This window comes from Bombyx mori, chromosome 4, assembly GCF_030269925.1.
Source record: "Bombyx mori chromosome 4, ASM3026992v2".
Classification (NCBI taxonomy): Eukaryota; Metazoa; Arthropoda; class Insecta; order Lepidoptera; family Bombycidae; genus Bombyx; species Bombyx mori.
In genome coordinates this window covers 8,386,908-8,501,660 of record NC_085110.1, presented here as the reverse complement: position 1 = coordinate 8,501,660, position 114,753 = coordinate 8,386,908, and the positions used below count along the sequence as shown (strand labels likewise).

The window sequence follows — 114,753 nt, the reverse complement described above, 5'->3', positions numbered from 1 at the left end:
TTAATTTCACAAGTTGAATTTTACATATTAGATATAAATGACAATACTTATTAGGTAGGTAAAGAACGTGTAAGACGGAGGTTATATGTAAAGTCTGGCATCAGTTTAGTCCCTGATTGGTAACAGATTTTTTATGTGACGTGTGAATTCGTGGATTTTTTATATTTTTTGTCAATCAACACCATTTTTAAACAATTTTAAATGTATACTTCATTGTTGCGATAGTCACTGATTAGCGTCATGGTCAGTGGAACCGTCAGAACCGAAGAAAGATTGCATAATAAGTTAAGAAACATTGGCTGTACTCTGGGAAAAAGGGCACTAGCAATCTATACTAATATATAAATCTACAGTGGTTTTTACGGATGTTCCGTTATAACTACTGAACCATGCATCCGATTGACTTGAAACTTGGTATCCATGTAGAAATACTTAATGGATATGCTAATATTTATATGAGTGTTGGACTCCCTGCATCAGTTGCGGGGGCGTTAATGATGAGAATCTTTGTGGGGGTGAGAAATAATAATGTTAATTTTAAATGTCCAACGAAGCGGACGGGTACAGCTAGTATTCTAATATAATTACATTAATCATAACTGTAGATTGGATGATCTGATAATGTATTAACATTTATTTGTAGGTCACAAAAACGACTAAATACGAAGTAAACGACGCTATAAAAATACTTAATACATAATATTTCTTGTAGATAAAGCTGATATTAGAGCAACACACGCTTTATTTCTTGTTAAAATCCATAATGCATGTTATATACAGAGTTCACGTGTGGGCTGATGATCAATATAGCCATCGTTTGAAGTCGTCGTGGCCTAAAGGATAAGACGTCCGGTGCATTCGTGTCGAGCGATACAACGGTGTTCGAATCCCGCAGGTGGACACCAATTTTTCTATTGAAATACGTACTTAACAAATGTTCACGATTGACTTCCACAGTGAAGGAATAACATTGTGTAATAAAAATCAACCCCACAAAATTATAATTTGCGTCATGACTGGTGGTAGAACCTCTTGTGAGTCCGCACGGGTAGGTACCACCACCACCGTTTCTGCCGTGAAGCAGTAATGCGTTTCGGTTTGAAGGGTGGGGCAGCCGTTGTAACTATACGGAGACCTTAGAACTGATATCTCAAGGTGGGTAGCGGCATTTACGTTGTAGACGTTTATGGGCTCCAGTAACCACTTAACACCAGATTGGCTATGAGCTCGTCCACCCATCTATGCAATAAATAAATAAAAATCCGATCGTGTAATATTCTCCTTCCTCATTCACATTCCTTCTTCCTCGGGTAACAATTTTACCATAATCAAGATCACAGACTTAACTGATACCAGATTTCACGTGTTATCTAAGGGAACTTTGTCAAATTGGAAACTATAACTGTTTCAGTTATATATTTATATAAAAGAAATATTTCGACATAAACGGAAACAATGTTTAATTGCTACGCGTCATAATGTTTCAGTTATAATTAGGGATCATTAATCGAAAGGTTCCCTTACGCCCGTTATATTAAAAACATTTATCAGAATATTTTTTACGTAACTTATTCGATAGTAAAAATTAAATGGTCAATACCATTTCAAAGGTATATTTTTTTTAGAATATAACAATAATAGATTTTTATCAACCTAAATACACGACAGTGACAATGCAACATTTAATAAATTCTTCTTAAATCATAAATAAATACGTGTAGACAAGAAGAAATCTATGTTCACTAAGAATTTAATTTATATACTCAAATTAGCTCTTAACGAAAACAGAACCAAACACTTTATTAAGAATCCACACACGTTTTGATATTTTCGATAATATTTACAGTGGGAACTCCCACTAAACCATAACAATTGGTTTATTATGGAATAGTTTTCGCCATGTTTACAACAGTTGACACTTTTTTTTTTAAATCCATAAAGTGGTGTGTGCTTTTTGACATATAGTGTGCATCTATTGTTACTTGAACGTTTTAAATTATTTTTTCTATATGTTTTGCTATCTTCTTGAGTATAAACAATTCATTATTTATAAATAATATTAATTTCATTTTAGGTTTGGAAACTTACAACGCTGCGCTTATATATTACTTCAAACATACATGATATTATGGAATGTACACTAATATAATATTTTCTAGGAAATACAGATAAAATATGCCTCGAAATTAGGTATTTTGATAAATATCAGGTGTAAGTTAAGTCATTGTTGCATTGCAAATAATGTACAATTGCAGTTTTTTTTTTGTAGTGTTTTTTCATTTGCCGACACAATTACGCCGCAGCGTAATATATGCTGACACAGACTCCACTTCTATTTTAGCATTGATGTACTTATCGTCTAGGTGTAAATAAACAAATGGTCTTTGAACAAATATTTGAGAACATTTACGGTAGCTTAATTACACTGATGTCGCGATCATATTTCATAGGTATTCCGTTGTGAACAAAATAATGTTAACATAGCTCACGGTGTAAGCGTGATGATGGTCGTCAGTTAGCACGCGCAGTTGTCGCGCGAGGAGGGCGGCGCGGCGAGCGGGCGGCCCGGGGACGCGGGCTTGTGCTGGACGCCCGACTCCGCCGCGTTCAAGTCCAGCCGGCCATCTTGTATGCTCTGGTATATTTTTTTGGCGGTCTCCAAAAATGCTTCCTCGACATTCTGCCCTCTGAAATCCGACATTAATGCAACGATTAAAGGAGAGAACAAACAGCAAAAATGAGGTCGAAATTACAGTAGCATTGCATGATGACAGATGATTAAAATCTGTACAATAATATTGTTCTTGGGAAATTATTAATTAATCACTTTTTTGTAGTGAACATTTTAACTTCAAAATAAAAATGATTGTGGTGAAGTATCTTACATAATATCAAGGACTGTTGTCTGTTGTTGAATGTGTTTTTTTTATTCCTTAGGTGGATGAGTTCACAGCCCATCTGGTGTTAAGTGGTTACTGGAGCCCATAGACATCTACGACGTAAATGCGTCACCCACCTTGAAATATCAGTTCTAAGATCTCAGTATAGTTACAACGGCTGCCCCACCTTTTAAACCGAAACGCATTACTGCTTCACGGCCGAGATAGGCAGGGTGGTGGTACCTACCCGCGCGGACTCACATGAGGTCCTACCACCAGTTTCTAATTATACGACCACCACTGAATGTGTAAACCAGTAAAATAAGAATTTATACTTAAATGTGGTGGATACAAGACCTTTTCAGAAATTATAGGCGATTATTACTATATATTTACCTTATGTATTTAACTTATCTTAAACTTACGTTTTAGCACTTGCTTCAACAAACATCAAGCCATTTTCATCAGCAAATTGTTTAGCTTCCTCATAAGTAACATCTCTTTGGGCATCTAAATCGGATTTATTGCCAATTAAAAATATCACAGTGCTAGGATTAGTCAGATTACGAGTATCTGTCAGCCAGCTGCTAAGGTGATTATATGTGGATCTGAAATTAAAGCATTTTCTCAAATTTTTGTAAACATTTTGCACAATTATTGATAAAGTCAGCTAATTGATTTGGAAAATGACATCTATTATTAACATTTGTAATTAAGTAAACATGCAGCGAAAATGAATTACGTATCTATACTATTATTATAAAGCTGAAGAGTTTGTTTGTTTGAACGCGCTAATCTCAGGAACTACTGGTCCGATTTGAAAAATTCTTTCAGTGTTAGATAGCCCGTTTATCGAGGAAGGCTATAGGTTCTATAACATCACCCTAAGACCAATGCAAACGAAGCACCATTAAAGAATGTTTCAAAATCGGGTTTTTTCCCTTTTGAGAGCTTCCACTGCGTGCGTTGCGGAAACGATTAAAGTTTCGCTAAAATAATGTATTCGAGAATTGTTCCCCTTTAAAAGATCTAAAAAAAGGTCCGCGACAGCATGTTTATATGTTAAGGTTGGCTCTCTATAACGTTTTTTATGCTAACCAAATTTGTCTAAAATAAAGCATTATTTGTGAATGCGTTTTTATAAAGATACAAGACACCCTCAAAAAACACCTCTATCCTTGAAATAAATTAAAAGCATAGATTACGCACGTTAGAATATTTCTAAATAAAAATTTACAGTATTGTCACTAATATATAAAATTCTCGTGTCATGGGATGCGTAATTGAACTCCTCCGAAACGGCTCGACCGATTTTCGTGAATCTTAGCATCCATATCGGCCAGGTTTGAGAATCAAACAACATCTATTTTTCATCCCCCTAAATGTTAAGGGTCCACCCCAAAATTTTTATTTTTATTTTTTAGATTATACGTAAACGAAGAGGCGGGTAAAATTTAGCATTATGCCAAACTATTCCACGCGGACGAAGTCGCGGGCAAAAGCTAGTATATTTATAAAGGGTTGGAATACCTTCTTGTTATGTCATAAACCATAAGAGCTCCAGCTGCACCTCTGTAGTAAGATCGAGTGACAGCACGAAACCTTTCTTGTCCAGCTGTATCCCAAATCTGTAGCTTGATTTTTTGTCCAGCAACTTCGATTATACGCGTTCCAAACTCAACACCAATAGTGTGAGGACAATCAGCCATGACTGTAAACAGGTATGTAATAAATATTATAACATTTTTTTCATACCAAAATAAATGCATCATCTGATGTTTGACTATGTTGGGCATAGCGTTACCACAATAGAAAATTCATTGGTGTTTTTCATAAATGTGTTATAAAATAAGTTAGTTAAGTGAGAAACATGGGTTAACTATTATTCTATTGTGATAAAAAAAATCTGCTATAAATAATAGTTTGTTGTGCTCATAGACTTTTTTTTTATTGCCCGTATAGGCAGACGAGCATTCGGCCCACCTGATGGTGAGTGGTTACCGTCGCCCATGGACTTCAGCAATGCCAAGCCGCTGCCTAAAATTACTATAATAAATGAATAGCATCATAAATGATGCTGTTAATTATTGATAAATTTATAAATTTACATAAGCATATTATTGCTATCCTGCTTATTCCTCCCAATAAGTAGTCATATTTTCCAGTTTTGCAAGATGTACTAGATGTTCTACAATAAAATGAGAATTTTAATTTTTGAATAATGATGGATAGTGCTTCATGTATTGTAATGTCTATAGATTCCTGTAATAATAACATAGGGTAGGCTGCTACAATATAATACTGTGAAGAACTCAAGTGAACAACTCATCCATCCATCTCAAAAATATGAAAAAATGATTGGGTATTTTAACCCTTTGAGGTTCAGAGTCCACAAGTATTAGACATATAGTTTAGTGTTACGTTAGTCTTGGGACCACGGGCTAAAGTGCAGGAAAACATGTTATACAATTAACAAATGCAATGGTGCAAGTAAGTACTAACATTTTTTATCAGTGAATTGATGCAAGAGGCATGATTTACCAACTCCCATATCTCCAATTATAATATACTTAAATATGTATGAGTAGTTATAGGGTCCTGAAGTCATCTTGAATAACTGAAACAAAATATTTGTATAGATTGACTTTTGTATTTGATAGGTTTTTTTAAATTCCAAATTAACTATTCTTAATCCTTAACCGAGTCTTGTATCATTTAGGACTAATATTTTTCTCATTGAACCTCGATATTCTAAAATTGTAATGAATAGTTTCCAGAGCTGATATGGGAATAATATAGTACATAAACATGTACAATAAACAATGGTTAGACTACTTTTATTTGAAGAATATAAAGAAAACAGTGCATCTGTTGAATAGCAGTATTATTGTGTCAGTTGATCTATAATTCTGTAATAAATTACCAAAATCCATATTAATTTTAAATTTTTTAATTTTATATTATTTAATTATTTTTATTTTTATTGTCTTTAAAAACATATTTTTGAAATATTCTACTTTTGTAGTCTTTTTCACCAATGCATGTACTTCAGTATCACCTTTGGTTTGTTTAGTAGTAATTGCCTTAGGCCTTTAAATCCACCCCTACCAACGAGTGTGTTATATGTGTGTAGTTATAATAAACATAAACGGTAAAATTATTTTTGAAGCTGCTTTTTACTTTAATAAATGCTGAAACTTAAACTTAGTTTTAGTTTAATTTAGTGAGTTATTTTATATTTTCGTTTTTTTATTAACATAATATTCAAATAACTGGTATTGATATGTTAATTTTATGTCATTCCAACACAGCTTTGGAAATACTTTTAAGAAAAAAATACTGAAAAAAATATGTAACAAATTCTAAGTTCATTTTATTTTCAATCTTCTGTGTTATTTTGTTATCTGGGAATATCAACCGTCCACATAGGGCCTCAAAGGACCATAACAATTGCTTTGTAGTAATTGCCTTCTAATAGAGCTAAAGAGCTATAGGATATAATAATAGTACTCTGATAAAAGAACACAGACAATTAACTTAAACAGTAATAACAAATATTCAATTTAAAATAAATATTATGAGACCTTATTTAATGTTGATATAATGTTGATGAATGTTGATATAAACCTTTAAAGTTGATATAATATGATGTATTATACTCAATTTGGAAAACCATTTTCAACATGTACTAAGTGGGTATTAAATTTAATCTAAAATTGTTGATTCAAAAATTAATTCCAATTTCCTTAGTCATGGAGAGATGAGATTGTACTATTTTAGGTCACAAAGTCAATTGTTATATTATGATTTCAAATATCTTAATTTAAATGGTTGACTTTAACAATGAGATCCATTGTCTTACAATGACAGTGTAATTGCAATCAACAAACAGATAGAGCTAAAAAATTAATTACCATACCTACAATGTCTAAAACAAATAATATCTATTTTACTAATAGGCAAACAGACCACACACTTATTATTTTTGACATTTACATGTTTTTACACATATATGTAATAGCAAAGTTTTGATTTTTTTGGATTAAAATTTAATTTGAATACATAATGTTTTCAATACTCACCAGTTAGTATTTTTCACAAAATGTTAATTGTAGGCGTAGAATATTGTTGCTAATGAATATATTCTAGCTTCGGATCTGCAATATTTTTCACATTTTAACAATCAAATCAAATCATATCATAAGTCGGCATAGTTTAAAAATCACATCAATGCAAAAATAATTGTTTTATATACAGTGTATGTGTCACAAAGAAAAAGAATTGAGTCGTAAATAAATGTACGTCTATCACAGAACAAGCAATGAAATCGATGTGAAAAGTACAGGTATGAGTCACTCACTACATTGGGGATAAATCTTTTTGTAATTGAAATTATTCCTTTCTGATATGAACTCCATAATTGTATTTAATCTTCGAACGGAATGTAACGATACCTACCTACTAATAGTATAATTTAATTGTGGTGTTGAAATTTGCAAGTGAAACAATGTCGTGCTGTCTAATTTTTGTTGCATAAAATATAATTTATCGAGATATTAGGATATTAAAACCAACGAGTTATCTTACGCAGCAATTTGAATTTCTAGTTTATGATGGCTTCAATAATAAAGTCATTTAACTATATCCAGCTGAATATAAACTGCAGTTGTTATTATGAGTAGTACCTACCTGCTAGAGATGTGCAGCACCTGAGTGAGTGATATAAAAGATACATATCACTTACACCGATAAAATGTATCACTAACACACAATCCCTGTTTTCCAATTACAGCACAAGAGCGCATTATGCGGCATAATGCTCAACGATAATATAAACAAAATTTCGATCAATGCCAACTTAAAGAAAAAACACTTGTCAATTTTATATATATATATATATACACAAACTATAATTTAAAATATATATATTTACACAACAACACACAATCAAATGTAAATATATATATATATAGTCAAACTTGGGTAAGTGAGAACTGGATAAGTGAGAAAACTATAAGTGAGAATAATAACCAGGACCCGTCATTTTAAGCTCCCAAAACCTCTATTAGCGAGAAACAGAAACCTCTGTAAGAGAGAGTCGTTTCTCCCTCATGGACCTCCGTAAGTGAAACTGCTACGTATCTATACTTCTATAAGCGACAGTCGAGCTTTATTTCTTTATATTGTTTAGGAGGAGCAAATGACAAAACAAATTATAAATTTAACATCTGCTATTTTATGACTCATTCTTAACTTTCGTGGAGCTTCCTACCATTGTTTTCTCGTCAATATTGAACCTATTCTGTTTCGTTGAACTAAATAACCTTGTTATTTTATCGCAATCTTTTCGAATGGACACGTGTCCCTGTGTACCGTCCTGTTTGTCGGACTTACTCAGTTTATCGTTAATCAATTGCGAAGGAAAGCTTTGTTCTGCATCATGTCAAAACGGAAAATTAAAGTACTGTCATTAAGTGATAAACTTAAAATAGTGAATGCGTTTGAATCCGGAAAATCGCGAAATGAAATTCAGAGGGTGCATAAGCGAGAAACTTGGGTTAGTGAGAAATCTCTATAAGCGAGAATGAGATTGTGCTCCCTTGAACTCTCGCTTATCCAGGTTTGATTGTATATACATTTTTACAATTGTTGTTTAAATTTTATTTAAGAGTTCAATTAGAAGATTTATTGGTAAGTTTTGTTTTTCTTGAATTTTGCTCTTTATGGAGCCGCCTGATGACCTTGGGGGCGGAGAAGTTCCTGGGGTCGGTTATAATATAACAATCTCCAATGAAGAATCTCGAATGGAAACCGACGGATCTGTAAAATCTAGCTGTGGTGCTTGGAAACGTAGAGCCACTGTCAATAAACATTGTTGCTTTATGTGCAATAAAAAGAGACGAAATCGGAAACGACATGAGGGCAAAGAATTAAAACAAAATGAATGTAATTGCATTCCATTATTTAATAATAATACCAATATCCAAACTAGTACTGCTCCCGTGTTCACTGACTCGCAACTAAATTCGTTCAATCAATACAAAAAACCTGAATCTGTAGCTCGATTAATTTATCAGGCAAGTGATGCAGCACCATGTGTTGTTCATGTGCAAAGAATACAGCAGAGAAGCGCGGGAAACTCGATTGCAGACGTACGCGTTTTTCGACTTTTATATAATTTTATTTTATTTTTTTTATTTGGATCAGTAGTTTAGTGCCGTTTGATCTATATTTGTTTTTTTAAGTTTTATTTGTTTAAATTTTATTTAAGAGTACTGAATTAGGAGTTTTATTGGTAAGTTTTTTTTTTCTTAACTTTTGCTCCTTATGGAGCCGCCTGGGGGCGGAGATGTCCCTGGGGTCGGTTATAATGTAACAATCTCAAATGAGGAATCTGGAACGGAAACCGATGGATCTGTAAAATCTAACAGTGGTGCTCGAAAACGTAGAGCCACTGTCAATAAGCATTGCTCTAATTGCAATAAAAAAAGACGAAATCGGAAACGAAATGAGGGCAAAGAATTGAAACAAAACGAATGTGATTGCATACCTTTGTTTAATAATAACACTAGCACCCAAAGTAGTACTCCTCCCCAGTTCACTGACTCGCAACTGAATTCCAATCAGTCCAATCAGTACAAAAAATCTGAATCGGTAGCTCGATTAACTTATCAGGCAAGTGATGCAGCACCATATGTTGTTCATGTGCAAAGAATACAGCAAACTCCTAATGACAATGTTACTGTTGATCCTATTGCTTTTGGTCGTTTTTTAAAAAGGAATTCTATCCACAACATTGTTAACGGAGGGTGAATGAAGTTAGCCCCTCAAAAAAAATTTTTTTTCCTGTTTTCTACTTATTTTCTATTAATTCGTTTGTTCATCATTTGTTCTTGATTGTTCACTGTTAATAATTGTTTGTTCCCCATTTATTTATTTAAAAAAAAATATTAAAAATATATCTAAAAGTTAGCCCCTCGATTGCAATTTTTAATAGTTTTTCGTCCTTAATTACTCGTAAATATTCATTTTCGATTGTTCTTATATAAAATACGTCTGTTCTCTTTCGAAATTACTCATTTTTTGTTTAATTAATTGTATTAGTTGAATAAATGTATACAAAATATGTGTACTGCGCATGCCATAAGTGTATAATCTATGGCGCATGCGTCAACTTTAATGCCTAAACTTTCTACGCGGTTTTAATCGTGAAAAAAAAACAATTATAAATCCTGAAGGATCAATTAATTGGTATACAGTTTAATTAAAAAATAAATAAATAAAATAATGAGCATTCGCGTAAAGTTAGCCCAAATACATTTTTTCCATCCTCCTATATACCTATCGCTATGAAGGTATAAAAAAGATAGGTTAAGAGTTCACATAGGTAATATAAACAAATAAGTAAATATGTTCATTATTTATCTTTCAAGAGATAATGTAGGTATACATTATAATAACATTTTGACACAGTCGAAATTATATTCCTAACATTAGTAAAATAACATTTTAATATTTTTTTTATAGGTTATGTATTGAAATTGTTGGAAAATTATTTCATGTTTTAGCTGGAAAACTACATGGAGAATTATATGCAATACAAGATAATGAGCTCCATTAAATGAATTCGAATGAAACCAAACTGTTTACCATCCAAATTCGATTGTCGGGCAGATAGAAAACGAAAATTCACTCATAGTGAACCTCGGCCTGCATTTGTGAAACGGCAAAGACTCACTATTATCAAGGAAATTGAAGAGACGACTAAAAATGAGATGTGTCGTATTATTATACCTTTGCCATCTTGTAGTCAAGGTAGGTGTAACTGTCAATAATTAGTTACACTCACAGATCTCCTAATCAAATAACAATATCAGAAAAAATGAGAATAGTTAGTTAGTTAGTGGAAGTAGCCAAAATGGGCAAGTGGATCTCAGTTCCTATTACATAAGGTACTAGGAAGTTTGTGAAAATGAAAATTTATCACAGTGTAATATCACTTACTTACTTTAACAGTGAAGGAAAACATTGTGATGAAACCTGCACACGTAAATGTTCTTAGGATTTTCTTAGGTGTGTAATCCACCAACCAGCACTAGGCCAGCGTGGTGGACTAAGGCCTAAAAACCCTCTCAATGGTAGTGAAGGCCAGTGTCCAGCAAGGGGATATATTATATGGGCTGATGATGATGACTAGGAAGTTAAATACTACTACTACTACTACGACAGTACACATATAATCCTATATATTTACAAACTATACGTTTGTTGGAAATTGCTAACATTATTTCATATTTTCAGATGTCCAGCCACTTGAAAATAGGTGTAGTAATGACAAAGCTATCCAAGTAGCTCCAGCACAGGAACACAAAGGCAAGGCAAGTGTGTATTGCCACATCACCCCTTAATATATCTGAAGCAAGTATAAGTAAACAATCAGAACCAGCAAAAAAAAAAACTGTTGTTCCTGAGGACAAATTTGACAGTGATGAGTCAAATGCACCAGCAACAGAAGGATCAACTGTTGACTATGGGTTATAGAAGAAGAAGATTATATCATATTTATTTAAATTAATATTAATGAATATTAATTTAAATTATCGTGCAAAATTCGTGGTCAAAACATATGTGTATTTTATAAATAAATATTCATTCTCAGTATTATTGTTGTTTTAATCATCGATTGAAAAATTGGTTCTTAATGAATTTAGTTGGAGCTAAATGCTGCTTGGAGCTTAATACTTTCGAATAACATAAACACGTGACTTTAAGCATAAACATATTTTTTAGGTAAATACTTTATTTAGCTTTGCTGGATTTATCCAAGATTTCGACATACCAAAATTTCATACAGGAACGACAGATAGATAGCTATCTGATTGAATACCCTTGTAGAATTGAGCTTCGAAGAAAAGTTTATTCTTATTCTTTATTAGACTTTATTCTAGTTGCAGTGTCGGTTAGAGAAGCTGTGCAAGCTTCTCTAACCGATACTGCATGGAATAAATAGTCATTATAATTATAAAATATATTTCTGTTTACATACCATACAATTTTCATAGTTCAAATATGAATTTGGATTGATATGAATTTATTTCGATTATCAAAATAATTTGTATTAAACATTTATATTTCCTCAAAATTTCTATTTTTATAATAATGACTGTGACCACCCCATAAATCACAAAATTAAAAATATTAAAGATAACTTATTTTTAAATCATATATTAAAAATTATAAACAGATCGCGAATTAAAATATTATATTATGCCTATCATTCTTAAATAATTCAGTAATGAATTTTCGCATCGCCGCGCCGTATATAATTAATATGAATAATAGGGTATTGCCCACTGTGCTAAAAAAAACAAATTATGTTTTTTTGATAGATCTACAAACAAGCAAGTGAGTAATGCTATGTTTCCATAAATAAAAAGGCAAAAAAAAAATAAAGAAAGATATTATGCACAAGTTCAAATGCATATGTATTGTGCTAAAAGTAAAACTTGCTACTTTTGTGTAGCATCCAGCAACTTTGAAAAAACTAATCAGGTCACTATAATTAGTAGGAATTGATTTTGATTCCGAGTAAGTTGCACAGTTGTTAGATAATGTAGTTTCTTTTTGGAAGAATAACAATTTTCTAATCTTACACAAAAATGTAATGTTAAATATTTAAAAAAAACTTTATACCTATATTCCTTTTAGGGAGTACAAAATATTGATGTGTACAAAGTGAATGTGATTTAATAAAAATAATATTTCAATTTAAATTATGTTTTATTAAAAATTATTCTTAACATACAGGTACAAAGGTTACATAACATTAATATTTATTCCTTTTCATATATATAAGCCCATATTTAGCACATTTGTGGAAAACAGAATCAAAATAATAATGAGTTGCTAGCCATAGAAGACCAGCATAAAAGTCTTATTAAAATCTGTTCAGTAGTTTTTGAATGAAGAGTGAAAATACTTACAAAACTTCCTATTTATAAGTAAGGATTACTTATTTAATTAAAGAGTTTTGTAGGTGGCAAACTATCTAAAAACTTTCTATTTTCCACCAAGTTGACATCAATTATCCTTCCTGCATATATATTTATTGTATTGTTTTTTTTATAGTCTAACAAGGGGTGATATTACATTTGCAATTTCTGGGAGTTTGTTGAAAAATATATTGCTTGCTTGACTTACAGATAAATCGAAATCATCAGCCAATTGAGAGAATGTTCTATTTAATGTTATTCTCATCAGACATAATATAATATTTTGTTCAGAAACATTTGTATGTTTCTCAATCAAGCCTATTATGAAACATAATTCTTGTGGAAGACCAATATATAAACGTTGTTTATTTTTCACTTTAGATAAAGTTGTTAACACATTCATTTTTTCAACTTTTTAGTCTTCTTGAGAACTATAGTCTGAAGTGCACAAGTCTTTGATGGAGTGGAGATATAGAGAGATAACTCATAGTCAACAGTTGATCCTTCTGTTGCTGGTGCATTTGACTCATCACTGTCAAATTTGTCCTCAGGAACAACAGTTTTTTTTTTGCTGGTTCTGATTGTTTACTTATATTTGCTTCAGATATATTAAGGGGTGATGTGGCAATACACACTTGCCTTGCCTTTGTGTTCCTGTGCTGGAGCTACTTGGATAGCTTTGTCATTACTACACCTATTTTCAAGTGGCTGGACATCTGGAAATATGAAATAATGTTAGCAATTTCCAACAAACGTATAGTTTGTAAATATATAGGATTATATGTGTACTGTCGTAGTAGTAGTAGTAGTATTTAACTTCCTAGTCATCATCATCAGCCCATATAATATATCCCCTTGCTGGACACTGGCCTTCACTACCATTGAGAGGGTTTTTAGGCCTTAGTCCACCACGCTGGCCTAGTGCTGGTTGGTGGATTACACAACTAAGAAAATCCTAAGAACATTTAGGTGTGCAGGTTTCATCACAATGTTTTCCTTCACTGTTAAAGTAAGTAAGTGATATTACACTGTGATAAATTTTCATTTTCACAAACTTCCTAGTACCTTATGTAATAGGAACTGAGATCCACTTGCCCATTTTGGCTACTTCCACTAACTAACTAACTATTCTCATTTTTTCTGATATTGTTATTTGATTAGGAGATCTGTGAGTGTAACTAATTATTGACAGTTACACCTACCTTGACTACAAGATGGAAAAGGTATAATAATACGACACATCTCATTTTTAGTTGTCTCTTCAATTTCCTTGATAATAGTGAGTCTTTGCCGTTTCACAAATGCAGGCCGAGGTTCACTATGAGTGAATTTTCGTTTTCTATCTGCCCGACAATCGAATTTGGATGGTAAACAGTTTGGTTTCATTCGAATTCATTTAATGGAGCTCATTATCTTGTATTGCATATAATTCTCCATGTAGTTTTCCAGCTAAAACATGAAATAATTTTCCAACAATTTCAATACATAACCTATAAAAAAAATATTAAAATGTTATTTTACTAATGTTAGGAATATAATTTCGACTGTGTCAAAATGTTATTATAATGTATACCTACATTATCTCTTGAAAGATAAATAATGAACATATTTACTTATTTGTTTATATTACCTATGTGAACTCTTAACTAGACATGTGTAAGTAATGCGAGTGATATTACTCGGGTAATATTACCCTACGATGTAATGCAACATCACACATTACGCGAAGGCAACAAACATCACACTATCACCCAACATGTTTCTTTCTTTGTCGTGTAATGTTCCTTAATACACGAACGGAACCGAGCGAGCGAGACAGACCGATCGACGCAAAATAAATGAGCAAGAGACACGGAATTATTCCTAGTGATTTTGAACCGTATGCCCTGGCCGCTAGGTACATTTTTATACCTATGGTAAGTCTGAATTTTAATATAGGTATTTGTGTTTATATTTTTCATGCGGCCAGCCGGTAGTTCCCCGCAAGTAGTTACTTAATTTTTTATTCGCAACTTTTGTAAAATCGCTAGTCGCTCGTAATTGTTTAGTAATATTTCATATTAATTTTTGTGTTTGATTTGAATTACTTAAGCACTTGTTTGAAGATAGTTTTATTATTTGTTTTAATGCGTGTTTAATAAGTGAAAGAAATAACGGCGTCTAAATGAAAGTACAGTCCTCCTTGGATGCACTTTGAAGATATCGCGCCGAAACAATGCATCTACTGCTCTCGTATAATATATTAATTAACATTATTGTCGAGCTCAATTTGCAGTCTAAGTCGCCATATGAAATCCGTTCATCCCACAATAAATTATATTAAGTAAAAAATAAAATTATTATATTATTAAGTAAGTCAATCTCTGTCAAGTAATATAACAGTGTATTACAATACAAAGTTCATACTTTGTATTGTAATACACTACTGTAATGACATACCCGAATCATTACCTAAGTGATGTGTATCAACACATCACTTAAGTAATGATTCGGGTGTATAGATACAATGTATTCGTCGTCACAGTATCTATTGAACGCACCGAGTAATGTTATGAGTGATGTGTAATGTTTTCGAGTAATATCACCTGTCTGTAAAAGTGATGTCATATCACATTACATTGGGAAGTGATGTTTTGCGCATGTCTACTCTTAACCTATCTTTTTTATACCTTCATAGCGATAGGTATATAGGAGGATGGAAAAAATGTATTTGGTCTAACTTTACGCGAATGCACATTATTTTATTTATTTTGTTTTTAATTTTTTTAATTAAACTGTATACCAATTAATTGATCCTTCAGGATTTATAATTGTTTTTTTTTCACGATTAAAACCGTGTAGAAAGTTTAGGCATTATAGTTGACGCATGCGCCATAGATTATACACTTATGGCATGCGCAGTACACATATTTTGTATACATTTATTCAACTAATACAATTAATTAAACAAAAAATGAGTAATTTCGAAAGAGAACAAACGTATTTTATATAAGAACAATCGAAAATGAATATTTACGAGTAATTAAGGACGAAAAAATATTAAAAATTGCAATCGAGGGGCTAACTTTTAGATATATTTTTAATATTTTTTTTAAAATAAATAAATGGGGAACAAACAATTATTAACAATGAACAATCAAGAACAAATGATGAACAAACGAATTAATAGAAAATAAGTAGAAAACAGGAAAAAAAAATTTTTTTGAGGGGCTAACTTCATTCACCTGTTAACGGAAGCTTAAAACGAATTGGCCGTAATAGACTGACTCTGTCTTTTAATAATTACCAGGACGAAAATTATTTCCTTTTTTTTTTTTTTTTTTTTTTTTTTTTTTTTTTTTTTTTTTTTTTTTTTTTTTTTTTTTTTTTTTTTTTTTTTTTTTTTTTTCGGGTAGAGGGCCGAACCTCCTACGAGGTCCCCGCGCAAAAGGGGCGCGCGGGGTATGTGAGACTCAACGATCTGCATGGTGTTGTGAGCAGACCGCGGGCCCAAGGATTTTAGGAACCCACCCACTAAACGACTCCCCTGCACTCTTACACCCGACGTCCGATCCCCTCCGAGGTCAGAACCCGGATGAGGTAGGGGGGCTACCGCGGTCAACACTACAACCAGACGGCGCGGCTCACCCCAAGGACGCCCAGCCGACGGAGCCTTCGAGGCGAATCGATTATTTCCTAAACAGCCCTGCTTTGCAATCAGCCGAGTATAAGGTTTTTATCCCAACATTTACTGTGACCCGTATGGGTGTTGTAAGAGGCATATCTGCTGAGTGGTCAGATGAAGAATTTATGGGAAATATTAATTTACCTGTTGGATGCGGTCCAATTTTAAAAGTAAGAAGAATGAGACGGCGTATCATTATTAGTAATGGCTGTGAATTTAAGGCTACTGAAATTGTGGTTCTCACATTTTATGGGCAAATTCTACCTAAGCGAATTTTTATTTGCTACACTGCTCTTCCAGTTGATCTTCAAATTTTACCCACAATACAGTGTTACAATTGTTGCAGATTTGATCATGTAAAAGCATTATGCAGGTCAAAACCAAAGTGTTTCAAGTATGGCCAAGACCATACTGCTGACCAGTGCTATATCCTAGAGGAAGATGCATACTGTTGTTTATGCCAAGGTTCCCATTTTGCCAGAAGTAAAAGATGTCTAGAATTTGAGCGCCAAAAAGCCATCAAAGAAACTATGGCCAAGAGCTGTATTTAGTACGCTGAAGCATCTAAAATTCATGCACCCATTTCTAAAATATCTTATGCTGATGCTTTACTTTCTTCTTCCAATGCCGGGGCTTCTACTATTTCTACTCCTCAATATGAACAGCCTCATAAACAACCTTTCAGTAACTCTTACAAAAAGACTGTTTTTCTTAAACCAAAATCTGTTCCTAAGCTATCTAAAGGTTATGACAAAAAACCATAACAAGAATTAATTAAGGACTATAATATGCCCTCACCCAGAAATGGTTGTGCATTAAACTCAAATAACCATAATGAATTGACATTACAATCAATTACAGACCTCATTAAAATTATTATTAACACTTCATCACAGTCTAATATTCTTCAGCCGTCCAACGCTGCCCCTTTAATTGACACTATCGTTAACTTACCAAATTATATTAATAATGGACAAGCAAGCCAAAGCTTTACAATGGAACTATATAAGTGCTTCGTCTAAGAAAAGTGATATAATTTATCTTATAAATAAATATAAATCTTTTATCTTTGCTCTAAAGGAGACTTGGCTAAAACCAGGTGCTCCTTTTAGGTACTCTGGATATACCTGTCTCCGAGAAGATCGTATTGACGTGTATGGCGGGGTTGCCTTACTAGTCAAACATCATCTTCCTTTTTCTCACTTTCCTATTCCTTCTTACAATAATGATTTTTCAATTATTGCTGCTATTATAAATACTTAGTCTGGCCATAAATACTGTTACAATTAAAAATAAACAAAATATTACATTTTAATTTGGAATCTGTCATTTTTATATGATTGCTCATTGAGTCTTCTCATTTTGGCGCCAATACATTGTACAAAATTTTTGTGAATTGGCATTTGGCTCCATACCTACTTTGTGTAGTGCAATCACAGCGATCCAAAATTTTGTATAATGTATTGGCGCCAAAATGAGAAAACTCAATGAGCAATCATAAAGCTCAGGAGTAAGGTGATAAAGAGAACCGAATCGCTGTGATTGCACTACACAAAGTAGGTATGGAGCCAAATGCAATTTTTAAAACTCTCCATACGCTTGGTATTAGTAAAATGTTTGTGTACCGGGCCATTAATACGTGCAATGAGACCTCCTCTGTTTGTGACAGAAAAAGATCTGGCCGTCCACGTAGTGTTCATACGAAAAAGGTGGTCAAAGCAGTAAGGGAAAGAATTCGAAGAAATCCTGTCCGAAAGCAAAAGATCTTATCTCGGGAGATGAAGATAGCACCTAGAACTATGTTGCGTATTTTAAAAGATGACTTAGAACTTGCAGCCTATAAGAGACGTACTGGTCATTTCTTAACTGATAATTTTAAAGAGAATAGGGTGGTAAAATCGAAACAACTACTGAAGCGGTACGCAAAGGGAGGTCATAGAAAAATTTTGTTTACGGATGAGAATTTTTTTACAATTAAGCAACATTTTAACAAACAAAATGATCGTATTTATGCTCAAAGCTCTAAGGAAGCTTCCCAATTAGTCGACAGAGTGCAACGTGGGCACTATCCGACTTCAGTGATGGTTTGGTGGCGTATTAGCTATGAAGGAGTGACTGGACCATACTTTTGTGAAAAGGGTATCAAAACATCGGCACAAGTGTATCAAGATACCATTCTTGAGAAGGTAGTGAAGCCCCTTAACAACACCATGTTCAATAATCAAGAATGGTCCTTCCAGCAAGACTCGGCGCCAGGTCATAAAGCTCGGTCTACGCAGTCTTGGTTGGAAACGAACGTTTCGGACTTCATCCCGATCTTAATCCGCTGGATTATGATTTATGGTCAGTTTTAGAGAGTTCGGCTTGCTCGAAACGCCATGATAATTTGGAGTCCCTAAAACAATCCGTACGATTGACAGTGAATAATTTTCCCATGGAAAGAGTGCGTGCTTCTATTGATAACTGGCCTCAACGTTTAAAGGACTGTATTGCAGCCACTTCGAATAAGCTTTTTATACTTTAAATTGTTTTATATTTATGTATTTAACTAACACACTGTAAAAGTAATAAATGTTATTTGCCATAGATTTTTTTTTGTTTTCCTTTGTAACAGTATTTATGGCCAGACTAAGTATATAATATCTAAATTGATAAAAAGTAACATCAGAAGATTAGGCTATTCAATGTAAGCATGTGGAGCATCTAGAAGATGAATATTTTAAAAACGACGCTCTGATAGACGAAAAAATGGACCGATTTATAATATTTGCAGCAAGTGATAGCGAAACAGAATCTGATAATGATAGTGATATGAATGTATATGATCCGAATAGTCCTTGCAGTATGTCTGGAATAGCCCCAATAGATGACCATAATTATATAATTAAAATTTAAAATGTTTTTTCTTTATTTAGTACTATAGCGCTTGGAAATATAATATTAGTATAGATATAGATAGGTTAGGCCGATATAAAAAAAATATAATTTTTATTGTGTTTAAATACTATTACCTATTACTATAAAATCAGTTTAATTTTAAATTTCTTGGAAATTAAATCTAAATGTCTGCGAGACACGACTCGTGGTACGGAGTCTAACACCCGTATCTTTAGTCGTTCACACGAGCTTAACTCGACTCGACTCAACCTCCAACGCTCGTTTTGGTATGCTTAGTCGTAAAAATAAACTCCACTCAAACGTCCTTGGAACATTTTCCTAACCGGCAGCTGTATCACGTATTTCGCAGACAATTAGCAGAAGACAAATATTGTGCAAATATTGCTGTCAACTGTCCATTTCGTATTACGGACTTACAACAAAAAAGCAGATCGCGGACCATCACTAGTGCTGCCTCTGCAGAGCGATTTGTGAAACTTTAGTGCATTCTTTTCCATACAACTAACAACAATTGGCTTAAAGTCGGTATTACGGATGCTTTTGTCTGCCACACAACAGCAGATATTTAGCAATTTCGTTTGTCAAATTTGCGACACCTTTTGTATCTGGTGCTGAATTGTTGCTAACTATCTGCAAGTGTAAAATTTGTGAAATTAAATTAATTAACTTGATTTAGGTAAGTGTAATTGGTTTAGATCTTTATTTGTGTTTGTGTTTTCCATAGTATTAACATTAAATACCACGCTGGGCAATTTAAGTACATTAATAATGTTGAGGTTATAAAGTTTATTTTTTACTAATTAATATTTCTTCTAGGTATGTTACTATGGACAGAGCTCAAATAATAAATGGGGCTTTGGAGTCTAAGGAATTAGGTCGGATACATACGAATCAGTGCGTTTGCGACGCTGTCTTCGTGATCAAGCCTGACCCCTTAATCTATCGGAAAGTTTGTTCAGAACACATTACAGAATTTCGAAACATCAATATTTACAATTGTGCTCTGAATTAAAGCCGTTAATAACCTAGATCATCAAGACGAACAAGAATAGAAAGTAAAATGCAAGGTACTTATATATATTCAATTTAACATTTTAATATGTGTAAATAATGAAGAAAATAAAAGATTCACAAAATCTTGTCTTCAAAAGTAGCATTGTTTTTTTGATTTCAGATTTATTCTTAACTAAATGTTTTAAATAACTTGTTTATACAGGTGTTAACAGCATTGCAAATTTTCATACCAGAAACCTGTGGGAATGAGCTTTTTGCATTTTGAGTTAAACTGTAGTAAATCCAATGCCATTAGGGAAGTGGCTATGGCATTAAACAATCTTCCAGTTTTATTGAAACATTTTAAGTTTCTGCAAACAGTACAATGGGTCACAAGTTATTATAAATGGGTAAGTTCAATAATTATCTCATAGTATAGAGCACAAGAGTTCCACTGATTTTACAATTTCCACGAGTCAATCATATAGATCAGTTATATTCTTGAAGCTTTATAACTATAGCTATATTTAGCTATATATAGCTATATTTTAAACAGAGTTCTGAGAAATGTCAAGTCCTGGTGAAACTGGAAAGGCCTTCAGGCCACCATTAATCTTTCCTACATAATTTTTTTTAATTCAAAATTTGTCTTATTTTTATAGTACATAGATATTTGAACAATAATAATTTTGTGATTGAAAACATAATATAATAGTAAATAAATTTCTTTTCATTATAGGTTTTACAATAAATTTGGCTTTCCTGGGGTTTCGGGGTGTATAGATGGCACTCATTTGCACTTATCAGATCTTCTGTATATGAAGAAAGGTTTTAGAACCGCAAGCATTATCATTTCAAGAATGTGCAAATAGTAAGTATTTTGCTGAAGCCTATCATTCACAATAACAAACATTTGATAGTACTTATCTAAAGAATTAAATTTTTCAGATCTGTGATAGTGATCTTAACATTTTAAGTATTGATGCAACATTTCATGATACATTTGTCTGGCTTAACATAACTGAATATGCCTATGCAGGACCTGCACCATAATAGTGAAATAGTTTGGTTTTTAGGCAAGTAAAACATCATGAGCTCTGTCTCAGTAACCTGACTACAAAATAATACTCAATCTAAAAGTATGTTTAAAACTGGGAAGGCCGTTAATATATAGTACTATAGTAATGTTTATTGTCATACCAGGAACACTGTTGACCATTGTGAGTATTGAAAGCCAGTTGGAGATGCTTGTTGGTACATAGAGTACTGCATTATGATCATCATATGATGGCCAAGACCATAATTGTTAGCTTGTATTGCATAACATGGCAAACACACATGGGTTTCCAGTGCCCCAACTCTCTGATGAAGATGCTGAAAATGATGTTTCTTATCAAATTCATAACATTGTATATTTTGGGAGAGAACAGGAAACACAGCACTTAGCACCATGTCAACATTCAAGGGTGGTTCAATTGGATTGTGGAGAACAGACATTAAATTTATCCAACCTCTGTATTCTAGTAATTTTATGTAGATATTTTTAAAACTGCTGTTCTTAATTATGTAAACTGAGAGGGCAAGAATAGCCTAATTATTTCTGCTTATAATTTTTTAATTGTGCTTAGTGGAAATATACAAACTATTTGAAAGCAAAATTGTGAGGTTGTTTTATTAAGACAATGTTTTAATCTGTCGTGCTCAATTTGTTCTGTATCATTTTATTTTTATGTTAACCCCGTTTGTATGTTGTGTTGTTATATATATATTATTGTATATACTGCTGTTTTAAATAATAGAATAGAATGAATAACAAATCGACTAGTTAATATACCATAATTCTTCTAGATTTTGTTGGATACTCACAAAATGAAAAACATAATTCATAATTTAGACAAAATGTGGATCAACCACCACTGATTATTGTTCATTATGATAAGTTTGATAATTTTTTTTTGTGTAATTTTGTTTTATTTGAATAATAATTTTTAATTAGCAAATCATAGTTTGTTTGTAATACATGTCCAACTTCTTGCCGCATGAAATTGAAGCCACAATTGAAATATAATATCGACTGTACCGATAACTTCAAAGAAATATAACTAGACTTGGGGTCGAGGTAAGTAGGATGATAGCAAGGTAATAGCTCTATAACCCTATAGACTAGAAACAGAACATGCCAAATACTGGTATTCTACTAATGGTAGGACCACTTGTGAGTCCGCACGAGTAGGTACCGACACCCTGCCTATTTCTACCGTGAAGCAGTAATGCGTTTCGTCTTGAAGGGTGGAGCAGCCGTTGTAACTATACTGAGACCTTAGAACTTATATCTCAAGGTGGGTGGCGCATTTATGTTGTAGATGTCTATGGGCTCCAGTAACCACTTAACACCAGGTGGGCTGTAAGCTCGTCCACCCATCTAAGCAATAAAAAAAGAAATAGTCATTTTGAAATGCTAAGTTGAGAGTAGTTTTATTAGCGTAAAATATACTCATGAGTTTCATAAAATTTACTGTAGTACCAGCCTAAAGTAAAACGTATATATTTGGATTTGCTTGACTATTATTAAGTAACAAGCGCTATTTTGTTTTTATGGTAATATAAACTATTACGGACACAGCTAAAATAATAAAAAAATGGATCATATTATTTTAAACAAGGTTTTTGCCGATATTGGTCAATTCCTTAAATTTTTTTTACTGAGATACATATATCTCAGCTGGAAGATGCGCGGCCTCTGCCTGCGTGCGAGCAGCCTCTGCTGAAATGAAAGCTGCATGAGCCAGTGGTTCGCCTTAGTTTCCATTTTCTTCTCTTTCTACAACTACAACCCACGATGTGTCTACTCTTGTTTGTTGTCCGCTAGAGTCTAGATAATATAATGATTGATTAACATTCTTACTGCAGTAAGTGAGTGCAAAGAGTACCTGGTTATTGAATAAAAATAACTTACTAAATATCGGCCTGATATTTGCAATGAAGCTTCTCTTAAGATGGCTTCGTCGACGAAAAACTGGACCAATTATAAAAATAAATATTTATTAATTGTCTTAAAATATGAGATTCATTTGTTTAAAAATATATAGAACATTAAGTTAATGTCTCTGACATGCAGTTTCCTATTCACGTCATATTGCCCATGACCTTGGGTGAACATTATTTTGAATAGTCTGCACAGCTTTTATTTCCCCTCAAGCTGTGAAAGAGTGCACTATATTTCTGTCTACTCTTGCCAAGTCAAGCAAATCCACTATCTATTACTTGATAAAGAATAGCAGCATCTCTCCTAGAATATCGTCGACTGGTTGGATAAAACCATCAAACTAACTCATTTATTTTAGAATTTAATTTGAAATCGTCGTGGCCTAAGCGGTGTAGTAAAGACGGCCGACTTCCGATGCGATTGAACCAGTGTTATAATCCCGCAGGCAGATATCAATAAATCCAATGAAACATGTAGGACATATATACATGGAGGACTTCCACGGTTAAGGTTTCATTCATCTTTTATTTAAAATCTAACTCGCAAATATTCTTTAAGAAATCGTTGGCGGCAGGGCGTTTGATTAACCCGCAAGACCACCATTCCGCCCATTTCTACCGCGAAGCAGTAATGCGTTGCAGTTTAAAGAATGGGGCAGCCGTTTTTGTATACAGTTGAGACTCAGACCTTGTTTCTAAAGGTGGGGGCGGCATTCACGTTGTGAGGTCTATACCTCTTAACACTAGATGGGTTGTGAGCTTATGTACTTACTTAATTGATAATGAAATTAATAAATTAGGCTATAATTTTGATCCATTATTTTTTAAAACAGGTACGTAACGTACTTATACAACTATTTTTTTATTACAAATTAACAAATGATTACAAAAAAAATGTTATCAGTGTTTGATATTACACAATTACATTTTTATAGCTATTATTCAAAATAAAGCAAAAATTATTATTAGATCACTTATTTTTAGTAACGCTTCATCGAAAAGAACAGAATTAGCAGCTCTCACTTGGCGTTTCAAACGTGAATTCCACTTGAACATTTTGAAATGTTTTTAGGTGACGCGCTTTTATAAACTCATTTGCTGGTTTGTTCAGCAAAAAAAAAAAAGTTATGTGGCTTTTTAGTGCCAATTATTGCTACCCGATTGCGACTGGCGCTAGTTGTATGATAGAAAACTGCAGTAAGCGGTAAGCGAACAATCGCGGTACGTGATACGAAATAATTTGACGTTTTGCGATCGGTCGCGACGCGTCTGCACAACATCTGCAAAATTGTGGCTGTCGCAAATTTTTACGTGATCAGGGGGCGGAGTGAAGTAGGCGAACTGTCAAGTCAAGGTACGTCGCGACGTACCTTGAACATTTCTCAAAATAGCGTTTAATACAAGATGACTTCTGAGAGCAGTTTTGAAGAATTTATTAACTATATTTTTGATAGCAGAGTGTATAATTATCCGTTGCGAAGGTATTTGAGAGATGCAGATAACCCGTTGGAAGTTTACGATGACGACGAATTCCGAAAACGTTACCGGCTTAGCAAAGATTCGGTTGTGCATATTTTGCTGCCTTTGTTGACTAACAACATTAATGAAAACGATCGTGGACTACCTTTAACGCCGATATTACAAGTGCTAATTGCTTTGAGATTTTACGCAACAGGCAATTTTCAGGTTCGTGCATAATGTGCTTTTGTGTCTACATAATAGAATATTTATAATTTATAACTTTCAATTGATTTCATGTGGTATGTTTATTTTTCAGATTGTTTGTGGCGACTTGCACAAAATTTCTCAATCCGTAGTATCAAAAACGGTAGCAAACATTTCTAAGAGATTTCCAGGCAATTTATTAAATTCCCTGCATTAAATGAAAGGGTTGAAACTAAAAGAAAATTCTACCGAATTGCAGGGTTTCCAGGTGTAATTGGATGTATTGATTGCACACACATTCCAATAAAAAATCCATCCAGAGCAAGGGGAGAAATCTTTCGTAATAGAAAAGGCTGGTTTTCTATCAATGTCCAAATAATATGTGGACCGCAAATGGAAATATACGACATTGTTGTGCGATGGCCTGTGCATGATTCGCGCATATTTAACAACAGCAGATTCGAGATTTGAAGAAGGCGATTTAGTTGGCATTCTTGTCGGAGACAGTGGTTATTGCGCAGACTGGCTTTATGTACACTCCTGTACTCAATCCTCAAACAGACCCAGAACACAGATACAATCGAGCACATCTATTAACGAGAAACATTATAAAACGTGTAAATGGTGTATTAAAGAGACGCTTTGCTTGTTTGTGTAGAAAATTACAAAACAGTACACCAAATACATGTAATATTATAGTCTCTTGTGCTGTCCTACACAACATTTGTTTAATGACCAATGAACCTGAGCTGAACCCTGAAATTGAGCTAGAAAATGTCCCAGTACCTAATACTCAGGACTCTTCTAGAGGGAGTATTATAAGATCGGCTTTTATTTCTAGGCATTTCAGTTAAAAATTCTCATATGGGTATCATCAACCTACAGCAGTCCACTGCTGGACATAGGCCTCTCCAATTGCTCGCCACTGAGCACAATCCTCGGCTTCCCTCATCCAGCTCTTGCCAGCCACCCTGCACAGATCATCACTCCACCACTTCACAGTTTCGACTCAAGAACATGTTTACCCTAACAGTTATCAGTTGTCTGGCTAATATGGGTATATAAGTTGGAACCGAGCAGTGAGCACCGTTATTGTAATGCAGATAGTATTATTTATTTTGAAGATGAATGATTAAATTTGATTTGTTAATTTTGATAAATTTTTTACTAAAAAAGTAAATAGTACGAGGTTAGACTTTTGAAACTCCTTATTTTATTTATCTACATAAGAGTCATATTTTGCTTACTATCTAATAAATAAAGTCAATGTGATTATGAGTTATTTATTTAAATTATTTTTCACTACAATCTCTTTTAGCCCGATTATATTTTTTAATATCCTCTGCAGCTTCCCTCTCAGCCTTTGCTTTTAGATATACTTCTTCTGCTGCCTTCATCATCCACTCTCTTTCCTTTTTTTGGAATTGAAAGAGTTCATCTTCTCTTCTCTCTTTCTTTTCATAAGATTCTTTTCTAAACTTAAATTCCTCCTGAATTACCCTCCTGTAATTAAATAAAATGCAATTGTTATACATCTATATTTGTAACATTTTAGTAATCTACATAATGTATATTTATGATTTTGAAGTGATGATAGCTTTAGTGGTAATTAAGGTATTAAGATTGGTTTCAAATCCCACAATTGGATTGAGCTACTATAGTCGAATTATTAATTAGACTGAGTAAAATGTGATAGTCAATTCATCTGATTCAATACAATTAAGGTGAAGTTATAAAAAGATATTGATATATTTAGATTAAATTTACAAATTGCATTATTTGTGCTTTACCCTAACTAATTAATATAGATAATTAAGAAAAACAGGCAAAAAGATGGACTATAAATGTGAGAGAAAAGTAAGACTAAAAATATACATACATTCTTCAGCTGATGATCTTGCACAGCTTACACTCAGAACTTCATCATTCTGTTGTGGTTGCGCTGCTGCTGGAACTGATGTTTCAAGCTCCATTGCAATATCTAGAAATAAAACAATAAAATCTTTAATTATGTATGGTAGAATAATAGTGATAGTTGGAGTAGAGGAAAGAAAGAATTTTAAAGTAATATTGTTCTTAATCAGAATGTGGTATATTCATTATGATTATTAAAATGGTTTCTTGAGTGAAAATCTTTATCAGGTATTGTCACGCATATTATTTATCTAGTTTTTAGCACAGTAATACATGTAGTTCGACTCATATAGATATATAACAATAATCAAAAGACCCTCCATGCCACCACGTTCTTACTGTTTTTTGTGAGAGAGCATGTGAGATTGAAGCACTTATCTCAAATTTTTAAGATTCACTTACCTTCAGAACTGTAAATGGTATCACTGTCAATGACACCCCTGAGTTCCACATCAATCTGATCCAGTAGAACCTCAGCAAAAATAAGGGTCTCATTGCTGCTACCAGGCTGTGGCTCATTTGGAACACACTGTCCGCCACCAGTCTTCATTCTCTGACGCTTTTCATTAGCTAAAAAGTGCTTCCTCCGTGTTTTTAAATTATCCCAGCACTTCTTGAGCTGGGCCTCACTTCGCTAAAACAAATGATAAATAAGAATAGCATGGTATATATAGACAAGTAAAAATCAGATACAAGTAATATAAATAAATATCTACCTTTGCATTTGATTCAATTGAATTGAATTCTTCTGTTAACTGTATCCAGAAAAGTTTTTTTGTGTTTTGACTAGCTGTCATGGTAGCAGTTTTGTGCAGATTATATTTTAAAATTAATTCTTGTAGGCAAGGTCTTCTCGCTTTCGCTAAATACTTGCCTGGACGTCATCATAGAAAAACTGAAACGACAAATAATTTACTGCATCGTAATTTCACGTAAAATCTATAAAAAACTTTGCTTAGGCAGTGAGTAATAAAGGACAAAAATATTTAACTATTTGAGTTAACTTAAAGTTAACTATTTGATAAATAAAACACCACAATCATAACTTACCTGAATAATAAACCGGTGGTTGTGGAAAAGCACTTCAAAAAGACGATGCAATCAAATTCAACAAAGAAACAGCGAATAAAAATACAAAGCCGGGTTCCTGCAGGAGCTATTATTCAAAATCCGAAATCTAATTTATTAATCATGGGTTAGAAAAACGAAAACCTTCTATTTCACCGCACGCGCACGTATTTATCTATCTCTTAGGTTTATGGCGTTTCCTTTTAGATTTCGCCAATGTCAAGTGTATTACGTATTTATGAGTCTCTCAACTAAAACATCAAACAAGTTCGATACGTCTAGTGTCAAACAGACAGTGGTAGCTTGACTTTGACATTAAACAATGACCATAGGCTACAGAACTCTTATAGGTTTGATGCTAGCTTGATCAAATTTTCCTCAAACTGATGTTGTCGTGGTGACGCAATAGCACCTCTCTACCTCACTCGAGGACAGTTGAGGAATATTGTAATGGTCGACTAAAAATACCAAACTCGAGTAAGTTTGGGAGGAATATTCGAGCATCATCGGATGAGTTTAGAGTGGAGGACTATTTTACGAAACGTCTAAAGATACGGGCATAAATTTCGTCCAATGTAAAATTATTTTCCTTTATATTCCTTTTCCTTACCATTGTCTGTGCTTTATTCTTATATAAAAAGGTAGCTATTAATTTGCGAAGTTAATATTACGAATAATGGGATGCTATATCAAAAAAAAATATTTAAAAAAGATTCTTAATGTGTTTGGTTCTATGGTAAGCTGCATGTTGTAAATATTCAATGTTTAATTATAAAAGTGTAAATAAACTATATTGGGTGTTAGTAAGTGTATATATAGGCCTTGACATTTACAAACTGAACTGACTATTGTAAATTCCAATACAAGGTGAGTGATATATGTAAACCGAGCTTAATGATCTAGACGAAGAAATGAATCAATTGTGAGACCAATCAATTGAATTGGAGCACTGAGCTAGTGAGCTAAATGAGTAATATATATCTTTAGAGCGAAATGATATGTATCTATCTTTTCAGCTCAGTGATACATCTTGCGCATCACTACTATCTACTTATAGGAAACCATAGATAATACACTTATTATATGTATTTTTTTTATGGATTTTATGACCTGGTAACTAAGATTTTTAAGTCATGTCTTTTTTAAATTTATATTCTTATTTTTATGAAAAATGATAATATGATGAAATTAAATGAAATGAAGTAAGATGATATGAGATGAAATATAATCTCAGTAAAATGGTGGTCAGTTATTAAGATTTTTTCAGTGGACTTTTTAGAGGATCCCGAGAAGTTACATACAGCGGCTTTGTTTCATTTTCCCACATTTGTGCATTTTCACAGATACTAAACAGTTAATAAACCACCGTTATTACTCTTTTATACCTGAAGAAACACTAAATAGACAAAATAAAACAAATCATACAACTTCATTCCTCACGTTCCCGTCAAAAAGTCCCTTTGCATTGCAGTCAAGTCATTTAATATGTGTAGCCATGATAAAAAAAATGTTAACTTTTGACGGATAGCGAAAAGCGTTTTTCATATAAAAAAGTTTTCAATAAAATTAAAATAAGACGACTTAAAGGTTTTAGATACCAGGTCCAAAAATCCTTTTAAAAAAATTTGTCTGCAAAGCTGTGTTCCCTTTGCCTATCTAATTTAACAATACAAAATTTTCAGACTTTTTCTTTAAAGTTAAATTTATTCCTTGTAAATAGGTACCTACATACTTAAATCTCAGATAATAAAATTAATTCGTCATGAATAAATCTCTAATTATGACTTCATGTTCGAAATTAAAGATGCTAAGAAGTACACCAGTATTATGTCGAACTTTGACGAACAAGATTGAAGATATTTCTACTCATACAGGCCAGGTACCTGCTGGAATTGCAAAAACATCTCGTAACGTGAAAATGCATCATTTACTCATTTTTATTATACCAGTACATTTCATTGCAAATGATTTAAAATAATAGTGATCTTACATAATAAATTTGGGAAAAAGTCAATCGCTCAAGGCAACAATATTCCTCATTATATTTTCTGTTTTAATAGAAATGGGATTCTGATGACTACAGGCTGGTAAGATTTACTAATGCGCCAAAACAAGTAAATCCGAATTGGGCCGTAAATTTAATTGCGGAAATACCTCCTAAAGAAGTAACTGAAAGAGTTGTTTGGTGTGATGGAGGTAGTGGCCCAGAGGGTCATCCACGAGTGTATATTAATTTAGTAAGTAACTCAAATAAATAACATATAGTATGCTTAATATATCGTAAATTGTAAGGCTTGGTTTCAATTCATAAGACTAAACCTACAGTCCTTTTTTATTGCTTATGAAGGCAGATGACAAACTTGACAGTGAGTAGTCATTATCATTTGTAGATATTAGTAATTCCTGAGGTACAGCTAAGCTCCTGGTTATTATTATGTTGAAGAGAAGAGGAGTCCCCCATTCAAGGAATAGAGATGTAGAAATTAGTTCTGGAAAAACATTGTGAGCAAATACATGTTTAAGGTGATAACAGCCTGTGTCAATATAATCATTTAAAATCAACTGCTTTCAATTACTTCAGCCAAAAGACATCCCAGATGATTGTCCATTTCAAAGATAAATGATAATTGCTTTATTAGAACTATGCTCTGAAAGTAATTTTTTTTTTGTTCAATGGGTGGACTAGCTCACATCCCACCTGGTGTTAAGTGATTACTGGAGCCCATAGACATCTACAACGTAAATGCGCCACCCACCTTGAGATATAAGTTCTAATGTCTCAGTATAGTTAGAATTCTGACTGCTCCTTCAAAACGAAACGCATTACTGCTTCATGGCAGAAATGGGCAAGATGGTGGTACCTACCCGCGCCGACTAACAAGAGGTCCTACCTCCAGTAATTACGAAAATTTACTAATTAATTTTGTGGGTTTCATTTTTATTACACAATCGTTATTCCTTCACTGTGGTAGTCAATCATGAACATTTTTTAGGTACATATTTCATTGGAAAAATTGGTACATACCTGAGGGATTCGATTCCTAGTGCATGGCTAGATATGAATGTACTGGATGTGTTATCCTTTAGGCAATGACAAATTCATATCGTTAATTTATAAAAAACCTTCCAATTTATTGTGCATTATATGTGTCATCATCCACAAAGCAAGTATGCTAATAGCTAATTCTTCATCCAATGGAAAGTTTTGTGAACTGTAATAAAACAATAATGGCTAGACAAGGTCACAGATTACCTGGTGTTTAGTGATTACTGGGGTTTATAATCTGTTTTCTATCATCCACTCTATCTCATGTCTCATTGTTTGCTCTTTGTGTCCTAACCTTCTAACTGAAACTCATGACTGTTACATGAGGACAATTGTAATAGCCTGAGCTGAGTCACAACAGAGTACCTACCACCAGAGAACTGGACAGAAATTAGGGGTGAACATTTGGAAGTTTGGCAGAAAAGGCTAGAAGACATGTTTTTTTCTGCAAAAACAAGAAGTAGCGATCAAATAAAATGCATTTCTATAGGTTTCTTGGTACAGATGTGGTAATGGAAATCATTAATTCTTATATGTTTTCAGGATAAACCAGGTGACCATTCATGTGGATACTGTGGATTAAGATTCATAAAAAAAACTGGTCATTAAAGTTTGAACTGTCCAAGTCATCTTTTAAACGTTTTACCTGGATAATTTGTAGTTATGAGTAAATTAAAGATTGTTTTATGTTATATTATGTTTTATTGACCCATTTTTTTTCTGTGAACAATGCTCAACTAAATGTTATTGTTCATTCCTATTGACATAAATATGCAACTTATAACATTTAAATGGTGCAAACAAGATAAATAATTATTCATACTTAAATATCGTAAATGTATGATAATACATTATTTAAAACTCACGCTCACTTTGTGGTATTGGTCACTAAATATTGATAAATGGTAATATTAAGATTAACAATTTCTATTTTACACTTTTGAGACAAACAAATTACACTAGGTAACATGTATATTTGCACAATTAAATTTAAAATAGTGCTGTATTTGCATTTCTTCAATTACTGTTGTTGACTTCCTTATTTTCTTCACGCATTTCTTGTCTAATTGCAATATTGGATTGCAAAAGCTCTTTCAATTGTTGGTGAATATCATCATTTTTACGCTCCAAGAAATCCAATGCAGAATTAAGTTCATCTAATGTAGATTCTAATAATTCATACTCTGTAAAGGATTTGATAAGTTATTTAAAATTATATATTCTCATAGGTTTATTATTTTCATAATATTTTATCCTTCTGGATTGTTTTTATATTAAAATAAAGAAATAATTTACTCATTTAAAAGCTGGATTAAGATCCAAACAGGTTTTGAAAGAGATTTTCATTAAATTGTAATTATGTCAGTATAAGTCATTGCTGTCTTTGGCAGATGAATATGCAGCTCCCATAATAGTGTGATCATCATCATATCATTAACTTCTAGGTTATTAGTAATGTCAGCTGACAAAGAATCCTTTCACCAGAACCTAAGACTTTTTCGTGAGTAGAATGATTGAATGATAGGTAACGATACCATCATTTCTGTTAAAAAAAAACTCGTGGAAGAGACAATACAGTATACAAAAGAATCCATTCCTTAGGAGACCCAGTATTACCAGATATATGTGACATGAGAATGTCTGGTAAAATGGCTCATCCCTGTATGAGTTACAAGTAATTTGTAATGGAATGCTAACCCAAAATTACAAAGAACACAACAATGCCACAAAAACAATACGAACCAAAAATTCCTGAAGACTTATTCAGAGAATAAAATGACCAGCAGCAGAATGGTATAAGGATACACATTGGATATTATGAACTTATGCATAATAATATCATTTTCACTGCTATTTTAGAAATATTTAATTACTTTAAATAATCCCATTACACTGATAGTCACAGAACATGATAGTAAAAGTGTGTTTAAATATAGGAATGAAAGTGCTACAAGCAACAAAAATAAATAAAAACGAAATCAAATTTTAAAACATCAATATTTATAATTTTGTTCATAATAATTAAAATTTTACTAACACCGTAACATCATCTGAAACTTATTTATTTGAAAAAATTGGTAATGGCATTAATTTTAAAGTTTGATTCATATATTTTTTAATTAATTGCAGAAATCTGGGGATAGTACCAATACCAATGTCATGTGAATAGATAGTAATAGATACACAAAGTTTTACAATTAATTGAAATTGAAAACAGTTTTGCTATTGTTGATCTTTAGTGCTGGGGAATACGCTTGACGCTATAAATTTACTTCAATTTACCTTCTGTTATATCTTCATTGTTATCATCTTCTGGAGGTTCTATGTTTTTATTAGATCCATTTTCATTTTCACCACCATTTTTTGTATTATCACATGCCATTTTATTAGTCGTTTAATCTATGATTTTGGTTCAAGTTCAAGTGGCGAAACATAGATAATACACTGAATTTTGTCGAAATGACATTTGACAGGCTTACTTTCGTTTGTTCGATCAGTCTAAACTATAGTAGTTCAGTGGTGTAGTTAGTCCGTTGATCTTTATCGTAGCGTTTGTAATATCTTTGGTTGGGAGCATTTGGCGGCAACACCCAGTGTCAAATTGTTTTGTTATTTTATTGTTTCTGTTTAAATATGTAATATTGATGGATTATTAACCTCTTAGCATGACGCGTCTTGCACATATCCAAAATGGAAAATAAAATATATTGTAATAAGAGAAAACCTTTACTGAATATAAGGTTTTAATAAGCTAAAATTAACAATAAAATTTGCTTTTATTACATTAGGTACATACATTGACAAATAACGAATAAAACAGATTGACAATGACGTCAACTTATGGCTGATAATTTCAACTAAGAAGTTTACATCATTCTCCCGCACTATTTTAAAACATAATCTTTTGAAAATCCTGGCGTTTTATGGACGCGACCAGATCTACGAAGTGTTGGCTCCGGCGGTGGTGATGATGGTAATTCTGTCTCTAGCTCTCTGTTATTATCAAGTACCACAGGTCCCGTTTCATTAGATGAAGGAATCTCCAAGTTTTGGTCTTCTGTTTCCGGAAGTGGTTCTGCGACGTTATGATAATCAATAGTGTGTTCATTATCTATTCGCAGATCTACCCTTTCTGAACCCAATGGTGCTAGATGACGATTCGACACTGTTGTTTCTCGGCTATCTGGAAGCCGAATGTATGAAAAGTCAGGATTGCTGTGTATCAATTCAACCTCTTCTACTAATGGCTGATATTTATTTGTACGATTAAATTTCTTCATCAAGACTTGTCCAGAATTTGTAAGCCACGATGGAACAGAAGTGCCGTTTGTAGATCTTCGAGGATGTCTAAACATTCTTTCATGTGGAGTGCAATTTATGGTTGTACAAAGTAATGATCGGATTGAATGTAAGGCTTGTGGTAATACTTGTTCCCAATTTTCTACCGAAAGATTCTTCGTCTTCAGCGCCAAAAGAATCGTTCTCCAAAGAGTAGAATTCAATTTTTCTACTTGACCGTTACCTTGAGGGTTATAAGCTGTAGTTCTACTAGTGGCAATACCTCGAACATGTAAAAATTCCTGTACTTCAGCAGAAAGAAATGCTGTTCCGCGATCTGAATGAACGTAAGAAGGCATGCCAAATATTATAAACAAGTTGTTAAGATGTTTAATCACTGTTTTCGAGCTTACATCTGAGCATGGGAATGCAAACGGGAAACGTGAAAATTCGTCAATCACGGTAAGTATGAATTTGTTATTATTATTTGTTGGAACTGGTCCTTTAAAATCTATGCTAAGGCGTTCAAAAGCAGCCGTCGCTTTAACAAGTTTCCTCTGGTCATCAAAGGTATTTCGGAAGAATCTAGGTTTTATTTCAGAGCAGGTTCGACAAGATTTTGTCATTGTTCTGACTTCTTCAATAGAATAGGGAAGGTTTTTAGAGCGAACCCAGTGAAACATTCTTGTTACCCCTGGATGACAAAGAGCCTCATGCAGCGAGAAAAGTTTTGCAGTACGTGTTTCTACAGTGGCACAAACTCGGGATAGTGCATCAGCAGCATAGTTATCTTTTCCCGGTCTGTATAAAATATCGTATTTGAAAGCAGCAAGTTCCAGTCGCCATCTTTGAATCTTTTCATTCTTTATCTTACTTGAATGTTTCATATTAAACATAAAAGAAACCGAGCGTTGGTCAGTTACCAACTTAAAATGTCTACCAATAAGTAAATGTCTCCATTTCTTCAATGATTCCACAATGGCGTACGCTTCTTTTTCAATGGCGGAATGGTTTTGTTCGCTTGAATTTAACGTTCTTGAGAAAAACGCCACTGGTCTAGAATTTTGCGTAAGTACTGCTGCAATGGAATGATCGGAAGCGTCAGTTTCCACCGTAAAAGGTATATTTTCATCAATTGCATGTATAGAAGACTTTGCGATATCATTTTTCAAGCCTTCGAAACATTTAATTTGCTCGCTTGTGAGTGGAAAAATCGTCGTATTAGCAAGTGAGTGGATCCGTTCAGAAAATTTTGGAATCCACTTAGAATAATGTGCGAACATGCCGAGTGTCCTTCTTAAGGTCGGTAAATCGCTTGGTGGAGGTAAATTTATCAGTGCCTTGAGTCGCTCATTGTCAGGTTTAATTATGTGGTTTTGAATATTATAGCCTAGAATATTAAGTGACTTTTGAGAAAATTTGCATTTTTGTATACTCAGTGTTAAACCGTATTTCTTTGCGGCATTCATAAAACTTTCTAAGTTATGATCGTGTTCTTCAAGAGTACGGCCAGAAATAGTTATATCATCAAGATACGCATATGTGTTTTGAAGCTTCTCTTTTCTTATAATCCAATCGATTGTTCGTTGGAAGCTCGAAACACCATTTGTTACTCCAAAAGGAATACGCCTGAACTGGTACAAATTTCCCAGTGCTTCAAAAGCGGTAAATTTCCTTTCTTCGGGTAGTATAGTTACTTGATGGTACGCGTTTTTTAGGTCTATTAGGCGGAAAAATATATTCTTTGCCACTTTCGAAACTAAGTCCTCAATGTTTGGTAAAGGATACGCGTCGAGTTCTGTGTAACGATTAATTGTCTGAGAGTAATCAATTACAAGGCGTTTTTTATGAGTTTCGCTTTTTGTTATTAGTACTTGGGCCCTCCACGGTGATTTACTTTCTTCAATCACGCCCTCTGCTATAAGATTTCTGATTTCTTCTTTAATAAATTCACTATCCTCTTTGTTGTGCCTTCGAGACTTTATAGCAATAGGTTTGCAGTTGGGAGATACATTCGCAAAAAGCGGTACAGCGGGTACTGATGCTTCAGCTACGTTACATACTTGAAGTGGATGTTTTGGCCCACCGAAAGAGAACTCTAGCGATGAATGTTCTTCGAGGACATCATGGCCGATAATTATATCAGCACAAAGATTTTTCACTATAAGAAGATTCACATTATCATATCTATGATTTCCGATTTTCAAGGTTTGCCAAGTTTGACCTTCTACTTGTGAAGTATAATTAAGAGAGGCCATAGAAATAGTCTGATTGCAGGATTTTCTTTTTAACCCGCATAGTCTTGCAAAGTTGTCATTTATAAAACTGATGGAGCTGCCGGTGTCGAGAAGTGCTTCTGCTCTTATTCCTCGAATATAAGCGGGTACAGTAGCTTTACATAATGAAGAAGGTGACGCTGCTGTGATACAAGCGGAAAGATCTTCACTACCAACTACCACAGAATTTGTAGATTTAGAAGAGCTTCTACAAACAGTGGCAAAGTGCCCCTTCTGTTGCAGAGCTGACAAGTATTTTCAAATGCAGGGCAGTTCTTACGAGGATGTATTTGACCCCCACAAAAGAAACATATTTGTCGTCGAGGATTATTAACAGAAGAGCAGGTCTCGTTGTGCAGAGTTTGTGATTTCGAAGAGACTAATGTTGGTTCTTTTGGAGCAACAGCATTTAAAGAGACAGTATTGAAGTTTTGAGAGGTGATCTCTGCAGTTTCTAGAGAGAGTGCTTGGTTGTAAGCTTGATCAAGTGTTAGAGTTAAGTTTTCTAAAAGCCTTTGTCTGATTTTATGCGATGATATACCGGATATGAAAGCATCACGTACGCTATCGTTTTTGTTTGTTTCTGCATCAACAGCCACAAAATCACAATCTTTAGAAAGTAGTTTCAAAGCTTGTAAATATGTGTCAATACTTTCTTCTGGTCGTTGTTTCCTTGTTGCTAACACGTGTCTAGCAAAAATCAGATTTTTTGGTTTTACATACAGTTTTTGCAGTATTGTGATCGCTTCTTCGTAGTTCGTAGCTTCGCTTATATATGTGTAGATATTTGGTGATATATGGTTTACCAAAAGTTGAAACTTTATGCTGTCCCATTTTTCTGGCGGACGAACCGACTGTGCATCTGTTTCTGAAGCGGTCGGCTTCTGCACGAAAATGAAGTTTTCGAAAGTTTTACGCCAATGTATCCAAGCTTGCGTACTAGAGCTATCTGACGGGTCGATATCAAACCTTTCAGGGCGGAGATATCTATCAATTTTTTTATTTATTTAGCTTATTAAATTGTAATAAGAGAAAACCTTTACTGAATATAAGGTTTTAATAAGCTAAAATTAACAGTAAAATTTGCTTTGATTACATTAGGTACATTGACAAATAACGAATAAAACAGATTGACAATGACGTCAACTTATGGTTGATAATTTCAACTATGAAGTTTACATCATATATCATTACAGTTTCAAAATCGCATATGAATAAAATCACTTAAGATTACACACACATAAAGGTTTATGTCTTCAAACCAAGTTTAACGCACGTAAGAATACCTATTATAGTTAAAAACCCTACATCTTCGGATTGTTTACGGAAGTTGAAAGTTAGACGAAAACGCAGTAAATGCGATAGTGCGACCGGCCTATCAAGCAGGTTCTTCTTACTCAAAAAGGTTCAAGAGAAAAACGAGAAACGCACACACACACACTACCTTCGCACGAGTTAAAAAAAATTATTGCCATTGTAGGCAGAAGTGAATGTTTTTTTCCTACCTATTCGCTCCTAGCCTAAGGGGGCTATTCGTAATTCATTTCTTTCGCTTCGCTTCAGGTGATCCTTTCGCTGTTTCGCTTCGAATAGATCCAATTACTTACTGCCTTCGTATTATCTTTGCAACGCTTTTATAGTCGATACGACATCTCTACAATCATCGAGAATATTCCCGTTAAGTCGAGCCGTTCGATATGTGTTTGCGCTATTTGAAAATAGATGGCGATGAACTCCTCGATCATTCTCGATTTTACTAGATTTTTGATATTCGTTTCTGCTGTTTCACGATCGATGGCGATACTCTTGCCAGCGTTACATTATAATAAAGTTTTAAAGTACCTATATAAAATAATGGATATTTTATTTTCATTCAACAACAGAATTGGACTGTGGCGCCCAAAGACTACATACATCCATACATATGTATAATCATCGGAATATACGAAACGAGAATAATGCGCAGGACAGAAGATATATTTTGTATAAACCATTTCTTAGTTACACATTGATAATGATATGAAAAAAATATTTGATACGAACTATATAAATTCATCCTCATAAAACAACAGTTTATTCCACTTTGATATGTACACTTTTTTCCAACCAAAGGTGATGGTCTTCATAGACCATATCAGCGTCACCGGGCGAGTAGGTGAGCTCACAGATCTCAAGCCTGACGTAGTTGCTAACACGAACCATAGCAAGAGCTTCGCAGAATCTACCATCGTATCGGAAACGCGACCCACTGAGAAGATTCTTGGAGAAACTCAATGGGCTGTGTCTGTGGGTTAATTTACTTGCCGAGCCCTTCGTCGCCAGCGATGGGTTCGACGAGAACGATGACCGGTGCTTGGGGTACTTAAAAGCACCGTTAGTGGGTCGGGAGGATCCGAGATGTCGAAACCCACTTTTACTACAGAACGCAAAATTCACATAAACAGAGGACGTTTCATACGACCTACTTAAATACATAAAATAGTTATATACACAAACATTCGGTTGACAACAATTAGTATTGCGGATAGTGTTACAAAAATTTCAAATGTGTAATATTGTAATATTTTCACATTAATTCGGTTCTCTTTATTACCTAGCTTATTTTAATCACACAAGAGTCTTTAACACAGATTTCTACGAAAATGAGATAAGGTAGTAATGAATATAAGAGAAAGTCACGTTCTAAATTTAAATATAATATCTTTATTTATATATTATAACAGTATTTGTGGCCACACTGTATATTTAGTTATACCAAAAAAGAAAACTGCGATTTATTTAATACTGAGATCATCATAATATTTAGACTTCACCTATCAATCAGAGCTTGATCATTAAAACTTCACAGTGCACAAATACATCGTTAAAAGCTGTTAGCGTTAGTGGGCGTCAAGTATTCTTCATACATTACTGAGATCTTCATTCAGTTACTATAATCGCAACCTAGAGTCATATTCTGTAAGATATCGACTAAAGTGTTGGGCTTTATTTACAGGATTAATTTCTTTTGATTGTGATCGAAGACACCAAATATATCCTTACTAAAAACTAAATAAGCTTTAGGAAAAAATAAATAATTTATGTAGAGTCTAAATTACATACGAACATTTTAGGCTGTTACTGTTTTATTTTAATATAAATCAGAACAATCTAAATAACAAATAGTTGCACGCTTTTTTTTTCTATTTGAAGCTAGATTAATAGAAGCAAAAACTAATACGTGTTAAGCATCTATGTGATTATTTAAAACTATTTTAAATTAAGTGAATAGTACAATATCACTGGTAGGGCCGTCGATATCCGAAAGCTTCCCCGACGAGCCATCCGTCGAAGTGAAAAGTTCGCCTTTATGCTCCTCTGAAGAGTTCCTTTAAAGAGGTTAGAGTTAATTATTCGAATATTTCTTAGACATTATCTATCTATATATCTATCTTATTTTTTACTGGTGGTAGGACCTCTTGTGAGTCCGCACGGGTAGGTACCACCACCCTGCCTATTTTTGCCGTGAAGCAATAATGCGTTTCGGTTTGAAGGATGGGGCAGCCGTTGTAACTATACTGAGACCATAAAACTTATATCTCAAGGTGGGTGGCGCATTTATGTTGTAGACGTCTATGGGCTCCAGTAACGACTTAACACCAGGTGAGCTGTGAGTCCACCACACAAAGGCATCTTTCCTATGACAAACGCGATCATAAGCTGTTGCTCACGGACAACGACAGGAGCAAAGGCGTGTGCCTTCACTTCAAGCCGCTGCCAAAACACTGTCAGAAATGTCATTTGAAAACTTGATTTGCGAATATTCTTACTTTGATCTTAGCACTTTCACATATAACAAATAGAGCCACGTTATATTAGGGATAGAGTAATTATCTATTAGTAGCATTAATGAATAATTTATAAAAACAGTACAGTGTTTCCAGATATTATCTTAAACGTACAAATTAACTTAACGGACCACTTTAAGTTGGTTATGTTAGTATGTATAGTATTTTACAGTGTTAATCAATTTTATTCACCTGGCTTCGACGCGATTAAGATCAACCTCACCCGACAGGCTATCTGAGTCGTCGTTAATTGACGTTTGTGAGTCTGAAAATATAATAAGATTTTAATAAAATTACCATAAAAAGATATGTTACTGGTACAAAACTTCTAGAATACAATAAAAATGCAAGTTCTAGCTAGCTCGTTACTGTGTAGTAAGTAGCCTTGCAACAAAAACTAAACGACCGTAGCACACTCATCGTTTTCCCTCCTTTCTGACTGGCTTACATTGCCAGTTTGTCTTCTCACTCGTAAAAATCTACGGCAATTAGTTCACAGATCTGTTTATGACAACATACTTCAGGTTTGCCGTCAAGTCATGGCTAAACGTGTATTAAACCCTATTAAGTTTTGTCTTTAAAATTAGATGTTCTCCTGGACCTATCTCGTGTAGTATATGGATTAAATTAATGACTCGATTTATTATCAAGGTGAAATACAACTACCTCTTCTTATAATCTGGTATATTTTTTCTCACAAAAGCTAACCTAAAATACAGACGATTAACAAAAATAAATGTCTGAGCAAATAGAATATTACAAACTTTTTAATTTCGTGCTCGCGTCAATCTTCATAACTGCCATTTTTTTTATTGCCCTTGTAGGCGGACGAGGACACGGCCCAACTGATGGTTAGCGTCGCCCATGGAATTCAGCAATGCTAGGAACAGAGCCAAGCCGCTGCCTACCAGCCAAGCCACGGCCTACCAGCCAAGCCGCTGCCTACCATTTCCTGCCATTTCAATTTAGTGTCATAGGTCTCTGCATTAGAGTCCCGAGCCTCTATCTTATCGCTGGAAGCCTAATTGGTCTTTTCAGCTAGGCCCGCACGGATAGATGAGTTCACGGGCTCAACCTGAGAGAATAACACTAGCCCTAGCAAGAGCAGTGCTTAGTAGAAATAACCTCAAATCGGAATCGCGACCCACTGAGAAGATCCGGTGAGAAATTCAGTGAGCAGTGTCAATGTGTGAGTTCGCTCGTCGAATTCTCTGTCTTAATTGAAGAGTTCGACGAGGATGATGACATGTATCGAGCGACGACGGATTTGGGTTGTCTCGTCGCCTGGGTCGGATAAGAGTATCTGCTCACAATCACCACTAAATATTTAAACACTTATCTCAGAATTACTTATACACTCGAGAGCAATGAATCCGGATCACTTAAAAACCTATAAATATCGGAAACTAAGAATGGTAGCTTAATGAAATAAATTGTGTTTAGTAGACAATTAAATACTCATTAAATTAAGGTTTATTTAAACCTTTTGGTGGGTAGGTTTAAAAGGAGACTTTTGAAGATGAAACTACGAAATTACTGCATTTGATTTTTATTTTGTTTCTAATCTGTCATTTAAGTGGGTATATAAACCATACCTAATGATAATGTTCAATATTTATTATACAACCTGTAATCATGTTGCTTACAACTGAAGAATGCACCAGAATCCTTACGAAATGCTGGAAACCGGCCGGAGTCAGCGGGATATAGCCAGAACTGTCGATGTCGCTGTCAACAGTACAAAGTTCTCCAACGTTACGAGGAAACTGGCTCTAACCTACGCAGACCAGGAACAAGCAGGACTAGGTGTACCACAGCACGAGATGATCGATACTTGGTGAACACCATGCGTCGTAATCGCTTTCTTACAGGAACTGAACTTAAAAATCAGTCTCGATGCCTCAGAGGACGTAACCCAAGCGCATGGACAGTAAGACGACGAGTTGTTTAAGCTAACTTGAAACCACTTAGACCTGCAAATGGCTCTAAACTGGAGCGTGGTGATTGAACTTCAAGACTAAGATGTCCCAGAACCGTTTAAATTAGACTATTGAAGATTGGTCGAAAGTTATGCTCTCTGACGAATCAAAATTTATGCTCTACAAGCACGATTCAAGCAAGCATGCATAGACGAAAAAGTAGCCTACGGTGGTGGGTCTGTACTTGTGTGGGCCGGAATTTCATCTGAGAGTCGCACAGAACTGGTGTTCATAGAAAATGGCCCTTTAACTAGCGTAAGATAGAAGATTGGAAGAAATCCTTAATGAACACGTTGGGCCATTTATGATCAATTTGGGTGAAGATGTTATTTTTATGCATGACCATGCCCGACCTCATACAGGTTTCAGTGTGAATGACTACCTACACGAGATGAACATTACATGTCATGTTTCCTGTTTGTGTTTTAAGGCGAGATCAGCAGTTTTTTCTTCTTTATGTAATTTTTAATAAATAACATGTAGTGACTTATAAATTTTATTACTTTCATTTAAGGGGTATTACATTGTCTATTAAACACCGTTTATTTTATTAAGCTGGCATTCTTAGTTTCCAAGATTTATAGTTTTACGCGCTGGGGTTCGCGATAAATAAAAATTCTACCGAATTGCAAGTTAACACTGTATTAAACGCTTAGAACACTTAAAACACTCAACAAACAGTTTAAAACTCTCAATTCGCTTCTTCCGTTTCACTTCAGGTGATCCGTTCGCTGTTTCGCTTCGAGTAGTTCAGATTACTGACTGACTGCGTGCCACCCCTGCAACGCTTTTATAGTCGATACCTCATCCCTAGAATTATCGAGAATATTCCACACATCTCTAGTATTGTTTCCGCTATCTGACAATAGATGGCGTTGTACTTCCCGACAGTTCTAGGTGCTACTAGATCCTTCGATATTCGTTCCACTATTCGGCGATAGATGGCGTCTCTTACCGGCGTAACAATAGGTTTCTTTAGGTGACCCGCATTCATTGCTTTCGAGTATATTTCTTTTTAGTAATTCTAGGCTATATTGTATTAAAATATGATAGGAAAATCAAACCCTACAAATTTTATTTTGCCGATTTATGTTGTTTCATTTTATTATTTAGCTTAGCTATTATTTATATTAGCTTTATTATTTATATAGCTTTATATTATATAGCTTTATTATTTATATTAGCTTCTGTTCCCGGCTTTGCCCACGCAAAAAGTAGCTTTCCCAAGAAGTAATTTTATCCAAATTCATTCAACAGATTATATGCTTGGTTGAATAAAAAACATTGATATTAAATGAATTGTGTTTTTGCAGATCCACTACGATCTATTATTTTGAGTAAGTACAGTCACAGTCGATATTGTATAGCTGACCATGTGAAATGCAAGAAGAGCCTAGATGAATTCCTACCATTTTCAGCGTTTGGCCCTGGGATTAATAAATGGTCATTGTTAATAATAGCTATTCATAAAATAAATTGTATTTCGTAAAGTAAGCAAAGTTATTTTCAATATTATCACATCAAACCTTTAGAGGCTTTAATATTAATCCACTGATCCTCTAACTATGTATGTCACGATAGTGAAAACATGGAACGATGTAAATCGACGCCAACACCATCTAGTCACAAAATCGCGAACCATAAATTGTCGAATTAAAACCGAATTAAAATAGCACTAAACTTGAATTGTTATCCCACAGAAACATTTTGTTAACGCCATGTTAGTGATAAGTTCAAAACTAAGGTTTTAGATCGAAATTGACTATTATCAAGAGAAAAAACATTACCAGAATAAAAAGTATTATTGTCTTTTAATTCTTTTATTCAGGAAATGGTGTATCTCTGTGACAAATTTTTGGCATAACCATTCAACCGTTTACACGTGGTTGAGTGACAAGCATTCAAACATCTTCACAAACTTTGACATTTATAATATTAGTAGAATTAAACCTGCCTAATTTGTTTTAATATAAATAATTGTAAATAGACATGTTTTAACAAAAACCGACTTCAAATAGAAAAAAAAAGATATTCCAAAACAAATTAATGTACACTAAAAACAGTAATCATCGAAATCGGTTGGCGTGATATTGAATTATTGACTAATTCGTCTGTTAATCGCGCACGTACTTAATGCAAATTTAAGACTTATATGGTTTTCTCATGGATACCATTATCAAAACTAGACTGTAATGGAACAACACGGAAAATGTAATGGAACAACACGGAAAATGTAATGGAACAACACGGGAAGCGTTAGCTTTCTAATAAAAAAAAAGAATCATCAAAATCGATTCACCCAGTAGAAAGTTGTGAGGTAAAAAACATAGTCGAATTGAGAACCTCCTCCTTTTTTGAAATCGGTTAAAAAACGAAATGAGTCAGTTATCCAATTATCTCGGTGATTACCAAGACCAATGAGCAAGTACTTACCGGAGGTGGCAAGCCGGTGTGTGGTGAGGTACTCGGCGGAAAGGTAGGGGGGCAAATCGTCGGCCGCGTCCCCCGCACCTCCCTCCGCCCCTAATGTCTCCACCACGGAGAGCCACTGTCCATTGTGGCACCGGAACCTCTCCACCTTTTTTAATTTTATTGCCTAGATGAGTGGACGAGCTCACAGCCCACCTGGTGTTAAGTGGTTACCAAAACCCATAGACATCTACATCGTAAATGCGCTACTCACCTTGAGATATAAGTTCTAAGGTCTCAAGTATAGTTACAGTTACATGTTATCACAGTGTATATATCTGATACTCTATTTATCTATTTAATCTTTATTGTTCAAAACGGTGAAAATACCACATATATGTACTTAATTTGTCTATGATGCATGTGTATACAGATATAGTGAGAAAAGATTTTCCTTTGTAATTTGTCGGAAAAGTTCGTATTTATCGTGCTCTCTCAAATAGCTTCAGTACCCATCTTAGAGCCGTAGGGGTAAGTTGCATCAGCAGACAGCTATATACAGTCAAACCTGGGTATGTGAGAACTGGATAAGCGAGAAAACTCTATAAATGAGAGTAATAGCCAGGACCCGTCATTTTAAGCTCCCAAAACCTCTATTAGCGAGAAACAGAAACCTCTGTTAGAGAGAGTCGTTTTTCCCTCATGGACCTCCGTAAGTGAGACTGCTACTTATCTATACCTCTATAAGCGACAGTCGAGCTTTATTTATTTATATTATTTAGGAGGAACAGATGAAAAAACAAATTACAAATTTAACATCTGCTATTTTATGACTCATTCTAATTTTCGTGGAAGTTCCTACCATTGTTTAAGTATTGTTTTCTCGTCAATATTGAACCTATTCTATTTCGTGGAACTAAATAAAGTTGTTATTTTATCGCATTCTTTTCGAATGGACACGTGTGCCTGTGTACCGTCCTGTTTGTCGGACTTACTCGTTAGCCAATTGCGAAGGAAAGTTCTGTTCTGCATCATGTCAAAACGGAAAATTAAAGTACTGTCATTAAGTGGTAAACTTAAAGTAGTGAATGCGATTGAATCCGGAAAATCGCGAAATTAAATTTAGAGGGTGCATTAGCGAGAAACTCGGGTTAGTGAGAAACCTCTATAAGCGAGAATGAGATTGTGTTCCCTTGAACTCTCGCTTATCCAGGTTTGACTGTATATGTATATATATAGTAGATAATATGTACGCAATTCAATGATCGATGGTACTATAACTGCAATCTTTGCTAGAATACTTTCAACAACTATACAAGTTTCATCACAATCGGATTATGAACGCATAAGACACTTATTCTATAAACATATTTTAATTTATGTATACCATGCATACCTTTATTCGGGCCGCCCATTCGTTCTGCATTTGTGATATAATATCGAGGCAAGAGTCACACATTTTCCTGATTTCAGCATTCTTATCTTGCATCAGATCAATGAGATATGCAGGAGCTTCTGTAAGCCCATGAATGATCACTAAGAACTTGTTAATAGTTAGGAAAATTCCGTTATTACCATTATAATTCGTTTGGTATATGTTTAAGAGCGTTAATATTAGTTACTAATCTAAACTACTAATCTAAACCCAATGGTTCAAATTCTCATTACGAGAGCAGTAGTAGGACTTTGGTCTTCCTCTTCTCCCTCTTCTTCTTTGGAGGCGCCGGAGTCCGACATAACCCGGTCTGTATCGACCAGGTAGCCGTAAACGGATTCTCCAGCGTAAAAAAAAAGGTATCAGTTCGGATTGGACATAATTGTTTAGTATCTAGTCTCTCTAGTATCTAGTCATCTAGTATCTAGTCTATGTCAGTATCTAGTAAACATAATAAAAATTTGGACCTGTCTGCGAGACGAGGTGTTCGGCCGCTTTGGGATGCGAGAGCAGCTGTCGAAAGGCGAAGACAGTTTGCAACACGTGTTCGTCGTCGGCCTGATGCGTGCGCAGCGCGACCACGAGCGCCGGCCCCGCGCCCGCACGCACCAGCGCGCCCGCCGCCCGCGACTCAGCCGCCACTGCGCCCGCCATCACCACGCCCTCCAGTAATAACTCTTCACTGCTCCCGCTCTCTACACGATCGTCGAAACATACAAAACAGTAACCGTGTTATAGATTTGGTTTTAACAAAAATTACAAATAAGCTCTTTAGCAAAACAAGATAGATATGCAATAGTGGAGCAATTTTAATTAAGACCTGTCTTATTGAAAGTAAAAGCTGTTTCTATTCAGTGTTTTTAAAATCATACCTGGATCCAAAATTTTCATGATGCAAGGTATCAGATTATATCTTTCTACTACAGCATATATATCTATATTTTCTGGATTGAGTATGTTGCTGAGAGTCCCCATGCATTCAATGTGAAACTCCTCACTAGTTTCGCCACTAGTTACGGCTCCCGCGATATCTCCGACGAATTCCTACCAGCATATTAGTTAAGTTTTATGTAAGATAAAATACAAATGCAAGTTCATTAATTTGAGACTCACCAAAAAAAGTGGTTTGTTTTGTGGATGATGGGAAAGGTTCCGAACAAGTTTCATGAGTACAGAATTGCAATACCGGAAAGCACGTGCCAATAGTTCACGAAGTCGGCCTTCAGCAGCCATTTGGTGCGCTGCTCGCTCACACCAAGCAAGGTTTACACATAATGCCAACAAAACATCTGTAGAGCCTCCCGATTCTGCATTGACATTCAACAGCAGCATGTCCGTTAACTACAGATGCATATATTGTTTAATTTTTTTTGCTGAATTACAAGCTAAAGCATATGCTGACTTACATGTCATTTCTGTGATGTATCTATGTTTTATACACCTACACATAGTAATCATTTTTATTAAAAGTAGAATAAGAACCATCACTAATACATTACAATATTACTATACGTTTCTTTCTTGAACAGATTAAAATAGATGTATTTTATTACATAACTATGTTATATATATATATGTTATATGTATATATATAAGATATGTGCTTACCAATTTTACACAGTCTGACTGTGTAAACATTATCTTAACGCGATCATCCATACTCAAATGGTAGAGTATTTTCATTGCTAAATTTATATGTTTTTCATCACCTAACAAAAAATTGTTCAATTAATAAATCTTATGGTGGAGAAGAAAAATCTTTTACAAGTCAAGTTAATTTAAATCACTTACTAGTAAATTGGACGAACTTTGGTAATAGTCCAAGTTTAATCATTTTATTGCGTAATTTTGTGTCAAAAGTAAGGTTAAATAATAACTTTAAAGTTACATTTACAAGATCAGCATTTGATGAATCCAATAAGGGTGCTAACTTTTCTATAATGGCTCGAGAAGCCATGCTATTTTTGTTTTCGACAAAAATTGAAAGCTTTTGAAGGAAGGACACAATAAGTATAAGTAAATCAATATTTGAATGCCTTTCCATGGCACCAATTAAAAGACCAACTATTTCCTTTTTATGCATCTTCTCTTCAACCTTTACATTATCTGCAATATTGAGTAACATGTAAAATGCAACTCTTAAAAGTTGCTCTTGTCGCTTTGACAAAGTTTTAAGCTTTCTTTTCAATTGTTCTTCATCACTTTTAGAAAGGCACTCATCTGAAGCACTACACAGCTCTTCATGATAGCTAGATACTAGAGATCTAGATTTCTGCAAATTCACATCTGCAACAGCCCAAGTGCCTGATTTAGGTCGTCGCTTTGGTTCGGGAATCCTACTTTTTGGGAGTTCGCTCTGAAAAGTAAATTTTATTTAAATAAACAAGATTATGACTGGTTTTTAAGTATTTGGTATTCATTTAAATTATTTTGTATTTTTTAGTAGTATTTACTTACTTTATCAGGGGTTAGTATAGATTTTTTTCCTTCAACTTTTTCTTTCCATTGATCATATCTTTTTAATTCATAATCTATTACATCCATACACAATGATCCTATTTTGTATTGTATAATAACTGGATGAAATTCATTGTAGGTTGAGAAACAAAAAAATGTGTATACAATATTGGTACTTAGTTCAATGCTTCGTTTCCATTCTTCTCTCAGGACTCTGGACAGGGCACTAAGTAAGGCTTCTAAAATGTATACGATATATTTGTTAATTTTTTAAAAAATATGCTATACTCTTTCTGTGATGTGTTTGATATAAATAACCAAAAATTATTTTGTTCAAAGATATTCATTTGTTAAATAAAAAACATATTATAGTTTACCATTTCTAGCCAACTCTAAAAGATTATCAGGGTTTCTAGCAAGTTGTAGAATGAGTGCTGATCCTTTAATTTTTTCAGGTATATCATCATATAATAATTCTACATAATCATCAACATGGTGCAAAACAGCAACAGGACCACTTTCCACGGGACTCATTGTTTCTCTCGACACTGAAAATAAATCATGATTTTCTAGGTCTTCTATACCAATATATAAATCTAGTGGGATTTTATGGATGTTCCGTTATAACTACTGAACCGTGCATCCGATTGACTTGAAACTTGGCTTTCATGTAGAAAATACATATACTTAATGGATAGGCTAATATTTATATGAGTGTTGGACTCCCTACACCAGTTGCGGGGGCGTTAATGATGAGAATCTTTGTGGTGGTGAGAAATAATAATGTCAATTTTAAATGTTCAGCGAGGCCGACGGGTACAGCTAGTCTAATTAAAAATCTCTAATACATACAAGTTCAAATTTTCCGTATTTATATAAAGTCTTTTTGTTGGATTTAACGTAATTTCCATACATGAACAGGATTTCTAATTACATATCAAGTCGATAGTATGTATGAGCATTTTGAATTGATTTAAAAATGACATACAATTTTTTTGCTCAACCCTTGAATGCAATATGTATGTAATAGCGTAAAAATTTGGATCCATCTTGCAATCAATTAATTCACTTCGGAACTTGCCTTTGAGATTTTCTGAAGGTTAGGTAATCCAAAAAAATATTCTTTCCTTTTTAAACGGTTCAAATAAAAATAAGATAATAATAAAACTCGAAAACTATTCCAATGTTACAATGTATTCGAACTAAGTAAAGAAAAAAAAAACAACATAATTTTTTATGGGATTTTATGACCTGGTAACTAAGACCTTTAAGTCATGTCTTATTTTTATGAAAAATGATATAATGGAGTAAAATGACATGAAATGAAGATGATTAATTTGGGACATTAATTAGCTGCGATGAATTAAATGAGATGATATGGGACGATATGTAATCTCAGGAAAATGGTGGTCATTTACTGAGATTTTTTCAGTGGACATTTGGAGTATCCCGAGAAGCTATGTCCAGCGGCTTTGTTTCATTTTCCCACATTTGTGCACTTTCACAGATATTAAATAGTTAATAAACTACCGTTATTACACATTTAAACCTGAAAAATACTAAATAGACAAAATAAAACAAATCACACAACTTCACTCCTCGCGCTCCCGCCAAAAAGTCTCAAAATATAACAAAACAATTTTTTTTAAGAGATTTTATGACCTGGTAACTGAGACCTTTAAGTCATGTCTTATTTTAATCTATATTCTTAATTTTATGAAAAATGATATTATGGAGTGAAATGAAATGAAAATGATTAATTTGAGACATTACTCAACTAGGATGAAATTAAATGAGATGATATGAGATGAAATCTAATCTCAGTAAAATGGTGGTCATTTACTAAGATTTTTCAGTGGACTTTTTGGATGATCCCGAGAAGTTACGTCCAGCGGCTTTGTTTCATTTTCCCACATTTGTGCACTTTCACAGATATTAAACGGTTAATAAACCACCATTATTACACATTTAAACCCGAAGAAACACTAAATAGACAAAATAAAACAAATCACACAACTTCACTCCTCGCGTTCCCGCCAAAAAGTCTTTAAATAACAAAACAACTGTCATGCAATGCCATAGACAATACACTTAATATTTGAATGCAATGCATTAGTATAATCTATGATCTACTCTTTGCACCGTAGAATAAATAGGCGGCTCTGTAAATTTGGCCCCCCTTTTTTGATTTTCGGATTTTTTTATTTTTAATTATTTGTTCGTCGTTTGTTCGTTAATGTTCGAGTGTAAAAATTGTTCGTCGTTTATTTATTTATAATGAATGAAACAAATTATCACCCTTAAGTTGCCCCCCCTTACTGGATATCTTTATTTTTATCGCTGATTAATTATTTTGATCAATTGAGTCGACTGTTATCAGAGCCAGCAATGTGACTTTTGGACAATTATTGGTAAATCAGAAAAACGAATTATTGACTTTGTATTCCATTGACAGTCACAAAACTCTTCGGAACGACATCTTAGATAAATAACAGGTTAACTATTAACCTTTATTTAATGCAGGTTTTGAACCGTATTCTTTGAAGGAGACGATTATATTCAAATCAATCTGTATTGACATATCAATAACATTTTTTTGTCCAAATGCACAGATTGCCACCTTTGATAATAGACAACTCAATTATCGTTTGTTCGACGACTATTGGTGATTGATTGCGGCTCTGTAAATTTGGCCTCCTTTTTTTATGTTCAGATTTTTTTTATTTTTAATTATTTGTCCGTCGTTTGTTCGTTAATGTTCGAATGTAAAATTGTTTGTTCGTCTTTTATTTATCTTATCTTATCTAATACCTTTAAACGAGCAATTCTCGTATATATGTATATATAATCGAATTCTCGGAAACGGCTCCAACGATTTTCATAAAATAAAGTATATAGGAGATTTCGGGGGCGATAAATCGATCTAGCTACGATTTATTTTCAGAAAATGTTGTTTTATTCGTGTTTTCAATAATGAACTTTATCGATAATCAACTTTATGCCTCTTCCCGACATCTATTGGCGAATAATAATACTATTTTTCTTAATTGAGAGCAACTAACTGCTTTAAAGACACAACAAGATGGCGTTATCAAAATACATGTGTGCAATTCACACGTGGTAGAAGTGAAACCTTCCAAAATTAAAATATTATCCTAAACGTCTTAAGTATATGTAAAATTTTGTCATTAGTAAATAATTGTAAGGTAGCGCCCTCTGTGAATTGATATTTTAATTTCACGTATAATCCTAAATTAAAATTCACTACAAGAGCTTTCATACACACGTTAGTATTAAAAAATCTCACAGATGGCGCTGTATTAAATAGTATGTATATTTGTCTCATTCTTTGCTGGCTACATCCTACACATTTTTGTATTTGTGTCTCTTACCTGTCGTTTTTTCCGTTGCATCCGGTTTGAAATCACGATTCTAAAGAAGTTTTCACTTAAAAAAAAAATCCCTAGCAAGGCTCGGTTATCATCTAGTTTATAATTAATGAAACAAATGATCACCCTTAAGTTGGCCCCTCTTACTAGATATCTTTATTTTTATCGCTCAGATTAATTCATTTTGATCAATTATCGTTTGTTCGACGACTATCGGTGATTGTTCGATCATAAAAACAATTAAATTCCCAATTATTTATTATTTTTTAACTGATTCTAATAAGCAAACCATCACCTCACGCCTACATTGCGCATACGCCGGTTTTATCAGTCAACTGGCAATAAGCGTATTTACTAGCGTTTTGTTGAAAAATGCGTTTATACCGCAGCAATTGAGTGCTAGGTGACACATACTCAGGTTTTTTAAAAATAAAATCCTGCTGATAGAGTATATATATACTAAGTTTATTCTTCCATATTAAATGAATTTCTACTAAATGTCCCTGCAATATATTTCTTGGACTTATAAATAATTATCATTTCAACAAAAACAGATTTTGTGTGCATTACATTTTCATTTTTTGAACTACGTAATGAATTTAAGAATTATTAATTTTATTATAAAATACAAGTATCATTGCATGGTAATGAATAGTATTATTTTAACACGAAAGCTGTACTCCTAAAATATTCTTAGAATAATTAGAAATCACTGAAATTTCTATATGCTTGTTAATATTCAATATCATTAAAAATAACTTAATTTATTAAAACCACTCTAATCGTACTTTAACGACTAATTGGCCGTCTTCACTGACATTTTTTTGTTGAAGTATTGTTGTAGCTTGTTGGAGTTTTCAATATTTTATTGATCTACATAAGAAATAATTAGACAGTATAAACGCACTTGTTGAAAAAACGTTAGTAAATACGGCCATTGCCAGCTGACTGACAAAACCGGCGCATGCGCAATGTAGGCGTGAGGTGATGGTTTGCTTATTAGAATCAGTTAAAAATAATTAATAATTGGGAATTTAATTGTTTTTATGATCGAAGAATCACCGATAGTCGTCGAATAAACGATAATTGATTAAAATTAATTAATCAGCGATAAAAATAAAGATATCCAGTAGGGGGGGGGGGGGGCAACTTAAGGGTGATAATTTGTTTAATTAATTAAAAATAAATAAACGACGAACAATTTTTACATTCAAACATTAGCGAACAAACTACGAACACATTATTAAAAAAAAAAAAAACCGAAAATCAAAAAAAGGGGTCCAAATTGAGTGAGCCAAATAAATAGAGACAGTGCATAGGTTTTTTATTTTTTATTGCTTGAATAGGTGGTATTTTTTTTCTACTTAAGCTGATAGCCTTGAGAGGCTATATCAGCGTAGCCTTAACAGTAGGTGAGCTTACGGGTCTCAAACCCGATGACGTTGCTAACACGGACCCTAGCAAGAGCCGTGCTTCGCAGAATCTACCACTGGATCGGAAACGCGACCCACTGAGAAGATCCGGCGAGAAACTCAATGGGCTGTGTCTGAGGGTTAATTTACTCGTCGAGCCCTTCGTCGCAGGCGACGGGTTCGACGAGAACGATGACCGGTGCTTGAGGTACCTAAAAGCATCGTTAGTGGGTTGGGAGGATCCGAAATGACGTGTTTGGGGCGACGTCGACTGATCCCTAAGCTCGGGGGAAAGTCGGATGCGGTGGAAGCAATCCTCCACATCGACTTGTTTGGAAGACTTTATGATCACGGAAGAGATGTGCTCGGTAAATATGTTTATGGATTCGACTGTGTCCTCGGGGGATGGAGTTGAATCCGGGCCGCAGGGGATTGGTGGAGCGGCATCAGCTAAGCACGTGCCCAGCTTCTTCCAATCCACCATGGTCAACGTGACTGGGTCATGGTTGAGCAGGCGACCGAGCTGCATGACGACAGGTCGGTGGTCTGAGTCGAGCTCTGACAGTGCTTCGATGGAACGCAAGCGCAGAGTTACGTTCCTAAGCAGCGTCAGATCTATTGTGCTCGGACGACGCGTGGTGCTGAACGGATAGCACGTTGGGGTCGGGGGGCTGACTATTTCGAATGTGAGGTCGTCTATGAACGCGTCGAGACGCCTACCGTTCACATTCGTCCAATGGCAGTTCCACTGGCTAGTGTGGTGGCAATTTAGATCGCCTGCCAGAATGACTGCGTCACCCATACCGGGCAGTGTCTCGAGATCACTACTCAGGAGGGATTTGTCGGGGGGGAAATGGGTGGACGAACTCAAGCCCACCTGAAATTAAGTGGTTTGGTACTTAAGTACAAACGCAATATTCTGCTCTACTCTTTACTACAGATTATGCTCTTTACCCTTTGCGAAAATCAATAATTTCTGACAGATTATTCCCTCACTGAAGTTGGTCCCACTTTTTTGATTTTCGGATTTTTTTTATTTTAAATTATTTGTTCGTTAATGTTCGAATGTAAAAAATGTTTGTTCGTCTTTTATTTATTTATAACTAATTAAACAAATGATCACCCTTATGTTGCCCTCCCCCCCCCCCCCCCCCCCTTACTAGATATCTTTATTTTTATCGCTGATTAATTAATTTTGATCAATTATCGTTTGTTCGACGACTATCGGTGATTTTTCGATCATAAAAACAATTAAATTCCCAATTATTAATTATTTTTTAACTGATTCTAATAAGCAAACCATCAACTCACGCCTACATTGCGCATGCGCCGGTTTTGTCAGTCAGCTGGCAATGGCCGTATTTACTAACGTTTTTTCAACAAGTGCGTTTATACTGTCTAATTATTTCTTATGTAGATCAAAAAAATATTGAAAACTTCAACAAACTACAACAATACTTCAACAAAAAAATGTCAGTGAAGACGGCCAATTAGTCGTTAAAGTACAATTAGCGCGGTTTTGATAAATTCAGTTTTTTTAATAACATTGAATATTAACAAGCATATAGAAATTTCAGTGATTTCTAATTATTCTAAGAATATTTTAGGAGAACAACTTTCGTATTAAAATGATACTATTCATTACCATGCAATAGGAGATAGTTATGATACTTGTATTTTATAATAAAATTAAAAATTCCTAAATTCATTACGTAGTTCAAAAAATGTAAATGTAATGCACACAAAATCTGTTTTTGTTGAAATGATAATTATTTATAAGTTCAAGAAATATATTGCAGTTGGAGTTGCATAAAATACATAAAATGGTGTATCACCAATCGCCAAAATAGAATTAACATAAGACGGATCAACATACATGTTTCTAATCGCTAAAATCATGTCTCGCATGTCATCAGTTTTAATACCAAGTTTCTTGATGTTAGTTTCTTTCTTTGCTTGATGCAGAGTATTCAGATTATATACAAACGGCGAACCAGTATCTCCCGGATCTATATTATCTTTGGCTTTCTCCTTCCTCCAAGCAGAAGCATGAGTTTTCAAAAGTTCTGCTTGCACTTTCAGACGTTCTGTTCCGTTAAGGGGTCTTTTGACATCTTCGTGTTTTACGAAACGAGTATCACGACAAAACATTTCAATATATACGGGCCCGACCTCTCCTGGACAGTCTTTAATTATTCCTTTCACTGGATTGTGACAATCTTTAGCTCGACAGCGTCCGATTATAGTCGCATAACTTCTTCCATGTTGTGTAATTCTGCCTCTTTTAAACACGAAAGCACACTTTAAATGGTGCTGCTTCCAAAAAGCATTAGATACTGCATTGGTCCACACCTTGGGTTTAAACCCAACATATTTTCGACCTTTGTAAACCAGAGGCTGAAGGCTGTGTATTTCATTCCACAGATCCCGGGAAATTTCTACAGTAAAACGTTCATGCTTATGAATATCATCGTTCTCAGAATCTGATTCTTCATTCAAATTATCCTCATCACAATCTTCATGTGACTCTTTGGAGATGTCACAATTTTCATTTACGTTTGATTTTTTATTAGATATGATATTTACAGTGATACCACACTGTCTTCTGGCTTCACTCAAAATGCCTCTTCTATCTTCTCTAACATTCGTTCTTACGCTACCAATAGACCATTTACCCTCCAGCTCAGGATCGTTTGCAATTTTTTTCCAGACTTCTGACTTCCATTGTGGAAATTCATCATTGGCGAAATGAGCAATGTATTTTTTTAATACTTTCACAGCTAAATCAACCGGCACAGCTGCTACAGGTGGCATAATAAGTTACTCGAAAGCTGCCTGTAAGAGAAAAAAAACAAAAAAATTAATAATCAGATAAAAAAATTTATTAATATTAACCTTTAACCTTTGAAGTCGTCGTGGCCTAAAGGATAAGACGTCCGGTGCATTCGTATATAGCGATGCACCGGTGTACGAATCCCGCAGGCGGGTACCAATTTTTCTAATGAAATACGTACTCAACAAATTTCACGATTGACTTCCACGGTGAAGGAATAACATCGTGTAATAAAAACCAAACCCGCAAAATTATAATTTGCGTAATCACTGGTGGTAGGACCTTTTGTGAGTCCGCACGGGTAGGTACCACCACCCCGCCTATTTCCGCCGTGAAGCGTTTCGGTTCGAAGGGTGGGGTAGCCGTTGTAACTATACTGAGACATTAGAACTTATATCTCGAGGTGGGTGGCGCATTTACGTTGTAGATGTCTATGGGCTCCAGTAACCACTTAACACCAGGTGGGCTGTGAGCTCGTCCATCCATCTGTGCAATAAAAAAAAAAAAAACACCTAACTTAGTTGGTAAATTTTCTTACAACAATGGAAGCAACAATGTCTATACAGTAATATAACGGACGTAGTCGTCATTTTTTAAAGCAGTCAGCTACGAGTACAATAAATATATGTACAATAATAACTGACAATCAATTAAAGATGAATTTTCGAAAAAAAAAAAAATTAACTGTAACTCGTCACACTTTTAATTCATTTGTTATTTGTTATTTTTAGTTATAAAATAACAAATTTGTCAAATATTTCCACGATAAAATAAAATTCTACTATACCGGCATATGATAACTCCACTTCATTGATTATTTTCATTTTTTTGCAATAATAATTAAATAAATAAAAAAATTGTACAATAATTAACTTTTACACTTTTTACACTAAGAACGGATAAGATTTAAATTTAATTACTGATTAGGTATTATAAATGTGTAAATATAAATAAATATTATAAATATTATATAATAAATTTATTTATTTATTTATACTTTAAGCACAAAACAAAACTTGTACACAGGCAAACTTAATGCCATGGGCATTATCTTCCAGTCGACCATAGGGTGATGCAGAGATAATGTATGGTAGGTACATTAACAAAAGAATAACAAACAACAACAACAACAAAAGAAAAAAGAACAAAATCAAAACAAAAATCTTCCTTAAAATAACATCTCAGTATTATAGAATACACATAATGTTAAATATAGGTACTTATATAAATTACATATGACTTTGTATGCATAAATAAACATACTACAATTTAATATACCTCTGTATAAAATGGTAAAATACATACATACACATAATTACACACAATTTAGTATTATAGTCAAGAATGGCTAAAAGTAAAAAAATAATAATAATAATTGAAAAATAAAATAAATTAGTTTGGAGATAATTATTCCATTTTTTTATGGATTTATATAAATAACTATAGTATGAAAAAATACTGACCCCATACTCATATTGATGACTACATATTGTTAAAAAACGATTTAGCTTTATCATAATGGAGAAAAATTTATGAGAAGAGACTATCACTACTGCATCCATTATACATTGGAACAAATGATGGGAAATTGCAGAAGATATCTGACAAAGGTTCGAAAAGCTGTGCTATGTCAGACTAATAATTGTCAAGCCAATATTACAAATTTGTGGAAGACATTGTTGCATGAGGTACCTGGAGTACTTGAAGAGATGACGTGTTCGAATCCAGATTGTGGTTACTCTTACACAAAAAATTTACTAGTTCTATTCGTTAACCATAATGTATTAATTAAAAAAGGATTCTCTTTATTGTAAAAAGCTCTAGACTTTCATGCAAATTTTTTGTATGTTTCGTGTTCATTGTGTAAATCCGGGAAACAAACGCGACATTACACTCTTAGAGAGTGCATTTTTATTGAATTATTTATTCGTGGAAGTAGCAAAGAATCATGTGGACGTACCTGTACATTAAGCGAAGCGAACTTCTAGCTAAAATTACTTTGAAAGCTCACAATAAGGATGCAATTTATATTGACTTATTTTACCGGTTAGTTGACCTTATTTTATATTATTTTTACATGTATGTATTTATAACAAAAAATTATTATTATATGTAAATTTTCAGATTGTCTGACCGAACTAGTCTGAAGCAGTGTTGCCGCTGGGCAAACATTGGGTTGCCGTACTGGAGAAAAAAATCTACCGTATTTAAACAAAAATTGCCGTACAAAGTAATTCAAAATTTCAAATTTCAATTAAAAGTATTTTATTATTTATTTTAGACTAGAAATTAAAACAGTATATATTTTTCACTCCTCTCTTCCCATCAAATATGTATTATTGCCTAAAGTAAGTTCAGTTTCAATAATTTCATTTTTTTCGTAATTTGATGGTTTTTTCATTTTATTGATCATTTCGGGGGTTGGCTTATAGTTCGCACAGTTTGGTTGATTTCTGACAATGCACTCTTTTGGTAATAATGTTCCATTTATGGTATATGTTAAGAGGCGGTTTCTTTGTTTTGTTTTGATTAGGTTTACGCATTGAAGATTCTTTTTTATACACATTTTATACACTATCTCACGTATCGCTACACTGCACTTTTTCAAAAGATAAAATTGCTAGCTAGCTACGCTTGCTAGTACTAACAATGAAACAAGAGCGAGGCGGCAAGGCGACTTGAGGAGAGGACTTAAAGAGCAGGCGTTGTAGATTATAGGGAATTCCTCGTACCAAACATGAAACATTGTCTATTATAAGAGCTGGATGTGTTCATGTTTACGCAAAAAGTATCCACGTCCTGTAATTTCTTTGGATACATTAATTGTTTTTTAACTTTATGCTCTTGTTAGACTTAACCTAATAGGTATATGGCACTAAAAAAGAATAAAAGAAATGCTCTTGTTGCCGTATTTTAGAATACGGCAATGAGCACTCTGCCGTATGCCGTACAATTTGTCTTTTAGAAGCGTGATTGCCGTACGAAACGGCAATTGCCGTACATTTGGCAACGCTGGTCTGAAGTCGAATATATTAAGTGTATAATCTATGGTCTGAAGTACCGGTAAAATGGGGCGATTAGGGATTGAGAGGCGAATCGGGAAAAAACCGGGAAAATCTTTCGACGCTCAATATAAGTTTTATATTCGTTGCAAAATCTTCCATTTTTTGTAGTTTAATAGTAGAATGTTGAAAGTTCACAAAACAACTCTGAATATGCATGATAATAGCTGCTAACTTATAAAAAATCGCGTTTCGAATTCACTTCCTGTGGTGGTAATTATTTTAGTGCTAGAAACTTTGCTCTCTTTTATTTATTTGATAATAATAGAAGACGACTATGATTTATAAACGTTATTTAGTGTTTGAACCAGCATATATATTAAAGGTAAGTCTCAGTTGTTATTGGTTTTAATGTATTTGATTAAATAAAAATACATGTAAAAATCTGTTGTTTTGGGGATATTGGGGACGTCTTAGGTACACATAACAACGAAAAAGGGGTCAATTGGGATGAGAATACGTGAAATGGAAACGACCTAAGTATAAATAGGTACAGGTTTGTAGGGCTGTCTATGTAGTTATAACAATATTTTTTAAATTAGTTGGTAAAAATCTGGTTTATTGGAAGCGAAATTGGGAATAAGTCTTTAGTTGAAATAGATAAGCAATTTAATATAAGTAAGTCGATTTTGCAGAGACATGTAACAAGATCAATGAAATCTCAAGGTGGACAAAAATGTCTAAGTAATACATAATAAAATATTTAATATTTGTTCAGAGTGGGGGTATTCATCTGATTAATCCATGGAATAACCGACACACCTAATCTCTTAACCCAGATAGAAATATCAGCACTGTCGATTGCACCTATAATTGAAGTGATGTCTGCCATGTACTTTTGTCAGTTTTTCAATTTTTTTTATTGATGATCACTTTGTTGGTGCAACTAAATAAATAAATTAATTAAAACTATATATAAAAATAAAAGTAGTGCCAACCCTAGCAAATTTCTCATTTCGTCCCAATTAACCGCAATTTTCGGGTAAATAGGGATTACAGCTATTTTTGCTTTTTTTGCTTAAACTGGAATGCTAGTTGCATAATTTTAAATTAGACAACAAAGATGCCCCCAAGACTCAATCATTTTGATCCTGATATAGCATTATATACATCAACAACTACCTTAAAATTGATCATAAAGTTGGAATTTGTCCCTAATCGCCCCATTTTACGGTAGTAGAAGATGTCGGTCATTATTTTGCGTACCGTGAAACCTGGCAACTTTGCCACTTTATGGCGGCTAAAAAAGTTTGAAAAGGTATTTCTTAAAAAATCTCTATGAGAATAAAAAAAGTATATATTATATAAGTCCAAAAACAAAAATGGCAAAGTTAAGTTGTAGTAAGATTGCCATACCCAAATTTTGAATGAAATAAATGGAATTACTTTTTTTTTATTTAATTTTTTTATTAGCCGGATACAAAGTCCATTGGCAATGGAATTACTTTGAAATCAGTGTGACCATATGTGGCAGGATCCTGCCATTTTGGCAGGATTGGACTCTTATTTTAGCTTCTGGCAGTTTTTTGGCAGTATTGGGATAAAGAACAGAAATTTCCTTATGGCAACACAATAAAATGTAAAAAAAGACAACCCTGAAGATACTTCGTGAGCATGTAGGGGATTTCCCTATAATTCTTGTGCTATGTTTGTATCACATTCAATTAACAACTTTAAAACTTTGCGTAGAAAGTTGATAATCTTGAAACAGGTATTTATAAACACGAGTTTACGATTTATATTTCAATTTAATCAGTCATAGTACATGTTTATAGATAGATTCGATTTAGTTTTTAAGGTGACAATATCTTGTTAGTGCTATTTCTTGGGCGATACTTATTATTATTGGTGGTGATGATGAAGCGAAAATATGAAAGGGCGTATAGAGCGGAGTGGGAACAAGATCCTTTACTTTTATTGTAGATCTCCAAAGCTAAAGACGATCCAGAAGTAGCCCTTTGTAACGCCTGTAACTGCAAATTAGTAACCCGTCTGTCCGCTATAAAATACTATGCTGCAACTCAGCGTGAACTACACAGCTTATATATCTCACATAAACACAACTCAAAAACCATCAATATACTTCAAATATTGTTCATTTTAGAGTAATTTTGCAGATTGTTAGAAGTTAAAGCACAATGTCCGCTTTAGGTTCTCGCCAAAAACTCCTGTATTTATACTTTTCTTGATTTATTACAACGGTTAATAAAGTTGGCATTAATTAGGCATTTTTTACCACAGACTTTGGCAGGATTTGGCATAATGCGACTCGGTGGCACACAATGCCGAATTATGCTGAAGCTTAATTGGAACGTGAATTAGTTTTCAAATGCATCAGCAGAGTGCGCTAAGTTCAGTGTTGAAAAAAAAAAATTCATGGAGTTAGCAACCTCATTAATGTATAAATAATGTGGTAAACAATAATAATTACCTAATTGAAAACTATTTACGGTTATTGTAATTTGGATTTCGATTATTTCATTAACATTTTTTTACGTTTTGAGTATTTTTTTAAAAAAAATGTGTGCGTGTACTAGTGTACACACGTAAGAAGTGAAACTTGTTTATGGCCTTATTTTTCGAAAAATGATCTACATGCAACTTTCTAGAAATTGGTTAAATAAAGTTAAATTAGATAAAGTTTAAACAAAAGGATTTTATTATCATAGACATGAATACAAATAATACAATTATTTCACTTTACCTTTTTGCTACTAAGATTATTACAGCATTTTAATAATACATCTCTTTGATATCATAATACCCTGGTACTTTTCTTCCTATAAATTAATAATAATAGCACGGTCCACGTGGTGTTAAATGGGGTTCCTGAGGTTCGTGAAGTTTGACCCACCTTGAGACATGAGGTCGATTTCTCAAATCCGAAACCATGCTTCAGAACATACCGCCGTTAATTATTAATAAATCTCTTTGCTATCATAATACCCTGGTACTTTTCTTCCTATTATTTTACGTAATAACAGTAATAAATAGCACGGTCCACGTGATATTATTAAGTGGGCTCCCTGAGATTATTGGAATTACAAAATGATTTCCGTAATCCACCTGGAGACATGAGGTCAATTTCTCAAATCGGAATCCATACTTCAGAACATACAGCCGTTAATTAATAAAGAAGGCTGTACGTCAGAGTAAAGTTATAATAATACATCTCTTTGATATCATAATACCCTGGTACTTTTCTTCCTATTATTTTACGTAATAACAATAATAGCACGGTCCACGTGATATTAAGTGGGTTACCTGGGATTATTGCAATTACAAAATGTATTCCGTGACCCACCTTGAGACATGAGGTCGGTTTCTCAAATGCGCATCCATACTTCAGAACATACAGCCGTTAATTAAAAGATGGCGCGTAACGGAAAAATGTGACGCGTAACCGAAAAATGTGACGGTAAATTTTTTTCCAACGCCGATAAGGAAGTTTCACTTCAATGAGTTCTAAGAAAATTATATACTTTTTAATTGAATCATCTTATCCAGATGATAGTGATGACGATGATTTATCGAGTGCTCCGAGTTTAAATCAATCAATTATTTCATTATCAAGTGATATATTTATTGAAAATATATATGATAATGAAACAGATGAGTTATTTGAGCCATTACTAAAATATCTGATGACAGGCAGTACTTTTGAGAGTGCCCGATTGTGCGAAGCGTTGCTGTAGTTGGAACATTCAACGTTGATCATTATGCCGCATAATGCGCTCTAGTGCTGTAATTGGAAAACTATCATAATAATAATATAGATATAGAATATATAGAATAGAAAATAGAAATGGCAGTCAGGGTTGTCACAAGATTAAAAATTATTTAGGTTTTAAAAAAACTAATAAATATACCTACATGTTTTTCACATGTAGGTATATTTATATATATATATATTATAGGTATGTTTAATCGCCCCATTTTACCGGTACTTAATTTCAATAGTAGTTTGATGTCACTTCCGTTGCATACCTGCGTGACGTTCTGTAAAAATTTTAAGCGCCTTATTCACGTTCCATCTTGCTGTACGTCCCGCCAAGGCCATGCACGATGCATTTAGCGCTTTATTCACGATCCATCACGGCTGTACGTCAGCTCAAGGCCGCGGTGCTGGATGTATCAAGCGCGAACAGAATAAATCGAACGAATTGAATGAGGGTTTTAATTTATTTAAAATGCCAGCTGTTTTATCAAAACGCCAAAAATGGGAGTCCTTCTGATGTTGTCAGCAGCAGCAGAAGAGAGGCAAAAAATAGCAAGAGGTTTTGGATGATTTTTTTAAACGTGCAGAGTATACTCAAATAATTAATATCATTTTTTACGCACGCTATCAATCCTTGCAGCTTCCCCTAAAATGGGCCTAAAAAATTGTAATACGTTTATTATTTTTGGTTTATTCATATAGTCTGCGCTCAAAGTCATGTCTCAACATTCCACAAACATGTGGAACTTATATCTTTCAATAAATCTTGAAAGTGTTTCACGATCCATTTTGACGTACAGTCTCCTCTTGAGACAAGCTCTAAATGTTAAATCTGCTGTACAGCAAGTCTATACACGATCAAGCACGCACGACGCAGGACCGCTCTGAATGACGTACGTCCGCGTTATTCACTGTCTATCTGCACGACGTTCGCGGTGGTGGGGGCGCTCGCTGGATGAAAAATTGGTCGTGCAAATCCAGCAAACAATTAATAATAATTATCGACGTACGTCAAGCCTATTCATGATCCTTTTGCATCGTGCATCGTGCATGGCCTTGGCGGGACGTACAGCAAGATGGATCGTGAATAAGGCGCTTAAGTGTCAATCAGACAAAGATATTCTTTTCAGACACTAATGTTTTTAAGAGGTCAAGATTACGATATGATACACAGTAAACTTACCAAATTAACAATTTTGGGCGAAAATGCTGGGAGTGGAATTGTGTGAATTGTTTTGTTTTGTTAATTTAGTCTTTCTTCAGGTTTGACGTATAATAATTATGACCGATATGAAATGTTTTAGTGAACCTTAGTTACGTTTTGTGATCTCGAGCTCATTTATAAAATAAAGTTTAATATGAAATTACATTATATACTGTAAAACCCACTATTAATAGTACACATTAACGGTATAGTATAAAATTATGAGCAAGCTTTCTCTTGAGCGTTGTTCATTGACAGTTCTGAGAAACAAACACACAAATGGTTCCATACTCAATAGTATATAATACGCACTAGTATTTATCTATTCCACTGATACCACACTAACACTAATTTTACTCTCGCTTTAGATTTAGGATTGCTTTTGCACTACGCATTGTATTGCTTGTCTCGCTTCTCGTCCTTCCATTGCAAGACAAAATAGTTAAAAATTAACAAAAAAGTACGCTGGACATCAGCTGAACATCAACTCGCAATTTGAGACGTGAGATCGAAGTCTCAACTTTTGGCATCATCCGTAACTTGAGCTGATCGTAACAGAATCAAGTTATGTGATGAGCTATCTTGGGCTCTGGTAGAGCCCCTGGTCTACCCCACGTGTGATCGTTGTCTTCCATTCTGGTCTCCGACTTTTATAAGACGATTATATAACGGTGTTTGTGCGAGCTTCCCAGGACTGAACTTAGCAGGGTCACCTGTTACGTCGTTAATAGTCAGCGGGCGTCCTCTTTGGGTCCTAGCCTAACTTATCACGTTCAATGAGCTTACCAAAACTTCCACCATAGGTTTTTTTTTATTGCGATTTATGCTAGTTGCAGTAAACGAACTCATGTCCCAACTGCTGTTAAATCGTTACCGGAGCCATGTATCAACAACGTAAGCGCATGTACCAACGTGTCCCACCTTGAGATATGAGTTTTAACTCTCCGTTTTTACAGTACAGCAGCTGTCAACCCTTCAAACCAAAACGTAATTAACTGCTTCACGGCAGAAATAGGCATCTAGTGGTACCTACCCATGCAGGTTCATAGGACACCTTACCACCAGTAAAAGGTGGTAAGGCATAGGTAGGTGCTCGACTTACGGTCAAGATGCTCCGTCACATAAGTGATTAGTCAGTTTCACTATTTATTTATCTTTTTAGTATAAGTAGATAAATTTGATATATAGAAAACTAGTGGAAATTGTATAAAATCGATTTAATAGTCTTCAGTAACCTCTAATTTATAGGTATTATGTACAGACATACTCTGCGATAGGACGTGGTAGATTAGAAATTACTAGGTATATTGGTTGAGATAAATTAATGGACATCATTAATATAATCGATCGACCGTGACAGGTGCGTGACATACTGTGACTAATTTCAGGGAATGTGAAAAATTATTTACTCAGGATATCATTTAATAAATTTAAAAAAATACTAAAATTTTCTGTATACATTCAGATTTTCGTGTACGTGTATTTATGTGCCTTCTGCGCTAGATTTCAATAAGTAATGTGATAAAGAGAATGTGGCGTTATTTACGTTTCCTTTCACAGTGATAAGAATACGATAATAAGATAATTCGAAGGATTCTTAGCTTCGGACGAACTCGCTTCATATGGTAATAATTCATTGTTGTGTAACATTAATACTATAATTGTTTCAGGAGGTATGTTTGTATTGTGCACTTCGTGTTTGTTTATCGTTACAAGACGTATAAACAATAAGTGTCTTCTCGTTTAAGCTGGTTATTTAAGTCATTGACAGATAATAATCAATTGTCCAGTAAAACACTTAATCAACTTATTGGCAAATGCTTTCAGATCGGGATCGGTAATTTAGCAGCGTTAATTGGAAGCAAAAAAAAATTACTATTTTTCTTTTGGTTTGGTAATAGCAACATTAATGACAGTGTTCTGCTACAGTATTTTTCACACACAAAAAAACAGCATAGAAGCCCATTTAATTTCAAACTTATTACCATTAAAATCGTAATAAAATTTTAAACTTTATTCTATTTTGATCATCAACCTAAATAATAAGGACAAACCAATTAATAATTCCATACAATACTTCATACATATGGTTAAATTTTCAATACAATGTACAAAATCATTATCAATGTTACCTTTAAACTATAATTACTGCCTTATGGGACAAGTATTCCTAACACCTATAGCCCGTTAATTTAAATTTTATAAAACATTAACTTCAATTATTCATGATACTGAATAAAATGTGAAAAGTAGAACTCCATATTTTATTTTTCTTTCCCAGAAATGTCCAGTATTAAGATGAAACCACAGCCTAAATAAAACAATATTATGCTTCATTCAAAAGGTTTAACTAAGAGCATACACTATGAATGAAAATATATCTTCACTCACTGCTCCAATTTCTGTGTCCACATATCATCAACTGAGCTTAACAGGTAAGTTCAAATACATTTTGATCTAAACTGATTGAAAATTAATCTTGAAATATTTTTGCAAATGATATTAAATGAAATTATCAAATCTTCTAACACACATTGTATATTTTTAGTGGAATCAGCAAATATAAAAAATTCAGGCTTGTTCAAACCAAATCCATACCTGCAAGTTATAATTGATGATAAAATATTGAGAAAGACTGAAGTTATAAGGAACACCTTGCATCCAAAATGGAAAGAAGATCTTACTATTTTGGTGACGCCACAATCGCAATTACTGTTCCGTCTTGCAGATTATCATAGCTTTAGGAAAGACAATGTGATTGGTGAAAAAAAAGTGAACCTATTAAAAGTTTTGTTTTACTGTAATGGGAAATGTGAGAATTTAGAACTTACATTAGGTGAGTTAAACTGAACCAGTTTCTGTTGAAATTAAGAATAATTGAAGATTATTTAATATAGCCTTATAAAACTCTCTTCACTGAGAATTCATTTTAAAATAAGTACAATTTTTCAATATAATAAGAATGTAAAAGAAAGACATTACAATATTCAAAATTTGTGAAATTGTGCTTCATATAAATTCAGTAAACAAGTAAAACAAAACTTGTTGTAATGTTTGCACTTTTTTAGATTTAATGAAAACATCTTCTCAAGAGAATACTAGTGGAAATGCTGAGGTAAAAACAGCAGAACTGGTGTTGCTTCTAGATGGCTTAAGAATTGACCCTGGAGTGTTGACACAAACACGTGAATTACTTGGTGAAACGGCAAATACTGCAGCTCCCCTTAATGAAGGGGTGCGAGCCAGAATCAGAATGCGCAACAATCCTGAGACTGTTAGATCCATGATGCGATCACTAACACTTGGAGTAAGTTGATGTTTCTATTATTTGTATCATACAAAAAATTTAAAATAGAAACAATCCATCTACTACAACAAGGCTGCCTGGTTGAGTAATAACATTTATTCATGAATTATTATTAATTTCCATTAAATTGTTCATGACTAATTTAAGCTTTCCCATTCTATTTTAAAAAGGTTTATCTTTTGATCTATTTATATTTTAGTTTTAAATTACATTTTAAAGTTTTGAGATTGTAAAGAACTTTCATTAAAGAGTAAAGATATATTTTGCACATTCCATCAAAGTATAGTGTTTATATGGTCAATACAACTAAGAAGAAAAAGTTAGTTCTGTATAAATTATTTTTTTCATTTTTAAAGCCACCTCCAGGACCTCCACCAATGAGCAATGGGTCTATACATTTACCGAGTACTGCAACACAGTCATCATCAGAAACTGCAGGCCCCTCACAGCAGTCACGCCTGCCTGGTACACAGGATCCAACATCAACACAGCCAACATCTGCTAATACTGCTTACCCTAATGCTGCTGAGGAGCCTTTGCCTCCTGGGTGGGAAATGAGATATGATGGTTATGGTAGACGGTAAGTATTCCAACTCATAAATATTTAACGCGTCTCATACTAGCTGGTAGATCTTTCAATTCGATTTACAATATACTGTTTGGTCAGTGTTCGAGAAGTTAGGAAAGTAAAAAAAAAAAGAATAAGTATGTACTTTCTTTAAATTCATTGGAGTATAAACTGATTAAAAATTATTTGGTGTAAACGATAATACGTAACTATCTGCTACCGATGTGTCGTGTCATTATCTATACTAATATATAAATCTACAGTGGTTTTTACAGACGTTCCATTATAACTACTGAACCATGCATCCGATTGACTTGAAACTTGGTATCCATGTAGAAAATACATGTACCTAATGGATAGACTAATATTTATATGAGTGTTGGACTCCCTACACCAGTTGCGGAGAGTTGATGTAGAGAATCTTTGTGGGGTTGAGAAATATTAATATTCATTTTAAATACCCAGCGAAGCAGACGGGTACAGCTAGTCTATACATATAAATAAACTTGGAGTGTCTTTTTGTAATATTGAAATAGCCTCTTTTTACTACATGCATATGAATATATATACGGTACAAACACCAAAATAACATTTTTTTAAATGTTTGTCTGTCTGTCTGTTTTTCCGGCTAATCTCTGGAACAGCTGGACCGATTTTGACGGGGCTTTCACTGATAGTTAGCTGATGATATAAGGAGTAACTTAGGCTACTTTTTTTTAGACTAGCTTCGCCCCGCGGCTTCACCCGCGGTACTACAATAACTGCGGGTAATAAAATGTAATGTTTCCGAAGCGAAGCGAGGGTGGGTCGCTAGTTATTAATAAAATGCTTGTGTATGTTTATAGGTACTATGTGGATCACAACACTCGGTCAACATCGTGGGAACGTCCACAACCGTTGCCGGCAGGTTGGGAGGTGCGGCGCGACGCTCGTGGGCGCGTGTATTACGTGGACCACAACACGCGCACGACCACGTGGCAGCGCCCCGACACCGAGCGGCTGGCGCGCTTCCAGCACTGGCGCGGCGAGCGGCGCCACGTAGTCGCGCAGGGCAACCAGCGCTTCCTCTACCCGCACGTGCAGCCGACGCACCAGCCCGACGGAGCCGAACACGAATCACAAACAGGTTCATTTTATTTCCATAAAATCTCTAATGTTAATTATTTCTTTACATATGTGCAGTAGATAGCTAGTAGATAAATTCTACTTGTATTATTCAATCTTGGGACATAACTATTTCACTATTCATATCCTATGATAGGTACTATAATAGGAAAAATATACATTTATTTCACTGCTTTTTTTTAAATATCGAATATCATTGCTATGATGAATTTTTACTGGTGATAGGACCTCTTGTGAGTCCGCACGGGTAGGCACCACCGCCCTGCCTGTTTCTGCCGTGAAGCAGTAATTAGTTACGATTTGAAGGGTGGGGCAGCCATTGTAACTATACTGAGACCTTAGAACTTATATCTCAAGGTGGGTGGCGCATTTACGTTGTAGATGTCCATGGGCTCCGATAACCGCTTAATACCAGGTGGGCTGTGAGCTCTTCCACCCATCTAATAAATAAAAAAATACAAGGTGTAAGACCACAGTTGCGAAAGCTGAATAGATAACATAAATAAAAAATAAATATCATGGAACCAAGAAAATTAACTCATTAAACAAAGAATAACACATTTATCGATATCGGAAGTACACAATATTTTTTGTGAATCCACAATCGTAAGCCTGTGGAGGCCGTGTGTCTCTGCAGCATACGAGTCCGCCGAACCGGACTTCAGCTCATTTCCTATTTTCAGACTAGCAGATTATCTAGATAATGCTATGGTCAATTTTGTTTTGTGTATTGTCAATAGTTTAAATTAGATTTTATCTTGTGAAAATCACGTCGGGGTCACCAGTTTGTAGGGATATACGACAAAGGGAAGATCTTCCACCGAGCGGGTGATATTTGCTCGGTAGACCGACGGTCCGAATGTTGTTGTTCGGAACTTGTATATGTGCGCTTTATCTTGAAAATGTCGTAAGCGAGATTCAGGCATCTGTCAATTATCTTGCGTTGTATGATGGCTACCCGCCACATCAGCATCGAGATTAAGTAGAACTAGAATAATTTTCTAAATACGCATAAATTATTAAACAATTTTAAATTATATCAACGTTGCAGTTTGTAAACTTGAATATAGAAACCAACGTTTTCAACTTGTCATCTTACATGTGTCTATCTGTAACGGCTTATTTGTTTTATCTGAAAATAACAACTACCTTATCTTTATAATTCCTTTATGCTTGTTCTGAAGTGACGTATGCAGCAGGTACGTACATATTACATCAAAATATTTCGTTGTATCTGATCAATAGCTAGTTAATTAAATAATTTTTTCCTTGGAATTTTTTTACTTTTGATTGCGCCGATGGATGACGAATTCCCGGTCCGAGGGTGGTTACCGAAGACCGTAGACATTACAACATGACTTCCACCACCCACTTTGAGGTCAAGGTCTAAATTGTTTTGTATAACTACTCTCCCACCCTTCACACCAAGACGCACGACTGCTTTGCTGCAAATAGGCAGGAGGGTGTGGGTTTACAATACGTCAAAACACCAGTAAACGCTGGTTGGCAATCGTGGTACTTTGGTATAATACTCTGAGAACTTTGCTGCCCATAATCCGGTGAATATCTTAGTCCTCTTTTACGACACTCTGGGGAGATATGAGGTGATGCTTTTTTTTACCACACAGCCATGTCATTAGCTTAAAGCGTTTTTTAGAGCCCAAGACAAAACGTAATAAAATGTTAGTGTCGATAATATTTTTATTAAGAGTAAAAAGCTATCATAGCGCTAGAAACAACTCATTGACCACGTTCGGTTACCGGAGCCTACCTTCACCACAACGAATAGGGTCATCCTGAGGCATGGGTTGAATTACTAATAGCATGTTCCGGTATGATGACAATATTACAACGGAACGCACAATTTCTACACGACAGATATAGGCTCGTAACATCGCCTCTTTTTTTTGCTTATTCATAAGGTTACCTAACTCCACCCATTAGCTAATGGGGAGGTTATACTCGTAGTAGTAGCTCGACAAGGCCGAGTCGCGTCTTTTGATTAGCAACCGTTCGCTTCCATTTTCATCTATACTAATATTATAAAGAGGAAAGATTTGTGTGTTTGTTTGTATTGAATAGGCTCTAAAACTACTGAACCGATTTGAAAAAATCTTTGACTGTTTGGACGCTACAATATTCCTGAGTGACATAGGGTATAATCTTTTTTGAAAAAAGTTAGGGGTCCTTACTAAAACTTCAATAATGTAACCCAAGGTGTAAAAAAATTAGTACCTAAAACATTTTTTACAACGCGTGCCCTGCGAAAACTATTGATGATAGAATAAAATTATGTACTATAACTTGTAGAACACATTATTATTTACAAAAAGCGTGGCGACAGCATATGTCTAACTATTATAGTTATGTCACAATAGGTGTTCTTTTATTAAAAAAAATAAAACAACCTCAAATATCGTTGAAATTTTTGTTAAAGATCCGAGCGGAGCCGGAGCGGGCCGTTTGTATAGGTAATAAAATGATGACTTTCACACACCCTTATGTCTATTTATTATTAGGAGTGGCGGGCGCAGGTGGTGGGTCCACTCCTGCCCCGGATGACGGTCTGGGCGCACTGCCCGCCGGGTGGGAGCGTCGTGTGCAACCCGACGGACGCGTATACTACGTTAACCACAAGAACCGCACTACACAATGGGAGGACCCACGAACCCAGGTCGGTTATAGATCACAAGGCTCAATTTATAACTCAATTTTTTTTTATTTATTGCTTAGGTGTGTGGACGAGCTCACAGCCTACCTGGTGTTAAGAGTGGTTACTGGAGCTCATAGGCATCTACGACGTAAATGCGCCACCCACCTTGAGATATAAGTTCTAAGGTCTCAAGTATGGGTACAACGGCTGCCCCACCCTTCAAACCGAAACGCATTACTGCGTCACGGCAGAAATAGGCGGGCTGGTTCTACTAAAGGTTCTGAATTATAGGCATGCTCGTCATACACTTTTATAACAATAAATCGGTATATTGAAATGACACATAAGGCACAGCCTAAACTGGTGTGTGTACCAGGAGATTTGAAATCTAGAGAAAAACTTCTTTAATATCCTAAATGTACTTCATTCCGGACGAAAATATTTATTTAAGTTATGTTCATAACTTTACTTTACTGTATCGTACTCTATTGCTACATTCTATTGTACTTTACTGTATTTCTTACTCACTTTTATATTTTTTTTTTTTTTTTTTTTTTTATGATTGAAGGATTACTGGTGGCCCGGAGGCCTTTCCAGTTTCACCAGGACAGGTGGGCGAGCAAAGGCTCAGCCAGGAGGGGTGGGATTTGCTAACAGCTACCCGAGCGCCTCCGAAGGAGACCTAACAGCTCAAGAGCAGCTGCTTCGCGAATGAATCTACTACCGGATCGGAATCGCGACCCGCTGAGAAGATCCGGCGAGAAACTCAGCGAGCTGATTCATGGGTTAGGTTGCACGGCGAACTCTTTGTCGAGTTCGACGAGTACGGTTACCGAGGTCCCTAAGCCTGCTCCTAGAGCTGAAGGCGTCTAGTGCGAAGGTTATTGGATCTGATGGATCCGTAAGGACGTGTCTAGGGCGTCGACGGTGACTGGCTCCTGCATGATCAGGATTCGGGGAGTAGTCAGCGGCGGCTACGATAAGGCGATTATCATGACGCATAGCCTTATCGAAATACCGTTCCGACGCTGACTTCATGTATTTCTGTATAGATTCGAGGCCCAGGTCGTCGTGTAGGTCAACGTTCCTCACGAACCACGGAGCTCCGACGGCTAACCTGCAAAAGCGGGATTGTAGAGATTGAAGGGTGTCTATGTGCGTGCGGGCCGCGTGAGCGAACACCACACTCGCGTAAGTCATGACGGGCCTTATGCAAGTTTTGTAAAGTGTCACCTTGTTCCGAAGGGACATTTTACTCCGCTTACAAATCATGGGGTAGAGTCTACCGAGAATAAACGCGGCACGGTCACGGACTGATTTTATATGCGGGCGGAATGTCATCGATGCATCCAGGGTAACGCCCAGGTACTTGACCTTCCTGGCCCAGGGTATGGATTGACTAAAGAGAGTAATCGGGGGTGTGAGATTCCTCCTCCTAATACGGGAGGAAATCCGTGTGGAGCTTCCCCTCTGAAAGAGCACCGCAGTACTTTTCGCTGGGTTGATGTCTATGCGCCATTTTCGGAACCACTGTCCTAGGGCTAGGGCTGCGCTCTGAAGCTTCTTCGCGATTAGGGACTTGTTTCTACTGGAATAGTAAACAGTCGTGTCGTCGGCGAATAAAGCTAAATGGGTCGGCGGCGACCGGGGAATATCGTTAACGAATAAGCTAAATAGGAGGGGTGAGAGGACAGAGCCTTGCGGGACTCCAGCTGTGAGAGGTCGTGGGGAGGAGCGGGTTCCCTCGACTCGATATCGAAAAGAGCGGTTCGACAAGAAGTCCCGTATGATGAGCACGAGACTATCCGGCACACCCATGTTGAATAGTTTGAAAATCAAACCGTTGTGCCAGACTTTGTCGAACGCTTTTGCGACGTCGAAGAAGAGAGCTCCCGTGTATAACGGTTTTGGTCGATTAAGCCCCACAAGAATGTGCTCCGTGAGGCGGTGCACCTGTTGAACGCATGAGTGATTTGTACGGAATCCGAATTGTTCATCGATGAGAATGCCCTTGGATGAGACGAAGTCTCTGAGGCGTTTGTAGAGCAGACGCTCATACAGTTTGCCTAGAGACATGAGGAGGCTAATCGGGCGGTAGCTCGTCGGATGATTTTTTGGTTTACCGGGTTTATGTATGCCGATAACGTCCGCTTCTTTCCACACCGCGGGAAAGATACAGTTCGCCATAGCGGCATTGAAAATAGATGCCAACATCACGATGAGTTGGACGGGTAGAAGTTTAATAACGCGGTTGGATATACCGTCGGAACCGGGAGCCTTGCGAGGACGTAGGTCTTTGATCAAGTCTTTAACTTCCATCGGGGTGACGGGTGGTAACACATCAGAGGGTGGCAAGGAGGCTCTGCGTTCTACCTCACTGTCTACTAATTCTACATGCACAGGGTCCACGGATTGAGTGCTGGGCGTGCACTGGGTTTGCAATGTATCGGCCAGCAGCTCTGCTTTTTCGTCATCATCGAACGCCGTGAGTCGGCCTGAGGGGCCTACGAGGGGGGGCATAGTTACTACCGTATCCGATTTGAGAGTACGAGCTAAGCGGTAGTAAGACCTTTGAGAGGGCGCGAGTTCTTCTAAGAAATCAGACCATCTGGCATCTCGGACTTCGGCGATGCGAGACTTTACGTCGCGTTGTAGGGCACGCATTCGAATACGATTTTCCGCGGTAGGATACCTGTCGTAGGCGCGTATCGAGGCGTTCTTAGCTCTAAGGAGTTCCCTAATATCGTCGGACAATTTGAAGCGGTGAAGGAAGTCCTCCGCTACAACTTGTTTCGATGACCTATCTAATGTCGAGGTGATGTGTGACGTTAAGATGTCTATGGCTTCAGCGGTATCCTGAGGAGACGGGGTAGAGTCCGGGCTAAACGGTAGCGATGGTGGATCAGATTCAGCCAGGCTGATGCCCAGCGTGTGCCAATCCACCACAGTCCTCGTGACGGGAACGGAATCGGGAGCGCGACCGAGCTTCATAACGACGGGACGGTGGTCTGAATCTAACTCTGAAACTACTTCGATCGAGTGTAAGCGCAGAGTTACGTTTTTTAATAACGCTATGTCGAGTATATCCGGGCGATGCGCGATATTTAGCGGGTAGTGAGTCGGGATTAGCGGAGCGACGATATCGAAGGCGAGATTATCGACTAACGCGTCAAGCCGCCTGCCATTCGGGGTTGTGGTGTGTGAGTTCCACCTAATGTGTTTACAATTTAGGTCGCCCGCCAGAATGACAGAGCTCCCCATGCCGAGCAGTGCCTCGATATCACTGCTTAGAACGATCTTATCTGGTGGAAGATAAACGGACGCGATAACGATCGGCGCGTGTCCCGTCAGTGAGATTCGGCACACTGATGCTTCGATATTAGCGAGCGCGGGAGGATCGAGTGGGACGCAATGCAGGGCTCTTCTATAGTAAATGACGGTACCACCACCACGAGCAGAGAGCCTGTCGTTCCTGACCATGTTATAGTTCGCGATTTTAGGGTCACGGCGCGCGGGCTTAAGTAGGGTCTCCTGCACTAAAAAGATATCAATTTGATGGTCACGCAAAAAGTCAGAAACCTGATCACGCTGATTTGCGAGACCGTAAGCGTTAAAAAATCCTATCGTTACGGATAGGGGCTTTATTCTACTTATATACGCCATTGATTACCGGCGGAGTGAGGGGAGGACGTACGTATTTAATGACGCGTATACGTCGGCGTATTCTTGCACAACGGCGATAAAGTGTTGTGCAGTGGAGGCAGAGCGAATGGCGTCGCCCAAAGCGTTAACGCGCTCAAAGTTGATCGACTGAAAGAAGTCGATCGCTAAAGCGAGATTGTCGGACGCGGTCGGAGGGCAAGTCGCGGGAGAGGGACGAGTCGCGGGGGCGGGACGAATCGCGGAGGAGGGAGTTGTAGCCGTGTTCATGTACGGCAGCGGTTTCGCCCAGGCCGAGACACTGGGCACCGGCGCCGGAACGAACGCTGGCTTAGCCTGCGACACAGAGGGTGCCGAGGCTTTGATGTCTGGGCCGGAAGCTCGGAGGCGGTTTTGGCGGGCGACGCGGCGATTTATTTTCGGGGCTCGGGGGCATCCGCGGTAATTTGCGGGGTGACCCTGTGTTCGACACAGGACGCAGCTAGGCGGTTCTGTCGCGGTTTTTTGATCGCGAGTGCATAGGGCCGTGGCGTGATCGCCTAAGCACTTGACGCATCGGGGGCGCGCGTGACAGTTACGGGAAGAATGCCCGTATAATTGGCAGTTATGGCACTGGCTAGGTGTGCCTTTCTTGTGTGGGGTTTCGACTGCGATTCCGGAAAGGCTACAGACCGTTCGGATGTTGAATATTTGCTTACCCTCGGGGGTAGGCTGGAGGGCGACGAGAACCATATTATATGGCTCCCTTCCGCGGCCTGTGTGCATGCGGTGTACGGAGTTAACCGGTAGGCCTTGTTCGAGAAGGTCGGCCTTGACGAGCTCGGCATCCAACTCTTTAGGGATGCCACGTATAACGGCACGGAGTTCGCGCTCCTCCTGGAGCGTATATGTGTGGAAACTTATACGCTCCTTACGGAGGTAAGAAGAGAGGGCCCTATGGTCGTCGGATGTTCGAACCTTAATTTGAATGCCGTTCGCGAGGTTACGGGCATTCGTAAAATTGATATTTTTGGCCTTAAGGGCCAGGGAAACTCGTTCCCAAGCTGCCTTCTCTTGAAGGATTACCGGGGGAGGGGTAGGGGTCTGGGCTTTATTTTGTGCCACCGGACGCGGCGACGGAGTGGCACGGGCTGGAGGCGCAACGGGAGTCTGAGGGCGGGGGCGCGACGCGTTCGCGGCTTTGCTAATTTTAGCGGCCGCGGGAGCTCGAGACTCCGCGGCACGCTTCTTACCCTTTTGCACCAGGGTGAATCCATCCGTCGATGAGGCGGGAGCGAGGTCGACCTCCATCTCCGAGTCAGAGTCGGAGGACGAGGAGGCGGGCGCAGGTGACCTACGAGTAGGTGTTTTGGACGGCGCGACGGAGGCCGCGGATGATCGCGCTGCTGGAACGGTGACCACGGCGGACGACGCAGCAGTTTTACTCGCCAGTATAGGCGACGCGGGAACGGCAGGCACGACGGAGGCTGCGGTGCTCGATGCAGAAGCTTTGCACGCAGGTACAGGCGACGCAGGAGCAGCGAGCTCGGTGGAGTCCACGAGAGGGCTCGCAGTGTGATCGGCCTTGAAGGCCTGAAACTCGGAAGTGAGCTTTGGGTAGCGAAGCCGGAGAAATTCCGCAAATACAGCGTCCATGATGTCTACGTGCCCAGGTGGGGCTACCCTGGGTCTTAGAAAACACTCGCCTTGCGGCGAGGCCCCAAATTCTCGGACCTGAGCGGTTCTATTGAACACAGGTGGCGATGCGGCACGATTACTGCAGGACAAAGAAAAATCACAACAAAACGGAAATTACAAAAAGAAACAAAACAATTAAACACTTCCAGGAAGACAGTTTGTCGGCAGATGTACCACGAACACAGAAATAACAAAAGGAAACAAAACAAATAAAAACTTCCAGGAAGAGCACTTAGTCGGCAGATGTACCACGAACACAGGCCGCGCGAACAATGGCCGGGCTAACAAAAGCCGGGCGAACAAAGGCCGGGCGATCGAGTGGTCGATGAGCACGTCCGCGCGTGACGGGTGCCTCTATCGGAATGATCACTTTTATAGTTCGCTGAGCGAACCATAGTGGAACTTGGCCTTTAAAACGAGATTTGTCCTGCATCAGTATATTTTTGTTCCTAACCCTCTCAATCCTAAGTTCGGTAACATATTCGTGTAAAATATTAAGAGTGTAGGTAGGTATATTCCATATATTTGTTGGATTAGAGATTTTGTGCGGTAGGTAACAAAGATGTTTTTTTTTTTCCTACCTAAGCTGAGAGCCTTGAGAGGCTATATCAGCGTAACCTTAACTAGTAGGTGAGCTCACGAGGCTCAAACCTGACGACGTTGCTAACACGAACCCTAGCAAGAGCCGTGCTTCGCAGAATGTACCACCGGATCGGAAACGCGACCCACTAAGAAGATCCGGCGAGAAACTCAGTGGGCCGTGTCTGAGGGTTAAACAAAGATGGATTGAAACTTTCGCATTTCATTGTATTCGGTCGCAGGGGCAAGAGGTGAGCGGCGTGGAAGAAGTTCTGCCAGCGGGCTGGGAGATCCGCTTCACAGAGGAAGGCACGCGGTACTTCGTGGACCACAACACGCGCACCACCACGTTCCAGGACCCGCGGCCGGGCGCGCCGCAGGGCCCGCAGGGAGCGTACGGCGTGCCCCGCGCCTACGAACGATCCTTCCGCTGGAAGCTCAGCCAGTTCCGTTATCTCTGCCAGAGTAACGCGCTACCCAGCCACATCAAGATTACACTCTCGCGGCAGACACTCTTCGAGGACTCCTACCATCAGGTGAGTAATTTGGATCGTGATACAATGATATCGTACCCCTGTGTGTTGCTCAATGATTTTGTCTAAAATATTTTCAATCTAAATGTCATGGTAACATAACATTATTACAATCTATTCGATGAACTTTGAAATTCGAATAAAATTCATATTTATTTCCTTGATAAATAAAGTTTTCGAGGTTGCAGTGTTTATATGTAGTTGTTTTTTTTAAATTTCAGATAATGAGGCTACCTGCTTACGAACTCCGCCGACGGCTTTACATAATATTCCGTGGAGAGGAAGGGCTGGACTACGGTGGAGTCAGTCGAGAGTGGTTTTTCCTTTTGTCGCACGAAGTTTTGAATCCCATGTACTGTCTGTTCGAGTACGCCAACAAGAACAACTACAGCCTCCAGATCAATCCCGCCAGCTACGTGAACCCCGACCATCTGCTGTATTTTAAATTTATCGGAAGATTCATAGCGATGGCACTGTATCATGGCAGATTCATATATTCCGGGTTCACGATGCCCTTCTACAAGCGAATGTTGAATAAGAAGTTGACGATGAAAGATATCGAGTCGATCGATCCAGAGTTCTACAACTCGCTTGTATGGATCAAGGACAACAACATCGACGACTGCGGTCTCGAGATGTGGTACAGCGTTGATTTTGAAGTTCTCGGTCAAGTTATACACCACGAACTGAAACCGGGCGGCGACAAGGAACGCGTTACTGAAGTAAGTTGATTTTCAATTTAAAATTAAAATAGTTTACTTAATAATCAAGACAAGTTTCTCGCTGGATCAGACCTAGATCAGATGTTAGCAGTCTCCCGGGCTAAGCCCCGTCAGATCACTTATACGTTCGGTGAAGGTATACTAACTTTTTTTTAAGGTTTTATTAGCTGTAGGTAAGAAAAAAAGAAAACAAGTTATTATCAAACAGAACCGCGAAGACTAAGATTTTGATTTTGGAAACAAATGATTCCTGTTTCAACTGTTTTGAAGCGGCACTGTGTTTTCCTCCAACTCTAAATTAACTATTTCAATTAGAAAAATAACACATAAGAGAGCTGTAGAGGTGGTCTAGTCTGGCGGCGTTGTCGTGCGATGCGTGTATTCATTAATAACACGTAATTTTCAGACAAATAAAGAACAGTATTTACAACTAGTCACACAATGGCGCATGACGAGGGGCATCGAAGAACAAACAACGGCCTTCCTCGATGGATTTAATGAGGTAATTTACTTTAAAAATAATATTAATAAACTACGCGCTATTTTCGTTCTGCTCATCCTCACAGCGTTGTATCAAAACTGGCACGTCATGTAATGTTTTAAAAAACACTAAGTAGCTAAGTTGTGTTTAAGTTTAATGTGTATATAAAACACTAATGATTCGATGAAAGCAAGCCTACAAATATGATGAAGTTTTCACTTGAGGTCAAATTTCAAGTTACGATGAAAAATTCCCAAAGGGACCCTCTTCTGAAGTTTTCCTGCATCACTCGAAAAACCAATCACCGAATCAGAGTCGAACAAAATCGAGCGAATTCCAAAAACTATATTCTGTAATATACGTATATTTTTTCAAATAATATATGCTTCTTTTGTAAGGAATCAATTGTTCAAAATAATGACCAGCGTAAATATTTATAGATTTCCTTGTTGAGCATTGCAGTCAATATTACAACCGATATTATGAAACGAAATTTACTCTTACCACGTACAGGGTGTTACGTTTCAAGGTTACAAATAAAAAATCATTCCAACAAATTCTCTATACATTTGTTTTGTATTATTATAGTGTACGACTATTATAATTTTTTCATTGTGTAGTTTACAGCTTACTACAGACAGGCAGGCGTCTGGTCACCACAAAAACTGTAAAGTAATCGAAATATCGGAACTGATATAATAATAATAAATAATGCAACATTAAACCGTAAAAGGAGTTGTAATAAAGTCTACAACAGTTTATTTTTTGTTATAAGAGGATATCGAGTATGAGCACAGAAGGAAAAACTGGGTTTTCTATCGAAATCGACATTCCTTTACCTTATTTCGCAGGCGACCAATTAAAATTAGTTTGTTAAATATAACTTTACAAAAAGTGTGTAAATTAAAAAGGGTGGCCGTCCATGCTTGTACATTTGCATTTTACTATGCTCTTATAATGTATATGCTAGATGTCTGTGTGTTTAGTGCGAGTTTTTTAACGTTATCGATCACGTAAAAGCTAACTCAAATTTGTATGGAGCCGGAAAGTTTGCCGCTAGGGGTGCAGTTCCAAATGCATACAAATTTGAGTTAACTTTTACGCGATCGAGAACGTTAAAATACTCGCACTAAGCACATTGAAAAGGCGAAATAATGGGCTCTTTTGACATCGTTAGTCAAGGAGTCAAGGAGAAACGTAAAACACACACACACACACACACACACACACACACACACACACACACACACACACACACACACAAACGCGCACGCACGCACGTGATTCGTAATCCATTTTGAGCTTAGTAACTAGTGAGAAATAAAAATACAAAATGTCGTCAGGTGGTGCCCCTCGAGTGGTTGAAGTACTTCGACGAACGCGAATTGGAATTGATGCTGTGCGGCATGCAGGAGGTCGATGTCGACGACTGGCAACGGAACACGATTTATAGACATTACACGCGAACCAGCAAACAAGTTATGTGGTTTTGGCAGGTACGTTTCTTTAACGCACATAATATATTTATATTCCTCTAGGTGTTGAAACCTTTGAAGCGAATAATTCAATAAATACATGACTTCATTAATGAATGACTTACTAGAGAAATTTGAAATTGTTCTTTAAACCCATCTTCTAATAAATTTTTATTTTTAAATAATAACTAGCTGACCCGGCAGACTTCGTAGAGCCTCAATCGATAAATAAAAGACTTAAAGTTTTGTATAAAATAAACTTAAAACAAACAAAAGGAATTCGTCCGACAGGGGGACACATCACAGAAAAAACAAAATTGTAATTTTTTATTTAATTCCGAGCATTTTCATATTTATCTACCTTTTAAACCTTCTCTGGACTTTCACAAATAATTCAAGTCCAAAATTAGCCAAATCGGTCCAGCCGTTCTCGAGTTTTAGCGAGACTAACGAACAGCAATTCATTTATATATATATATATAGATAAATGATAATTATTATAAAAATGTAAAAAAAACCACATCTATTTCATACAAGTAAATGAACTGAAGCGACTGGTTAAAATGTCAATCAATCACAGCCTATATAGGCTGATACAATTCAAAAGACAATAACTTCACTGACCTAGAAGTGTAACTTACTCTGCTACATAATTATTTATTTTCGAAAAAGAATAAAAAGTTCTGCTCTCAATAAGAATACCTATCAAATTGTGAACAAAATCCGATACATTGGATTCCGATTCATACTAGTGAAAGTTACGCAGTGTGGCTGGATATGGCTAGATTTCAATATTAGACTAGAGTGGTAAGAGTCGAACGTTTACAATAAACAGGGAAATGCGAGGATGGTGTTACCGTAGTTGTAGAAGAATTATTCCATTCCCGATGTCCTAATCTTCAATCCCGCACTTTCACCCGCCATTTTTTCGACCGACTTTAAAGGATATGATATTCGGTTCCATTAGATCCAGTAACCTTTGCGTTAGACGTCTTCAGCTCTAACACTAGGAGCAGGCTTAGGGACCCCGGTAACCGTACTCATCGAACTCGACAAAGAGGTCGACGTGCAACCTAACCCATGCATCAGCCCACTAAGTTTCTCGTCGGATCTTCTCAGCGGGTCGCGATTACGATCCTGTAGTAAATTAATTCGCGAAGCAATTGCTCTTGAGTTGTTAGGCCTACTTCGGAGGCGCTCGGGCAGCTGTTAGTAAATCCCACCGCTCCTGGCTGAGCCTTTGCCCACCTGCCCTAGTGAAACTGGAAAGGCCTCCAGGCCACCAGTAATCTTTCAATCATAAAAAAAATATTATTCTGTTCGGCTATTATCGGAAAATACTATCCAACCACGGTCACTTCGTACTTACACTTAAACATATTCAGTCTGTTGTACTCGTATTTGTATTATTATTTGCTAACTTAACTCTCACACTAATTGGTAAAATTAAACCGAGGAAAGTAACGTATTTCAATAAGTACAGTATTCTATTATATTTAAAGAAGCAGTCTTTACTTTTGTGCATTATATTTTGTCCCATTGCCTATGCAAGAACAGATTTCTCTCTTTGATTTTGTCTAAATAAAACAGCACGAATATTTATACAAATATATCATTTTAGATGCCAGTGAAAAAGTATTACCACGTTGAACGAATTGTACAATATAATCTTTTCAATATATCTTTTTTCAGTTTGTAAGGCAAATGGATAATGAAAAACGAGCACGATTACTTCAGTTTGTGACGGGTACATGCAGAGTTCCAGTAGGTGGTTTTGCGGAATTAATGGGCTCTAATGGACCCCAAAGATTTTGTATAGAAAAGGTATTTTAGTATCACAATAATAAGAATAAAAATAATAGTAATAAATATTTGTAACGGATTCCAAAAGTACTGGAGATTTCATATTGAAATCAAATTGGTACCGTTACGGTAAATATGATAGCATCCTTTAGATTTGAATTTTACTTGTATAATGCTTGTTATTTTGTGGCAATGTTTACCTGATAATGCCAAAATCAATCCATACTTCAATCAAATAGATTAAGTGAAGCGCCGGGATAAGGCATACGGATTACCTCCAGCCATTAAACAATATTTGTATTGGATTTAACTCATAGACTTTTTGTCATGGACTGTGGCTGTGTTTTTTCAGGTTGGCAAAGACACATGGCTGCCGCGGTCGCATACTTGTTTCAACAGACTCGACCTCCCTCCGTATAAAAGTTACGAACAGCTGTGCGAGAAACTGAACTACGCAATAGAAGAAACTGAAGGATTTGGACAAGAATGATTTAATTGTATAAATGATGTTAGATAATATAGTGGATAATGTAAATTATTGTCACATTGAAATTACTCTGCACCAGCTCGTCAATAAAAATATCATTCACCAATGGAATTGGTGCTGGTAGTAAAAGACCAACCAAATAATTATTACATATTTTATGAATATTTTGTAACAATACTTAGCTGTCATATAATTTTATGTAGATATCATTAGTATTTTATCAGTTGTGTAAGATATATTTGTTTTTAAACTATAATATTTAAACAATGTTCGTTTACGAAGTTCAATAAATAATTATTAAAACAGTGTTCAAATTTTGTATTTTTTTTTTTTTGTAAAAATGATAAGCTAGGTAAAGTTGATCAATCACCGTTAATCGTGTGGCAAGTGGCATTTTCTCTTTAGGGATCTTAAGAAGGTGCTTGTATTACAACAATGGAGTAAATATAAATATGATCTCTATTGTCATTAGTTACTCCTCAACAAGAGGAGCGTTGTGAGCTCGTCTACCTGTCTGCAGCACTTAAAAATTACTTACATTGCAATTTGATTAACTCTTAATGAATGGAGCAGAGCTCTTTGGTGTGTATTTACGACGAGACCAACCACAAATAAAACGCAAGATCCTATTGAAAATTTGAATGTCTGCTCATAATAGCAATATATATAATAGGTGCAAAAATAACCACGACTTGGTACAGTTGTGATATAAATAAATGTGCCTGTAATTTCTTAATTAAAATTAATCTAAAAAATATGTACATACATATAAGTGGGATATCGGTACTTTTTGGTTAATTCACACTGGCACACGAGTTTTATTTTTAAAAGAAGAAAATATTAATGACAGATAGAAGTTTGACAGAACGATGATACGAATGTGTGTATGTAGTATTTTTTTGAAAGAATAAAAGATTTTGTTGTTAAACTAATCCACTAGATTTCACCATACCATCCCACATATATGTATCTATGATGATGACAAAGATAACGGGTGTCGCTAGTAGACCAGCTAGCCAACACATAAATGACCCTTCCATGTTCTGCCTTTTTCATCGGCGTGAGACGGTGGACGCCTAAATAGCAGTGTTAGACTTCGTAGAATGTTGAATACAGCATAACAGAACTGAGGACGAATGAAGACGCCTGGAATTTGTAAGGTGCACATGGGCATTGGCGTATATTTTTTTTCTAGCCTTGAGAGACTATGTCAGTGTAACCCTAACGTGTAGGTAAACTCTCGGGGCTCAAACCTGGAGGCGTTGCTAACACTAGCCCTAGCAAGAGCAATGCTTCGCAAAATTTACCATCGGATCGGAAACGCGACCCACTGAATAACTCAGTTGCACGCTCAACTCTTCGATTACTACTCGACGAGTTCGACGAGAGGGTGACCTGTGCTTGGAGAGCCTAAAAGCACCGAGAGTGGATCGGGAGGATCCGATAAGACATGTTTAGGACGACGGCGAGTTTGGACTGGTTAAGTAATTAGAGGTGGTCACGACAAGACTATTATCCTGTCTCACAGTCTTTTAGAAACGTTCTAAAGCTGTGTTCAGATACTTACGCATCGATTCTAGTTGGAGGTAGTCGTGAAGATTTACATTCTTCACATACCACGGTGCTCCGAGTTATCCCGCAGAAACGGGATTGGTTTTTTTTTTCCTACCTAAGCTGATAGCCCTAGGGGCTATTTCAGCGTAACCCTAACTTTAGTAGGTGAGCTCACGGGGCTCAAACCTGATGACGTTGCTAACATGAACCCTAGCAAGAGCCGTGCTTCGCAGAATCTACCACCGGATCGGAAACGCGACCCACTGAGAAGATCCGGCGAGAAACTCAGTGGGCTGTGTCTGAGAGTTAATTTACTCGTCGAGCCCTTCGTCGCAAGCGACGGGTTCGACGAGAACGGTGACCGGTGCTTGAAGTACCTAAAAGCACCGTTAGGGGATCGGAGGATCCGAGATGACGTGTTTGGGGCGACGTCGACTGCTTTCCATTCTGTCCGCAGGATCGGGAATGTAGTTACCGGCGGCCACGATGAGAGGGTTCTCGTGTCGTGCATCGACGCCGACTGTAAATACTTACTGATGGACTCTAAGTCCAGGTCGTCATGGAGGTCGACGTTCCTGACGAACCACGGGGCTCCGACGGCTATCCTGCAAAAACGGGATTGAATAATTTGGAATGATTTTAAGTGAGTGCGGGCCGCGTGAGCGAACACTACACTTGCATAGGTCATGACGGGGCGTATGCAAGTTTTGTAGAGTGTCACCTTATTTCTAAGGGACATTTTACTTCGCCTCCATATCATCGGGTAGAGACGTCCTAGAATAAAGGCGGCACGGTCGCGTACCGTCTTGATGTGGGGGCGGAATGTCATCCTTCTGTCGAGGGTGACGCCTAAATATATGACCTTCGGGGCCCACGGTACGGGCTGGTCGAACATCGTGATTGGGCGAATGGCGGAGGCGGAGTTGTCGACGCGCCTAGACGGGAGAGGGATGCTCAACGTGGTGTTCGGAGGGCGACCCCTTCTGAAGAGCACCGCTGTGCTTTTCGTGGGGTTGATGTCGATGCGCCACTTCCGGAACCACTGTCCCATGGTGGTAGCTGCGGTCTGAAGTCGTCGATGAAGCAACGCCTTCTTCCTACACGAGTAGTAGATGGCGGTGTCATCGGCGAAGAGCGCCAGATGGGTCTCCGGAGACCGGGGTATATCATTGATATACAAACTAAATAGTAACGGGGAGAGGGCGGAGCCTTGCGGGACTCCGGCTGTGACGTGACGGGGCCGGGAACGCGTTCCCTCGACTCGATATCGGAACGAACGGTTCGACAAGTAGTCTCGTATGATGAGCACGAGTCTGTCTGGCACTCCCATGTTATACAGTTTGTATATCAAACCGTTGTGCCAGACTTTGTCGAACGCCTTCGCTATATCGAAGAAGAGGGCTCCTGTCGGAATGGAACGGGATTGGATGACTGAGGTGGCCTGTGTGGGTCCGTACCGCGTGATTTAACACTACACTTGCATAAAATATATCATAACGGAACCTATGCAAGTTTTATAGTCTCACTTTGTTACGAAGAGACGATTTACTTAGCTCATGGGGTAAAAATTTCGGCACAATTCGAACGTTTAAACTAAAATACATAAAATTTAAGGAATGATGTTTTGACTGCAATGAGCAACTTGACTGAGTCATTTAAAACAAGGGTTATTTTAATCACAGTTTATTTATATTTTGACAAAACAATATTCACATAATATATTATATTTATGCACGTGTTGTACGTTTATTTAATTTAATTTAGACTTAGCATATTCATTTGCAATTTGGATAGCTTCATTTAAACTATTAGGATTGTTCCCAGATGCTTGAGCTGACTCAGCTTTGCCACCACCTTTGCCACCTATAATGTCTACAACGGATTGCACCCATTCTGAAGCTAACAATCCCTTTTCTACATCACTTTTGGGCACAGCTGCCAAGCAATAAATCTTATTAGCGTCTTTATCAACAGAAAAGAACATCGCAGCTGAGTTTGGGCAAAATTGTTTCACTTGTTTTAAAGCACCATCTAAAGCTTTGGTATTTCCAAACGCCTTTAATTCGGATACAATATATTTTGATTCTTTGCGTTCAAGACATAGCTCTTTTGCTTTTTCTGTGACTTGAGTAATAATTATAGCTTTTTCGGCTCTTTCTTTATCATCTAGTTGTTTTTTTAAGTTCTTCAGCATATTTCTTAATTCATCTTTTTTCCAATATGATATTTGGGCTTGGGATATCTCGTTCGTCAGATCCACTATTTTCTTAGATACTTCTTTATGAGAAATACTTTCATTTTGTTCTTTTATAAAATTGGCAACATTATTAACCTCGTTTTCAAGAACACTTAATTTGTTGATAGCTTTTATCGCTTCTGGTCCAGTCACTGCAACAATTCTTCTGATTCCTTTTGCAATACCTTCTTCACTCACAATGACATATTCCCCAATATGGCTAGTCCGGTGTAAGTGGGATCCACCACAAAATTCAACAGATGTTTCGAATCCTGTAGGAGCGTCTGGATTTTTTATAAGGTCTTCCACGGGTACTCCTACTGATACGACTCTAACTGGATCAGGATAATGTTCATCGAACATTGCCCGCAATCCGTTAATTTTTTTTGCTTCAGACAAGCTTGTGTAGTTTGCGTATACTGTTTTATTTTTCGCAATGATTTCTTTTATTTCGTTTTCCGTATCTTTGATCTGTTTTATTGTCATGGGACCTTTATTAGTAAAATCAAATCGAAGCCTGTCTGGCATTACTAGCGATCCACGTTGATCTGAATCATTGCCAAGAACTTTTCTTAGAACGTTATTAAGAACATGGGTTCCAGTGTGATTATTCATAACAAGTCTTCGTCTTTCTGTATCAATGTGCAGGGATAGAGTATCTCCTACTTTTAAAATTCCCTCGACCTTTCCTGCGTGGAGAACATAGCCTCCTTTTACTTGAACATTTTTTACTGTAAATTCAACAGTTTCGTCATCAATTTTTACCATATAACCTTCATCGAAGATTTGGCCTCCTTGTTCAGCATAAAAGCTAGTGCGATCTAGTATTACACCACATTCCTGTCCCGAACTTATTTCACTTACAAACTCCTTATTTTTCCTTAATGCGACAATTTTTGCTGTACACGGAGCAAATGTATAGAGTGCATCTTTGTCAGTAGATGATGGTAAATAATTATATTTTGGAGAATCATCTGTAGCAGGAATTCCAGTATCCTGTAGATGACTAATAGCGTGTACATCTAATGCTATCAAGTCTTCCTGGCCTGCGGTTTTTCCTTGTGAAACTAATTGAGATTCTTTTCTGGATTTTTCATAACCTTCCATGTCTACATTAAGACCCTTTTCTTCACACATTAATTGAGTCAAATCAATAGGAAATCCGTAAGTATCATATAAACGCCATGCCACGTCACCAGGTAAGGTTTTCGAATTATTGAGCTTCTCTATTGTTCTGTAAAGTAAATTTCTTCCTCGCAATAGGGTTTTTAAAAATTGCACTTCTTCTTCATTTATGACATGCACAATGGAATCTGGATCCTTTTTAATTTCTGGGAAAACATCACCTAGTAATTCAACTACAGTATAAACCAAAGATCCAAAAAATCCAGGCTTGGCATTTAATTTTTCTGACGCATATCGCACAGCTCTTCTCAAAATTCTACGAAGAACGTATCCTCTACCTGTGTTATCAGGGCAACCACCATCTGATAAAGCAATTGTTAGAGTTCTAGCATGGTCAGCCAAGACACGATACGCCATGTCTATTCCATCAACATCATCAATCCCAACTTTTCCAGAATATGGTCTCACACCAGTAGCGTTTTCAATAGCTTTGAATATTGGCATGAAGAAATCAGTATCATAATTAGCTCGTTTGTTTTGAATTACAGATACTAACCTTTCAAGACCTAAACCACAATCTATATGTTTTTTTGGTAATAATTTCAGGGAACCATCTGTTTCCCTATTGAATTGGATAAACACTAGATTCCAAATTTCCAACACGTCTGGATCATCCATGTTTACAAGATGGGCAGCTTCTCGTTCTCCGATTCGATCATAGTGCAGTTCTGAACACGGGCCACAAGGACCTGTTTCACCCATTTCCCAAAAATTATCCTTCATGCTTCCAGGCAAAATGTGTGCCTCTGGGACTCCCAAGTTTAACCAAATGTTTTTGCATTCGAGATCAGGTTCAAGACCAGATGAAGGGTCTCCTCCAAAATATGTTACATACAATCTCTCTCTAGATAATTTAAAAACATCAGTTAACAGTTCCCAAGCCCAAGCACATATTTCTTTTTTAAAGTAGTCACCAAATGACCAGTTTCCCATCATTTCAAAAAATGTATGATGATATACATCTTTTCCTACGTCATCCAAATCATTGTGTTTTCCACCTGCTCTAATACATTTTTGGGTGTTAACTACTCGAATATACTGAGCCATATCAGAATTTGGATCTACGGAACCTAAGAAAATTGGTTTAAATTGATTCATCCCTGCATTTGCAAACAGTAATGTCGGATCATCTAAGGGTATGGTAGACGAGGAATGTACATATTTATGACCCTTTTTAATAAAAAAATCAATAAAGGTCTTTCGTATTTCATTGCCAGTCATAGAAGTATCCATTTTCAGTTTCTGTAACAAGCAATTCAACAATTACATTTAAGGTAAAAAATATACATTCCATGTGATGGTCGATATTAATTATGTCTCACAATAAAAATAACTATCAATAGCAGTGATCAGAGAAAACAAAATTATATATAGAACAGCAACCTTTTCAACATCAATAACTTATTTAAAATCTTCCTGACCTAATAGATAAGACGCCCCATGTATTGAATAAAGCGACTATGCGATAAAAAATTTTTAGGCTGGCGGTCAAACCTCCTACGAGATGCTCGCGCTGAGGACACACGCGGGGTATGTTCGACTCCCCTGTACTCTCGCCCAAACGTCCAATCCCGACTCGAGATAGAACTCGAGAGACTGGAGAATTCCTACACGGGCTGGGACAATCGTATGTAATGCTACCTCCAGGGTACTCTGAGAGGCTCTGCCGCAACGGACTGATGCAAAAGTGAATAGCATTTTCTTTCACGTTCCACCGCCTCCTTCTCTCCTTCTCCTCTCCCTCTCCTCTCCTTCAGCGAAATGCAAGACTCATCGCTGCTGAGTATCGTAGCTAGGACGATCAGCAGCGACAACTTCATTCCAGTCTGCGTGACGGGAACACGACCGTGCCAAGTATCAATCGCGTGATCCGCCGAGTTGTCGTCGCAGTCACAACGGTTGCACTCCATTGTCAACTCTATCCAGGCGACTCTGTGTTGGAAATGGCCGAAAAACCGTGTTCTAGAACCTTTTTTTTCGGGCCGGAGGCCGAACCTCCTACAAGGTCCCCGCGCCTAGGGGACGCACGGGGTATGTGGGACTTCACGATCTGCTGATGTTGGGAGCAGACCGCAGGCCCAAAGAGTTTTCGCGGTCAAAACTATACCAGACACGCGGTGCTACCCCTAGGACGCCCAACCGACGAGTCGCCGAGGCGATGGTCAACGTCTATCGGTACAGCAGCCAGACCGGCTGCCCCAGGCAGTGATGCTGGTGTTCCAGAATACCCCGCTGGTGATTGCGATTGCCTAGCAGACAAATGACAAAATGGAATGTCTTGGGCAAGAAGAATTTCAGACAAGATTATTATATATACAGAATATTACTTTTGTTTTGTTATTGTCATTTAATAAAAGTAAGATGCCTAGTTTGAAGCTAAATAAAAAATAAATTACAATGTAACTGGAAATAGCTGGACCATCTCTCAAATATTTTTTATATGTTTCTCAAATATTCTAAAACATTGCCTCAGTCTTCCACCTGTATTAAGTGTTCTATTGGTTCTGAGAATGAAGGCAAGAGGAATGTAGAACATTCTTAATTTTGTCGTTCTAACTACTTTGAAATATACTAGAAAATTGTAGACATATTCAAAAGAACTATAAAAGAGTAACAGACAACATAAGACAGTTAGTTTTATATTTTATGTGAAGCAAAGTGATGATTAAATTAAAATAAGTAAAGTTAATGTTAATTAGTATTTCAGTATAGTTTTAATTGATTCTGAGCCCCAGATCAAAACATCAAAGCTTTAACTTGTATATTTTGAATTAATTATTATAAAATACTAGCTGACCCGGCAAACGTTGTGTTGCCTTAAATAAGATTTCTAGGGAAATTCTAGTGTAGAAAAAAAAAACCTAATTCAACCAGATTATAACCTCATTATAATAAAAAAAATTTTTTGGGGTGGACAACCCTTATCACTTAGGGGTATGAAAAATAGATAGTAGGCGATTCTCAGACCTACTGAACATACTATTGATACAAAAATAAAACCAAAAAAACATGGCTGGCAAGCTATGATTGATACACAAATAAAACCAAAAAACATGGCTGAAAAATGTATAGTGATAAGACAAGAGACTGGCTTCGTCCTCATCCCTACTACGTGATGTTTGCTGGATGAGTGGAGACACCTGGAGGGGATAACTGATCGATTGATAGTTGATCAGTAGTCGACCGGCGAGGGCGGGAGATCAAATTGAAATTTAAAAAAAACATAATTAAAGAAACTTGAAATTATAAACTCTGAATAAGAATTTATCTTACTACAATTATAATATTTGATTGTTATCTTGCAACCTTATTGCGGATCTGTGCATAGAATAAAAAAAATTAAAATTGGGATGGAAAAATAGGGGTTGATCATATAACAGGGAAAATTGAGGGTAATATGATTTTTTTATTTTAAGTCATGACAAAATAAAAATAAAAAAGTTCTTGCCAAAAAAAATTAAGTTTATAATTAACAAATAAAAAATAGGGGTTGATCAAAGAGGGATGAAAATTTGAGAGTAACATCAGATTTTTTATTTTAATTCATGACAAAATAAAATTAAAAATGAAAATCTTGAAAAAAAATTAAATGTTTTAATTAACAAATAATAAATAAAAGTTGATCGTAGAGGGGTGAAAATTTAGGGTTGTATGTATTTTTGAATGCTGTATCATAAAAAAATAAAAACAAAAAAAAATGTCTAAAAAATAAAAAAATAAATTTAGGGGTTGACCATCCTTAACATTTAGGGGGATGAAAAATAGATGTTGTCTGATTCTCCACCCTGGCCGATATGCACGCTAAGATTCACGAAAATCGGTCGAGCCGTTTCGGAGGAGTTCAATCACGCACACCGTGACACGAGAATTTTATATATTAGATTAATTTAGCTATCCATTTATCTTCTTCTTCTATGTTGCTCGTTAGTCTCGCTAAAACTCGAGAACGGCTGGACCGATTTGGCTAATTTTGGTCTTGAATTATTTGTCGAAGTCCAGAGAAGGTTTAAAAGTTAGATAAATATAAAAATATATAAAATGCTCGGAATTAAATAAAGAAATAATAATTTTGTTTTTCCTTTAATGTATCCCCCGTCGGACAGATTTCTTTTGTTTGTTTTAAGTTTATTTTACACAAAAGTTTAGGTCATTTATTTATCGATTGAGGAACTACAGTCTGCCGGGTCAGCTAGTAAATGATAATAAATCATAAACAATAAAATTAGTCATTTTCTTACTACTTATTTTATCGAATGTCCTAATAGTTTTAATAACATTTGTTAATATCATAATATTATCATGATCATTGAAATTCGTCTTAGTAAACAAATAAATAATTATATAAAGGATTGTTATTGGAGCACCATGGAACATAAAGTCTATAAAGATAACTAAAAAAAAGACAGACTTCAAACCAAACAATGTTTGATTTATCAACTATCCAAAATAGACTGTTAAAGTTGCAGGTATTGGGAAGCATTGCCCAGAGACAGCAGCTGTAACCCATGTAAGACTGGATTATTTTGAGTATTTAACTGAAATTACTTATTTATTACGTCATTTGCATTATGTCTGTTTCAACTATCCAACTGACCATATGTTACTTACATGTGGTTACTTTTATTTGCCACTTTTAAGAAATTTCAAGTATTTTGCTTATACATTTAAAATATATGTATGTATATGCAGAGAAAGAGCACTGAAGAATCAATTAATTTGGAATATAATATCTCCAAATCAATAATTCTTTTCATGAAGACAAAACTAATCCTCATATTGAAAAATTTTTGAATGTGCAATTTGAAGCAGCTATATTTTGAGAACTTTCACACAGTTTGAAATTATTACTTAATATTATTATATATTTTTCATACTTATGTTATAAGTATGAAAAATATATAATAAATATATTTTTCATACTTATGTTATAAGTATGAAAAATAGTGATAAATTGAATAGTTATTATAAATTAAGATTTTATTTGAATCGTGACTGCATTATTATATAATATTAAGTTCATATTGAAACACCTTTATTTTGGTTAAATTACCGAAGTACTTCTTGATGTAATTTTAGGGTTTGCAAGTTCCATATGGTTCTCTTGAATAAGAGTGAAAGTTACAGATGATAATTAGAGTTAGAATATAATTCTGAACTTAACACAAATTATACCTATTATTTACCTTTCAAATCAGCACTAAAAATGCTTACAGAAAATAAAAAGTTTGTATCGCAGCTAACAGCTTACAAATTAGCGATAGTGATTCGCAGTGTTCACAAATTAAAAAGTTGAAATGTGATATTGACATTTGACAATACTAATTTCATTCACCGACCACGTTACATACCTATTTTTTTTAAGGGTTTTTATGACCTGGTAACTAAGATTTTATGTCTTATTTTAATTTATATTCTTATTTTTATGAAAAATGTTAATATGGAGTGAAATGAAATGAGATGAAAGGAAACGAAGACGATTAATTTGAGACATTAATCAACTGGCATAATATCAATTTTTTAATGATGGTAAAATCTCTTGCGAGTCCGCGCGGGTAGGTACCTCCACCCTGCCTATTTCTGCCGTGGGTGGTGTTAAATGGTTACTGGAGGCCATAGACATCTACAACGTAAATGCGCCACCCACATTGAGATATCAGTTCTAAGGTCTCAGCATAGTTACAACGGCTGCCCCGCCCTTCAAACTGAAACGCATTACTGCTTCACGGCAGAAATAGGCCGGGTGGTGGTACCTATCCATGCGGACTCAGAAGAGTTCCTACCACCAGTAGTTACGCAAATTATAATTTTGCGAGTTTGATTTTTATTACACGAATCCTTCACCGTGGAAGTCAATCGTGAACATTTGTTGAGTACGTATTTCATTAGAAAAATTGGTACCCGCCTGCGGGATTCGGGAACACTGATGCATCGCTCAACACTCAACACGAATGCACCAGACGTCTTATCTTTTAGGTCACGACGACTTACATACAGTTAATACATTTATAAATACGGGAACTCATAGAGTTACTCTCTAATGTCGGAAATGCAATAGAATATCGATATATAATATATATCGTGTCGGTATGACACCACTCACGTCCAAACCCACCAATATTTATCTGATACAGACATAAGAAAAACTCTTCGATATATGTGCTCGGCTGTAAGCCGACTTCTGTTGTTGGGTGTCGCGAGATTTACATAAGATGCCACGTTCTCTCAGGAAAGCGAGGAGACAGGCGATACTCAATACTTTAGAGCTATGCCGGAAAGGAATGGGGCAAATTGGCGACAATCAAACCAGAATTTTGTTGGATTCTCTTTTCTGGGTATTATAGGCTGGTCTTGGTATTGCTTCAGTTTGTTGAGCATATTATCGTTGGTTGAAAGTAAGCTGGAGCTTGCTGAAGTTGCAGCAATATCTATCATATTTTTTCATGTCCAGACCACAACGACGGTCAAGAATTTTCTGAGTTTGAGAGAATTGTAGTAGCAGGCCTGAGTTCGGGCGAAAGTTGTCTCATACATCTATGTTCTAAGCGTTTTTACCATTGAGCTACCCATCCTTGGAGTAGAGTTCATTCATACTACCTAGAACCACTGCGTCCAACCACAGTGCGTTTCTAGAGATATTTTTTGCCACGTACCATTCGCCTTTCGAATGAGCTCCCCTCTACGGTGTTTCCCGAGCGCAATAAGTCCTTCTTCAAACGAGGTTTTTGTAGACTATTTAACGGTAGGCAGCTTGGATCTGCCCCTGGCACTGTTGATGTCCATGAGAGACGGTAACCACTAGCCATGAGATGGGCAGTATGCTCGTATGCCTATAATGACAATTAAAAATCCAAAAAAAAACCGCATAATTTGATAAAAAGATGTTACTTTAAAAAATGTATTTCTTTTTAGGATTTTTTAATCTTTAAACTTATAAGTGTTCATTGGCCTGAAATATCGATTTTTATACTTTTTCGATACTTGGAATTTTATATCGATACATTGATATGTCGAAATTTTAAATATCGCTCAAAAACATCGATACATTGAAAACATAATTTCGATATTTTTTTAAGCCAAATGTAGTTTTCAAATTACAGAGTATAATTACTCAGTAATTACAACATACAATAAAAATAATTACTCAGTGGCACACAATGCCGAATTATGCTGAAGCTTAATTGGAACGTGAATTAATTTTCAAATGCATCAGCAGAGTGCGCTAATTTCATGATGATGATTCGATCAAGCCATTGCAATGTTTACAAAAATATATTCCTGTAAAATAAATTTGTTTACAGATTCGAATTCTGAAATGAAATTGTATTCACATTTTAAATGTGGAATATAAAAAAAAAAAAAAATGTAACTTCATCCATACTTAAAATTATTTTTTTACACAGTCTGAATATACTTTGATTATTTCCAAGAAACTACGACGAAACGAAAGCCTTACAAATTTTTTCAACAATAAATAATATTACTAACGATAATTTAAACAAAATTTCGATCAATGCCGACCATAGAGTTAGTAATAAAGCTACTTATTAACTCCATGATGCCAACTTAAAGAAAAAACACTTGTCAATTTTCTGTCGCTGAGTTGGTATCATGCACTGAAGTAGGAAACCTATGGAAATGAAACGTCAACAAAAAATTCGTGGCACTGTGACGTCATCTGGCCACAAAACATGGCGGTTTTAGTGCTGCCCAGAAGATTTTAATGTTAGTAGGTTTTATCGATAAACGTTCTTGGCTTATTTTATTTTAAATATTGTTGAGTATGAATGTATTTGTAGAATTTATACTTTAATAGTAATTAAGTATATTGTTATGTGCAAAGATGATGTGATTTAGATATTATGTGAAATATTACTTGAGAGTGATTCAAATTTTAAACTTATCAAGGGACCGCCTGATAAAAAAAAACACCTACAGAACATTTATTCGTTAATGAAATTACAAACGTCATTCCTTGTGACTTCCTCTCTAAAATCACTTAATTAAAAACATTTAACGAATTTAAAATGTAATGAGTAAAACACTACTCACTGCGGAATAAAACTATTTTATTTAAATAGTTCCGAAGAGATTTTGTCGGTAGCCTTTTTCCCGAAATATCTAAACAGAATGTCTAAATATGTTTTGATGACATATTTTAAAGAGGTATTTATGATTAGTGTCATGATGAATAGATTCCGACCGAAAAATGGTGTCCGATATTTCGGATTCAAATATATTATTAAGTGTATAATCTATGTTTCGGATGAGGGCTCCATAATGAATTTAAATATATATAGATAATAGTTTTGGGGCATCGACCTTCTTGAGATCCTATAAAATATGTTATAATTATTATTTTTGTATGTTTTAAGCATGATAAAATTAGAAATTTTATATAAGCAATCATATTAAATCGATATCAAAGTCAATAAATAATGTACAACCCAAAACAGACGGCCGAACTGACGTGACAATGACATTTGGCGCGCTAAGCATGGCGGATTTTCGGCCTCATTAGACGGAGACGGAGACATTTACGTATATTCATGTTTCATTTTATGTACGCACTGAAATACTGTTATACTGTTTTCCTGCGAGTTAAAGTGCTGAGTAAGAACGAGATAGATATATGTTTATGTGTGTGCCTTCAAAATGGGTGCTATTTATATAAGCAATTGTACGTATAGAACAATATGTCGTGTCCCTACTATATAGGTCTATGGTATCATGTTGGTATCGATTTACTATATAGGTCTATGATCGATTGCGAGTATCACGCGAGATTTTTTTTTAAGTGATTTTATGACCTGGTAACTGAGATCTTTAAGTCATGTCTTATTTTAATTTATATTCTTATTTTTATGAAAAATTATAATATGGAGGGAAATTAAATGAAAATGATTAATTTGAGACATTAATCAACTGGGATGAAATGAGATGATATGGGATGAAATATAATCTTACTAAAATGGTGGTCATTTATTAAGATTTTTTCAGTGGACTTTTTGGAGGATCCCGAAAAGTTGCGTCCAGCAGCTTTTTTTCATTTTCCCACATTTGTGCACTTTCACAGATATTAAACACTTAATAAACCACCGTTATTACACATTTAAACCAGAAGAAACTAAATAGACAAAAATAAAACAACTCGCACAACTTCACTCCTCACGTTCCCGCCAAAAAGTCCATCACGCGAGAACAGGACTTTTGAGCATAGATTATACACATAATATATTCGAGCTTATATGCTTATTGTTGGAGTTTGTATATTAAATGTAATGGCAGGCAACACTTGACACTTGATTAGATTTCGAATATTAGAATTATTTTAAATGTTTAAAAAAACAGATCATTGTATTCTCGTAAGAAAATGTTAGTACTTCTCATCTAGACACGGCATGAAAAACATGTAATAGTTTTATAAAAAATATAAAGATATTAATTGTATAATGGTGTAAAAGTGTTCAAGCTATCAGCAATATAATTATAATGAAGCAGTTGTGTTTTTAAATAGCCCCTCATCACCTACAGAACCCAATCCCCTCAAATATAACCGTCCAACACTTATAGATATTGATGTAAACCAATGAAGTAGGAAACCTATGGAAATGAAACGTCAACCAAAATTTCGTGCCACTGTGACGTCATCTGGCCACAAAACATGGCGGCTTTAGTGCTGTACAAAAGATTTCAATGTTATCAGGTTTTATCGATAAACGTTCTTGGCTCATTTTATTTTAAATATTGTTGAGTATTATTTATTTGTAGAATTTATACTTTAATGGGAAGTAAGTAGGTATATTGTTATGTGCAAATATGATATGATTTAGATGGGTGAAATCTAAGACAAGTTCGTCCTTCGAATTTGCCAAGTAAACGATATGATGATTTTTAAAAGTTACTACACTGATTTTATAAAGTTGTCGTTTGTCGCAAAACACAAAGATATGGCGTAGTTCAAAGCCGTCAGCCCATTTCTAGCATGCTAAATGTTATCGTATTTTGAGTACGTGTTTTTCTTAGACTATTACAATCTATTTTAATTGTTTTGCGGACTCTAAAGTCCGTAACATACTACCGCAGCGCACCCCAAGGAAGGTGCGCCGCACTATTTGAATCACTTTCGCTTGAGAGTGATTCAAATTTTAAACTTATCAAGGGACCGCGTGAAAAAAAAGCACCTACAGAACATTTATTCATTAATTACAAACGTCATTCCTTGTGACTTCCTCTCTAAAATCACTTAATTATTAAATATTTAACAAATTTACAATATTGTTTTACTCACTGCGGAATAAAACTATTTTATTTAAATAGTTCCGAAGAGATTTTGTCGGTAGCCTTTTTCCCGAAATATCTAAACAGAATGTCTAAATATGTTTTGATGACATATTTTAAAGTGGTATTTATGATTAGTGTCATGATCAATAGATTCCGACCGAAAAATGGATTTTTCGGATGAGGGCTCCATAATGAATTTAAATACATATAGATAATAGTTTTAGGGCATCAACTTTCTTGAGATCCTATAAAATACGTTTTAATTATTATTTTTGTATGTTTTAAGCATGATAAATTATGAAATTTTATATAATCAATCATATTAAATCGATATCAAAGTCAATAAATAATGTACAACCCAAAACAGACGGCCGAACTGACGTGACAATGACATTTGGCGCGCTAAACATGGCGGATTTTCGGCCTCATTAGACGGAGACGGAGATATTTACGTATATTCATGTTTCATTTTATGTACGCACTGAAATACTGTTATATTGTTTTCCTGCGAGTTAAAGTGCTGAGTAAGAACGAGATAGATATATGTTTATGTATGTGCCTTCAAAATGGGTGCTATTTATATAAGCAATTGTACGTATTGAACAATATGTCGTGTCCCTACTATATAGGTCTATGATGTAAACTTCTTAGTTGAAATTATTAGCCATAAGTTGACGTCATTGTCAATCTATTTTATTCGTTATTTGTCAATGTACCTAATGTAATCAAAGCAAATTTTACTGTTAATTTTAGCTTATTAAAACCTTATATTCAGTAAAGGTTTTCTCTTATTACAATTTAATAAGCTAAATAAATAAAAAATGGATAGATATCTCCGCCCTGAAAGGTTTGATATCGACCCGTCAGATAGCTCTAGTACGAGAGCTTGGATACATTGGCGTAAAACCTTCGAAAACTTCATTTTCGTGCAGAAGCCGGCCGTTTCAGAAACAGATGCACAGTCGGTTCGTCCGCCAGAAAAATGGGACAGCATAAAGTTTCAACTTTTGGTAAACCATATATCACCAAATATCTACACATATATAAGCGAAGCTACGAACTACGAAGAAGCGATCACTATACTGCAAAAACTGTATGTAAAACCAAAAAAATCTGATTTTTGCTAGACACATGTTAGCAACAAGGAAACAACGTCCAGAAGAAAGTATTGACACATATTTACAAGCTTTGAAACTACTTTCTAAAGATTGTGATTTTGTGGCTGTTGATGCAGAAACAAACAAAAACGATAGCGTACGTGATGCTTTCATATCCGGTATATCATCGCATAAAATCAGACAAAGGCTTTTAGAAAACTTAACTTTAACACTTGATCAAGCTTACAACCAAGCACTCTCTCTAGAAACTGCAGAGATCAACTCTCAAAACTTCAATACTGTCTCTTTAAATGCTGTTCCTCCAAAAGAACCAACATTAGTCTCTTTGAAATCACAAACTCTGCACAACGAGACCTGCTCTTCTGTTAATACTCCTCGACGACAAAAATGTTTCTTTTGTGGGGGTCAAATACATCCTCGTAAGAACTGCGCTGCATTTGAAAAGACTTGTCAGCTCTGCAACAAGAAGGGGCACTTTGCCACTGTTTGTAGAAGCTCTTCTAAATCTACAAATTCTGTGGTAGTAGGTACTGAAGATCTTTCCGCTTGTATCACAGCAGCGTCACCTTCTTCATTACGTAAAGCTACTGTACCCGCTTATATTCGGGGAATAAGAGCAGAAGCACTTCTCGACACCGGCAGCTCCATCAGTTTTATAAATGACAACTTTGCAAGACTATGCGGGTTAAAAAGAAAATCCTGTAATCAGACTATTTCTATGGCCTCTCTTAATTATACTTCACAAGTAGAAGGTCAAACTTGGCAAACCTTGAAAATCGGAAATCATAGATATGATAATGTGAATCTTCTTATCGTGAAAAATCTTTGTGCTGATATAATTATCGGCCATGACGTCCTCGAAGAACATTCATCGCTAGAGTTCTCTTTCGGTGGGCCAAAACATCCACTTCAAGTATGTAACGTAGCTGAAGCATCAGTACCAGCTGTACCGCTTTTTGCAAATGTATCTCCCAACTGCAAACCTATTGCTATAAAATCTCGAAGGCACAACAAAGAGGATAGTGAATTTATTAAAGAAGAAATCAGAAATCTTATAGCAGAGGGCGTGATTGAAGAAAGTAAATCACCGTGGAGGGCCCAAGTACTAATAACAAAAAGCGAAACTCATAAAAAACGCCTTGTAATTGATTACTCTCAGACAATTAATCGTTACACAGAACTCGACGCGTATCCTTTACCAAACATTGAGGACTTAGTTTCGAAAGTGGCAAAGAATATATTTTTCAGCCTAATAGACCTAAAAAACGCGTACCATCAAGTACCTATACTACCCGAAGAAAGGAAATTTACCGCTTTTGAAGCACTGGGAAATTTGTACCAGTTCAGGCGTATTCCTTTTGGAGTAACAAATGGTGTTTCGAGCTTCCAACGAACAATCGATTGGATTATAAGAAAAGAGAAGCTTCAAAACACATATGCGTATCTTGATGATATAACTATTTCTGGCCGTACTCTTGAAGAACACGATCATAACTTAGAAAGTTTTATGAATGCCGCAAAGAAATACGGTTTAACACTGAGTATACAAAAATGCAAATTTTCTCAAAAGTCAATTAATATTCTAGGCTATAATATTCAAAACCACATAATTAAACCTGACAATGAGCGACTCAAGCCACTGATTAATTTACCTCCACCAAGCGATTTACCGACCTTAAGAAGGACACTCGGCATGTTCGCACATTATTCTAAGTGGATTCCAAAATTTTCTGAACGGATCCACTCACTTGCTAATACGACGATTTTTCCACTCACAAGCGAGCAAATTAAATGTTTCGAAGGCTTGAAAAATGATATCGCAAAGTCTTCTATACATGCAATTGATGAAAATATACCTTTTACAGTGGAAACTGACGCTTCCGATCATTCCATTGCAGCAGTACTTACGCAAAATTCTAGACCAGTGGCGTTTTTCTCAAGAACTTTGAATTCAAGCGAACAAAACCATTCCGCCATTGAAAAAGAAGCGTACGCCATTGTGGAATCATTGAAGAAATGGAGACATTTACTTATTGGTAGACATTTTAAGTTGGTAACTGACCAACGCTCGGTTTCTTTTATGTTTAATATGAAACATTCAAGTAAGATAAAGAATGAAAAGATTCAAAGATGGCGACTGGAACTTGCTGCTTTCAAATACTATATTATATACAGACCGGGGAAAGAGAACTATGCTGCTGATGCACTATCCCGAGTTTGTGCCACTGTAGAAACACGTACTGCAAAACTTTTCTTGCTGCATGAGGCTCTTTGTCATCCAGGGGTAACAAGAATGTTTCACTGGGTTCGCTCTAAAAACCTTCCCTATTCTATTGAAGAAGTCAGAACAATGACAAAATCTTGTCGAACCTGCTCTGAAATAAAACCTAGATTCTTCCGAAATACCTTTGATGACCAGAGGAAACTTGTTAAAGCGACGGCTGCTTTTGAACGCCTTAGCATAGATTTTAAAGGACCAGTTCCAACAAATAATAATAACAAATTCATACTTACCGTGATTGACGAATTTTCACGTTTTCCGTTTGCATTCCCATGCTCAGATGTAAGCTCGAAAACAGTGATTAAACATCTTAACAACTTGTTTATGATATTTGGCATGCCTTCTTATGTTCATTCAGATCGCGGAACAGCATTTCTTTCTGCTGAAGTACAGGAATTTTTACATGTTCGAGGTATTGCCACTAGTAGAACTACAGCTTATAACCCTCAAGGTAACGGTCAAGTAGAAAGATTGAATTCTACTCTTTGGAGAACGATTCTTTTGGCGCTGAAGACGAAGAATCTTTCGGTAGAAAATTGGGAACAAGTATTACCACAAGCCTTACATTCAATCCGATCATTACTTTGTACAACCATAAATTGCACTCCACATGAAAGAATGTTTAGACACCCTCGAAGATCTACAAACGGCACTTCTGTTCCATCGTGGCTTACAAATTCTGGACAAGTCTTGATGAAGAAATTTAATCGTACAAATAAATATCAGCCATTAGTAGAAGAGGTTGAATTGATACACAGCAATCCTGACTTTTCATACATTCGGCTTCCAGATGGCCGAGAAACAACAGTGTCGAATCGTCATCTAGCACCATTGGGTTCAGAAAGGGTAGATCTGCGAATAGATAATGAACACAATATTGATTATCATAACGTCGCAGAACCACTTCCGGAAACAGAAGACCAAAACTTGGAGATTCCTTCATCTAATGAAACGGGACCTGTGGCACTTGATAATAACAGAGAGCTAGAGACAGAATTACCATCATCACCACCGCCGGAGCCAACACTTCGTAGATCTGGTCGCGTCCATAAAACGCCAGGATTTTTAAAAGATTATGTTTTAAAATAGTGCGGGAGAATGATGTAAACTTCTTAGTTGAAATTATTAGCCATAAGTTGACGTCATTGTCAATCTATTTTATTCGTTATTTGTCAATGTACCTAATGTAATCAAAGCAAATTTTACTGTTAATTTTAGCTTATTAAAACCTTATATTCAGTAAAGGTTTTCTCTTATTACAGATATGCTTTTGAGAGTGCTCGATTGTGCGAAGTGTTGCTGTAGTTGGAACGTTCAACGTTGAGCATTATGCCGCTCTAGTGCTGTAATTGGAAAACTACCCTAGCGTTCAACTTTAGCAGTAATATTTTTGTCTCGAACTAAAGGTCTTATTTACCAGGTCATAAAATCCCTTAAAAAAAATGTAATATTTTTGTATTTATGCATTTCGTGCGTATGTTTTAATATTTTGCTTTTTTCATTGCGAAAAATCAGCCTTTTACCTAATAGAATTAGCATCAAGCAATAAGGTATTAATAACAGTAAACTAATGTGCTTGTTACCAATGAAAAAATATTTATTGATACAGTTCCATTAATCTACAAATAAATAAAAAATCGTAATGTGTGTATTATAATTTTAGTAACAAGACTAGACCAAAACAACTCTGGAAGATAGAAAAGGTGTCAGTAGAATATACTTTTAAATTGAGTTTATTTTGGGAAATGGCCATTTGCAAATTATTTATAAGAATTTTGAAAATTCATAATGCTATTCCTGCTAGATCCATGTGTGGCTATTTACAAGTTGAACCTGGTGAAAGTGAAATTTGTAGTATTAGTTATGAAAAACCCACCAATGTACTTCAACGAACACATAAAGATTTATCTGATGTAACTCCATTTTTATCGAACACATTCAATTTGGCTGCTTATGTAAATCATTCTAAGACATTACAAAATCTCATAGACCTGAATGTCAACATTAGTAAATTTGAGAAGAAACCTTACATTATTGAGAAGTTATTAAAATTAGACTTTGAAAAAAATATGAAAAGCCATATAGTATTTCTTTCTGATTACGTTAACATGGAACAAATGGGTGAATTTTTTACAAAGAATCCTATGATATTTTGTGAACATTTAGAAGATTTAAAAACTAGAGTTAATTACCTAGAAAGCAAAAGATTCTCTGATAGTGAAATAAAACGAATAATAAGCAAAAACCCTTATTGGCTTAACTTTAGGTGAGTCCGAAATTTGAATCTATATTTTTTTTAGAAAATTCTTCTGTGCTAACTAATTTATTGACTATAAAAATGTTTTTTCCAGTACAATTAGAATTGATAGAAGATTCGGATTTTATCAACAATATTTTGATTTAAGTGGCAAAAATGTCAGATGTTTAGCAACAACACAACCAAAATTAATAACTTATAATCTTCACCATGTGAAATGCAATACATTTGCCATTAAAGAAGAAATGGGTTTTAAAGATGAAGAAATAAAACTGCTTCTGCTAAATAAACCGAAACTTTGGATGATAAGTGAGTATATAAAATACAGCTTAGAATTGGCAGGAAGAATTATGCTATTTTCTTACACATGTTAGTTAAACCATTTTTAATCTCAATATGATAATTATCCATGATGAAGAGTAGATGTAGAAGAGTATTCATTAATGACTCACAATTATTGAACATTGTAAAAATAAAGGCTTTCAATCATAATTCAAAGTGGCATTCACAATATGAGGTTGCTGCGAAAACTTATTTTTAACATAAATGTGCATAGGTACATATATATTTCCCCTTATGCATCACTATTTTACACCCCATTTGGTGTTTTACATCTTGTGGTGATCAGTCTATGATATCAAAATGTGAATGCTGCCTGAAAGTTAAATTGCAACATAAGAATGTATTGATTGTTTCAACCTTCAATCAGGAAGGCATGACTGTTTCACTGCAGAAATAGGCAAGTTTATTATGCCTCCCAATCCACCTTACACTCGGTAAAACAGTCCAGTTTGAATTGAAACTTAAGATACTACTAGATAATGACTGAGCTTTGCTCCGTATTTTATTTTCTTACAAATTGTGTTTTTTAGAAATTATATTTAAATACGAATTACATATTGATAAAATGATGAAATATGGATAGTATTTTTCGATCTTACGGATAGAATAATAAAAAAATTATGAACTGGTTATTTAAAGAAAAAATCAAAATTATTGATGAAGTTGATTATTGAAAACACGAATAAAACAACATTTTCTGAAAATAAGTCGTAGCTAGATCGATTTATCGCCTCCGAAATTTCCTGTATACTAAATTTTATGAAAATCGTTTGAACCGTGTCTGAGATTCAGATTATATATACATATATTTATATACAACAATTGCTCGTTTAAAGATATAAGATTAGTTAATTTAATAGCTGCAATAATAAAGTACCTATTAATAGTGATTTATTTTCTTACAGATCAAAGAATGCTAATAGAAAGATTTAATTATATTCACAATATAATGAAAATTCCTCACACAACAATATTAGAGAATGCTGGAGTCTTATTAAGCAGGGTTTTTAGAATAAAACAAAGACATCTCTTTTTGCAGTCATTAGGTCGTGCACAATATGATCCAAAAAAAGTGAACTATGTTCCTATAAAAGCGCTAGTTGAAAAAAGTGATGTAGAATTTTGTAATAATTTTGCAAAATGTGATATTGATGATTTTAATATGTTTTTAAAAACCTTGTGAACAGTTATTATAAATTATCCTGTTTTACCAAGCAATAGTTTGTTTTCAAATGCATTAATTGAGTGATACAATAGAGCATCAAAAATGCCTGCAACAGTAAACACTCCTCCAATTATAGCACAGATGTTTGTAGCAAAATGACCAATGGACCTGTAAAAATATATAGATTTGTGTCATATTGATATTATGTGTTTTAATTAATTTGATGCTGTTCACAGACTATCAGCTTACCTTTCTTTTTCTGTGTATTTTACCATTAGTGGTGATAATTCATAGCTGAAGAAAGCACCAGGCATACCAGATTCTGCATGGACATTCGAAACTGATTTGTGATGTCTAGTGACGGAGAATTGGTTTGTGTGTAATACTGTTTTATCTAACTTTACATACATAGTTGGTATTATTTTTAAATAATACTGAAACATCATTGCACCTGAAATAAAATAAAAACATGCACATAAATCGGACGCTTGGGCGAGAGTGCGTGCAGGTGATTCGTTTAGACTTTAGTGGGTAGAGCTCTAAATGGCATCTTTGGGTTCGCGGTTCGCTTTCTACATCTGCGGACCGTCCAGTCCCACATACCCTGCGCACCACGCAGGCGGTTCGTAGGAAGTTCGGCTTCGGCCCAAAAAAAAGCCATCGTACATTACAGTTGGGTAAATCTTTGACGTTTTATTAATAAGGGTTCCTTACTACGTAACAGTCACATTAGTACTGATGACGTTGGTTTATCTACTAAAGCCTGCAATACATGTTGGCCGAGCGTCGCCGAGGGAACCCCAATATCAACGTATAGACAGTATATTTGCATTGTCTTGCCATCGCTCGGTGTCGCTCGCCTAGTTACCGAGTAAAGTCAAGCGCCAACATGTATAGAAAGAACTCATTTGGCGTAGCTTGCCATAACTTGCGGTCGCTCGCGATCACCTGCCGCAATTCGGAGCGCTGTCGGTTTTTCTGCACAAATCAATAAGCTCGCGCGCACTCAGCCAATAGTGTCAGCGCGCCATTACGCGGCGGTTGGCGTGTGTACGCCTATAAAATGTCACGCTCAACTGACGGAGCCCAATGTGTGGGCATCTATTCAACATTCGTTTATATTGGCCATTTGCATTTGTTTTCGATAAATCTTGCCGAACGTGTAGGCAGTAGCACTTGCCTTGTATTAATTTACTTACGCTCGCGTTGGCCTAAGCTCGGCCAACATGTATTGCAGGCTTTATGCAAAAAAACATTGGTTGCCTGTAAAGTCGGTATATGGACGATAGATTTACGTGATAACGTCAGTAGCAGAACTATTCGAACTGCTAGCTCCGATTCACGCGAGAAGAGATATGAATGTGTCACAAGCCTACGATTGGACCGACCGTGCCTCTCTATCGCTTGTTCCGCGCTCTCGCTAGCAAGCTCAGACTTAAAGGTTTATTACACTTGGCTAAATTTAGTAGACTGAATTCAGAAGCAAATTTAGAAGATTCTGATTGCACTGTTCTAAATTCAGTTACTGAATCAATTGTCAGTTTAAGCGCGACGAAGTTGGACGTGTCGTGTGTGTACGAGGATGGCCCCAGTATTGTCTAGACAACAAAAAAATGGTCCTGGCGTAGCCGTCGCTGTCGGCTCAATTGAAAAATAAAAGAAGAGAAGAATATGGGTGAAGAAATATTTATTGCTCCGCGGAAAGATAGCAAATATGAACATTATGAGTGATTTAGAACCAGCAGACTTCAGAAATTATCTATAAATGGAATCGAGATCGTTTGACCTAATATTAAACCTTGTGACACCGTTGATTCAAAAGCAGGATACTATCCTACGATAGTATAAGTCCAAAAGAAAGATTGGTTGTAACATTAAGATTTCTTGTGTAATATCTGTGAAAGGGCACAAATGTGGGAAAATGAAACAAAGCCGCTGGACGTAATTTCTCGGGATCCTCCAAAAGTCCACTGAAAAAATCTCAGTAAATGACCACCATTTTACTGAGATTATATTTCATCCCATATCATCTCATCTCATCTCATTTTATTTAATGTTATCCCAGTTGATTAACGTCTCAAATTAATCGTCTTCATTTCATTTCATATTATCATTTTTCATAAAAATAAGAATATAAATTAAAATAAGACATGACTTAAAGGTCTTAGTTACCAGTTCATAAAATCCTTTAAAAAAATGAAGATCACAGATGTCAACATTGCGTTGATGCTCTTTATGGCGGGAGCGCGAGGAGTGAAGTTGTGTGATTTGTTTTATTTTGTCTATTTAGTGTTTCTTCAGGCTTAAATGCGTAATAGCGGTAGTTTATTAACTATTTAGTATCTGTGAAAGTGCACAAATGTAGAGAAATGAAACAAAGCCGTTGAATATAACTTCTCGGGATCCTCCAAAAAGTCAACTGAAGTTTCAGTCAATGATCACCATTTTACTGAGATTATATTTCATCCCACATCATCTCATTTCATTTCATGCTAGGTATGTTTCATATTAATCAACTTCATTTCATTTCACTTCTCATGTTTCTTATATATGTATAAAAGATTAGACTGTATGGTATGACACCTTTGCCTTTCCAGTTGGAAAAATAAAACTACTACTAGTCTACTACTATTTACGGTGACGGGTAAAAACATAGGTTTAGATGTTATTTTATTGTACTTTGTATAGCTAAAGGACAAGAATAACTTACAAATAGTTTTATTTAAAATGCCTGTACCGGGTGCTGTTTATCACAACCAAGGACCTTCGTGTTTTGATAAAATGAAAATGGGTTTTATGATTGGTTTTTGTGTAGGGATGGCTAGTGGAGGTCTTTTCGGCGGATTTACTGCATTAAGGTTAGGTTTGGATTTTTATATTTAGTTATTTTGTCAGATTAAAAATGTATAGAAAATGTAAAAAAACTATTACAGGTATGGAGCAAGGGGGAAAGAGTTAGTACATTCCGTTGGAAAAGTAATGCTTCAAGGTGGAGGCACATTTGGGACTTTTATGGCTATTGGAACTGGTATACGTTGTTGATTAGTTTTTTAATGTCAATAAGTTATATAAATTAGTTTATGTTACTTTAAATTTGTTTCATTTTATTAATGATATTGCAGTTAAGAATTTAACTACACTGTACAAATTTGTACATAAATAATCAACAATTTTAATTTAATATCCCTTAGCAGCACAACAGAAATTCCTTTGATATCCTGGTAATTTTATTTTTGTTAGTGATTACTTTTATGGCCAAATCTCAAGCTGTTTGAGATTTTCTTTGATATTTCTACACTTCAATCATTGTATATTGCTCATTATTTGAAATTAGTAATGACGGTGCCTAAACTGGTAATTTTGCATCCTGTTCTTTTTTTGTCCACTCTTTAATTATTATTTTTACTGCACTAGACAGGTGAACAAGTTTACTTGGTTTTATGTTGTTATTGGAGCTCATAGGTAACATGGTGTACATACCAGTAAAAGTGGTGTAAAAGCATCAAGAGACTTGATGAGTTTTAAGTTGAATTTTACCCTATAATGGTTATGTTGCCCTTCAGACTAAACGCATGACTTGTTTGGCAGCATAAACAAGCGTTATGCTTGTCCCTTCTTTGTGGGGGCTCAATATCATTACCTTTTATCCAGATTAATAAATGTTGGTGTGCTTCCTTTTCAATATATGATTTGTAATGTGAAAAGAAAATTAGCAGAAGTGACAGGATATTGGTGTGGGGCACAAAATTCCCCTGGTCTTTTTCATAGACCTCTATCAAAATTTAACTGGTTTAGAGCGGCCCCATGTAGCTACATTTCTACCATATTCCTAAGATGACAAAAAAAACCTGAAGATTATATCTAGTATAGCTAAGGAAATTTGAGTTGTGGCTGAGTTCCAACCATTAACTAATAGTTTTTTTTTTTAATTGGGAGAATTGGTTGGATTATTAACTCATTCACTGTGTGAGTTATGTCAAAAAAGTAAAGTTGCTAAAAAAACAGCACAAGGAAGCAATTAATTTTCACTTATTCCATTCAAAAACTTCCTAGTCAAATTGTACATTTTTTGTTATATTTATTCTTGTAATGTTCTTGGACTAATTGTGGTCCCCCTACTTTTTGGTCATACCAACATAAGACTCCCATTGAATTTCCCTTGGACCTGTATGGCTTTGTGAACTAAGGTACTAGATCAAATGGTTTAGCTTCATAACTGCATATGTCTGGACACTGGTTGTCAAAATAGTTTAGAAACCAGATTCATCAAATATAGCCTTTATTTATAGGAACCTTTCCTGAATCCTAATGTTAATAGAAAACAATGAAATTATATTTATTTATTAAATTACGTATTTCTATTTGTCTATTTAGTGAATCTAGTGGTACATAATAAACATACATCCATTTACTGGTGGTAGGTCTTGTGAATCCGCACGGGTAGATACCACCACCCTGCCTATTTCTGCCGTGAAGCAATAATTCGTTCCGGTTTGAAGGGTGGGGCAGCCGTTGTAATTATACTTAGAACACATATCTCAAGGTGGGTGGCGGCATTTACGTTGTAGAGGTCTATAGGCTTCGGTAACCACTTAGCACCAGGTGGGCTATGAGATTGTCCACCGATCTGTGCAATAAAAAAAAAACAGCAAAAAGTTACCAATTTTGTTCCACGGTTTTTGTGAATTGTGTCCAACGGTTCCAATGTTCACTATGAATATAGTCTGTCATATGAAATTGTTACATTATTTGATGTTGCAAACTGTTTAGAGGACGATGGACTTTGGCTAAAACAAATGCTAAGAGATAATATATAAATACCTTCAGTGGCAAGTCCAATGATTCCATTCAGTGGAGCTGTATTAGCACCTTCAATATCAGTTCCGAATGACAAATGTTTTATAATATGTGTTGTATTAAATACCGATGATGAAAATGGTTGCACATCATGTACATGAACATGACTTATTGTGAAGCTTTTTCCAGGTGCAATGTGGAAACTGCCACCAACCTTTAAATTGCAATAATAGATACTGTGTACATCATCCAGATTGCATCTTAACAGACTAAATACAATTTTGTGATACATACTCTGTTTACTTCCATGTAACCATATATTTGACATCCTTCTTTGAGAGCTAAATTCAATTTCTCAACAGATTCATCATTTTTGCATTGTTCTATAGTACTTAAATGGGGAAGAGCCCACCTTCGCAATCTATATGCTTCTTTTACATCATCACATGTATTGCAGCATCTATATTATAGAAAAAAATATGCTTAGTGTTTATTTATTTAAACAAAATAATGTCTATTTTTCACTGGTAGTAGGACATCTAGGCACAGGTAGGTATACACATCTAAGCAATAAAAATGGAATTATTCTTACTGAGACTCATTGAAAGCTGCTCCATAACAGCTACCGCATGTTAATGTTGCTATTTCACTGTTGTTTTGCTTCAACTAGAAATAATTAAGTTATTAAGTCTATTTGTGTGCTAATGACAATAGCATAAAAGCAGTGTTTATTTTATTTCCAATAGAAAATTAATTAATTGTTTTTACTGTTGATGCTGTTGATATTTCTTCTTTTTTTGGTTCTTCAATCGCATTACCATCGAGATCCAATCTCCTCTTATGAATGTTTTGTTCCATTTGAAGATGCTGTTCACCAGAAGAATCCATAGCATCTAGAACTAAATCTGAAAAGGAAATTTAAAATGAAGATAGTAATATTGTATTGACAATGGATGCCTGCAAGGTCAATGCCTCCCTCTTAAATCCCATGTTTAAAAAAGAATGGTTCATCACAAAAGTCACTGATAAATATAATAGCTCATTTGTACTTTTTACTTGGTCAGGCTACTACCAATTGTTATTTTTAGAAAATAATATTAATTTAAATTTGCAGGAAATCGTTTTACTTTGAATACTGTTAGAAGTTGCTATTCTGGAACATTGATATATAAAAACCCAAGATGCACAGTCTCATACAAAAGTAGCACTTGAAACTGTCCCCAAACACACCAATTATATCTACGTAGTTATAGTTATACTATAAACACCTTTTGCAAATTCGACTTTAGGCACATTGTTTAAAGTTGTTATTACAAAGTGGTGTACAATAACCAATCAAATATGACCAAAGTTAGCCGGCAGGACAGGACATGGAGTGAAGACGAATATTTGTATTTTTTTATTATTATAAGATATTGAGTTGGTATTTTAAGAGTTAGTTAAATTGTGTTCTATACCTATAATTATACTTTTATCTGAACGTAAATATGTTTTTGGGTAGGACATATGTACATTAATCTTTAAATATTTTCTTTAAAACTTTTAATGCATTCTTCAGTGAAATGGTCTTCTTAACAAGTCTAGATTTTTTTCTTCCATAAGTTGTTAATGACTTTTCCTTGCTAATTAGCCTTCTGTGGCATTTGTGGAGCTCACTTTTTATGTGAACTTTTCGAGGTGTATCCAGAGTTAAACCTATACTCAGGGAAGTAGTAGAAGATTTGAATTCCTTGTTATTTTCTAAATAAAACATTGAACTTGTACGACAGACTTCAGTATCACCGCCATCATCTGGTATACCTTTGTTGACAGATGATTGATGTCCATTCTCCGCATCGACTGCAGACTGAAGTGAAATTTTTCTGTTTTCAATGTGACGTGTTGGGCCAGAGCGACACTTCTGTCATTACGTGCAGTATGTCGCGAAGCCATAAGTTGTCCCCTAAGTAATTGATATGTATATGTAATAATATAATACATATTTACGAACTTTAAAAATAACGTCATATGGATGACCTCTATTCCTTCTGGAATTCGATTAAGAACTATATTATTATTATAATATATTTTCTAACATATGAATACTTATTCAAAACTAAATACAAAAAAATTCAAAGTGCATTAACTTATTAATTAAAACTTTAAACACAATAAAAAAAATCGACTCCATTGAATATGAACAGGATCTTTTGGATTATGCAACTAAAATAAAAGGCCATTTAATAGTAGTTCCTACATCGAAATAACAGCCATTGAAATTCGCCTTTTGAGTGAAGTTTTTAGACAAATTAAATCAAAATCACATATTGCTTTCTATATTTAGTCATAAAAACAACAAAAACACATTAACAAACTCTTTTACTCACCGAATATACGATATCCCATCCTTTTTTAACATTCTTGACCTATTATTTTTACAATATCTTAACGAACACTTCGGCATTTTGAATAAGTGCAGAGGGACGCGAAAGACCCGAGACTATTTAAAATGAGAGCACAATTTAATAAATTGTGCGCTCATTTTATGGGGATGGTTTTGAGACGCTGAGTGTGTATCTTGGGTTTTTTAATACATCAATGATCTGAAAGCACTATTTACATTATTTATACAACAGAAAAATTGCTAGCATTTAATGAGAATTATATCAATAGTTTGGGCTGGCACACTTCTGTTACATCATTGCTACTTTAAGATGTGAGATTGAAGGTTCAACTGTGTGTTATTGTGTTGTACAATCGTATAGTACAAGAAGTATGCAATAAGAATTAAACAATGTATGATGTAATAAAAGATGAGAATACATGATCCAAAGACAAAATAAATAAAGTCAATAGTGGTTTTTTTGTGGTAATTGTTATTATCTTTGTATTATTTACATTACTTACAGTTACATGATATTGTAGGTACTATAATATCTAAGTTAATGCGTAATTTGTGGCCTCTGGATGTATCCACAAAAAGTTCTTCTGAAATGTTTGGGGATAGGTAAGTATGCAGTTCAGACATAAACAGCAGTATCATTATACAGCCACCAATGATTGTAACTGAAAATTGAAATGTTTGATCAGTATTATTTTAAAAGATATAGTATCTCAGGGTCAAATGAAAAACAAAAAAAAAAAATTAAACCTCACAGTCTTTCCACCCTTCAAATTGCAATGCATGACTGCTTCACAGCAAAAATAGGTAGATACCTGTGTGTGCTAGAAATATTGGTAACTATGGATCGCATAATCGCCTTACTGGCACATTAGATTACTGCACATTTTTTAATTTTGCAATCTTGTTTGACACAATGAGGTCATTAATTTCAACCATTGTACTATATCCACGAACAGATTTCATCTCTACTACCTGGTCCGGCTATGTTTATGTAACTCAGTGTATTATTGGTAAATTTTTGGTATGTACAAGACACCACACAGTATTTTTCGAGAGCTATGCAAAACGTGATCTTTTTAAAATGTCGATTAAAACGATTGTGATTCCTTAGTGGCAGGCAGCAGCTTGGTTCTACTTTCGAAGTTGTTAAAACTCACGAGCTAATGTAATCTCTTACCATCAAATGGGTCGAAGGTTCTAAATTACTTACCGGTTGCCCCCGTTGTAGTTTTAACTCTAAAATCTTCCAAAGTCTTAGCATAGGCGTCTAATTGTTTGAATTTGTCAATGAATTGCGTCATGTTGAAAATGGTCAATTCAAATCAATTTAAATTATTTCAGTATGAAATGAAATACTTTTAGATTTAGATTTAAATTAAATAAAACCGCAACACAAACAATATTTTGACAACCGGACGGCGCCTCGTATTTCCTTTGACGTGGTTTTGTTTTGACTTTCTAGGCTTTTAAAAAATTAAAAAGTCAAAGGGATTTATTGGCGCAGCCCAATCCAGTTAAGATTAATCAACTTCTTGTTTATTAAAATGACAAATCGATGATTTTTTTATTTAGAATTTTTGATTGGACGTTGAATACGAAAAGGAGTAGGACCTTGACCATGACCATTTTTTTGGGTGTATTAAAAAGTGTCCACTGAAATGGAGCCAATTAAGGTAGCGCTATATTAGCAAATGGAAAGA

At 35.6% G+C, this 114,753-nt stretch overlaps 13 protein-coding genes and 6 long non-coding RNA genes across 36 annotated transcripts; 7 read left to right on the top strand and 12 right to left on the bottom strand.

Moving 5' to 3' along the window:
* Positions 1–1,401: 1,401 nt before the first annotated feature.
* LOC101742404 (ras-related protein Rab-14) lies at positions 1,402–7,851 on the bottom strand. 4 transcript variants are annotated; one of them, XM_004929237.5, is made up of 6 exons: positions 7,569–7,851; positions 6,962–7,036; positions 5,382–5,496; positions 4,410–4,590; positions 3,305–3,487; positions 1,402–2,687 (listed from the first exon to the last, which is right to left on the bottom strand). In XM_004929237.5, exons 3-6 carry the CDS (start codon positions 5,485–5,487, stop codon positions 2,516–2,518), a joined length of 642 nt encoding a protein of 213 aa, XP_004929294.1. In that variant the 5' UTR covers positions 5,488–5,496; positions 6,962–7,036; positions 7,569–7,851; the 3' UTR covers positions 1,402–2,515. The 4 variants fall into 4 exon arrangements, with proteins under 4 accessions (XP_004929294.1, XP_012548491.1, XP_004929295.1 ...); XM_012693037.4 differs by having other exon boundaries at positions 7,467–7,594; XM_004929238.4 differs by having other exon boundaries at positions 7,338–7,586.
* A 73-nt stretch (positions 7,852–7,924) lies between these two features.
* On the top strand, positions 7,925–11,540 carry LOC134198769 (uncharacterized). Its single transcript, XR_009972955.1, has 2 exons — positions 7,925–10,694; positions 11,181–11,540. It is a non-coding gene; the product is annotated as an uncharacterized LOC134198769 (long non-coding RNA).
* A 1,100-nt stretch (positions 11,541–12,640) lies between these two features.
* LOC134198770 (uncharacterized) lies at positions 12,641–16,167 on the bottom strand. The gene is made up of 2 exons (XR_009972956.1): positions 14,074–16,167; positions 12,641–13,587 (listed from the first exon to the last, which is right to left on the bottom strand). It is a non-coding gene; the product is annotated as an uncharacterized LOC134198770 (long non-coding RNA).
* A 3,495-nt stretch (positions 16,168–19,662) lies between these two features.
* Positions 19,663–22,426, top strand: LOC134198767 (uncharacterized). Of its 2 annotated transcripts, none has more exons than XR_009972953.1 (5): positions 19,663–20,109; positions 20,250–20,500; positions 20,608–20,836; positions 21,166–21,297; positions 21,375–22,426. It is a non-coding gene; the product is annotated as an uncharacterized LOC134198767 (long non-coding RNA). The 2 variants fall into 2 exon arrangements; XR_009972952.1 differs by having other exon boundaries at positions 19,731–20,109; positions 20,650–20,836.
* On the bottom strand, positions 22,375–23,749 carry LOC134198768 (uncharacterized). The gene is made up of 2 exons (XR_009972954.1): positions 23,383–23,749; positions 22,375–23,298 (listed from the first exon to the last, which is right to left on the bottom strand). It is a non-coding gene; the product is annotated as an uncharacterized LOC134198768 (long non-coding RNA).
* A 220-nt stretch (positions 23,750–23,969) lies between these two features.
* On the top strand, positions 23,970–26,348 carry LOC101742266 (uncharacterized). Its single transcript, XM_062668215.1, has 3 exons — positions 23,970–25,097; positions 25,189–25,239; positions 25,336–26,348. The coding sequence occupies exons 1-3, from the start codon at positions 24,816–24,818 to the stop codon at positions 25,348–25,350; spliced, it is 348 nt and encodes a 115-aa protein (XP_062524199.1). The 5' UTR covers positions 23,970–24,815; the 3' UTR covers positions 25,351–26,348.
* On the bottom strand, positions 26,346–28,347 carry LOC119628462 (uncharacterized). The gene is made up of 5 exons (XM_038010670.2): positions 28,041–28,347; positions 27,707–27,885; positions 27,393–27,624; positions 26,956–27,057; positions 26,346–26,579 (listed from the first exon to the last, which is right to left on the bottom strand). Coding segments are annotated over exons 2-5 (417 nt in total). The 5' UTR covers positions 27,788–27,885; positions 28,041–28,347; the 3' UTR covers positions 26,346–26,577.
* A 1,327-nt stretch (positions 28,348–29,674) lies between these two features.
* LOC101741774 (probable NADH dehydrogenase [ubiquinone] iron-sulfur protein 6, mitochondrial) lies at positions 29,675–31,796 on the top strand. The gene is made up of 3 exons (XM_004929234.4): positions 29,675–29,937; positions 30,119–30,295; positions 31,648–31,796. Exons 1-3 carry the CDS (start codon positions 29,821–29,823, stop codon positions 31,711–31,713), a joined length of 360 nt encoding a protein of 119 aa, XP_004929291.1. The 5' UTR covers positions 29,675–29,820; the 3' UTR covers positions 31,714–31,796.
* On the bottom strand, positions 31,784–33,913 carry LOC101741970 (UPF0184 protein AAEL002161). The gene is made up of 2 exons (XM_004929235.4): positions 33,388–33,913; positions 31,784–32,288 (listed from the first exon to the last, which is right to left on the bottom strand). The coding sequence occupies exons 1-2, from the start codon at positions 33,485–33,487 to the stop codon at positions 32,122–32,124; spliced, it is 267 nt and encodes an 88-aa protein (XP_004929292.1). The 5' UTR covers positions 33,488–33,913; the 3' UTR covers positions 31,784–32,121.
* A 2,922-nt stretch (positions 33,914–36,835) lies between these two features.
* On the bottom strand, positions 36,836–37,850 carry LOC119628436 (uncharacterized). Its single transcript, XM_062677108.1, has 2 exons — positions 37,801–37,850; positions 36,836–37,646 (listed from the first exon to the last, which is right to left on the bottom strand). Exons 1-2 carry the CDS (start codon positions 37,848–37,850, stop codon positions 36,836–36,838), a joined length of 861 nt encoding a protein of 286 aa, XP_062533092.1.
* Positions 37,851–39,339: 1,489 nt separating this feature from the next.
* LOC101741495 (kinesin-associated protein 3) lies at positions 39,340–50,008 on the bottom strand. Of its 4 annotated transcripts, none has more exons than XM_012692973.4 (12): positions 49,848–50,008; positions 49,144–49,314; positions 48,767–49,005; positions 48,101–48,665; positions 47,918–48,018; positions 47,423–47,650; positions 47,182–47,353; positions 46,777–47,004; positions 46,271–46,389; positions 44,899–45,043; positions 40,679–40,751; positions 39,340–40,027 (listed from the first exon to the last, which is right to left on the bottom strand). In XM_012692973.4, exons 2-12 carry the CDS (start codon positions 49,298–49,300, stop codon positions 39,919–39,921), a joined length of 2,136 nt encoding a protein of 711 aa, XP_012548427.2. In that variant the 5' UTR covers positions 49,301–49,314; positions 49,848–50,008; the 3' UTR covers positions 39,340–39,918. The 4 variants fall into 4 exon arrangements, 3 of the variants coding, with proteins under 3 accessions (XP_012548427.2, XP_037866627.1, XP_004929289.2); XM_038010699.2 differs by having other exon boundaries at positions 49,755–49,978; XM_004929232.5 differs by lacking the exon at positions 49,848–50,008 and adding an exon at positions 49,619–49,761.
* A 2,591-nt stretch (positions 50,009–52,599) lies between these two features.
* Positions 52,600–58,570, bottom strand: LOC101741636 (uncharacterized). Of its 3 annotated transcripts, none has more exons than XM_021349880.3 (2): positions 58,361–58,570; positions 52,600–56,402 (listed from the first exon to the last, which is right to left on the bottom strand). In XM_021349880.3, the coding sequence occupies exon 2, from the start codon at positions 56,379–56,381 to the stop codon at positions 55,341–55,343; it is 1,041 nt and encodes a 346-aa protein (XP_021205555.1). In that variant the 5' UTR covers positions 56,382–56,402; positions 58,361–58,570; the 3' UTR covers positions 52,600–55,340. The 3 variants fall into 3 exon arrangements, with proteins under 3 accessions (XP_021205555.1, XP_021205556.1, XP_037866628.1); XM_021349881.3 differs by having other exon boundaries at positions 58,093–58,369; XM_038010700.2 differs by lacking the exon at positions 58,361–58,570 and adding an exon at positions 57,864–58,115.
* A 4,450-nt stretch (positions 58,571–63,020) lies between these two features.
* On the bottom strand, positions 63,021–64,665 carry LOC119628464 (uncharacterized). 2 transcript variants are annotated; one of them, XR_005244633.2, is made up of 3 exons: positions 64,364–64,665; positions 63,450–63,837; positions 63,021–63,204 (listed from the first exon to the last, which is right to left on the bottom strand). It is a non-coding gene; the product is annotated as an uncharacterized LOC119628464 (long non-coding RNA). The 2 variants fall into 2 exon arrangements; XR_009972950.1 differs by having other exon boundaries at positions 63,021–63,837.
* A 969-nt stretch (positions 64,666–65,634) lies between these two features.
* LOC101741308 (E3 ubiquitin-protein ligase Su(dx)) lies at positions 65,635–83,768 on the top strand. 5 transcript variants are annotated; one of them, XM_038010698.2, is made up of 14 exons: positions 65,635–65,744; positions 65,945–66,009; positions 66,666–66,819; positions 66,933–67,220; positions 67,453–67,691; positions 68,048–68,271; positions 69,105–69,385; positions 71,904–72,058; positions 78,196–78,489; positions 78,708–79,208; positions 79,615–79,710; positions 81,033–81,185; positions 82,857–82,988; positions 83,320–83,768. In XM_038010698.2, the coding sequence occupies exons 3-14, from the start codon at positions 66,750–66,752 to the stop codon at positions 83,455–83,457; spliced, it is 2,571 nt and encodes an 856-aa protein (XP_037866626.1). In that variant the 5' UTR covers positions 65,635–65,744; positions 65,945–66,009; positions 66,666–66,749; the 3' UTR covers positions 83,458–83,768. The 5 variants fall into 5 exon arrangements, with proteins under 5 accessions (XP_037866626.1, XP_037866624.1, XP_037866625.1 ...); XM_038010697.2 differs by having other exon boundaries at positions 65,723–65,857; XM_038010696.2 differs by having other exon boundaries at positions 65,720–66,009.
* A 2,939-nt stretch (positions 83,769–86,707) lies between these two features.
* Positions 86,708–93,636, bottom strand: LOC693023 (alanyl-tRNA synthetase). Its single transcript, NM_001043987.1, is given in 2 exon segments — positions 86,708–89,671; positions 93,613–93,636. A coding segment is annotated over 1 exon segment (2,904 nt). The 5' UTR covers positions 89,663–89,671; positions 93,613–93,636; the 3' UTR covers positions 86,708–86,758.
* A 9,666-nt stretch (positions 93,637–103,302) lies between these two features.
* LOC101740790 (transcription termination factor 3, mitochondrial) lies at positions 103,303–106,073 on the top strand. Of its 4 annotated transcripts, none has more exons than XM_038010707.2 (4): positions 103,303–103,490; positions 103,773–104,375; positions 104,461–104,675; positions 105,614–106,073. In XM_038010707.2, the coding sequence occupies exons 2-4, from the start codon at positions 103,855–103,857 to the stop codon at positions 105,889–105,891; spliced, it is 1,014 nt and encodes a 337-aa protein (XP_037866635.1). In that variant the 5' UTR covers positions 103,303–103,490; positions 103,773–103,854; the 3' UTR covers positions 105,892–106,073. The 4 variants fall into 4 exon arrangements, with proteins under 4 accessions (XP_037866635.1, XP_062533063.1, XP_037866634.1 ...); XM_062677079.1 differs by having other exon boundaries at positions 103,387–103,529; XM_038010706.2 differs by having other exon boundaries at positions 103,412–103,553.
* Positions 105,852–114,495, bottom strand: LOC101741074 (endoplasmic reticulum-Golgi intermediate compartment protein 3). Its single transcript, XM_004929230.5, has 8 exons — positions 114,264–114,495; positions 113,557–113,715; positions 111,439–111,575; positions 111,263–111,336; positions 110,965–111,130; positions 110,695–110,884; positions 106,123–106,324; positions 105,852–106,041 (listed from the first exon to the last, which is right to left on the bottom strand). Exons 1-8 carry the CDS (start codon positions 114,352–114,354, stop codon positions 105,906–105,908), a joined length of 1,155 nt encoding a protein of 384 aa, XP_004929287.1. The 5' UTR covers positions 114,355–114,495; the 3' UTR covers positions 105,852–105,905.
* LOC134198766 (uncharacterized) lies at positions 107,546–110,688 on the bottom strand. Its single transcript, XR_009972949.1, has 2 exons — positions 110,534–110,688; positions 107,546–107,768 (listed from the first exon to the last, which is right to left on the bottom strand). It is a non-coding gene; the product is annotated as an uncharacterized LOC134198766 (long non-coding RNA).
* On the top strand, positions 108,483–108,966 carry LOC101740932 (reactive oxygen species modulator 1). Its single transcript, XM_004929228.5, has 2 exons — positions 108,483–108,731; positions 108,807–108,966. Exons 1-2 carry the CDS (start codon positions 108,601–108,603, stop codon positions 108,913–108,915), a joined length of 240 nt encoding a protein of 79 aa, XP_004929285.1. The 5' UTR covers positions 108,483–108,600; the 3' UTR covers positions 108,916–108,966.
* Positions 114,496–114,753: the final 258 nt, after the last annotated feature.

Bases quoted from the DNA above. Each gene is read 5' to 3' on its own strand.
- LOC101740790 (XM_038010707.2), top strand. From the start codon at position 103,855: ATGGCCATTTGCAAATTATTTATAAGAATTTTGAAAATTCATAATGCT. The intron at 104,376-104,460 runs GTGAGTCCGAAA...TGTTTTTTCCAG, and splicing joins CCTTATTGGCTTAACTTTAG to TACAATTAGAATTGATAGAA. The intron at 104,676-105,613 runs GTGAGTATATAA...ATTTTCTTACAG, and splicing joins ACCGAAACTTTGGATGATAA to ATCAAAGAATGCTAATAGAA.
- LOC119628436 (XM_062677108.1), bottom strand. From the start codon at position 37,850: ATGATATATGATGTAAACTTCATAGTTGAAATTATCAACCATAAGTTG. The intron at 37,647-37,800 runs GTCATTGTCAAT...AAAAATTGATAG, and splicing joins ATTATCAACCATAAGTTGAC to ATATCTCCGCCCTGAAAGGT.
- LOC101741636 (XM_021349880.3), bottom strand. From the start codon at position 56,381: ATGCCACCTGTAGCAGCTGTGCCGGTTGATTTAGCTGTGAAAGTATTA.
- LOC101741074 (XM_004929230.5), bottom strand. From the start codon at position 114,354: ATGACGCAATTCATTGACAAATTCAAACAATTAGACGCCTATGCTAAG. The intron at 111,576-113,556 runs GTAAGTAATGTA...TTTCCTTTTCAG, and splicing joins ACCTACAATATCATGTAACT to ATTTAGTTCTAGATGCTATG. The intron at 110,885-110,964 runs GTATGTATCACA...TGCAATTTAAAG, and splicing joins GTTACATGGAAGTAAACAGA to GTTGGTGGCAGTTTCCACAT.
- LOC101741308 (XM_038010698.2), top strand. From the start codon at position 66,750: ATGAATGAAAATATATCTTCACTCACTGCTCCAATTTCTGTGTCCACA. The intron at 68,272-69,104 runs GTAAGTATTCCA...GTATGTTTATAG, and splicing joins TATGATGGTTATGGTAGACG to GTACTATGTGGATCACAACA. The intron at 82,989-83,319 runs GTATTTTAGTAT...GTGTTTTTTCAG, and splicing joins AAAGATTTTGTATAGAAAAG to GTTGGCAAAGACACATGGCT.
- LOC101741495 (XM_038010699.2), bottom strand. From the start codon at position 49,815: ATGGATCCAAATTTTTACGCTATTACATACATATTGCATTCAAGGGTT. The intron at 47,354-47,422 runs GTGAGTCTCAAA...ATATGCTGGTAG, and splicing joins AAAACAAACCACTTTTTTTG to GAATTCGTCGGAGATATCGC. The intron at 40,752-44,898 runs GTAAGTACTTGC...TTATATTTTCAG, and splicing joins ACACCGGCTTGCCACCTCCG to ACTCACAAACGTCAATTAAC.
- LOC101740932 (XM_004929228.5), top strand. From the start codon at position 108,601: ATGCCTGTACCGGGTGCTGTTTATCACAACCAAGGACCTTCGTGTTTT. The intron at 108,732-108,806 runs GTTAGGTTTGGA...AAACTATTACAG, and splicing joins GGCGGATTTACTGCATTAAG to GTATGGAGCAAGGGGGAAAG.
- LOC101741970 (XM_004929235.4), bottom strand. From the start codon at position 33,487: ATGGCATGTGATAATACAAAAAATGGTGGTGAAAATGAAAATGGATCT. The intron at 32,289-33,387 runs GTAAATTGAAGT...AATCCTTTACAG, and splicing joins CAATGAAGATATAACAGAAG to AGTATGAATTATTAGAATCT.
- LOC101742266 (XM_062668215.1), top strand. From the start codon at position 24,816: ATGACTTCTGAGAGCAGTTTTGAAGAATTTATTAACTATATTTTTGAT. The intron at 25,098-25,188 runs GTTCGTGCATAA...TTTATTTTTCAG, and splicing joins ACGCAACAGGCAATTTTCAG to ATTGTTTGTGGCGACTTGCA.
- LOC119628462 (XM_038010670.2), bottom strand. From the start codon at position 27,787: ATGACAGCTAGTCAAAACACAAAAAAACTTTTCTGGATACAGTTAACA. The intron at 27,625-27,706 runs GTAGATATTTAT...CATTTGTTTTAG, and splicing joins CAATTGAATCAAATGCAAAG to CGAAGTGAGGCCCAGCTCAA. The intron at 27,058-27,392 runs GTAAGTGAATCT...TTTTATTTCTAG, and splicing joins TACCATTTACAGTTCTGAAG to ATATTGCAATGGAGCTTGAA.
- LOC101741774 (XM_004929234.4), top strand. From the start codon at position 29,821: ATGAATAAATCTCTAATTATGACTTCATGTTCGAAATTAAAGATGCTA. The intron at 29,938-30,118 runs GTACCTGCTGGA...CTGTTTTAATAG, and splicing joins TTTCTACTCATACAGGCCAG to AAATGGGATTCTGATGACTA. The intron at 30,296-31,647 runs GTAAGTAACTCA...ATATGTTTTCAG, and splicing joins CACGAGTGTATATTAATTTA to GATAAACCAGGTGACCATTC.
- LOC101742404 (XM_004929237.5), bottom strand. From the start codon at position 5,487: ATGACTTCAGGACCCTATAACTACTCATACATATTTAAGTATATTATA. The intron at 4,591-5,381 runs GTTAGTACTTAC...ACCTGTTTACAG, and splicing joins TCAATTCACTGATAAAAAAT to TCATGGCTGATTGTCCTCAC. The intron at 2,688-3,304 runs GTAAGTTTAAGA...GTCGGATTTCAG, and splicing joins GTTGAAGCAAGTGCTAAAAC to AGGGCAGAATGTCGAGGAAG.